The 144,179-nt window shown below is 46.8% G+C and overlaps 1 protein-coding gene and 6 long non-coding RNA genes across 9 annotated transcripts in view; 1 reads left to right on the top strand and 6 right to left on the bottom strand.

Annotated features, from left to right (window-relative positions):
* Window positions 1–34,698: 34,698 nt before the first annotated feature.
* On the top strand, window positions 34,699–39,852 carry LOC103190784. 2 transcript variants are annotated; one of them, XR_006085336.1, is made up of 7 exons: window positions 34,699–34,793; window positions 35,734–35,763; window positions 35,994–36,005; window positions 37,061–37,069; window positions 37,458–37,475; window positions 37,987–38,003; window positions 38,946–39,852. It is a non-coding gene; the product is annotated as an uncharacterized LOC103190784 (long non-coding RNA). The 2 variants fall into 2 exon arrangements; XR_006085337.1 differs by lacking the exon at window positions 37,061–37,069 and having other exon boundaries at window positions 38,946–39,188.
* An 11,894-nt stretch (window positions 39,853–51,746) lies between these two features.
* On the bottom strand, window positions 51,747–55,821 carry LOC121849783. Of its 2 annotated transcripts, XR_006085334.1 has the most exons (4): window positions 55,811–55,821; window positions 54,172–54,189; window positions 53,091–53,107; window positions 51,747–52,148 (listed from the first exon to the last, which is right to left on the bottom strand). It is a non-coding gene; the product is annotated as an uncharacterized LOC121849783 (long non-coding RNA). The 2 variants fall into 2 exon arrangements; XR_006085335.1 differs by lacking the exons at window positions 54,172–54,189; window positions 55,811–55,821 and adding an exon at window positions 54,739–54,753.
* A 6,051-nt stretch (window positions 55,822–61,872) lies between these two features.
* On the bottom strand, window positions 61,873–63,713 carry LOC121849787. The gene is made up of 2 exons (XR_006085347.1): window positions 63,566–63,713; window positions 61,873–62,667 (listed from the first exon to the last, which is right to left on the bottom strand). It is a non-coding gene; the product is annotated as an uncharacterized LOC121849787 (long non-coding RNA).
* A 4,087-nt stretch (window positions 63,714–67,800) lies between these two features.
* LOC103190783 lies at window positions 67,801–70,417 on the bottom strand. Its single transcript, XR_489188.2, has 3 exons — window positions 70,215–70,417; window positions 69,141–69,157; window positions 67,801–68,202 (listed from the first exon to the last, which is right to left on the bottom strand). It is a non-coding gene; the product is annotated as an uncharacterized LOC103190783 (long non-coding RNA).
* Window positions 70,418–83,696: 13,279 nt separating this feature from the next.
* Window positions 83,697–86,138, bottom strand: LOC121849782. The gene is made up of 4 exons (XR_006085332.1): window positions 86,120–86,138; window positions 85,563–85,580; window positions 85,035–85,051; window positions 83,697–84,098 (listed from the first exon to the last, which is right to left on the bottom strand). It is a non-coding gene; the product is annotated as an uncharacterized LOC121849782 (long non-coding RNA).
* A 548-nt stretch (window positions 86,139–86,686) lies between these two features.
* Window positions 86,687–89,033, bottom strand: LOC103187329. Its single transcript, XR_006085333.1, has 4 exons — window positions 88,962–89,033; window positions 87,998–88,027; window positions 87,756–87,767; window positions 86,687–86,702 (listed from the first exon to the last, which is right to left on the bottom strand). It is a non-coding gene; the product is annotated as an uncharacterized LOC103187329 (long non-coding RNA).
* A 4,962-nt stretch (window positions 89,034–93,995) lies between these two features.
* LOC103187330 (mitogen-activated protein kinase kinase kinase 5) overlaps window positions 93,996–144,179 on the bottom strand; it is a 51,947-nt gene continuing 1,763 nt past the window's right edge. The window contains exons 2-28 of the mRNA XM_042338530.1: window positions 141,416–141,555; window positions 131,253–131,440; window positions 127,582–127,750; window positions 125,634–125,740; window positions 124,231–124,401; window positions 120,721–120,833; window positions 119,784–119,943; window positions 119,136–119,289; window positions 118,269–118,370; window positions 115,137–115,186; window positions 113,049–113,144; window positions 111,667–111,748; window positions 111,237–111,370; window positions 110,696–110,823; window positions 108,555–108,691; window positions 108,094–108,199; window positions 107,393–107,550; window positions 106,255–106,432; window positions 104,635–104,800; window positions 103,728–103,887; window positions 102,160–102,345; window positions 99,564–99,669; window positions 98,515–98,749; window positions 97,888–98,000; window positions 97,332–97,438; window positions 95,701–95,777; window positions 93,996–94,790 (exon numbers count right to left, since the gene is read on the bottom strand). Of these exons, the coding sequence (XP_042194464.1) occupies window positions 94,733–94,790; window positions 95,701–95,777; window positions 97,332–97,438; window positions 97,888–98,000; window positions 98,515–98,749; window positions 99,564–99,669; window positions 102,160–102,345; window positions 103,728–103,887; window positions 104,635–104,800; window positions 106,255–106,432; window positions 107,393–107,550; window positions 108,094–108,199; window positions 108,555–108,691; window positions 110,696–110,823; window positions 111,237–111,370; window positions 111,667–111,748; window positions 113,049–113,144; window positions 115,137–115,186; window positions 118,269–118,370; window positions 119,136–119,289; window positions 119,784–119,943; window positions 120,721–120,833; window positions 124,231–124,401; window positions 125,634–125,740; window positions 127,582–127,750; window positions 131,253–131,440; window positions 141,416–141,555 (3,581 nt within the window). The 3' untranslated portion in view covers window positions 93,996–94,732. The remainder of the gene's footprint in view (window positions 94,791–95,700; window positions 95,778–97,331; window positions 97,439–97,887; window positions 98,001–98,514; window positions 98,750–99,563; window positions 99,670–102,159; window positions 102,346–103,727; window positions 103,888–104,634; window positions 104,801–106,254; window positions 106,433–107,392; window positions 107,551–108,093; window positions 108,200–108,554; window positions 108,692–110,695; window positions 110,824–111,236; window positions 111,371–111,666; window positions 111,749–113,048; window positions 113,145–115,136; window positions 115,187–118,268; window positions 118,371–119,135; window positions 119,290–119,783; window positions 119,944–120,720; window positions 120,834–124,230; window positions 124,402–125,633; window positions 125,741–127,581; window positions 127,751–131,252; window positions 131,441–141,415; window positions 141,556–144,179) is intronic.

Raw genomic sequence — 144,179 nt, 5'->3', positions numbered from 1 at the left:
AGATTAATGTGATACGACAACACCAACAAAGTTACGTTTGTATAGCGCCTTCGGGAGTACGCCTGAAGATGTCAGATGGGGCAAGATAAGCACACTGTTCTAGATCAGTTTGATTCAAGGCAGTGTAGCTGCATTTGCATTTGAAATTTGAGTGTAGTTTACATTTGATATAGCACCATATCATGTTGTTACAAGGCACAATATCACGTTGATCTGGAATTGTATCTTAAACCATGTGTTACAGAATGGAACAATCTGTTCTAGATTAATGTGAAACCACAGTGGAGCACACTGTTCTAGATTACTGGCATATTTTTCCATCGAATCCCAGCTCTATTCACTGAAATTCACTGTTCTGGACTAATGTGACACTGTGCCCTGTAACATACTGTTCTGAATGAATTCAACACTGTAAAACACTGTTCTTGATTAATAAAATGTAATGTTGAATATTATTCTAGATTAATGTGACTCACTGAACCTGTGCACAACGTAGGCATCAGGTTCGATCCTCAGTTGTCCTTCCTGCCTTCTGGTCTTTCATGTACGCGTTTGTCACCTCCCGCTTGGATTACTCCAACACACTCCCCGCTGGTCTCCCCAGCTCCACCATTCACAAGATCAGTTCATTCAAAACTCTGCCGCCCACAGACTGACCCGAACCAAACTCCGTACCCACATCTCACCAGCTCTGGCCCAGGCTCCACTGGCTCCCCATCACCGAACAGATCAACTTCAAGATCCTCACTCTCGTGTTCAAATCCCTTCACTCCCTGGCACCTCCCTCCCTCTCTGACCTCCTCACTCCCCAATCCACCACCCGGTGCCTCCGCTCGACTGGCACCGGCCTCCTGCTCGTCCCTCGCACTCTCCGCCCTACTATCGGAGGTCGCATTTTCAGCCACTGCCCCAAAACTCTGGAACATTCTCCCTCAATTCCTCCGCCTTGCGCCCTCTCTCCCCTCTTTCAAGTCCTGCCTGAAAATTTTCCTCTTCAACCATGCTTATAGCCACCTCCCCCCGGCTCGGAGTCAGGCTCCGCCACTGTTAAGCGCTCTGAGACGCTACCCAGTGTGGAGGGCGCTATATAAGTGCAAGTTGTTATTGTTGTCGTTGCATGACCAGGACCCCTTTCCTCCATCTAATCCACATTGCCCACTCTGACCATACCTCACACCCAACATCGCTGAAATCCTCATCCACAATTTTGTCACCTCCCGCCTCGATTTCTCCAATGCCCTCTTCAATAGTCTGCCCGCTCCATCACCTACAAAATCCAATTGATCAAAAACTCATATTCTCACCCATTTTGGGGTGATGGGATCGAAACTTCTATCCACCCCATCACTCAATTCCTTGCCAGGCTCCACTGCCTGTTGCAAAATGGATCGATTTCAAGATCCTCACACTTATCTAGAAATCACATCATGTCCTGGTATCTCAAACCTGCTGTCACCCCACTCCTCTACTCACCCCCATTGCTTAGGTAATTTGGCCATCCCACTTGCCCTCCACTCCTGGTGATAATTGGCAATCTGCCCATTAATTGGTAAAATGGTATATGAATTGATATATTGCATATTGTACTGTATTGGCATTTTTCTTTCAACCCAAACCCTCCCCTTAGTAATGTGAAATGTATTTTCAAACCTGTGCATGCGTGACATTCCCATTAAGTCAATGACAGCTCACATTATTCATACAATGCATGATGTATAACTTTATTTACAGTGCATCCCAATGAGTGAACAGTGTTGACCCCTGTTCCAGAGGTACCCCAACACACACTCCGGGATCCCCAAGCCTTGGCTCTTGCTGTTGTTGTATTCTCTTAAGCGTGTGTCAGATAACCAGCTGACCCCCAAAATTCTCTCCAGCTCGGCATCAAACTCCACCAAAAGTGCTCTGAGACGCTACCCAGTGTGAAGAACACTATATAAATGCAATTTGTTGGCGTTGATACAGGGTAGCACACTGTTCTAGATCAATGGTGACCAACCCATGGCCCGCGGGCTGGAAATGGCCCAAAGGGCTGTCAAGAAGTGGCCCGGTGATCATTCACAATAGTTTAGGTAAGTCTGTGTTCATTCGTTCGTTCAATCAATCAATCGATCGATCGATCAAGTTTTTCTTGATTGAATATTTCTTGATTTGTGGCATAAATCAAGAAGGGTTCAATCAAAAGGTGGCAATTGCTGTTCTAGATTAATGTATTGCAGGACACACTGTTCTAGATAACATGCCCTGTTACAAAGCACAATGACAGACTAATCGGGAACAGTATGTTAAACTATATTACAGAATGTAAACCTGGTTAGAGATTAGTGTGATATTGTGTCGCATAACATGCTGTTCTAGATTAAAGCGATACCATCCACTTTTGTCTGGCAACGTCAGGAACATGGTTCCAAAGCCCTGTTTACATCTTAGGTTTGGCCATAAAACGATGCCAAAAATCACATCCATCCATAACTGTGAGAGAAATGTAAATACACCATTAAAACTAGGTCAATAATAAAGTTAAAGATATGTCTAATGAACTAACCGAGCTTTGTTCAACCTTTTTATGATATATCAAAACACTCCCACTGTTTTATTGGTGTTATATACCATAGTCAGTGATACCAATTGAGCCAGGTATTAGAGAGGCACTCTCATCTCTGAATCAGAAGCTTGTGGGTTCAAGCCAGGACGTCGGGCCTTTGAACTCATAGTCTGGGCAGATACTCCAGTGCAGTGTTGTGTGAGAGCTGCATTATTGGAGTCCTTTGGATGAGACATTATAAACCAACTGCCCCTTCTGTCTGTTAAAGTTCCCAAGGCACTTTTTGAAAAGAGGAGGGATTTTCTCCCTGTGTCCTGGCCAACAATCCCCCCAAATAAAATTTATTGTTCAATTCATGGCTGTTTGTGGGACACTCTGTGCTCAAAATTGGCTGGAGTGTTTTGTTGCCTGCACCAGTACAGTCACTACAAGTCACAATCAAAGCCTGTGAAGTGCTTTGAGACATTTGGACACTATGATGAGCCTCTATATCAAATGCAAGGAATGTATTAATATATATGTCAGAAGACAGCAGAGACCTCCAGAGGCTTTCTGTGGGAGATAAGTTTATCCCATTTCTCCTAGAAACCTCTGCTATACATGTCACAAAATCACGTGATAATAACCTTTGGATTTGGTAAAGTACCAAATGGAGTCCTGTAGCTCAGTGGTTAGAGCACTCGCTTTGCAAGTGAGAGACCTGAGTTCAATTCCAGGCAGAGGGCGAAACTTTGGGCAAGTTTCCTTACTCCACACAGAGCCTAATAATAATCCCTCCAAAACCAAAAACAATAATAAATTGGTCATTTTCAATCTACGACTGTCTGTGGGACATTGCTGTGCGCAATTGGCTGCCGCGTTCGCCCACAAATATACAGTCAATTCACTTTACAGTGTGTTCTGTGAAGCGCTTTGGGACGTCCTCCCGACGTGAAAAGCGCTATATCAAATGCAAGGATTATTATTATTATTATTACCTCTAATGTAGAAACGGCCCCAAGTGCTTCTCAGATAACTGATATCAAGTGAAGTGAGTGCGTTTCGCCCATAAACTATACAGTCAGTTTAACTTCACAGTTTATTCTGTGAAGCGCTTTGAGACATCTCGATGACGTGACAAGGTGCTAGATCAATGCAAGGATTATTATTATTAGTATTATTATTAGTATTATTGTAATGAAGTGTGTAAGTTGTTCGGTTGGTGGTTTCCAGCTCTGGGCTGGTGGACTTGGACACACTTTGTAAAGTCAAAGAGAATTTCAACGGTTCTTTCAAGATTTTGAAACTCTGCAAACATGCGTCAATGAAAAGAAAAGGCGAATAAAATGAAGTGCGAGGGACCCCACGGGGCTTTGTTCGAGGCTGTATCAGGCGAATGCTGGGTCAGGCTTCGGGCTGTTTGTTTCAATTGTGTGAGCGGCACATGCCCAGGTTTGTAAAGAGCATCTGCCACCAATGAATTCAGCAAAGTAACAGCCTGAGCTCATGACCCTCGGTTCCTTTCTCTTCCGACACTTCAGTGAAGCGAGGCTCTGATTGGATGTGACGGTGGAGATATCCTTCGGCATTTCCACCACCTGTCACTCTGCCCACCCCATCCAGCGCTGCTGCATTAAGAAGCCGGGCTTTACACACCACGATGACCTCTGGTTGTTCCTAGTGACTGGCAGGAGCCAAGAGTGGAGCTGCGATCAGCCCCAGCTCACGTCTGCATATCACTGATCCTCACTGCATTAAGTCAAGTGAAGGGAGTGCAGAATACAGGGATCGTTTCCAGAGAGGTGAAGCAAGTGGAATGGAAATGGAAAGTGATGTGGAACACCCTTCCTCCATCCATCCCTCTGTCTTGCCTCCCTCTCTCTCTGCCTTTAAATCCTATCTTAAAACCTACCTCTTTCAACAAACCCAAGGCCACCTCCCCCTTCCCGCCTTCCCCCTCCCCCATCTCCCTTCCCCCTTGGCGTCAGACCCTGTTGTTGTACAGCGCTCTGAGACGATCCCCTACATGAGTGGTACTATTTATATACATGCAATTTGATGTTGTGTTATTTTTGGGGGACAGTGGATTCAGCAACAGGTTCAGTCGCTCCTAGTTAGTCACTATAACTCCAGTCACATTCACATTCTCTGAGCTTCCTACCAGAGTGACCACTGGCTCTAACTCACAGGCCAATCGCTCCAGTGTGCAGCGCTGAGCTCACTACACGACTGTTTGTGGGACACTACTATGCGCAATATTATTATTATTAATCGCAATGGCTCTGAAACTCCAGTACAGAGTTGTGCTGTAAGGCTCGTACATTGAAATGTAAGATCGCGCAGATTTGTGAAGAATTCTTGAATTCAGTCTGAACAGCAATTAAGACCTTAATTTAAGTTTTCCACGGTTTCTGCAGAATATTAACATTTCAAGACCAAGTGATATCACAGGCTCGGGTTTGATCCCCGATCTGTTAGCTTATCTCAGCGCTTGAATTGGCCTCAGTATCCTTACCAAACAACAGCGACTCGTATTTATATAGCGACCTTCAACACAATGTGGCGTATCGGAGCAAAGGAAAAATCGTCAAGTGTTCCTGATTGCTATCCAGTGACCCGGCCCCAACACCCCAACCCTCCCCCGCACTCTCCCCCCATGTGTGAATGTTGAATAAGAATGGATTTAGGTTTTGACACCCCCTGTGGTTGAATACCCTACAGACACACTGTCTGACTTCACTTATGAATAACAATGGGTGAGGTGCTGGAGGGCCTTCAGGGAGGGAGGAGGGGAAACATGGGGGGAGAAAGTAAAATAAAGAACAAATCATTATAAAAAGACATGTATTCCTCACTGCCGGACACTGGGGGTTATTCATGTACAACAGGCAATTGGCTGTAAAAACAGAAGTCGCTGGGAACCCTTTTTTTTATTTAGCAACTGCAATATTTTGCTTTTAGGTAAAAGGCTATTGTGCTCCTTGAATAACCTGACTATAAGCAAACAGACAGGTGTGTTCTGTTTGCTGGGAAGGTAGTCGTGGAGGGAATCGTGCTGTTCCTATCACATGCCCTGTCTGGTTCCCTGCTCTCAGTGACTGGCGTCTACACGAACAATCTTGCTTTCAGAAGTCCTGACTGTTCGTACATCACGTACGTAGAACATTCATCTGCAAATACGGTCACTCTGCTTCACAATCAAACCTGTGAAACTCTGTGGGACGTCTCAACATGAAAAGCTCTGTACCAAATGCAAGGATTAATATTACCTTGATTTCATGGGCTGGTCACATCAAAACAACAGAGTGAGTTGCCACACGCACAGTTGTCAGTGTGTGGATTCCACAGAATAGGGGGCAAACCCACAGCACCAGCCTCCTCAAGACAAAACACAGTCAGCTCCCTCCATCACATAACTACAGCACGTTCCAGATTTAGTGCCTTATCACGCCTTATATCAGGGGAATTGATATCTATCGTTCCAGAACGCTTCACAAGATATATTGTAAAGTGGTTTGACTGAGTATTTTGTGGGTGAAACACGGCAGCCAATTTGCGCATAGCAATGTCCCACAAACAGCCATAGACCGAGCCCCAATTTTTTTTTATTGGGGGTTTGTCGGCCAGGATACTAGGAGAAACTCCCTTCTCTTTTAAAAAAGCGCCTTGGGATCTTTAACGCCTCCCTGAACAGGCAGAAGGGACCTTGGTTTAATGTCTCATCTGAAGGACTGCACCTCCAACAATGCAAATGCCCCCCCAGCACTGCATTGGAGTGAAGGCTTAAACTATGTGATTCCAAGTCCCGACATGGGGCTTGAACCCACAACCTTCTGACTCAGAGGTGAGAGCGCTACCACTTAGCTCGGCTAACACTCATGATTTGTTTATAATAATAATAATCCTTGCATTTGATATAGCACCTTATCACGTCTTCGAGACGCCTCAAAGCGCTTTTACAGAATATACTGTAAAGTGAATTGACAGTGCATTTTGTGGGCGAAACAGGCAGGACAAAACCTTGGGCAAGTTTCCTTATTCCACACTCCTGATAATAATTGCTCAAGAGAAAAAAAACAATAATAAATTGGTCACTTCAATCGAAAGCTGTTTGTGGGACGCTGCTGTGCGCAATTGGCTGCCGCGTTTCGCCCACAAATTTATAGTCAATTCACTTTATAGTATATTCTGTGAAGCGCTTTGAGACGTCTCAAAAATGTGATAAGGCACGGTATCAAATGCAAGGATTATTATTGTATTATTATAACCTAGACTGGGAGTATCACACACATGCCTGCACAGGAGATGGGCCATTAACAAGGTGCTGAATGCTCATGGGAGGTCCAGGAGAAAACGAAAGAGGAGAGGAGAGGCTGAGATAGAGAGGTGTGAAATCTCTGCGAAACTCAGAGAGAAACCAAAAGAATAGTGCTGAAAAATGTCATTTTTATCTTTCAGTAAAAGTTTTGTAAAGTTACACATGTTAATGCTTTCTATTCCCGGGGAATATCAGGTGGCCGAGGCAGCAGATTTTGAGTAAAAAGGAGAGTTCTCACTGTGGGGGTGGAAGACTCTTCACTCACTCGTTAATTAACACTATTATTTTTAGACTATCATGTTGTTCCGGAGGGAACGAGTATCATTTTTCTGGCCTCCGGATTTGCTCCAAAATGACTCATAGTCGAGGTCAGGGAGCTCTGATTTCCACACGGGCTCAGATGTCCTGACTTTGTTGCGATATGAACTGATATCCCGACACCTGAGTTTGCGTGGAATGTCGTTTGTCAACTCGTCTCCAGGGGCTCGTGTAATGTGCTGGTGTCGGACCCCAGGAAACACCAGGTAAAAGCAAAATAACAGCCTCCGTCCTGGACGTTTGGTGTTTACACTCTGGGGCAGAGAACTCTGTACCGACCCATTGATGTATGGATGGTAATAATAATAATACTTGCATTTTGGGATAGCTTTCATGTCAGGATGTCCCAATTTATACTGTAAAGTGGAGTAACTATGCTTTGTGGGCAAACACAGCAGCCAGCCGATTTGTACACAGCAATGTCCCACAGACAGCTATGACCATTTTTATTTGAGGGATGGTTGGCCAGGACACCGGGAAAAACTTAACATCTCATCCGAAGAACAGCATCTCCAACGATGCAACACATCCCCAGGACTGCAACTTTATATTTATAAATGGAATCTTGTTGTTGTTGTTGTTGTTGCAACGGAGTGTGATTAGACTATGTGATTCCAAGTCCTGCCATGAGGTTTGAACCCACCACGACAACAACAACAACAAAATTACATTTATAGAGCGCCTTTCATGTCGGGAGGACGTCCCAAAGCGCTGAACAGTCAGATGTCGGGGCCTGAGCATGGGGGAGGAGTGGTGTAGGGGTGAGGAAAGGCAGAGAGGTGGGAGGGAGACCAAAGGCACGGTTGAAGAGAAGAACCTTCTGACTCAGAGCCTGACACTGCGCTAGGCTGACACACACCTGAAATGGCACATAGACATGCTTTAGGCTACCAGCAAGTCTGCACAGAGAGAAAGAGAGAGAGCGAAATAGTATCCAAATCGACCCGGGTGTGTTTTAGGAAGAGATTTCTGTGAAATCATCTATTGAAACTGGGCAAACTAGGAGATAGAAAGGAAGGAGCGAAAATAAGTTGAATAAACAAAACAATAGACAGCTGAGAGTAACAAATCCTGCCGCTGCCTGTCTTGCTATTGTCACTCAGGGATTTTAATGTAAACTCCAGCTGATGGTCTGCACCGGGCTGCTGTGCAGGGAGATGCCTTTGATTGTTTGTCCTCTCCCTGTGACAATGCCTCAGTGTGCGATGAATATGCAGAGCGGCATCTGCGATCCCTGTCCCCCAACCTCACCCCAACCCAGAGCAGTGAGCCTGAAAACTCTCTCAACAGCTGGCAGTGAGGCTGTGAGTGAGTCAGTTAGTCAGAGTGAGGGTGAGTCGGTGTGCATGAGGGGCAGTGTGTGAATCGATGTGTGTTAGTGGATGTGGATGAGTCAATGAGCGAGTCATTTAGCTGTTGAGTGAGAATATGAAAAAATCAATATGTGAATGAATGAGTGAGTGAATGAGTGTGGAAGAGAAAGAGGGAGGGTACAGATGAGTCAGTGAGTGAGTGAGTGAGTGAGTGAGGTAGTTATCAGCAAAGGCTTGATATCCCCCAGTTCTTTGTCTTTGCCAAATGACTCATGACTATTTTCCTGGGTGGGGAGATATGTGGGCTTTCCTTGGGGCTGCCCCAGCTCTAAGGTGATGTGCTTTGCAATGGAATGTCAGAATCGAGCTACCTCGAGCCATTGAACTGAAGGGTTGGGTGGGAGATAGAGGCAGAAGAGCTGGGCAGTGTTAAGTGGAAACTGTACACCGAGCACAACAGTACACAGGATTTAAACCGAAGGAACAACATAAGGATGTGGATTCCTGTAGGTATTGGTTAGACCACTCGCCTCATAAGCAATTGTTCATGTTCGATTTCCGGGCAGGGTGAAACCTTAGGCAAGTTTCCTTACTCCACATGTCTCTGTTTACTGAGCAGTGAGTAGGGACCCTGTTGTTAGTTGATTGTTTAATTACTTTTCCAGGGGTAATAATCCCTTCTAAATAAATCAATTGGTCACTGAATCCACGAGTGTTTGTGGGACACTGCTGTGCGCAATTGGCTGCTGCGTTTTGCCCACAAAATATTCACTGTACAGCATATTCTGTGAAGCTCTTTGAGACGTCTCAACAATGTGATAAGGCGCTATATCAAATGCAAGGGTTAATAATAATAATAATAATCCTTGCATTTGATATAGTGCTTTTTCATGTCTTCTAGACGCCTCAAAGCGAATTGACTGTATATTTGTGGGCAAAATATTTGTGATTATTGATGTTGGTATATAAGAATTTTAGAAACGGGATGAAGGCCTCAAAGCTAATCCGCTGGAGATGATGCCACGCAGGACTCTAAAGCCCTGTGAAATCCTCATTACTTCAGTCCACCCAGGCCGCAGAGAGGCTTAGAGTGGCTTACAGCAGGTGTTTTAAGCTGCTTGAACACAAAAACTGGAATTGAGGGCAGAAAACTCAGTGTGACAAACAAAATCTAATGTCATTCCCCCAAAGACAAATCCTTTCTCTTTAAATAGAAAGGGAATATGGTTCTAATTTAAAAGAAGATTTTTAATTTGTGCTCTCTGGAATTATGTGTTAAATAAATAAATTACAGAGACCGCACCCCCACCCCCACGTGACTTGTGATTGGTTACGACATGGCCCTGTGTGAAGCAGAACCACAGGCCTCGGTTCACTTCCCGGTCTCGGGTGACCCGGCTCATCCCAGACAGGATGACCGACTGTGGAGAAGCTGCGGTCGGTGGCAGTTTCTATTTTGCGCTGTTTCTTTAATGGAATTAAGAAATCCGGAGGTCTGTGACATCACCCGGTAGGAACTCCACTCCATCTATTTCCAGAACCAGAACGGTATTCCGTTGGGCCGGAGCGACGCACAGGACATCCTTCCAGATATCAACAAGAACACCTTGCACTTACACAGCGCCCTTCACACGGGGCAGCACCTTGGAGTGCTAAACATTGGCAGAGCCTAACGCCGAGCTGGGGGAGGGAGGAGAACAGTTGAGCAGTTGAGAGGAAGATCTTCGGTTGGGGTCTAAAAGAGAAGGAGGGGGTCCAGGTGGAGGGATTGAGGGAGAGAGTTCCAAAGTTTTGGGGTGTAGTGACTGAAAGCTCGGTCCCCGATGGGGGGGAAGCACAGGGGGTGAGTGATAAGCGAGAGGCCAGAGCCAGACAATATCAGAGCAAATCTTCATCTGGATTTGTTAATTAAGGCATCTGTCAAGAAATACCCTCAGATTGGCAATGTTTAAAGTGTGGCTTTAATCATGAATTTCTCGTCAGTGTTTGACAAAAATCGAGGAATTTCCTTCCCTCCACAATCAATGGCCACACACCTTTCCATCCCCCCAGAGGGTGGTCAGCTCTGATACACAGATAAACACAGTCACCATGCTTAGGAGTTATAGAAACCAAACTATAATGATAATCCTTGCATTTGATACAGTGCCTTGTCACAAGATCTTGTCACGATGTCTCAAAGCGCTTCACAGGATACACTGTAAAGTTGTGTGACTGAGTATTTTGTCTTGAAACAAAAACAACTGAGAGTTTCCACATATATGTGAAAATTGCCCCAGGACTGAAACAGAATATGCAGTCTCTCCCCAAAGGGAAGCATTCTGCTCACCTAACTCTGTCATGATTAGGCACAGGTTGGCAAGAACCAGGGCTTGGGGACCCCATGATGTGTGTTGCGGGTGCTGCAGCTAAAGCCACGCAGCTTCCCATTGAAAGCACAGACTGGCAAGCTTTGCTGCGCTTGTTCAGCTCAGGACCTGCCCATCAGGGTTAATAGGAGCCGAGTGAGAAGAATCCCAATGGCTGGTCTGCTCCTCCAAGTCTTATTACTGAGCAAGGCTGGCTATCGATCAACAGCTGCCTGGATACCGCAGAGCTGCCTAGCTCAGGAAGCAGACTACCGACAAGCCTGGAAGGTCTGTGGACAGCAGTCAAGAACATATACCCTGTTTGATATTTCCCTCAGTAACCCAGGAGTAATGAAATCAATTGTACCCTGGCTACTGCTCTGGCTGAGATCAGGAACCCGGGGCTTGCACAGCCCGTGGCTCACCCAGACGGCTATTGGCAGCCTGGCTCCAGTTCTTTTCACACGGATGTCAGACTTGCCTGTGTTTGGAGATCATGTGAATGAAATCGTCAACCGGTGCTGATCCAGGAACGAAGCACACTTTTTTTTATACAGTTCTTAACAAGAACCGGCTTCCTAATTAACAACATAACAACAACAGTTTGCACTTATATAGCGCCCTCCACGCAGTGTAGCGTCTCAGAGCGCTTAACAGTGGCGAAGCCTGACTCTGAGCCGGGGGGAGTGGGGGAGGTGGCCGTAAGCCTTGTCAAAGAGGCTTCCTAATTAAGACTGAATTTAAGATTTTCAAAATTCTGCGCCACCTTAGTAAGACTTTGCATAATACTTTCGTAATTTTTGCTTTTGATATCGTGCCTTATCATATTGAGTGAGTCAGGATATGTTGTAAAGCGATGTGACTGTGTGCATTTTGTGGGTGAACATGACAACCAATTTGTGCACAGCAAAGTCCCCAAATAACCATGGAGGTTACAACAATAACAACAACTTGCATTTATATAGGGCCACTCACACCGGACGGCGTCTCAGAGAATTTTAAAACAAAGCAATTCGACAGCCTGAGATTAGGAGAGAGTCCCAGCCTCTGGCCTTCATCCTTTCAACAATTTCACATTTTCCATTGGTGTCTCTTTACAATGGACTGATTGTCTCACCCCCTTTAAACCTTTATCCTTCACCAAGGTGGTCCCCAAACTGTGTGGGTTCCATTTATCCAGGGAACATGCCTTAATCTAATACTTAAAAATAATAATAATTTGGTCATTCAATCTACAACTGTTTGCGGAACGCTGCTGTGTGCAATTGGCTACCACGTTTTGCCCACAAAATATACAGCCAATTCACTTTACAGGATATTCTGTGAAGCGCTTTGAGACATATCGAGACGTGATAAGGCGCTATGTCAAATGTAAGGATTATTATTATTATTATTATTATAATATGAGCTAGATGGTAGAATCGTAAAGGGGGTGAAGAACTGAAATAGTTGTTAAAAGAAACAGAGGGGAGGTGATGAGAATTGTTTTCACACAGTGAATTGTTCAGATCTGGAATGCATTGCCTGAAAGGCTGGTGGAAGCCGATTCCATAATAACCTTTAAGAGAGAAGTAGATAGTTATTTCAGCAGGACAAGTTTGCAAGGCTATGGGGAAAGAACGGGGGAGTGGAATTGAATTGGATGGCTCTTTTAAAAGAGCCGGCACAGACACGATGGGCCAAATGGCCTCCTTCTGCGCTGTATAATTCTATGATCCATAATTATTACTCAAACCCAGACCCTGATCTCAGCCTCCAAGTGCTCGGGATGCCTGGAAACAACAGTGAGGTGTGAAATTCCAGGGAAAAAACCTCAGGGGAATAGCAGAGAAAGCTGGAGGGTTAGCTCACCATCAACATGTCAGCTGCATATCTCTGTTCAGTTCAGAAATGTGACTCTGACCTCCCTTGTGCTCAGATCCTCTCTTGCTCTACTCCAATCAATCCCCACCCAAACTCCAGCACCAGAAACTGAGTCTGATTAGCTCCACTCAGTCTCTACGACTGTCAGGCGAGAGGACAAACGTGGACATGTTTGAACTCCACTTTCCTCAGCTATTCCCATGTAGTTTGCTCCCCCTTTCTCTGAGGAGTCTTTGGGAATGTCCCACCTCCTGCTGTCCTGTCCTGTTTTCCCCTTGACCTCCTGTTAACAGCATTCTGCACCTGTCACTAGCTCATCAACTGGCCCTAAAGCCGTGTGAGTCGTAAGGGTGGAGAGAGTTCAAGCCCCAAGTCGGGAGCTGAGTTCACAGTCCAGGCTGACACTGCCAATTTGGGGCTGCGGGGGTAGTGGGGGTAAGGGGGACGTGCTGCATTGTCAGAGATATCATCAAGCCAAATTAAGACAAGTTCTTGTTTGCCTGTTTAGGTGGATGACAAAGATCTCATGCCCCGATTGAAAAGAGAAAGATTTTTCATCTGCTGTCCTGGCCATTAACCCTCTTCAATAGATTAACCAATCATTCCTTCTCATTATTATTAATATTTTGTGGGACCCTGCAGTGTGTAAAAACGCTTGCTGCGTTTGCAAGAAAACAGTCACTAACTTAGCGATCAAGGAGGGAATGGGAAGGAGCAGCAAAATAGTGGGGGAACAGTGAATTTTTCAGTGGTGGTTTCTTGCAATGAACAAAATGGCTTCAGAGGGTAAGAACTTGCCTAAGCAGCTTTAGTAAATGTTTTTGAGGAATTGGCAGCTGAACAGTTAGTGTGAAAGCTGCATAAAACAACAACAACTTGCATTTATATAGCGCCCTTCACTGGGGGCAGAGTCCCAGAGCGCCCAAACAATGTACCTGGAGTTCCAAAAGATCTTTGATAAAGTACCACTGTATCCTTGCGAAGTACAGTGGTTTGCCCAGTACTGCCCCCCACCCCACTCCCCTCTCTGCTAGAAGGTACACGTGTGGATGTCGATTGAAGACAGCATCTGGGCTCGACTGTGATAGCCCCAGTCAAGGTCAATGCCAACCCTCAGGCCTTGGCACTCCCTTCTCTTTTGCAATAGTGCAACCGTATCTTTAACATCCACCTGAACTGGCAGTCAGGACCATGGTTTAACATCTAACCCGAAGAATGCCGCCCTCCCCCAACACTGTGCTGCACCCCAACTAGACTGTGAGCTCCAGCCTCAATGTAAGGCACGCTGTGTGTGCACAAAGGAAGGACAAGCATTTCAGTGTGGAATTGGGGGAGGGGGAGGTGACTGTGTGACTGACCTCAACTATGAGTCAGTGTCTTGAGGAGCCGAGGAAGAAGGAAAGTTTTGGAGGGGAAATTCCAGGCATCGCGAGTGTACATTGATCTCCTCTAGAAAAAAATCGGTCTGTACAATACAATTCTGCACCTTCCATCGGTTTCAATCCCTGCACCGCGTCTCTTTATTCAGCCTTCTTAATCCAACCAACACACACCGTGACTTGTTGTGATTTATATCGTAACTAAAAATAAAACGCTGCACAATTTTCATTGTGGGACGGCCTGTGGTCCGTGTCACGTGCCGACTCTGGCAGCTCAGCTGCTCAGTCTCAGACAATCTGGTAACCAGTTGTGGTGATTCAGTCACTGTGCATAACATATGCTGCTGATCTGATCTGAGGAACGCTGAGAGATGTAGAGAGAGAGAGTGAGAGTAGACACCAATGTACAGAGAGAGACACACACACACGTTCACAGACTGAGAGAATCTCACAGTTAGAGACAGACACCAAAAAACATAAGAAAGAGAGAGACACATGCTCACCGACTGATAGAGACAGGCAACACAGGCAGAGAGAAAGACACGCAGATAGACTGAGAGGCACAGAATAAGAGAGACACACGCAGGCTGAGAAAATGGCCTGAGAGTGACACACAGTCTGTGTGAGAGAGACGCACAGACGGTGTGAGAGAGACGTACAGACTGATTGACACACACACGTACACAGACACACACACAGACACACAGACACAGACCCATCCACAGGCCAGATTCATTCTTTGGCTTTTTGCCGACGTTGTTTGCTTATAAAACATCCTTTTTGGCACCGGCCTAAATTTGAGGCATGAGAGCAACTCATCGCCTGTACTGCATTGATGGGGTTGACAGGTGGCTCGTTACACAGGGAATGAAATGTAATACTGTGAGCGAGAAGCCTTGCAGACACACAGACACACAGAACAGCCCTCTTTACTGCCAGGCAACCTCGCTCCACAAAACACACCAAGCAACCAATGACATCATGTTATCTGTGTGGTCCAAGGTCAAACTCTGACCCCGATGAAAGAAATCCTGAATAATTTAGTTTCAAATAACCCTTTCGAAACTCCAATAACCACAGCTAATTTTTGCCTGCAAATAAACCCTCGCTCTACAGGACAGTACTATAATTACCCTTGAAGCGCTTTGAGACATTTTGATGTGTGGGGAAATTGGGGGGGGTTATAATAATTAATCAAACCTTTAATAAAAAGTTTCGAGAACTAACTATCACTGAGCTATTTATGTGAACCAATTGCATACTCAGGTCACCCCATCAATACACAGCTCTGCTGGCGACTGAACAAACTCTGACCTCTTGTGGGAGTTGGCTGGAAACTCAGCCTATCCACTGTACGAGGGTTTGTACAGCAGAAAGATGACTGCTGACAGGTTCAACCTAATAGTCCCACCACTGTACAAAATCACCCTGAAGCCTGGCACAGGAATAATGGCCACTTGTGAGAGGCACTGGAGCGAATCCTGAGCCTGGGAAACATCCCCCAGCACCAGGCAGTGCCCACAGGAGAGTGGGGGAGAGATGAGATCACCAACTGGAATAGTGATTGGATTTAATTCATTCATCAGTTATTAAATGAACTGAATAAAGAATGAATGCAGATTGCTTTCAATAACTGAATCTCTGGTTAGATGTGTTTAGCCTTGTGCATGTGTTTGTCACCTCTCGCTTGGATTACTCTAACACACTCCCCGCTGGTCTCCCCAGCTCCACCATTCACAAGATCAGCTCATTCAGAACTCTGCTGCCCGCAGACTGACCCGGACCAAACTCCGTACCCACATCTCACCAGCTCTGGCCCAGGCTCCACTGGCTCCCCATCACCGAACAGATCGACTTCAAGATCCTCACACTCGTGTTCAAATCCATTCACTCCCTGGCACCTCCCTCCCTCTCTGACCTGCTCACCCCCCAATCCACCACCAGCCACCTCCGCTCGACTGGCACCGGCCTCCTGCTCGTCCCTCGCGCCCTCCAACCTACCATTGGAGGTCGTGCTTTCAGTCACTACGCCCCCAAACTCTGGAACACTCTCCCTCAATCCCTCCGCCTTGCCCCCTCTCTGCCCTCTTTCAAGTCCCGCCTGAAAAACGTCCACTTCGACCGTGCTTACCTCCCATCGGCTAGGAGTAGGGCTCCGCCACTGTTAAGTGCTCTGAGATGCTACCCTGCATGGAGGGCGCTATATAAGTGCAAGTTGTTGTTGTTTAACAAGAAAAGGACCCTCCTAGAGGCTGTCAGGCCAAAGTAGGAAGAATATTAGGAAATGTATGTGTGAGAAAAGAAAGTAATAATCATAATAATCCTTGCATTTGATAGAGCGCCTTATCAAGGCCAGGGTATACTGTAAAGTGGTTTGACTATGTATATTGTAGGCGAAATGTGGCAGCCGGTTTCGAAGGTGGTTGTGATGGTGATTAGCTTAACATAAACTGGGAATGCCCAAGTGAGAAGATTTCTGAGCTTGTAACTCGAGTGCATGAACTTTCCCTGCCCCAACGTGGCATGAAGCCCACGAGGGACACTTCCCTTCTTTACTATGCGGGGAGGTGAAGTAAGTGAGCCACTAGAGGACAGTGGCCACAGCTCAATAGCATTCAGTTTGATTCGGGAAACACAACTATAACTAAACTCTCGTGACAACTTTAGGCAGGCAAACTTCAGGGGTGTGAGGGCTGAACTAAGAGGCATTACTGAAGGACAACAACAACAGCTTGCATTTATATAGCGCCCCTCATGGAGGGTATCCTAGACAGTGTAGGAGCATGACACTGAGCCATTTGCTCTCAACTGACCAAATCAGTTGAGAGCAAATGGACATCCTTAAAATAATGGATTATTATTACTATTATAATGTAGAGCTTGCAGGACAAATATAAACCCAAATGCAGCAGGTGGAAAATAACCAACATAACATAAAAAACAGGAAAATGAAAAGGGAGATTAAGGAAAAATATATATTTGCAAAGCTTGTAGGGTGACAATTGGACGGAATGGAAGACCGTACAGAAACAAGAGATTAGGGAAACAAAGAGAGACCTGGAAGGGACCCATTGCTATGTTTCTATGACATGGCAGCAAATGCAAAACTTAACCCTCAAATTCTTTCAATATTACTCCAGGAAGAGGGTGGGGTCAGAGAAAATGTTAAAACCCTAAGAGATTGAAAGGGGAGGTTGAAAAAAGAATGAACAGGACATAGCAAACATATTAAATGAACAAACATTGTTTGAGTCCCAGAACTTTAACATAAGTGAGGTTGCGATTCCAGGCAGGCTCCAGGGGCTCAAAACCAACAGGTCACTGAAGGACAGATGAACTAGACCCAGGGTACTTGGGGAGACAAGGCAGGAGACTTGTGAAATACTGACATTATGAGAGAGTCCATCAGGACTGGGGAGGTTCCAATGAACTAGAAGCAGCCAGGTAGGTAGGGGCAGCAGATTGCATTCCCTATTGAAGTAAATGACAGAATCATTCATAGACCCATTAAATTGACCTCAATAATAGGTTACTCCTTGGGCTAACACCTGCCAGAAAGGTTCTCCTGTTGAGATTTGCTTGTGAATTAGTCAGGACCCAATCTCATCCATAGGTGGGGCATAATGGGAAGGATTGAGGTCCTGGTAAGAGCTGTGCCTTCAGCCCTCTGTTGGTTGACATCGGTATTGCAGTACTTCTGATCTGAGGAGTGTGATCTACCCTCATTGAGATGAAATATTGGAATACAGAGCTCACTTGGTCACGAGGCTCAGGCCAAACTCGGTAAAGGAGGCCCTTTGGCACACCTGAAACCAGGTGTTCTTTTGGCAGAACGAGGGGATGGCGAGGGCCTGCCACAGTCTCACGCACGCTAGGATCGGGGACTAATTACTGAGGGATAAACTGAAGCTCGGCTCAACCAAATGAGGCCTGACTTCGGCAGGAGCTGCTCCGGCACAACCCACTCAGTGTGAGCTAACCGGGTAGCCCACGAGCGCACCCAAAACTATGACTAAAATAAACGTGAGGGTAACCATATAAAGGTACAGAAGGACGCTCGAAATGTAAACCAAGAGCGTCCCGAAAATATACGTACGGTAAACGTGCACATACAGTGCCTTCCCAAAACCGCAAGTGCGCCTTATCAGGGTGTGTGCGGGCGCGCACATGGATGTAGTGCACACAGGGGCGACACATAACGGTTTTAAAGGGAGGATCCAAAAAAATGTATGCACAACCTGTGTGCGGGGAATGAATGTAACGTAAAGAACTAAATATTTTTGTATCGGAAGAAAAGGGAAAAATGCAACAGAAGGTGTTGTATGTTGGGTTTGTTTTGGTATATTTTTTAAGAAAAGCTCTGCTTTTCCGGTGGTGATAATCACTTCAAAAATAATAATAATTTGGACACTCAATTCACAACTGGTGGGACGCTGCTGTGCGCAATTGGCTGCTGCATTTCGCCCACAAAATATACAGTCAATTCACTTTACAATATATTCTGTGAAGTGTTTTGAGATGTCTCAAACAATAATATTACATTTGTATAGCGCCTTTCACGTCAGAAGGACATCCCAAGGCGCTGGTCAGTGTACAGCATTTCAAATCCGAGCTGCGGTCAGGGGGGGAGAAGGGAGGGGAAGGGGGTGACCAATGACATGGTCAAAAAGGAGGGTCTTGAGGCGGGACTTGAAGGAGGCTAAGGAGGGGGTGAGGCGGAGTGACTAGGGGATGGAATTCCGGAGGTTGAGGGCAGAGTGGCTGAAGGCTCTCCTGCCAATGGTGGGGCGGGTGGGTCAGGGGACGTGGAGCAGGCCAGAGCCGGCTGAGTGGAGAGAATGGAGGGTTGGTAGGGGGTTAGAAGGTCGCAGAGCTAGGGTGGAGCGAGACCCATGGAGGGCTTTGTACGTGAGGACCAGGATCTTGAACTGGATCATCTGAAGGATGGGGAGCCAATGGAGTCGAGCGAGAGTGGGGGAGATAGGGTCATGAAATTTGGTGCGGGAGAAGACATGGGCTGCAGAGTTCTGGATTATCTGCAGCCTGTGGAGGGAGGAGTTGGGTAGGCGACAAGCAGGACGTGATTTCGAAGCCGTGATAAACGGCTATATCAAATGCAAGGATTATTATTATTATTGCCCATTGGCAATTTGGGGTCTAGAAGAGTTTGGGGGGGAATTGGGGCTTATTTGCAGGGACAACCTTCTTTCTCTTGTGGAACGCATTTGGTTGATAGGAATTCTGAACCATTATGGGTTCAGAAGTGGTAGATCCGCTCTGATCAACCTCACAGATGATTGGTACGCCCTCAGCTTCAGATTCAGGTCAAAGAGGGTTGTTTGGCAACATTGGCTTCACAATGAAATAGGTTCTTGTTTTCCTGAAACAGTGCCTTTGGCTAAGGTTTCATTCACCACGTGTTCATGGTAGGTTTCAAGTTCTCAATGTCATGTTGTGGGGCTCTTTGAGCAATTAACAATGATTTATTGGTTTCCGTTAAGCTCTGGTCTCTGTGACATAGGGGCTGCCCGGATAGTGCAGAGGAGAGCAATGAAGATGATATTATAATAATGAAATAATTATAATCGTTGTGCTTGATATAGCATCTTATTACATCTTCAGAACATCTCAAAAAACATGAAAGTATAATGAATGCGTGTATTTTGTGGGCAAACAGAGCAGCAATTTTGTACACAGCAATTTCCGACAGCCATGAAGCGATTGATTAATTTTATTTGGGGAATTATTGACCAGCCCACCAGGAAAAACTCTTTTCTAATAGTGCTAAGGGCTCTTTAATGCCCATCAGGATAGGCAGATGGGACCTCCGTTTAATATCTCATCTGAAGACTGATCCCTTGTATTAGAGGAGAATCCCTTGTGTTAGAGAATGAGCAATGAGCAACAATCAGACAAGCTAAGGCTCTTCAGTCTTGAAATGAGATGCCTCACATGGCTCCTTATAGAGTTTATACACAATTTTAAATGGGATTGAAAAAACAAACTCATGAAATGCTTTCAGAAGCTCCGGGACAGCAGGCAATTATTATTTGGTCAACCAGATGTCTGACACGTGTGGAAATCGATCACTGTACTTAAAAGTCTCCAAACCAAACTACTGAGAGTTCCATGGCCTCTGTTTATCTGCTATGGAATGTGCTCCCTCTCCCTGGAGGGTCCATGCTACTTGCCTACTTTTGGGAGCGGAGTCAGGAGAGCGCGGGGCGGAGCCGAGGCCTAGCAACGGGTATAAAGCCCAGCGAGGTGAGGAGGTTGCAGGGGAACCGCAGATTTACAAACAGTGACGTCGGCCTCACGTCATAATTAAACAATCTAAACTGGGGTCAGCGCAGAATCACCAACACTAACAGCACTGAACACCAACACCAACACTAACAGCACTGAACACCAACACCAACACTAACAGCACTGAACACCAACACTAACAGCACTGAACACCAACACCAACACTAACAGCACTGAACACCAACACCAACACTAACAGCACTGAACACCAACACCAACACTAACAGCACTGAACACCAACACCAACACTAACAGCACTGACACCAACACCAACACTAACAGCACTGAACACCAACACCAACACTAACAGCACTGAACACCAACACCAACACTAACAGTAACAACACTGAACACCAACACTAACACTAACAACACTGAACACCAACACTAACACTAACAACACTGAACACCAACACTAACAACACTGAACACCAACACCAACACTAACAACACTGAACACCAACACTAACACTAACAACACTGAACACCAACACCAACACTAACAACACTGAACACCAACACCAACACTAACAACACTGAACACCAACACTGACACTAACAACACTGAACACCAACACTGACACTAACAACACTGAACACCAACACTAACACTAAGAGCACTGAACACCAACACTAACACTAAGAGCACTGAACACCAACACCAACACTAACAGCAGTGAACACCAACACTGACACTAACAGCACTGAACACCAACACCGACGCTAACACCACTGAACACCAACACTGACACTAACATACTCTTTGGCTTCCGTCAACGTCTTCAATCGCATGGTTCTCACTTCCTCCACCTACCCGACTTACCCCTAAAACTCTCCGAAACCGTGCGCAACCTAGGCGTCAGGTTCGACCCCCAATTATCCTTCCTCCCCCACATCCGGTCCCGCACCAGCACCGCTTTCTTCCACCTCCACGCATCGCCTGTCTCCGCCAATATCTCACCCCAAAAGCCGCCAAACCCTGGTCCATGCCTTTGCCACCACTCGGTTGGACTATTCAAATACCCTCCTCACCGGTCTCCCCTCCACTACCATTCATAAAATCCATGTCATCCAGAACTCTGCCGCCCGCATTCTCACCCATACCAAACTCCGCTCCCCGATCACCCCAGTCCTTGCCAGACTGAACTGGCTGCCTGTCCCAGAGGGGATCGATTTCAAGATCCTCACTCTTGTTTTCAAATCCCTCTACTCCTCTGCACCCCCCAACTTCTCTGACCTCCTCTCTCCTCACAACAGTGCTTTCACTCCACCAGGTCTGGCCTCCCCCTTGACCCCTGAATCCTCCGCTCCTCCACCGTGCCTTCAGCCACTACGCCCCGAGGCTCTGGAACTCCCTTCCTCACTCCCTTCGCCTCGCCCCCTCTCTTCCACTTTCAGGTCTTGGCTAAAGACCTTTCTTTTCGACCGCGCCTTTGGTCACCTTCTCCCCCTTCCCACTGGCTCGGCCCCAGGATCCCTTATTGTGAAGCGCTCTGAGAGGCCGTCCGGCGTGGAGGGCCTCCTATATCAATCCAAGTTGTTGTAATTGTTGTTGTTGTTGCCTGCTCTGGAGAGTTTAGATGCAGTCGGTAAGAGCCAAGGCTTGAGGACACCAGAGTAATCGACTAACACTTACCTTTATGAACAATGACAAGCTTTCCGCTGCCTATCTGGGTGACAGAACTGTGTCACTGTTTTGCACAAACCAATGTGGCTGTCACCGGCCCTCAGCACCAGTCTATGCCTTCAACAAGAATAACAGCAAGTTACATGATTGATTAATTTTATTTGGGGGATTATTGACCAGCCCACCAGGAGAAACTCTTTCAGAAGCTCTGGGACAGCAGGCAATTATTATTTGGTGTAGCGCCTTTCGTGTTGGGAGGACGTCCCAAAGCGCTGAGAAGAGATGAGTGGAGAAAACTGGAAGAAAAGAATCATTTGTGGGGAATGGTGCAAATGCTGAGAGCAGATGGAGCTGAGAGCTGTAAAAGCCTAGCAACTGATTTAGCTGCAGTTACATAATATGATTTCTTTATTCTCCACCGTCTCTCTCTCTCCTTCCCTAGATAAACAGGAGCTCTCAGTCAGGACGGCTGGGGCAGATTCTCATCAAGATCACAAGACAGTAACCATAGAAATTTACAGCACAGAACAAGGCCATTCAGCCCATCGTGTCTCCTTTCAGGTAATCCTTTAAGTCCCATTTAACTGCCTATCCCTATAATTTACATACAGGGCTAAGCAGTTAATTGGTTAATTTTTTGTCCATTTAAACTGCTTACCCCTATAATCTTCATACCCCTATAATTTACTTCTATTTATATAAAAGACTTGGTTTGGATTAAAAATACCCATCCTACCATTCTCCCATCAGAGCGTAGAACTGTTTCTGAAGTGAGTCCAGTATCCTAGTGTCAATCATTGTTTCTGTAACTTGTTCCAGTCATTTATTTCCCTCTGTGAGCCAGGCTCAATTAGCAGTATCTTACCTCTGAATCAGAAGGGCATGGGTTCAAGCCCCATGTGAGGACTCACAGTCTAGGGCCTGGACTCTAGGCTAATAGTGCAGTACTGGGGGGGTATTGCATTTTTGGAGGTGTTGTCCTTCAGATGACATGTTAAACCGAGGCCCCTCCTGCCTTTTCATGCCTATATCAGTGCCTTGGGATGTCCTACTGACGTGAAAGGTGCTCTATGAATGTAATTTTGTTGTTGTTAATAGTTCTGTAACTTAGTGGTTAAAGCACTGGCCTTGCAAGCGAGAGGAGCTGGGTTTGTATCCCCGGTCAGGGTGAAACATTGGGCAAGTTTCCTTACTCCACACACTCGCCTCTGTTTACCTGCAGTAAGTAGGAATCCGGTTGTTAGGCGATTAGTGGATCGTTTTTCCGGGGGTAATAATTCCTTAAAAAAAAGTAATAATTTGGTCACTCAATCCATGACTGTTTGTGGGACGCTGCTGTGCGCAATTGGCTGCCGCGTTTTGCCCACAAATATACAGTCAATTCACTTTACAGTCTATTCTGTGAAGCGCTTTGAGACATCTACAAAACGTGAAGAGGTGCTATGTCAAATACAAGGATTATTATTATTATGTGAAAGTTAAAGATCCCAAAGCACTATTGGTAAAGGATGGTTGAGATCAGGACATTTAAAACTGTTTGATACTGTGAGGGAGGACGGTAGGTGACTATTCTGGAGGCACGAGATCAGATGGGCCAAAGGACCTTCTTCATCCAAATCCATCTTGTGATCGTGTCACTGTTTGACACCAACTGAGCCATTGTGGGACAATATCTGTATCTTCTTCTCTCATCCTGTTGCAAAAACCCAGTAATTTCTACAATTTTGTAATCTTCTGTGAGGGCACGACCTTCCAATTCGATCAAACTGGGTTAGGGCTGAGACAAGGAGGATTTTGTTCTTACAGACAGTGAGAGCACTTTGGATCGTGTGTCCCAGAAAACCATAAATAAAAAGAAATTAAGGAATTGAAAAAGGAAATAGTGGTATTGGTCCGGTGCTAACCTTAGTCTGTCCAGTACCTTGGAACGTCTTCTCGACATGAAAGGCACAAACTAACTGTAAATTTGTGTTGTATTGTGAATTATATTGGAAGGAAATAGATAAATAGTTGGGAAGTCGAGTATTAAAGATGTGACGAGAAGGCAGGGAAGTGGGATTAGGAGAGGTGGGAATGTGCAGTGACCTGGGTTAGGTGAAGTTGCAGAGAGGGTTCAAAACACCTTCCCCATTCCTAAATTGTTATGATGTGAAGCAGGTGCTGTCAGCTTGTTGTGTGACACTTGTTGTCTGGACAAAATACCTGATCTCAAAGTCCCTGATCTCCATTACCTCAGACACACTTTGCTGGGTTCTTCACTGCAGCTTTGTTACCTGATGTGATTTATATTGATTGAGAGTAGAAGGTCGCGTCAGGCTGCCTCTTTATCTGCTGACTGGGATAGCCTATCATCAGGTGCTCCATCCTAATAATGTGATCGACGTTAAGAGAACGTCGAAATGGATTTAGACAGACTGTCTGATTGAGTAACTCTACTGCCCTGCCAGCCTCCGAGTTCCAATCAGGAATGTGTCTCCCAACTACTGGGTGAGTCAGAGAGCTTGGGAACAAACCAGCCTTCCCTGTTCACCCAGGTGCCTGGAGTGACCCCTGGTGGAGCTGAATGTGTGTAGATGTTTTGGTAGAGGCATGATCACACCTCGCAGGTTCACCCTCCATCACCACTTTATAAATAAGTAAATAATTCACACATTTAATAATAATATTAATAACGATAATCCTTGCATTGATATAGCGCCTTATCATGTCTTCGAGACGTCTCAAAGCGCTTCACAGAATATACTGTAAAGTGAATTGACTGTATTTTGTGGGCGAAACACAGAAGCCAATTGTACACAGCAGTGTCCCACAAACAGTTATGGATTGAATAACTAAATTATTGTTATTTTTTTGAAGGAATTATTCTCCCCAGCGATCTGCAATCAACTAATAACCGGGTTCCTTCTTACTGCTGGATAAACAGGGGCAGGTGGAGTAAGGAAACTTGCCCAATGTTTCGCACAGCTGGGAATCGAACCTAGGTCTCTCGCTTGCGAGGTGAGTACTCTAATAGCAGCAACAACAAGATTACATTTGTACAGCCCCTTTCACGTCGGGAGGACGTCCCAAGACGCTAATCACTGAGCTACAGGATTCCACAACATCCAGAAAAACTCACATAAATCTTATCTTTATAAATTGAAAAGTCATGTGTTCACCTGAGTCCCATTCAGCTTCTTATAAAAATTATTTAGATTTCTTTGAGCTAGTCGCATTGATCACCTCCTATCTTGTAACACCACTCCCCTACCCTCTATTTACACCCACACTTACTGACTGCGTTCAATCTCGGAAAATGACGTCCTGGCCTGTTGATGAATTAAATGAGAATTACCCAGTTTTCTGGTCTTGGTCTGAAATGAACTGTCTCCTTACCCTCCACACTGGCTTTTGTGATGTTTAATTTTTTTAAGGCTTTCAACTGATCTTTATATACATTTAGACTGTAATCTTTTAATAAGGTTTGTTTGATTTAATGACTAACTTAGCAGGGGTTAAACGTAGCTTCACTGGACCGGTTGAGGTCAGTTTCTGATTAAACGGCTACAGCCTCAGCACCTTGCCTATCGCAAGGCTGACAAACAAGGGGGCTGTGGAAGGCTGCCCAGAAGTTGTCCACAATCTCTCTCTCCGCAAAGCAGCCTGCAAAGGATGGGGGCTATCTCTGTGACAAGGGGAGGTGGAGTTAGAAACACATAAAAGAAAATGCAGCTTTGAAATAGTTGGGAATTAGTTGTGTGGAGGGTCAGCGCACTTCCCAGTGGAATCCATATTGATTCTACTGTATTTATGATCTCAGTTTTAAAATGGGTAATGAGGTTCGTAAGGAAAGGAGGGCTTTCTCCAGTCAGAGTGTGGTGTTATCACAGTTAACATACATTTCGACTGTTATGCTGGATAAACCTGTGCGCTGATGTGATAATATAATACCGATGTTAATGCGGAGACTATTGCTGCTTGTGTGTGAATAAAGACCTTTTCTTTGAATCCTTTTGTCAACCTGTATTGAGTAAACTGGGGCTCCAGCAAACCTTACACTTTATTATTCAATGATTCACCGTGGAACCATTGCACAACAATATGAGACATGATGTAATTGCATGCAATTCAACAGCAAAACTGTCCAACATCAATGACCTGGCAGCAGGGAACACTGCAACATGCCAGGGTCAGTGGATATTCTGAGGTCCAGGTATATGCTCAGTGTGTGCCAGGAAACCAAGCCCATGCTTTGGCAGCAGAGTTGGGCCTGTGTCAGTGACTGGCCACGGGTTCTCACAGATAAGATGTTACGTTTTTGGAATGTCCTGCATTCCCCACAGACCTGCACCATCTCTGATATAGAACCATCAACAAATGTGAGAGGGAAAGGACTGGCATCATCTGCATTCTCTCCTGAACTGTGTCAGAAACACAAGCAATTCCTATCAGTCACAATTTATTGCTCAACCTGCTGTAGACTTCTATATCCCCACTTCCAATACACAACATTTGAAGTGCATTGTATAGAATTGTTTCATGGCGTTATTCTTGCCAATTCCCTCTCCGCCCCTAAAGGCATTCTGTGTAGTGATCCAGAACACCAATCCCGAAATGTACAGAACCACTGTACCGTGAGGAGTGTGTGAACCACTGTACACCAGCTGGGAGTGTGTGAAGCCAAACGCACCCATTGGGTTGAGGTCAGTAACTCAACCCGGGTGGGATTTGGGGCCTGGTACAGGGCTTCACTTACGTCCTGGAACCCACTCACCTAAGCATTGGGGCAACTACCAAACTACACTATTCACCTTGGTTCCTCAGCCGTATCGCAATACAAATCCTGACCTTTTACTTCTGGTTCCTGGGTTGACTCAAGGACAGAGCAATGCAACGTAAGATTTCAAAGCCAAAGGAGTTTTGTCCCATCTCATCTCCCTTGCTGCTCGGAAAAATTCACCTGACTTCAGCAATCTTTATAACTAAATTAATAATTGATCACAGAGATACCATAAGATACATTACAGTGTATTTGTAGAGGTCAATATTGCTGATATTAAACAGGAAATTGGGAAAGATAAAGAGTTGGCATTCAACAACAACAAATTACATTTGTAAAATGCCTTTCATGTCGGGAGGATGTCCCAAGGTGCTGTACAGTCAGGGGTTTGGACCCGAGCAGAGGGTTGGGATCAGCGGGGTGCAGGGCAGGGAGGGTAGTGGGTAGGAGGGTGGCTGAATACATGATCAAAGAGGAGGGTATTGAGACATGCTTTGACAGAGGCAAAGGAGGGAGTAAGATGAAGGGAGTGGGATGGAGTTCCAAAAAGTGGGGGCAGAGAAGCTAAAGGCCCGACTGCCGATGGTGGGGCAAGATGGGAAGGGGACATGGAGTGGATAGGTTGATATGGGGTTAGTGGGAAAGGCTTGATAGGCCTACAGGTGTTGCTATCATACCTATACTGTACACCAGCTGGGAATGTGTGATAGCCTTGGGCTTGTGTCTTGTGATCTATAATTGAGAGTGTTTAAGAGAGTGTGTTATAACAAAGAATATGTGTATCAGAGTGTTATAAACAAGAGTGTGTAAGAAAGAGTGTTGCAACTGAGAGAGTGTTTGTGTAAGACAGAGTGTTTGTTACACCTGAGGGTATGAGTAGGAGAGATTGTTTGAAGTGAGAATGTGTGTAGGAGTGTTTTGGTGAGAGCGCATGGAACAAAGAGGATATGATAACAGAGTGCGTGTGTAAGAGATGCTTACAACTGAGCATGTGAGTAAGAGAGTGTTTTGTAAGTTAGAGTATGGATAAGAGTGTTATACATGAAAACGTGAAAGTGTAGCTGCCAAACGGGTATGTTACAAGCAACACAGAGCAGACTGTCCAGCGTTGAGTGAGGGATTGCTGGCAAGGCCTAGGAGCAGCTGGGCTCCTCGCTGTGCAGGCTGTTTACCTGCTGAGTGTAGAGACTGTGAAGATGGGAAAGAGAGGCAATAACAGCTAACAGATGCCAGGATATTTTCCATGAGATGTGATATTTGGTAATATTTAAGTACATGGGTAGAGTAGGTAGAGTGTTAAGAGAGAGACGCGAGGCCAGGCGGGTGGGTTGGTTGAGGGGTCAGGGATAGATACATAGCTTAATCCTGTAGTTTAGTGGTTAGAGCACTCGCCTCACAAGCGAGAAGGCCTGGGTTCCATTCCCAGGCAGGACGAAACATTGGGCAAGTTTCCTTACTCCACACGCCTCTGTTTACCTAGCAGCAAGTAGGAACCCAGTTGTTAGACGACTGGCGGATCATATTTCTGGGGTAATAATCCCTTCAAAAAATAATAATAATAATCTGGTCACTCAATCCACGACTGTTTGTGGGACACTGCTGTGCGCAATTGGCTGCCGCGTTCGCCCACAAAACAGACAGTCAATTCACTTTACAGTATTTTCTGTGAAGCGCTTTGAGATGTCTCAAAGACGTGATAAGGCGCTATATCAAATGCAAGGATTATTATTATTATTATTCTGTACAGTGATAGCCGAGAGCCAAACTTGGGATATAAATACAAGTTATGAAACGTAATCATAACAATAATAATCCTTGCATTTGATATAGCACATTATCATGTCACCGAGACACCTCAGGATATACTGTGAAGTGGACGACTGTATTTCGTAGGCCAAACAAAATGTTGCACAATAATGGAGAGTGAAAGATTTACAGTCAATGACATATTAAATTTCAGCGCTTTCGCTTCCTACCGCTCCGTCTTCTGAGAGCTGAATCCTTCCAGCGTTCCTCCTCCTCGCTGATTGTAAACAGGCCGTGCAGGCTGGGTGTGGAGAGACACTGCCTGTCTGACGCCCTCTTCAGCTTCTCTCTCCTCCAGTTGCCCATTGCAAGATGCTGCATCCTAACACTCACCCAGCATCAGGCTCATCCCCAGCCTCCCAGTGCCAGCGTCACATTCAATGTTCAAATACACATTCCCTTACAAAACACAGCAGTTCAGCAGCGCACAGCACACGGAGACTCAGTAACTATTTATAAGCCAAACGTCACTGCTGGCCTTTAGAATCCAGCCTGCGGCTTTCTGTGTGGACCAGTTAAATTGAAACGCTCTCAGCTTGAATCAAGCACTCGGTTATCACAGCTTTCAAAGTAGTACCTTCAGGCACATACTGAGAGATTACTGCACCGGTTTCCGTGGCAACAGTGCCATAAACAACATGCTCCCATGGCCGTCTGCTGTTTCTCTGTGCTGGAATGTTTCTTTGCTCTGTGAGGCTTTCTTTTTCGCTCAGAACCAGTGCAAGTACCATTCTTCCAGTACTCGTCTAATTTATTTTATGTGCAAGGAAGAAATGCTTTTCTTAGTCTCTGACCACATCGCTAAGTCTCAAAGTGCTGCCCATGTAATTGCTGTCAAGTGTAGCGACAGTTGTAGAAGAACGTGGCAGACAGTTTTGCATACAGTGAGAATCTACAGACAGCCATGAAGATGAATAACCAATTAATTGGGAGGACTGTTGGCAAGGACACCGGAGGAAACTCTATTCTCATTTCCAATACTTTTGACCCGACCTTTATTCAGCTCAGTGAGGGATATCAGAGTTGGTGAGTTGAATTCTCCAGCTCTCCATTATTACTGAGTCGTCTCAGTCCAGCTGTAATATGGCGTGCACGTCACAGTTCCATTTGCACTGTCTTGCAAAAAGCTTCTCCCCAGAAGCACTCCCAACAGTGCAGTGGACAGACCTGCAGCTTGCCGATCAGGATGTCACTGGTTCAAATCAAGTTCCAGTTTTCTGAAGTTTTCTGATCTCAACCTGGGCTACATGGGAAGCTAAATTGCACTTGGCCTTCCCACGGTTAAGGAAGCAAAAATCAGCCCGTTCTACTGACATGTGGCACCAGGTAGGGAAAGGTCAGGCTTGGCTGGGACACACTCGCCAGGCCAGTGTCCTGCCGACACTCACGACCAAACCTCACACATGCACAGTGGCCACTTGGATGTGGTATCAGAGGGCAACCAGTACCTCATCCCTCATCCCAGAGAGGAGGCCAGACCAGGAACAGAGAGACATAGGCCAGTAGTGAGAAAATTAGAAAAATAATTGGACACATTGAATAAAAAAAACATATCTAGCCCCGCCCCACCCCCACCACCAACACTCACTAACTCTCTGTTTCTGAAGATGCTGACCTATGCTGGGGAACAGGTCCCACATGACCCATTTACCAAGAGTTGAGCGATGGCAACATATTGAACCAGAAGGGGATCACAACCCAACCTGATCTTGACCTAAACCAATGCCCTATACACAGTACTCCTCCAGCCCAGTTCACCAGGGACCCAGATTCCCATCTAGTCTTAGCTTCTAAGAGTATTTTGCCTTAAGGCTTAAGATAATAATAAATAATAATCCTTACATTTGGTAAAGCGCATGCGAGCGAGTGGCTGAACGCAACTGCCACATGGACATGGTGTAAGCTCCATCTTACATTTGGCATGGCACAGAGCTGCAAAAGATCTAAATCAGACAGGATCTGATGAGAGTGGAACCATTTGGTTGGTTTCACGGCCCTGTTCAGGTTCACTGAGTGCTTTGATGAATCTGTTACAGATCTTTCATCTCAGTGGTGGAGCCAGTGGGAAAGTAACAGAGAAGGGTGAGAGAGAGGGACACGTAGCAAAGGTGCCTATGTGCAGAGAATGTCAAGGGATGACCTGAGAGAGGTCATTGAAATGCTGGGGAGTGGGGTGTGGGGATGGGGGTGGGGTGGGGGGTGGGGGGGAGGGGTGGGGGGGGTTTGATAGTCCACTGATCAGTGACGAGAGGGTATCAATTTAACATAATCAATGAGCAAATGGGGAGGTTAGACAGAATCCATATTGGCTTTGAAAAGGGAATTTGCAGGGTGTTCACAAAGCTCTGTTGCCCCACTGTGTTTTCTCTTACAATTAATTATTTATTTTCTGTTGCCGATGTCGAGAGTAACAACAACAAAACCACATGTGTTTAGTGCCTTTCACATTGGGAGGATGTCCCAAGGCGCTGGACAGTCAATGTTTCGGACCCAAGTTGGGGATTGAGATCGCGGAGGGTGGAGAGGAGAGGGGGAAGGAGAGTGACCAAAGGCACGGTTGAATAGGAGGGTCTTGAGATAGGTCTTGAAGGAGGCAAGGGAGGGGGTGAAGCAGAAGGACTGTAGGATGGAGTTCCAGAGGGTTGGGGCAGAGTGGGAGAAGGCCCACCCACCAATGGTGGGGTAGTCGAAGCGGGGGACGTGAAGCAGGCTGGAGCCCGCTGGGTGGAGGGAGCAGGCAGGTTGGTAGGGGTCTAGAAGATCACAGAGATAGGTGGGAGCGAGGCCATCAAAGGCTTTGAAAGTGAGGACCAGGATCTTGAACTGTATCCACTGTGTGATGGGAAGCCAGTGGAGTCGAGTGAGGATAGGGGTGACGGGGTCGCGGAGCCTGGGGCAGAAGAGGACACGGGCCGCAAAGTTCTGGATGATCTGCAACCTATGGAGGGAGGAGTTGGGGAGGCTGACAAATTAGGGAGTTATGAATGTATGTGTGAGGGTCTCGGCGGGCTGCGGTATGAGACAGTATCAGAGCCGGGTGATGTTGTGGAGGTGGGGGAAGGCAGAGTGGGACATGGCATGGATGTGGGGTAGAAAGGATAGTTGAGGATCGAACAAAACACCAAGGTTTCGGACTGGCTTAATAAGGTGGAGTGTGCCTGCATGGACGGCAATGCTTTCAGTGCCTGAGGTGTGGAGGCGCTGACGGGAGCCAATCAGGAGAGCCTCAGTCTTGTTGACATTCAACTGTAGAAAGTTAGCTCTCATCCAGGACTTGGAGTCCTGTAGCTCAGTGGTTAGAGCACTCGCTTTGCAAGCGAGAGACCTGAGTTCAATTCCAGGCAGAGGGTGAAACCTTGGGCAAGTTTTCTTACTCCACACAGAGCCTAATAATAATCCCTCCAAAACAAAAACAATAATAAATTGGTCATTTTCAATCCACAGCTGTTTGTGGGACATTGCTGTGCGCAATTGGCTGCCGGGTTTCGCCCACAAATATATAGTCAATTCACTTTACGGCATATTCTATGAAGCCCTTTGAGACATCTAGAAGACGTGAAAAGCGCTATATCAAATTCAAGGATTATTATTATTATTATTATTGATGTCTGACAGACATTCTGTCAGGAAGGCAGTGGTCTTGGAATTGAAGGTGGAGGCAGAGAGATAGAGTTAGGTGTTATCTGCATTCATGTGGAAATTGACCCCATGTCAGATGTCACCAAGAAGGAGCATACAGATATTGAAAAGGAGGGACCAAGGACAGAGCCATGAGGAACTCCACACGAGTTAGTGTGGGGGCGAATGGAGAAGCCGTTTGTGGAGATGAAGTGGAGGCGGTGTGAGAGGTAGGATCTGAACCATTCATGGACAGAACCATGAAGGTTGAGGTGAGAGGAGAGGTGGTGGATGAGAATAGGATGGTCAATGGTTTCGAAGGCAGCAGAGAGGTCAAGGGGGACGAAGAGGCAGAGGGAGTCCTTGTTGCAGATGGACAAAATGTCATTTGTCACTTTGAGCTGCGCTGTGGGTGGCACGGAAATCTGGTTGCAAGGGTTTGTGAATGTGTCAGGTGAAGGTGGAGAGGAAGGAGTGAAGCTGGGAAGCAACGACTCATTCCAGGACCTTGGAAAGGAGAGGGAGGTTGGAGATGGAGCGATAGTTTGAGAGTAGGGATGGGTTCAGGGATGTTTTTTTAAGGATAGGAGTGACAATGGCTGTTTTTAGAGGGGTGGAAACCGTGCCAGTGGACAGAGAGAGGTTTATGATATCTGTGAGTAGGGAGGCAAGGAGGTGGAACTGGGAGATAAGGAGAGGGGTAGGGATGGGGTCGAGGAGCAGGTGTTCAGTTTCTTGTGAGTTTGGTGATGGGGAGAGAAGTGGGCGACAAGTTCGAAGGTGTGGAGGGAGGGATGGGTAGGGGCCTGGGTGTAAGGGGGAGATAGGGAGAGAGGAGGGGGTAGTGGTTGGAAGGGCAGAGGCAGCTGAACATATCCCCTAGACTTTGACTTCAAGGAAGTCCAGCATCTCCTCACAGTTGGCGTTGGAGGAGAGGATGGGCGAGGCGTGAGAGAGTGGGCAGAGGACCCAGTTGGTGATGGAGAAGAGGAATCTGGGGTTGTCCTTGGCCTCCAAGATTGTCTTGGAGTAGAAGTCTATTTAATGGAGGTGAGGGTGGAGCGGTAAAATTTGTTAAGGTCCAGCCAGATCTGCCAATGGACTGTTAAGTTGGAGTTTGAACCAGATGTGTTTATCAGCACGTACCTGAGCCTTAAGAGAGTGGTGGTGGCTGGTGTACCAGTGTGACTTCCGTGAGTAGGAGACAGTTTTGGAAGTGAGGGGAGCAAGGGCATCGAGAGTGGTAGAGAGGGAGTTGTGGAGGAGAGTGTAACAATGTCTGACACCAGTAACTTCCTCCTCACCGACTTCATCCATGTTACAAGAAATGTCGCACCAAACATAGCGATGGATCATTATCTGCCGTGAAAATGATGGCCCTCACACACTCCTCTGGATGTGTAAATACAGTTAGGCACTTGTTCTGAATTCAATTAAGTACTTCTAAATATGCCTATCACCATTCTTGCACATGTTTCAGTTGTTGGTCAGTGCAATGTAGGAAAAAAACATGGGGTGACAGAACTTTGGGAACACCCTGTAGATAAATATGCAAAAAGGAGCACAACATAATGAATCGAATAGCTGTCCTCTGTGCCACACAGAACTTTCTATGTAAATTTCTATGGTTCTCTGGTAAGCACAATCAAAAATGAACTAGAAATGAATCGGACATTGTTTTGGAGGCAAAGCTGGCCGCTACTCTGTGCCAGCCATGTGCCACACAAAGCACTGGGCTGGGTGGCCACACACGACAACAACAACTTACAAATATATAGCGCCCTTCACCCAGGATTGCTTGAGAGTGGGGAGGTGACCATAAGCATGATCAAAAAGCAAGGTCTTCAGGTAGGATTTGAAAGTGGGGAGGGCCAGTGGGGAAGCAAAAGTGGTTTCCAATGGAATATTTGACAAGGGAATGTCAGAATTCAGCCAACCCTCTGTGGAGGTCTCCAGGCCGGTTCCTGAGCCAAGCAGGTCCACAGTACTCAGCGCACTGCTGATGCCAGCCCAGCCCAGCCTGGCTCATCGGTAGATCTTAGAATGACAGATCTGTCACTGGGGACAGAGGTTCTTGCACATCCAACCTGAGCCTAATACTCTACGAAATTAGCTAAATAAGGTGCATCCCTCCAGGGTTAGAGACTTTGGTGATGGGAAGACATTGATCTGATCAAAAAAGTCAGGCTAACCAGGAGAGAAATAACACCTTTCCTGAAGGAGACTCCAGTCAGTGGGCAGATCTCTCCCTGACAACGAGAGTGAGAGAGAGGAGGACTGAGTGAAGTCTGGAATCTCCAGCAGATCTGTACACTCCAAGACAAGCATCAAATGACCTGAGAAATTAAAATATTGGCCACTTCATTTATTCTGACTTTTTTATCTGAATGTCCCACTGCTCAAGCATGTAGGGGCTGATGTGATAATAATCGGTACAGTCACGATTTGAGGAGCCAAAGCCGCTGATAAATATCAACTCGGGGTCTTTTTCTGCTATAAATAGCAGTCACTGGCCACACTGAACACAAAGTCATCTTGCGACTAACTGTGAAGATGAAGTTCCTAATCCTCCTCTTTCTTGTCGGGCTCCTGGCGATGGAGTCAGCTGTTCAAGGTAAAGGCGCTCTCCTCTTCTGCTATAATCCACCCCTTTCCCTTCAGGTCCTGAGATCGGGTTAGGCTGCGGATGCTGGTGAGCTGAGTCATTCTTACACTCCACACTCGTCTCCGCTCCTCCTAATCCCTCTTCTCAGGCACCCTGTCCTCGTCTCCTTCATTGCTTTCTCCCTCTTCAATGCCCCTCAATCTCCATCTATTTCATACATTTATACCCCTCTCCCTCACCCATTTATCTGACCTCTCCTACATTTTTCTGTTCCTCTCTCCTAGGCCGCTCTATTCCTCTCTCCACACCCCTCTGTTCCCCTCTCCCACACACCTCTATTTCCCTCTCCCACACCACTCAATTTCTATTTCCCGTACATCACTCGTACAAACAATGATCGATGTCAAGATCCCCGTTCCCAGCCTCAAATCCCTCAACGCCCGGCCCCCAGGGAGCACCGGTCTGCTTCACGATCCTCCCCATCCGCCTTAACCACCGCACCATTGGAGGACTTTCAAGCATCCTGACGCCGCTCTGCGGAACTCCATCTTGGAGTACCTCTGACTCGATGCCTCAACTCGTTCAAGGTCCATGCCAAAACATAATTGTTTGACAGCCTTCAGTCATTTCCCCCCATCAGCAGCAATGCCCTGGAATACTGTGGACCTGCCTGGCTCAGGAACTCACTCCTGAGACCGCCACAGAGAATGGGCTCTATTCCGACATTCCTTTGCCAAGCATGTCACCTTTGAGCCAGTTCAGCCCCAAGGAGATCCCGCTTATCTCCCCCCACGGAGGATTGAGAGACAGAGAGAGGGCACATAGAGTGATAGACGAGAGAGAGAGAGAGCGCTACAGAAACAAGTTGAGTTCTTCCTGTTGTGAGACATGTTGAAGCTGCTATTTGCTCAACTCTGTTAACATTTAACCTCATTTGATCTCCTCACAGGTCAATATTACTACCCACCATACTATTACAGTAAGGATTAAACCTAACAATATCTCTTCTCACGGCTGCCCGTTCCCTCCGCTGTCTGGCCTGTGTGACGCTGACGATTCCTCTTGTTGTGAGATGTGGATTGACGTTTAGTCAATGACAATAACATTTATATGTTTATAAGATGTGGATACTCTTTTCAAAGATGGGCCAAATGGCCTCCTCTGTGCCGTATAATTATATGATTCTATGATATCATCTTCTCTTCACAGATTGGCCTTATCGTAAGTCATGAAACATACAGTATCTATGCCGTCATCGCTTTGGTTCGCCAAACCGTACCGTACAAACTGTTTCACAACGATGTTGATTGGCGAGCTCCACCACCCCCACACCCACCCATCAAAGTTTTGAGGCACTGTTAGGTGAAACAGAGACAGAGAGACAGACAGACAAACAGAGAGACAACGACAGAGAGAGAGATTGAGGAGACAGACAGCAAAACTAGAAACGCAAAGAGACTGAGAGAGAGAGAGAGAGACAGAGAGGGAGAAAGACAGAGAATGGGGGGGCAGAGAGAGAAAGAGCGAGAGGCAGAGACAAAAATATTTCTTTTGTTAAACCTGTGTTTTTCAGCTCGTAAAGAGCACATTGCATCTCCAACAGGGATTCAAAATCACAAGACTGTTCTTCCCTCTGATCCACTCACTGATGTTCTGACTGACCCACAACCTGCACAAGGCTCACACACTGATTGTATACGGGGAAACCTCACACAAGCTCTGAACCTCTCCTGCACCTCTCACCTCACACACACCACAATACAGGTTACATTTACAGAGTAACAGCCACATTCACCCAGGGTGGTGTCTCGGAGAGCTGCAGAGGCTCGGCGAGGGAGAGGGGGTGATCATAGGTGCCATTGAAGAGGCAGGTCTTAAGGTGGGAATTCAAGACAGATAAAGGGGGGGTGGGGGCTGGCGTGGAGGCATTGAGGCAGGGAAAATCCATTAAGAGTGCAGTGACTGTAAGCGTGACCGAATGGGAGACATGGAGCAGGGCCGGTGCTCACTCACTGAACAAAGGGAGTGGCTGTGCTGGTACGGCTTGAGGAGATCACAGAGGGAGGATGTGGGTGGTGGGGGTGGGGGGCGGGTTGACAGTGAGAAAGAATGAAATTCTTGAACTCGATATGCTGGAGGTAGGGAAATGGGGGAGATAGGCTTGGGGAGCCTGGTGTGGGGGAGAGAGGACACGAGAGAGAGGACACGAGCTGCAGGTGTTCTTGTGAGATGTAGAGTAACTGACGTTAATGTTTATATTTGTTTTCTCCTAACAGAACACAATGGTAAGTTTCATGAAACCGTTACTTATAATAATAATCCTTGCATTTGATTTTGCGCCTTATCATGTCTTTGAGACGTACCTTGCGAGTGTACTGGCTGTAAGCTTGACCGAGCGGGAGACATGGAGCAGGCTGGTGCTCACTGAACAAAGGGAGTGGTTGGTACGTTTTGAGGAGATCTGTGAGAAAGAATGAAATTCTTGAACTTGATCTGCTGAGTGGGCGGGTGGGGAGGTTTTGAGCCAAGGCGACCAGGGCGAGGATGGTGGCGATAGGTTTGTGGAGCCTGGTGCAGGAAAGGGAGGACATGAGATGAAGATTCTTATATTTTGAGATGTGGAGTAAAGTTTAGTCAATCATGTTAATGTTTATATTCGTTTCCTCCTGACAGGTCGGTGGTGGGGTGGTGGTAAGTTTCATTAACCGTACCTTGCGAGCTCTCTAACATGACCCCTCTTTGTTCAGCTTGGAGCCCCGTCCAACGAGAACGTTGATAGTGAAAATTATCAAGAGCTCAGTGGGAAGAATCCCTGGTCCCACACATGCTGCTGATAAGCTGGGCCGAGCCGGTCTTTGGTAGACAGTGCCCTGGAGAACTGTGGAGTCACTTGGCTCAGGAACTATGCCACTGATTTACATCGACTGTACAACATGAAAGAAGCCATTAGACTAACCAGCCTGTGCCGGTGTTTATACTTTATACAAGTCTCCTCTCTGGCACCCGTGCCTCTCACCTTGCACACACCACAGTAGAGAATCATCGTCCAGCTCCTATCAGACATTCTCATTAATGTTTCCAAACCACTCGATCCTCACCCTTAAAAACGACCTCTTCCTGACGCCAGCGATTCCTCTTGTTGGGAACTGTGGAGGGACATTTCGTCAGTGACATTAATGTTTATATCACGTTCTCTTCACAGCTTACTAGGATCCCAAGGTAAGAATCAAAATCAGAATATTTCATGTGTTAAAAGTTGTGTTTCCAACTCTCTGGAGAGTTTTCCGATAGGAATAGTATTTGAAGAGAGAACAAAGAACAGGGAAAGAGCAGGGCATGGGGTTAGAATAGAGATCTCTAGTGTTGGAGCGAGCACCAGCACAGACAGGATGGGTAGAGCAGGGGAATGGGATTAGAATAGAGAGCTCCAGGGGGGGAGCGAGCACAAGCAGACACGATGGGAGAAAGAGCATGCGAGCCCGATTAGTGCAGTGGGTGAGTGAGCACCCGCATCGATACGACGAGGAAGGAGTAGGGGGAATGAGATTAGAATAGAAAACTCCAGTGGGATCGGAACATGCTGTGATTTAATGATGAGAACCTTTACAGTTTGCACAGAGCCCCTGACGTGGGGCCTAAACCCACAACTCAATGCTTCACAGTTGTTGGGTTCTTTCTTACCGCGATTGGATCCTCGCCATTAACCAATAAAGGTCTGAACACAGAGTTGTACAATCACGACAGTTTATTCAACAATGTAACAGAATATACTACCGGATAAGCCGTCGTACCTGATGACCAGCACTCGGCTCTGCAACCTGTAGTTCTTACTCTGTGGAGCTCAACTTTTCTTTGTGTGTCTGTTGTATTTATACCCAGCTCGTTGGTGTACCCGTGATGCCTTGTGATGGTACTTTTCCACCAGCCTATGTGCCCTGCTGAGACGAGTGTACCTCCTTATCCAGCTCCTTGTCCGTACTCCCTGTTCTTCCTCAATCAGTATGTTCATAACCTTGCATTCCAGTCTCTAGTCAGGAGCCCCACTCACAGGTTGCTGCATATGAGCCATCTATTCTGTTAACCTGTTCTTATACTAACACAGGCGAGTGTGCGAGTGGCATAGTCAGGCTGACACCCAATTAATGTCCTCTTGTCTTTCAGGGAGCAACTGCAGCTCAGGCTGCCTTCCCAGAGCAGAACCTTTGTGATTTCTAAGGTCTGCCTCTGATCAATTTAATCATAGTTTCTGCTTCTTGGCTCTTTGAGAATTCACTCCAATGATCTGAGTGAAGAATCAAAGGTGTGGATATGATTGTAGCTCTGGATCAATTGTGCCTGTCCACCCATCAACCAATCCAACCATCCATCCACCCATCCACCTGTCAAATCATCCACCCACCCAACCACCCGTCCATGCATCCATCCATCCAGCCATCTATCTGTCCATCCATCTGGAGGAATCGATCCATTCTTGGCTCTGCTGCTTATGGTCCTCACGGTAAAGAGATGATTCTGACACATCCCCCAGTCCAACGCCACCCGGACAAGCTCTCAGCCATCACCTTCCTGTCCGTCAGCACCAGAGCTCGGGCCACGCCCTTCGGGGGCTGTGAGAGGCAACAATCTGTGGACAAGGTGCTCTGCTAACATCAATGAGACTGGTTGAGATACAACAAGACAAGACCATTCTTAAGCCTGGGAAGAACAGACCAACGCCCTCACTTAGAGTTGGGAGAAATCCCCTTTAAATGACCAGAGAAAATCCCCCCCCCTTCCAATCTGATAGATTTGGGGGTTCCCAATTCCATTGGAATGTGTGGGAAAGCCAGTCTCTCGCCCACGTTCTCATTCCCTCATGACTGCCATGAGGAGCCTCTGCTCTCCTGTGTGTCTCAGGATGAGGTGCTGTCCAGTGCGGACGGCTTGAGTCCGGTCTCTCTTTCCAAGTCGCTGTAAAGTCTGAGCCGATCGGCACAATCTGCATCTAATGCTTGTAATGAGATATCCTTTCTCTGCTTCACTGCAGTGTCACTAACCTGGTAATAAAGATTCAAAGCATCACAAAAAAGCCTGGTCTTGTCTAAAGTTGATCTACAACAACAACTTGTGTTGACGCAGCGCCCTTCATTGTGGGGTAACGTGTCAGTGGCGGAGCCCGATGTTAAGCGGGGGAGAAACGGAAGGCAATCGTAGGCACGCTCAAAGAGGAAGGTCTTCAACCGCGATCTGAAAATGGTGCATATGTGGAGGGGTAGAGCGGTCGTTTACTGGAAATGTCCTCAAAAAATTCTATGAGATTTGTCAAACATGACTTCCCTTTTGTAAAGCCATGTTGACTTGGCCTAATTATATTGTGCCCTAAATACCGCACTACCACATCCTTAATCAATGATTCTAAAATTTTTCCTATCACTGATGTGAGACTTCGTGGCCTATAGTTCCCCATCTTTTCCTTTGCACCTTTTTTAAATAGTGGTGTTACATTTGTGATCTTCCAATCCATGGGGACTGTTCCAGAATCCAAGGAATTTTGGAAGATCAGACATGAGGCCTCCACTATCTCATAAGCTCCTCTTTTAAAACCCTGGGATGCAAAACATCCGAACCAGGGGATTTGTCACTTTTTAGTGCTAACAGTTTCCCGAGCACCAATTCTCTAGTAATGAAAATTTCCCTAAGTTGCTCCCTGTCCTTTTCCCTTTGGCGCATCTCTATTGCTGGCAGACTGGTTGTGACACAGCGCCCTTCATTGTGGGTAACGTGTCAGTTTCCCAGACAATGGCGGAGCTTGACGCTGAGTGGTGGAGAGATGGGAGGTGAGCGTAGACACGTTTGAAGAGGAAGGTCTTCAGCCGCGATCTGAAAACGGCGCTAATGTGGAGGGGAAAGGCAGAGTGATAGAGAGTCACGGCTTAGTAGCTGAAGGCACAGCCATTGATAGTTGAGTGGAGGGAGCGATGAGGCACAACAGAGGGCCCTAGCAGGCTGAGGGAAGTGGTTGCCGAGGATTAGGGTTCAGCAGTTTGGAGTGGTAGGGAGATGCTGGGGCATGAAATGATTTGTAGGTAAAGTTGAGGATCTACTCAACTGCTCACTCAGAAACTCACGGCCTCATCACCATGGAGGACAGTGTCAGTCTCAGCTGTGTGGCCTCAACGGCATACCACAGTTCATAAAGGTTTGAGGACAAATCCAGAGGACAGGGTTGTAGTGGCTGAAACAAGATTGTCAATGATGGGACGGTGAGAGTCAGGAATGAGAAATAGACAGAAGTGGGGGGCATGGACAGGAGTGTAAGGCTAGAGAAAATTTCATAGATAGGGAGGAAATACTGTAAAAAGATTTGGTCAGGGCAAGGATTTTAAATTTGGTCTGCTTGGGAATTGAGATCCAGGTGCCTGGTGTAGTTGGGCAAGATGGGTATGTGGAGCCTGGTGAAGAGGAGGATACAGGCTATGTATTTTTGGAAATGTTGGAGCTTGTGAAGGGTGGAGCTCGGGAGGCTAGTGAGGAGAGTGTTGGTCAGTAATTTGGCCTGAGAGTCAGTCTATAATCATAGCGTTCCCACTCACTTCAGGATGAGGCGTGTGTTTCCTTTTGGAACCCAGGTTGATGTTTAAAGGTTTAAGCTATGTTTAAGTGAACACATCTTACACCACATCCTACACCGCGACCCTCTAAACAACCGGAGGCTTTAAGTGTTGGATCCTTTGTTCACCAACTTCACGTAAACACGCACGCCCAGGAGACTGAGCCCAGATGCTTGTAACAACCACAAAACCCTGAATTTATTCCAGAGATTGCTCTTCCCCAACACCAGGACTGAGTCATGGGGATAAACCATGACATGCTCCCAGAGCAATGGGTGGGTAGAAGGGAGTTCCAGCTAAACAACAACAACAAAATTACATTGTAAAGCGCTTTTCACGTCGGGAGGATGTTCCAAGGCGCTGAACAGTCAGAGATCAGGACCCGAGCTTGAGGGAGGTCAGGGTTGGGATGAGGGATGGCAGAGGGGGTAGGAGGGCAGCTGAAGGTACAATCAAAAAAGAGGCTTTTGAGTCGTGTCTTGAAGGAGGCAAGAGAGGGAGCAAGGCGAAGGGTTTGTGGGATGGAGTTCCAAAGGAGTGGGGGCAGAGAGGCTGAAAGCCTGGCTGCCAATGTTAGGACATGTTGGGCAATAGACCTGGAGCAGGCCGGAGCCTGATCAGTGGAGGGAGCAGACAGGTTGATAGGGGGTCAGCGGGTCAGAGATGTAGGAGGGGCAAGGCCGGGGAGGGCCTTGAAAGTGAGGACAAGGATTTTGAATTCTATCCTCTGAGGGCTGGGGAGCCAGAGGAGCTGGGCGAGGGTTGGGAGGGAAGCTTGTGAAGGGAAGAGTTGGGGAGGCTGACAAGGAGGGAGTTTCCATAGTCGAGCCTTGAGGGGACAAATGAGAGTATCGATGGCCTGAGGGGTGAGGCAATGGGGGGGTCGGGCAATGTTGCAAAGGTGAAGGAAAGCAGAGCAGGTCATGACACAGATATGGGGGAGAAAGGACAGTTGAGGGTCGAATAAGATGCCCAGGTTCCTAACTGGTTCGGTGAGGTGGAGTGTGCATCCATGGATGATGGTGCTGCCAGCGCCTGAGGTGCTGAGGCACTGGCGCAAGCCAATTAAGAGGGCCTCAGTCTTGCTGACATTCAGCTGTAGAAAGTTGGCTCTCATCTAGGACTTGATGTCAGACAGACAGTCTATCAGGACGTCAGTTGTCCTGGATTCGAGGGTGGAGGTGGAGCAAGGTGGAGCATATAGAGGTTGAATAGGAGGGGACCAAGGACAGAGCCTTGAGGAACACCACACGAGACTGTGCAGGGGCTAGAAGAGAAACCGTTGGTGGAGACAAATTGGAGGCAGTGTGAGAGATAAGACCTGAACCATTCAAGGACAGAAGCTTGAAGGTTGAGGTGAGAGGAGAGATGTTCAAGGAGGATAGAATAGTTCACGGTATCAAAGGCAGCAGAGAGGTTGAGGAGGACAAGGAGGCAGAGGGAGCCCTGGTCACAGATGGACAAAATGTCGTATGTCACCTTGACCAGAGCAGTTTCCGTTGGAGGGGCTCGTGAAGGGAGTGGTAGGACAGGAATGAGTGAAGCTGGGACTCTTTCAAGGACCTTCGAAAGAAAAGGGAGGTTGGAAATTGGCCAGTAGTTAGAAGGCAGGGATGGATCCAGAGAAGATTTTTTCAAGATGGGGGTGATTATAGCTGTTTTTAGGGGGGTGGGAACGGTACCAGATGAAAGGAAGAGATTGATGGTGTCGGAGAGGAGAAGGATGAGGAGGTGGAGCTGGGAGGTAAGGAGAGGGGTGGGAATGGGGTCAAAGGAGCAGGTGATATGTTTCTTGATGGATATGGTAGTGATGAGAGAGGAGGGGGAGACAGGTTCGAAAATGTGTAGGAAAGAATGGGGTAGGAGTCGGAGTGTTGGGGGGAGATGGGGAGGGAGTGGCGGTTAGAAGGGCGGAGCCAACTGAACAGACGCCCTCGATTTTGGACTTGAAGAAATCCAGCATCTCCTCACATTCAGAGCTTAAAGCATCAATTAGCTCTGTTAAAGAACTGGGAATGTGTCTGTTTGGGAACACTAAGGGTACAGGAGAGGAGATCGATGTCTGTGGACAGAAAGCTGTGGCTGTTTATTGGAGATGTCAGCTTATAATAATAGTAATCCTTGCACTTGATATAGCGCCTCATCATGTCGTTGAGACATCTCAAAGCGCTTCATAGAATGTACTGTAAAGTGAATTATCTGTGGGTGAAACGTGGCAGCCAGTTGCACACATCAATGTCCCACAAACAACCAAGAATTGAACAACACAATTTTGTGAATGAGCTACCCCTGAGCTGTGCTGTGCATGATCTCGTTGCCACCCCTGCTCACTGACAGTGTGAAAGCTGGTGATGTGAGCACTGACTGGGGCAGATTTGTCCCATCTCCAGCAGGGTTACTGTGAGATTAGAGCTTGCGAGAAAGTTATTTTGGCAGGAAAATTTAATTTAATTTAGAAGCAATTACCTCGAGGCTAGGTTTAAAGCTATGATTTAACGGCAGGAGGTAAACACCCAGCGCTGGACACAAAATCACTAGCTTTACAAAGAGCCAACAGCCTGAAATAATCCAGAAACCCATTGCTTCACATTATCACGGAAGTGAAGCAGCACTTAATGTTAGATTTAATTCCTCTCTTCAGTTTGTCAAATGAATAGTCACAAAGTATATATATACATATACATAAATATATATATAAATCTGGAGTAAATATGGAATTACTACAATTTCTCTGGTTATCAGGATGTGATGTCAGGGGACTTCAGCAGCTCACTTGGATCATTCTGGAGATGGAGGTTGTGGGATTGAATTGCAGTGGATCCACTTTCGAGGAGGGAAGGGGTAAGCGGGGTCTCTCTTTTCCTGCGACTTCTGTTTTTAATTCACTGAGCAACCAGCTGGGTTCAGGACCAACCAATTGTGGCAACAGTCTCCTTGGGGCTGAACTGGCAATGAAATGTTGGAGTTGAGCCAGCCCTCTGTGGCAGTCTCGGTAGTCCAGTTCCTGAGCCAGGTGGGTCTGCAGTATTCCAGGGCACTGCTGATGACAGCACAACCAGCCTGCCTCATTGACAGGACCTGGAAGGGAAGACCAGTCACTGGGGGCAGGGAACAGCGAGGAACATTAAGGTCCCTCTCAGGTGGCCGGCAAAAGTTCACGGAGAGGTAAAGAGAAGAAAAAGGGGAAGGAGCCAGAGAGAAAGAATATCAGACACACGACCAAGGCAGCATGAGGGAAGAACAGAAAGTCCGAAACCCCCAAAAAAGAGTGGACATTCTGTCAAACATTCTGCCAACCCCCTCAACACCATCAAGATGACAATCGTGGAGGGGACTGGAGACAGAGGGACCACGAACAAGGTGAAAATAACATAAGATGTAAGTCTGTCTGTCTCTCCCCATAAAGGGGGGAGCAGCAGAGCCTGGAATATTGACTCATCATCTGGTAAGTGAAGGAATAGCCCAAAAGTGTAAGTGCGCCCTGTAAATAAAGGCAGCATAACCCAGGTCTCTCCCTCCACTCGAGTGGAGTGCCAAGACATAGGGCCTCACCACAAGGGGAAAGGTTTGTTGTGTTTTGTAACAGGTTATGAAAGCTTTTTTTTCAGTTACGAGTTTGAGATGAGTGTGAATATATTTTATACCAATCAATATAACTTTATTGAAAAAAAGTTTACAATAAAGGACTTATTTCATGCACCAGTGTTGTGGATTGAGAAACATTATATGTGTGTGTGCATGTGGAAGTGAAGTTACAAAGCCTCACATTGATAGAACTCTAGAACTAGTGGTTGAAACTATTTTATAAACTTTTGTAAATCACAGGGAGACAGGCAGCTCTCAAGGCTGTGTGCATATATAAGAGCCCGCTGATCTATCACACTCTACAAATGAGAGAGAGAGAGAGAGAGAAAAGGGGGACCCTGAAGATGTAATGTACACAACTGGGTGAAGAACGCAAACGTACATTCACACTGCCTGTCTGTTTACAGTTAAAAGGCAGTAACTATTTTGATGCATTTACTGTAGCACCTAAATTGAAGTTAACGCTCCATCGGCAGATCTGGCTGGACCTTATCAAATCTTACCACTCCCTTCACAAACCCCTCCAATCGGGTTTTCCATGCTGCCCACAGCACAGAAACAGCTTTGGTCAAAGTGACAAATGACATTTTGTCCATCTGCAACCAGGGCTCCCTCTGCCTCCTGGTGCTCTTTGACCTCTCTGCTGCCTTTGATAGCGTTAACCACTCTATCCTCATCCACCGCCTCTCCTCTCACCTCAATCTTCAGGGCTCTGTCCTTGAATGGTTCAGATCCTATCTCTCCCACCATCTTCACTTCAGCTCCACAAATGATTTCCCCGCTAGCCCTTGCACCCATCTTGTGCGGCGTTCCTCATGGCTCTGTCCTTGGTCCCCTCCTCTTCAATATTTATATGCTCCCTCTTGGTGACATCATCCGCAGACATGGGGTCAACTTCCACATGTATGCAGATGACACCCAACTCTACCTCTCTGCCTCCATCCTCGACTCCAGGACCACTGCTGTACTGACAGAATGTCTGTCAGACATCAAGTCCTGGATGAGAGCTAACTTTCTACAGTTGAATGTCAACAAAACCAAGTCTCTCTTGATTGGTTCCCGTCAGCGCCTCCATACCTCAGGCACTGACAGCAGCACCATCCATGGTTGCCCACTCCATCTTCTTAAGCCAGTCCAGAACGTTGGAATCTTGTTTCACCCTCAACTATCTTTTCTAAAACACATCCAGGCCATGACCCACTCTGCCTTCCCTCACCTCCGCAATATCACCCGGCTCCGCCACTTTCTCATACCGCACACCGCCGAGACCAACATACATGAATTCATAAAATCCAGGCTCAACTACGCAAAGTCCCTGCTTGTCAGCCTCCTCAACTCCTACTTCTATAGGCTGCAGATCATCCAGAACTTTGCAACCTGTGTCCTCTCCCGCACCAGGCTCCGTGACCCTATCAGCCCCATCCTTGCCTGACTCCACTGGTTTCCACCAAACAGAGAATACACTTCAAGATCCTGGTCCTCACCTTCAAAGCCCTCCACGTCCTCGCTCCCCCCCACCTCTGCGACCTCCTAACATCCTACCTAACTGCCAGCTCCCTCTGCTCAGTTGACTCCAGCCTTCTTCACATCCCCCTCCTCGCCTTCCCCACCATTGGTGGGCAGGCCTTCCCCCACTCTATCCCCATCCTCTAGAACTCCATCCTGCAGTCCCTCCATCTCGCCTCCTTCCTTGCCTCCTTCAAGACCCATCTCATGATCCTCCTCTTTGACCGTGCCTTTGATCACCCGCTTTCCCCCCCCGGCTCCACCCTCCCCGATCTCAACCCCCAGCTTGGGTCCGAAACACTGTGTGTCCTGCACCTTGGGATGTCCTCCTAATGTGAAAGATGCTATACAAATGTAATTCTGTTGTTGGATAATAATCCTTGCATTTGATATAGCGCCTTACTATGTCTTTTAGACATACACATTTAATATTTAGTAAGATTGAAGCTTTGTGTGACTTCTGAGGCTGATTTCTCGCTCTCTCCCTGAACCCAGAGCATGGAAGCCACCAACCTAACATGTGACCATGTGCGGGAGCTTGTGGTCTGTCTGAAGGACTACATCCGCTCCCCGGACAACAAGCTGATGGAGAGTGCCCTCGCCAGCCTCAAAGATGAACTACAGTTTGACAGAGCAGCTCTCAACGAGGTACAGATCCTCATCTTCAACTTCCAGGATGCAGTGAGTGTCTGGGAGAGGGCAGCAAGGGAGGGAATTGGTGGGGGAGGGCAAGGGAGGGGATTGGCGGGGGAGCGAGAGAGTGGATTGGTGGGAGGAAGCAAGTGAGGGCATTGGTGGGGGAGTGAGGGAGGGAATTGGTGGGGGAGCAAGGGAGGAGATTAGTTGGGAGGCCGAGGGATGGGATCCCCAGACGTCACACTCAGGCTGTACAATACTCTGGTCAGGCATCTTGAATACTATGACAGTTCTGGTCACCATTAAAAAAAGGGCAGCACAGACCCTGGAGGCTCTGCTGATGAAAGCACCGAGGATGATCCCCAGAGTTAGACGAATAAGCTATGAGCAATAATCAGACAGCTAAGGTGCTTCTATTTGTGGGTGATATTGTGCTGCTGGTGGACTCAGCTGGGGACCTTCTGCACTGCACCCACCATTTTGAACACTGGGTCAACTGGTGGGAAATGGTGGTAGGTGCCCCCAAATGCGGAATCATGGCTCTGTATGGCCTAAAGGAAGACATTGAGGAAATTGATCGGAAGACACAAGGGCCACCTGTCCCAATTGTTGATTCTTATCGGTACCGCGGATCTAAAAAACCCTGATTGTCCAGTGCCCTGGGATGTCTTTCCAATGTGAAGGGGGCTATACAAGTGGAATTTGTTGTTGTTCCTTTGGAATGTGGTGGACACCAACTTCAGCCTGGACACTGTCCTGAAGGACCTGTGACAGTTCTCACCCTTTCGGACGGTCTCTGTTAAAACTCCCTGGTTTCTTTATAAGAGAAAACTCATGAATTTTAACAACCAGACTTAGTCCCTTTCATCTTATTTACAGTGATAGGTTCCAGTTACGGATTGATCAGTTCCATGATAACTGGCCTATGGTAACAGTCCTGTTGCTTATACCTAAGCCTTTAAAGCCCTCTAATGGTATCTTACTTACTATTTAATACTACTAGGAGCAGACTGACAATACGATTTAGTCAAAGAAATCAACTCGGAATCTTAGAAATCTAATTCCCAGTTCAGTTACGGTATCTTGGTTCTGGCCAGAAGTGTACCCTGATGCTCTAAACACACCAATATAGAGTCAGCCAGTCAGTGGCACGAGAGCGAGGGGCTGTGTCAGCGAATAAATAAACCAGCGAGAAACTTAAAAAGTGACATCAGAGCGACGTCAGTATCAGCAGCAAACTAACAACTATCAGCACATTACACACCATGGACTTAACTTGATCAACTTAATTGGATCAACTTGATTTACTTAAAACTTAATTAACTTAACCTAATTAACTTAATTTAATTGATTGACCTACTCAGGTTGGAAGAGGTGACAATGGCGTGACAGGTGTTATGTGAGGAGTGTGACATGTGGGAGCTGATGGAGGGCAGTCTGAACCCGGGCGACCACATCTGCAGAAGATGTCTGCAACTGAGGCAGCTCCAGCTCAGAGTGTCAGAGTGGTGGAGCTGGAGTCCGAGGTGCAGACACTGCAGAGTATCAGAGACAGTGAGTGCTTCCTGGATAGCTACATCCTGGAGCCAGTCACTCCCCTGAGGGAATATACACTCAACATTGGTTATGATCAGGATAGGTCAATGGACAGTCAGGAGGTGAGGGAAACAATGGAAAGAGTGGTAGTAAATCCGGCATTAACCTTGAACAACAGATATGAGATCCTTGGAACTTGTATCGACAAGGAAGCCGTTGAGGGGGCAGGAAAAACAACCTCTAACACTGGGGCAAAAGATCGAATGGTTGTCGTCATTGGGGACCAGACTATTAGGCAGACAGACACAATCATCTGCAACACCAACCAGAAGACCAGAAGGCTTTGTTGCCTCCCTGTGGCCGGGGTGAAGGATGTCTCGGCAGGGCTAGAGGACAATTTAAAATATGAGGGCAAGGATCCGTTGGTGGTACTTCACAATGACATCGGTAGAGTAGGCCAAGATGACTTGAGAAGAGAATTTGAAGAGCTGGGATCCAAATTGAAGTCGAGATCATTGAAGGTGGTAATATCGGGACTACAGCCTGTACCATACAACAATTGGTACAGGAACAAACAAATTAAGCACTTGAACGCACGACTAAAAGAGTGGTGCGGAACTCAGGGGTTTCTTTTTATGGGCCATTGGCACGAATATTGGGGGAAAAGAGCTCTTTCGGAGAAAAGGGCTGCATTTAAATCGTGCTGGGACAAATGTCCCAGCTAAACGAATTAACAGGGAAATAAATAGCAATTTAAACTAGTAAAGAGGGGGGAATATATAGGTAAGAGAAACCATAAGTTAGCATTAGAAAAAGTAAAGATGACAGTGCAGAATAGCATGCCAGATAATAGGAATATGTTAACTAGGGCTAAGAAGCTTGGCAAAGCCGATAAGGAATCAGAGAGGAGAGGAAATGGTAGGAAATTAAAAATGTTATATCTGAATGCACGAAGCATTCGGAATAAAACTGATGAATTAAAAGCACAGATAGACACATATGGGTATGATCCAGTAGCCATCGCTGAAACATGGTTACAAGGAGATCGAGGGAGTTAAATATTCCAGGGTTCTCAGTTTACAGGAAAGATAGGCACTGTGGGAAAAGTGGTGGGGGTGGGGGAGCCCTGTTAATTAGGGATAAAATAAAAGCAGTGGAGAGGAAGGATCTGAAATCCGATGACCAGGAGGTTGAGACAATATGGGTGGAAATAAAAAATAATAAAGGGCAGAAAATATTAATGGGAGTGGTTTATAGACCCCCAAACAGCGATCACAATATAGCACAGGGTATCAATCAAGAAATCAGTGGAGTGTGTAGGAAAGGTAAAGCGATAATAGTGGGTGATTTCAATCTCCACATAGATTGGGAAAACCAAATCGGCAAAAGTAGGTCAGAAGAAGAGTTCATTGAGTGTATGAGAGATAACTTTCTAGAGCAGCTGCCGAGGAACCAACTGGGGACAGGCCATCCTAGACCTTGTTTTGTGTAACGAAACAGGGTGAGTCGGCAGTGAAGGTATTAAGAATCCTCGAGAGCAGAGTGATCACAATATGATTGAATTCTGCATTAAGTTAGAGAGGGATATAGTTAAATCCGAGGCAAGTATTCTGAATTTAAATAGGGCTAATTTTGTAGGTATGAGGAAAGATTTAGGTAAAATAGACTGGAGAATAAGATTAAGAGGTAAAAATGTAGACCAACAGTGGCAAATATTTAAGGATGTAGTGCATAATTCTCAGCGGTAGCATATTCCCTTGGGGAATAAGAGTACCACAGGGAAAGCAATTCATCCGTGGCTAACTAGAGCAGTGAGGGAAAGCATCAAATTAAAAGAAAAGGCTTACAAAACTGCCAAGAAAAGCGGCAAATCTGAAGATTGGGAGAGTTTTAGAAACCAGCAAAAAAGAACTAAAAAACTCAATAAGAGCGAGAAAAAGGAGTATGAGGGTAAGCGAGCGAGGAATATTAAGTCTGATTGTAAAAGGTTTTACAAATATATGAAGAGGAATAGACTGTGAGGGTAAATGTAGACACTTCAGTCAGAGATGGGAGAAGTTGTAATGGGGAACAAGGACATGGCAGAGTTCCTGAATGGGTACTTTGCATCTGTCTTCACCCGAGAAGCCACAACCAGTCTGTCAACACTAGAGATGAGCCAAAGGGATAAGGACAGGGAGCAACTTAGGGAAATTTTCATTACTAGAGAATTGGTGCTCGGGAAACAGTTAGCACTAAAAAGTGACAAATCCCCTGGTTCGGATGTTTTGCATCCCCAGGTTTTAAAAGAGGAGCTTATGAGATAGTGGAGGCCTCATGTCTGATCTTCCAAAATTCCTTGGATTCTGGAATAGTCCCCATGGATTGGAAGATCGCAAATGTAACACCACCATTTAAAAAAGGTGCAAAGGAAAAGATGGGGAACTATAGGCCACTTAGTCTCACATCAGTGATAGGAACAATTTTAGAATCGTTGATTAAGGATGTGGTAGTGCGGTATTTAGGGCACAATATAATTAGGCCAAGTCAACATGGCTTTACAAAAGGGAAGTCATGTTTGACAAATCTCATAGAATTTTTTGAGGACATTTCCAGGAAACGACCCCTCAACCCCTCCACATATGCACCATTTTCAGATCGCGGTTGAAGACCTTCCTCTTTGAGCGTGCCTACGATTGCCTTCCGTTTCTCCCCCGCTTAACATCGGGCTCCGCCACTGACACGTTACCCCACAATGAAGGGCGCTGCGTCAACACAAGTTGTTGTTGTAGATAAACTTTAGACAAGACCAGGCTTTTTTGTGATGCTTTGAATCTTTATTACCAGGTTAGTGACATTGCAGTGAGGCAGAGAAAGGATATCTCATTACAAGCATTAGATGCAGATTGTGCCGATCGGCTCAGAGTTTACAGCGACTTGGAAAGAGAGACCGGACTCAAGCCGCCCGCACTGGACAGCACCTCATCCCGAGACACACAGGAGAGCAGAGGCTCCTCATGGCAGTCATGAGGGAATGAGAACGTGGGCGAGAGACTGGCTTTCCCACACATTCCAATGGAATTGGGAACCCCCAAATCAGAGCCCGAGCTCTGGTGCTGACGGACAGGAAGGTGATGGCTGAGAGCTTGTCCGGGTGGCGTTGGACTGGGGGATGTGTCAGAATCATCTCTTTACCGTGAGGACCATAAGCAGCAGAGCCAAGAATGGATCGATTCCTCCAGATGGATGGACAGATAGATGGCTGGATGGATGGATGCATGGACGGGCGGATGGGTGGGTGGATGAGTTGACAGGTGGATGGGTGCATGAATGGTTGGATTGGTTGATGGGTGGACAGCCACAATTGATCCAGAGCTACAATCATATCCACACCTTTGATTCTTCACTCAGATCATTGGGGTGAATTCTCAAAGAGCCAAGAAGCAGAAACTATGATTAAATTGATCAGAGACAGACCTTAGAAATCACAAAGGTTCTGCTCTGGGAAGGCAGCCTGAGCTGCAGTTGCTCCCTGAAAGACAAGAGGACATTAATTGGGTGTCAGCCTGACTATGCCACTCGCACACTCGCCTGTGTTAGTATAAGAAAAGGTTAACAGAATAAATGGCTCATATGCAGCAACCTGTGAGTGGGGCTCCTGACTAGAGACTGGAATGCAAGGTTATGAACATACTGATTGAGGAAGAACAGGGAGTACGGACAAGGAGCTGGATAAGGAGGTACACTCGTCTCAGCAGGGCACATAGGCTGGTGGAAAAGTACCATCACAAGGCATCACGGGTACACCAACGAGCTGGGTATAAATACAACAGACACACAAAGAAAAGTTGAGCTCCACAGAGTAAGAACTACAGGTTGCAGAGCCGAGTGCTGGTCATCAGGTACGACGGCTTATCCGGTAGTATATTCTGTTACATTGTTGAATAAACTGTCGTGATTGTACAACTCTGTGTTCAGACCTTTATTGGTTAATGGCGAGGATCCAATCGCGGTAAGAAAGAACCCAACACGTGTGAGGCTTTGAGTTGTGGGTTTAGGCCCCACGTCAGGGGCTCTGTGCAAACTGTAAAGGTTCTCATCATTAAATCACAGCATGTTCCGATCCCACTGGAGTTTTCTATTCTAATCTCATTCCCCCAACTCCTTCCTCGTCGTATCGATGCTGGTGCTCACTCACCCACTGCACTAATCGTGCTCGCATGCTCTTTCTCCCATCGTGTCTGCTTGTGCTCGCTCCCCCCCTGGAGCTCTCTATTCTAATCCCATTCCCCTGCTCTACCCATCCTGTCTGTGCTGGTGCTCGCTCCAACACTAGAGATCTCTATTCTAACCCCATGCCCTGCTCTTTCCCTGTTCTTTGTTCTCTCTTCAAATACTATTCCTATCGGAAAACTCTCCAGAGAGTTGGAAACACAACTTTTAACACATGAAATATTCTGATTTTGATTCTTACCTTGGGATCCTAGTAAGCTGTGAAGAGAGCGTGATATAAACATTAATGTCACTGACGAAATGTCCCTCCACAGTTCCCAACAAGAGGAATCGCTGGCGTCAGGAAGAGGTCGTTTTTAAGGGTGAGGATCGAGTGGTTTGGAAACATTAATGAGAATGTCTGATAGGAGCTGGACGATGATTCTCTACTGTGGTGTGTGCAAGGTGAGAGGCACGGGTGCCAGAGAGGAGACTTGTATAAAGTATAAACACCGGCACAGGCTGGTTAGTCAAATGGCTTCTTCCATGTTGTACAGTCGATGTAAATCAGTGGCATCGTTCCTGAGCCAAGTGACTCCACAGTTCTCCAGGGCACTGTCTACCAAAGACCGGCTCGGCCCAGCTTATCAGCAGCATGTGTGGGACCAGGGATTCTTCCCACTGAGCTCTGGATAATTTTCACTATCAACGCTCTCGTTGGACGGGGCTCCAAGCTGAACAAAGAGGGGTAACGTTAGAGAGCTCGCAAGGTACGGTTAATGAAACTTACCACCACCCCACCACCGACCTGTCAGGAGGAAACGAATATAAACATTAACATGATTGACTAAACTTGACTCCAGATCTCAAAATATAGAAACATCTTCATCTCATGTCCTCTCTCCCCCACACCAGGCTCCTCAAACTTATCACCCCCATTTCCCCACCTTCAGCAGATCAAGTTCAAGAATTTCGTTCTTTCTCACTGTCAACCCGCCCCCCACATCCTCCCTCTGTGATCTCCTCAAGCCGTACCAGCACAGCCACTCCCTTTGTTCAATGAGTGAGCACCGGCCCTGCTCCATGTCTCCCATTCGGTCACGCTTACAGTCACTGCACTCTTAATGGATTTTCCCTGCCTCAATGCCTCCACGCCAGCCCCCACCCCCCCTTTATCTGTCTTGAATTCCCACCTTATGACCTGCCTTTTCAATGGCACCTATGATCACCCCCCTCTCCCTCGCCGAGCCCCTGCAGCTCTCCGAGACACCAGCCTGGGGCTCCAAGCTGAACAAAGAGGGGTCACGTTAGAGAGCTCGCAAGGTACGGTGAATGAAACTTACCACCACCCCACCACCGACCTGTCAGGAGGAAACAAATATAAACATTGACATGATTGACTAAACTTGACTCCAGATCTCAAAGTATAGAAACATCTTCATCTCATGTCCTCCCTCTCCTGCACCAGGCTCCCCAAGCCTATCACCCCCATTTCCCCATCTCCAGCAGATCGAGTTCAAGAATTTCATTCTTTCTCACTGTCAACCCGCCCCCCACCCCCGTCCCCCACATCCTCCCTCTGTGATCTCCTCAAGCCGTAACCAGCACAGCCACTCCCTTTGTTCAATGAGTGAGCACCGGCCCTGCTCCATGTCTCCCATTCGGTCACGCTTACAGTCACTGCACTCTTAATGGATTTTCCCTGCCTCAATGCCTCCACGCCAGCCCCCACCCCCCCTTTATCTGTCTTGAATTCCCACCTTAAGACCTGCCTCTTCAATGGCACCTATGATCACCCCCCTCTCCCTCGCCGAGCCCCTGCAGCTCTCCGAGACACCAGCCTGGGGCTCCAAACTGAACAAAGAGGGGTCACGTTAGAGAGCTCGCAAGGTACGGTGAATAAAACTTACCACCACCCCACCACGGACCTGTCAGGAGGAAACGAATATAAACATTAACATGATTGACTAAACTTGACTCCAGATCTCAAAATATAGAAACATCTTCATCTCATGTCCTCCCATTCCTGCACCAGGCTCCCAAAGCCGATCACCCCCATTTCCCCACCTCCAGGAGATCAAGTTCAAGAATTTCATTCTTTCTCACTGTCAACCCGCCCCCCACCCCCACCACCCACATCCTCCCTCTGTGATCTCCTCAAGCCGTACCAGCACAGCCACTCCCTTTGTTCAATGAGTGAGCACCGGCCCTGCTCCATGTCTCCCATTCGGTCACGCTTACAGTCACTGCACTCTTAATGGATTTTCCCTGCCTCAATGCCTCCACGCCAGCCCCCACCCCCCCTTTATCTGTCTTGAATTCCCACCTGAAGACCTGCCTCTTCAATGGCACCTATGATCACCCCCCTCTCCCTCGCCGAGCCCCTGCAGCTCTCCGAGACACCACCCTGGGTGAATGTGGCTGTTACTCTGTAAATGTAACCTGTATTGTGGTGTGTGTGAGGGTGAGAGGTGCAGGAGAGGTTCAGAGCTTGTGTGAGGTTTCCCCGTATACAATCAGTGTGTGAGCCTTGTGCAGGTTGTGGGTCAGTCAGAACATCAGTGAGTGGATCAGAGGGAAGAACAGTCTTGTGATTTTGAATCCCTGTTGGAGATGCAATGTGCTCTTTACGAGTTGAAAAACATAGCTTTAACAAAATAAATATTTTTGTCTCTGCCTCTCGCTCTTTCTCTCTCTGCCCCCCATTCTCTGTCTTTCTCCCTCTCTGTCTCTCTCTCTCTCAGTCTCTTTGCGTTTCTCATTTTTGCTGTCTGTCTCCTCAATCTCTCTCTCTGTCGTTGTCTCTCTGTTTGTCTGTCTGTCTCTCTGTCTCTGTTTCACCTAACAGTGCCTCAAAGCTTTGATGGGTGGGTGTGGGGGTGGTGGAGCTCGCCAATCAACATCGTTGTGAAACAGTTTGTACGGTACGGTTTGGCGAACCAAAGCGATGACGGCATAGATACTGTATGTTTCATGACTTACGATAAGGCCAATCTGCGAAGAGAAGATGATATCATAGAATCATATAATTATACGGCACAGAGGAGGCCATTTGGCCCATCTTTGAAAAGAGTATCCACATCTTATAAACATATAAATGTTATTGTCATTGACTAAACGTCAATCCACATCTCACAACAAGAGGAATCGTCAGCATCACACAGTCCAGACAGCGGAGGGAACGGGCGGCCATGAGAAGAGATATTGTTAGGTTTAATCCTTACTGTTTTGGTATGGTGGGTAGTAATTTTGACCTGTGAGGAGATCAAATGAGGTTAAATGTTAACAGAGTTGAGCAAATAGCAGCTTCAACATGTCTCACAACAGGAAGAACTCAACTTGTTTCTGCAGCGCTCTCTCTCTCTCGCTCTATCTCTCTGTGTGTTCTCTCTCTGTCTCTCAATCCTCCGTGGGGGGAGATAAGCGGGATCTCCTTGGGGCTGAACTGGCTCAAAGGTGACATGCTTGGCAAAGGAATGTCGGAATCGAGCCCATTCTCTGTGGCAGTCTCAGGAGTGAGTTCCTGAGCCAGGCAGGTCCACAGTATTCCAGGGCATTGCTGCTGATGGGGGGAAATGACTGAAGGCTGTCAAACAGTTATGTTTTGGGATGGACCTTGAACGAGTTGAGGCATCGAGTCAGAGGTACTCCAAGATGGAGTTCCGCAGAGCGGCGGCAGGATGCCTCCAATGGTGCGGTGGTTAAGGCGGGTGGGGGGGAACGTGAAACAGACCGGTGCTCCCTGGGGGCCGGGCGTTGAGGGATTTGAAGCTGGGAACGAGGATCTTGACATCAATCATTGTTTTTTACGAGTGATGTAAGGGAAAGGGAAGCTCCCATTATTTCAAGGTTCGGTCAAAGAGGCAGCATGTGGAAGAGGGAAATAGAAGGGTGCAGGAAAGGGGCACGGTGGTGAGGGAGAGAGGAACAGAGGAATGTAGGAGAGGGAGATAAAGGGGTGGAGAAGAGTGGATTAAAGGTGTGAAATAGAGGGAGATTGAGTGGCGTTGAAGAGGGAGAAAGCAATGAAGGAGACGAGGACAGGGTGCCTGAGAAGAGGGATTAGGAGGAGCGGAGACGAGTGTGGAGTGTAAGAATCACTTAGCTCACCAGCATCCGCAGCCTAACCCGATCTCAGGACCTGAAGGGAAAGGGGTGGATTATAGCAGAAGAGGAGAGCGCCTTTACCTTGAACAGCTGACTCCATCGCCAGGAGCCCGACAAGAAGGAGGAGGATTAGGAACTTCATCTTCACAGTTAGTCGCAAGATGACTTTGTGTTCAGTGTGGCCAGTGACTGCTATTTATAGCAGAAAAAGACCCCGAGTTGATATTTATCAGCGGCTTTGGCTCCTCAAATCGTGACTGTACAGATTATTATCACATCAGCCCCTACATGCTTGAGCAGTGGGACATTCAGATAAAAAAGTCAGAATGAATGAAGTGGCCAATATTTTAATTTCTCAGGTCATTTGATGCTTGTCTTGGAGTGTACAGATCTGCTGGAGATTCCAGACTTCACTCAGTCCTCCTCTCTCTCACTCTCGTTGTCAGGGAGAGATCTGCCCACTGACTGGAGTCTCCTTCAGGAAAGGTGTTGTTTCTCTCCTGGTTAGCCTGACTTTTTTGATCAGATCAGTGTCACCATAGTTAAGAGTCTCTAAACCTGGAGCGATACACCCTATTTACCTAATTCGGTAGAGTATTATGCTCTCCACAGAGTATTATGCTCTCCACAGAGGGTTGGCTGGATTCTGACGTTCCCTTGTCAAATATTCCATTAGAAACCACTTTTGCTTCCCCACTGGCCCTCCCCACTTTCAAATCCTACCTGAAGACCTTGCTTTTTGATCAAGCTTATGGTCACCTCCCCACTCTCTCTCCCGCTAGCTCGTTGTCAGACTCCATCACTGTCAAGTGCTCTGGGACGCAACCCTGTGTGAAGGGCGCTATATAATTGCAAGTTGTTGTTGCTGTGTGTGGCCGCAAAGCCCAGTGCACAGAGCAGCGGCCAGCTTTGCCTCCAAAACAATGTCCGCTTCATTTCTAGTTCACCTCACTCAGTAAATCTCTCAGCAAGGTTTTTTGTAATGAGGGTCTCTGCATCAGTCTCAGTCAAGTTGTTCCCCTAACACTGACCTGATGGTCAAGGCCTCCCACGGTTTGCTTTAAGGGTTGGAAGCTTTGCTGAAAGGACCAGAGAACCATGGAAATTTACAGCACAGAAGACAGCCATTCAATCCATTGCGCCTGTGCCAGCTCCTTCAAGAGCAGTCCTTTCAGTCCCCTTTCCATGTACCTGCGCAGGTTATTTGTTCATAGTATTTATGTAGCCAATATGCATCGTGTCTCGACCAACACTCCCAGCAGGGCATTCCACATGCTGCCACAATGTGTGTGGAGCAACTCCTCCTAACCTCCCCATTTACTCACTGACTATGTCAAATTGATGCCCTCTCATCACTGACCAGCGGAAATCAGTTATCCTTACTGACTCTATCAAAACTCTCGCATCATTTTAAAGAACTCTCTCAGGTCAAACCTTGAGCTTTTTTGTTCCAGTGGGAAAAAGTTCCAGTTCCTCCAGTCTCTTAAATAAGAAACATAAGAAATAGGAGCAGGAGTAGGCCATTTGGCCCCTTGAGCCTGCCCTGAAAGGTGCCTTTGTTATCTGTCATCTGTGCCTTTGCTACCTGTCCCTCTCTCTCTCACCCTTCTGTTACCTGCCCACTGGCTCCACCACTCCGATAAGAAATCAAAAGCACTCAGTGTACCTGAACTTGGCTGCGAGATCAACCAACAGATTTTGTTCTCACCAGATCCTGTCTGATTCAATCCTTTCACGGGTGTGTGCTGTGCCTAAGGCAACGTTGTACTTACACCATGTCCAGGTGGCGTCACATTACCCTCATGGGTTTGAGCCCTGGTGGACTTTGAGCTCCCAGTCTCCCTGTGCAGCATATCAACCCCCACCAACACTTCCCCCCAACTGCTCCTCTTCCTCCCCCATTGCTTATTATGTGATGTCCTGTAGCTCAGCGCTTAAAGCACTTGCCTCGCAAGCGAGAGACCTGGGTTTGATTCCCGGCAGGGCAAGACATTGGGCAAGTTTCCTTACTCTACATGGCTCTGTTTACCAGCAATAAGTAGGAACCCGGTTGTCAGTTGATTGTCGGATGACTTTCCATGGGTAATAAATCCTTTAAAAAAAGTTAGTCACTTCAATCCAGGACTGTTTGTGGGACGCTGCTGTGCACAATTGGCTGCATACAAAATAAAATAAACAGTCAATTCACTTGACAGTATATTCTGTGAAGCGCTTTGAGACATCTCAAAGATGTGACAAATGGGCATAGTTTTAGAATCAGAACTGGGTGGTCCAGAATGGACAATTTGAGAGTGTGCGAGTGCGGAAATCTCTGTCACAGTCGGTTGTCGGTGCGGTAACCATGTGCACATTAAAAAACAGTCTGGGTGCATGTTTCAGGGAGAATAAGGCTGAGGGATACAGGGAAAGAGTCAGATCATGGGACCAGGAATTGGATCTAGGATGGGCACTCATATGAAGAATAAACACCGGCCGGTCTGGAGGACCTGTTTCTGAGCTGCACCTTTTAACAATCTATGAATCACTGAGAGCCTCACAATGCTCTGAGCATCACATGCCCAGTGCCTTATTGTCACCGAGATGACCAGTTTGGTGCCGGGCTCTGGGCAGGTGTACTCTGTACACCGGCACACACTAGAGAGAGAACTTAAAATGTTTTAAATTCACTCTTGATTTGGAAGCTGGTTTCTTTTTCAGAAGTGAAGAAACATGGCTTTCAAATTAAAATTGAATTTAAGAATGTTTTCCTTAGTTCTTTGCCATCTTCAAGAGTCTGCGTCAACCCCTCACCAGGTGGTACCAGTGGTTCCTGACCAATTCATGTTCGGTTCTTACTTGGGAATCTGGGTCCCTGATGGACTGGGCTGGAGGAGTACTGTGTATAAGGAAATACAGCAATACTGTCCCACAATGGCTCAGTTGGTGCAAAACAGTCACAAGATCACAAGATGGATTTAGATGAAGAAGGCGCTTTGGCCCATGTGATCTCGTCCCTCCAGAATATGGTGGAACCATCGCTCAATGGTAAGGGATGTGTGCTCGAGCTAGGGACCAGAACACAGTGGCAATGCTCTCACACGTTTCATGCTGAGCTGTGTAACCCACCGGGAAGCTCTGCAGGGAGTTCCTGGTACCTACTATGCACTTAGTGAGGCTCAAACCCACACTTGTCTGATGTTGAACGACCAACTAGTGACTATCATCTTGGGGGTGGGGGAAGTAAGTGGGGTCTCCTTGGGGCTGAATTGGCTCCAAGGTGACATGTTTGGCGATGGAATGTCAGAATCCAGCCAGCCCTCTGTGGCAGCCCCTCTAGCGAGTGCAGTTCCTGAGCCAGGCGGTCCCGCAGTACTCCAGGGCACTGCTGACGACAGCATAGCTCATCGACAGGGCCTGAACTGCGTATTTTTGGATGAGTTAGAGCTTGTGGAGGGTGGAGCTCGGGAGGCTAGTGAGGAGAGTGTTGGACAGTCAGTCCTTGGGGTAACTTGGCCTAAGAGTCAGTCTATAATCATAGGCTTCCCACTCACTTCATGATGAGGCGTGTGTTTCCCTTTGGAACCCAGGTTGATGTTTAAAGTTTAAGCTGAACACATCTTACACCACATCCTACACCGCGACCCTCTAAACAACCGGAGGCTTTAAGTGTTGGATCCTTTGTTCACCAACTTCACGTAAACACGCACGCCCAGGAGACTGAGCCCAGATGCTTGTAACAACCACAAAACCCTGAGTTTATTCCAGAGATTGCTCTTCCCCAACACCAGGACTGAGCCATGGGGACAAACCATGACATGCTCCCAGAGCAATGGGTGGGTAGAAGGGAGTTCCAGCTAAAGCCTCAATTCGCTCTGTTAAAGAACTGGGAATGTACCTGTTTGGCAACGTTAAGGGTACAGGAGAGGAGATTGATGTCTGTGGACAGGAGAAAGCTGTGGCTGTTTATTGGAGATGTTTGTTTGGAAGAATCTCCTAAACTTTGTTATTGATTAACTTTGTGTACAGGGAGTCTCTGCGTGGAAGCTGTCCCAGGAGTTAGTGTAGTGTGAGTGTGTGTTTGGGGGGTGAAATCCATGAAATTTGCCTGGTCTGTGGAAGAGTGGGCTTGATTGTGTTTTTTCTTTCTGAGCTTTCAGATCTTCCAAAGAAAATCCTTAACTGTACCTCGAGGTCTCTGTTCTGGTGATTGCTCCTCGGCAGAGAGCAGTGCTCCTGCTCTACAGCCAACAGCCTCTCGTCTCTCCTCTCTCCCCTTCCTAGTGACCCCTGCTGCAAAATGCATGTATATGCACCTTGGTGGGTGAGGGTCAAATAATAATCTGTGCATTTGATAGCTATATCACGTTGGTGTGATGTCTCACAGCACTTCACAAGATTTTACTCTGAAACGGAATGACTGTACGTGTAGGCAGACACACAGCAAACTTTTACACAACAATGCACGACAAACAGCCATGAAGGAATGAGCCAATTTTATCTGGGGGAATGTTGGCCAGCACAGCGCAGGGGACTGTAATTGGAGTTGAGAGACTGGCGCCATCTTAAGGCTCAATAGGCAGAATAGATTGTATAGTGAATTGACTGTATATTTTGTGGGTGACCCGTGGCAGCCAATTGCGACAGCAGTGTCCCACAAACAGTTGTGGATTGAGTGACCAAATTATTATTATTTTAATTTTTTTTGAAGGGATTATCACCCCCGGAAAAGCGATCCACCAATCGACTACCAACTGGATTTATACTTACTGCTAGGGAAACAGAGCGATTGGAGTAAGGAAACTTGATCAAGGTTTCACTCTGCCTGGGAATCGAACCTGGATCCTCACACTTCGGAGGGGAGCGCTCTAACCACTATGCTACAGGACTCCATAGCTGTTTGCCCATGGCTGGGTCCCAAACTCAGAGATTGTCCACTAACCCAATAAAAGGTAACATGGTTTGTGATCAAATATTTTCATATCCTGTATTATGTCACATATCATCCTGCAAATGAATGCAAACAATAAAATAGATTGCTACATGTTTCTCTCCAATGTTCAGCACACGGGAGAGAATTTTGACCTTGTCAGTTTCTTTGGTAAAACAGCGGCAAAATCCACTGAAACCTCGGAATGATTCTCTTGAAACTTAAAAGTATAAAGTGCCTGTCATCATTAGCAACACAGCGCAGCATTCAATCCTCGTCCAACGACGTGAACTATAGGAAAAAAAACAGGAGAGGTTGAGGGTGTGTGGACAATTGGGAAGCACAGCGTGTCTGGGGACGCTGCCCTGCCTGAGGGGCGTTATATAAGTGCAAGTTGTTATTGTTGTTGTATCTGGTACACAGCACTGAGCGAGGATGGGTCACCCACCCCAAAATTCTGCCACCTTTAAAGTTCTCATTCTCCGCGTGTGTACATGTCAGCATCGAATCCACAGGCACTCCTCTGCTCTTCTGCCCTCAACGGAACAGCATCGCTTGGCACAAAGCAGATTGGAATGACTCCAGGGGTCGGAGCGGCCCCAGGGGTAGGAGCAGCTCCAGATCTTTTGCCCTTTTGCCCACATATTGCCTGTGGGCACCGCCATCACATCCAGCTGCCGCTCTATGAGGCCTGTGTTGCCATGAAGAGTTTGTCCTGGATGCTGCCATCCAGAGATAGGGATCAGAACACTGCAGGTAACTCACTGCTCAGTGCCCACTTCGGTGAGCACTGATAGCTGCCCACAGCTTGAGAAGCATTCCACCTCTGCAACAGAGAAACAAGGGGATAATCTGACACACACCAACCACTAGACATACTTCTCACATGCAAACGTATGCACGCACACGCACACATACACATGCAAGCATCCATACTAAGTATCGAGACACACACACACACGCGTATTCCCAAAAAGTATACACAATCACACACAATACAGTAACATACACATATACTGTACATAGATACACACACACAAACACACAAACACATTATACTATGTTTTAAAACCAAACAGCACAGTTGGTTTCTGTTGTAATATGGTGGTTTCGATACATAAAATCGACAGAGTATTATAACAGATTTCTGCTGTCGTCACTACTTCCAGCCATTTGCAACAGCCACACTCTCTATACAGACACCCGCTCAGAGGTAATAAAGTGCATCTCCAATCATGTTAACAACTAGCCTCAATCAATAGTAATAATATTGGATTTGGTTAATGCACATTATCACGTCGGAAAGACCTTTCAAAGCTGTTCACGGGATTTATGTGAATGAAGTGACTGTGTATTTTGTTGCCTGGTCAGTGAGTCAGAGCTCGCTGACTGGCATGACAGCCAAACGTGCCTCAGTGATTGAGATTTAATTTTCCCACTTAGAACTTTCCTGGTTTATTGATTGTGTCCTACCCAGTGCTGTGAATGGAGACCTTCACCTCACACCTGGCCCAGTGGCCCAGAAGTTATTTGCCCACAAAATACAGAGTCAATACACTTTACAGTATATTCTGTGAAGTGCTTTGGGGCGTCTCGAAGACGCTATGTCAAATGCAAGGATTATTGTTACTATTCTCGCTGTGGGAACAGCACATGACCCAGGAGCAGGGAAGTTATCATTAAGAGAAAGGATTGGGTTTCAGGAGACGAGAGCCAGACATTACCTGATCTGAGTGTACGTCAGGTCATCTCTCGTGGCACTGCTCAGGAGGTCCTCCAGTGAATACCCGTGTGCCACAATCTGCAAACACAAGAGCAGTGTTAGTGCTCGCAGTGTGCATGTCGTTCACACCAAACACAAAAGGGAATAACTGCCACCTGAGTTATGGCAGTTATTCCCTTTTATAGGAGTGGCTCCAGGTGTAAGAATGGCTCCAGGTATAGATGTTGGGTCTTCCAAGTGAATGATACAGGAGTCGCTGCGCTGCTGGGGTGTTGAGATTTGGGTGTGGAGTGTGGAGATGTGTGTGAGTGTGTTTGTGAGTGGGTATTGTGAAGTACATGTGTGTGTGTAGAGGGGTATTATATTGTGTGTGGATGGGTGTGGGTGACGTGAAAGGTGCAATGGAATTGTAATTTGTTGTTGTGTATGTGTGTGTGTGTGGGCGAAGTTGCAGAGTCTCACCTTTTTGAACTCTGTAACTCGTGATTGTCACTTTTTAGGGACTATTTATAAAGTTAGTAAATCAAAGTAAGACAGGCAGCTCTCAAGGTCATGTCGTGTGTTCGTGTGTATACGTGTGTGTGCATAAGGATCTGCTGATCTATCACACTCTACGAATGAGAAAGAAGCTGAATACGGCTGTGCGAAGAATGCTAGTGTACATTCACGGCATGTTTGTTAAAAGGCAATAATTAATGTGATGCATTTACTGCAGTAAATTGGGCAACATGGATGAATGCTCCGGGGAGACCTGCTGGTGGTTTTCTTGGTCAGCCAGGTATCTAACACACGAACAAACCTATCACCATGCTTAAAGGTCTCTGAACTGAACCACACCCAGTCTAGACTGACTCTCGTGCAGTGTTGGGGGGAGCCCTGCATTGGAAGCCGGAGGTACCGACTTTCGGATGAGGCTTTAAACTGAGGTTCCGTCTGCCTGTAGAGAAAGACATTAAAGATCCCACTCGCTATTTGAAAAAAAAATCCTGTCTGACAAACCCCCGGATAAAATTGGTCACTCCCATGTGTTGGAGTATTAGGCACAGACTGGCAAGAGCCAAGGTTTAGAAACCACAGATTCTGCCAAGCTTCCGAGGTGCAGACCCTGCGGAGTATCAGAGACAGTGCGGTACAGGAACAAACTGGTACAGGAACAAACAAATTAAGGACTTGAACACACGGCTAAAAGAGTGGTGCGGAAATCAGGGGTTTCTTTTTATGGGCCATTGGCATGAATATTGGGGGACAAGAGAGCTCTTTCGGAGAAAAGGGCTGCATTTAAATCGTGCTGGGACAAACGTCCCAGCTAAACGAATTAACAGGGAAATAAATAGCAATTTAAACTAGTAAAGAGGGGGGAAATATATAGGTAAGAGAAACCATAAATTAGCATTAGAAATAGTAAAGGTGACAATGCAGAATAGCATGCCAGATAGTAGGAATACGTTAACGAGGGCTAAGAAGCTTGGCAAAGCCGATAAGGAATCAGAGAGGAGAGGCGATGGTAGGAAATTAAACATGTTATATCTGAATGCACGAAGCATTCGGAATAAAACTGATGAATTAAAAGCACAGATAGACACATATGGGTATGATCCAGTAGCCATCGCTGAAACATGGTTACAAGGAGATCGAGGGAGTTAAATATTCCAGAGTTCTCAGTTTACAGGAAAGATAGGCACTGTGGGAAAAGTGGTGGGGGTGGGGGAGCCCTGTTAATTAGGGATAAAATAAAAGCAGTGGAGAGGAAGGATCTGAAATCCGATGACCAGGAGGTTGAGACAATATGGGTGTGAAATAAAAAATAATAAAGGGCCGAAAATATTAATGGGAGTGGTTTATAGACCCCCAAACAGCGATCACAGTATAGCACAGGGTATCAATCAAGAAATCAGTGGAGTGTGTAGGAAAGGTAAACCGATAATAGTGGGTGATTTCAATCTCCACATAGATTGGGAAAACCAAATTGGCAAATGTGGGTCAGAAGAAGAGTTCATTGAGTGTATGAGAGATAACTTTCTAGAGCAGCTGCCGAGGAACCAACTGGGGACAGGCCATCCTAGACCTTGTTTTGTGTAACGAAACAGGGTGAGTCGGCAGTGAAGGTATTAAGAATCCTCGAGAGCAGAGTAATCACAATATGTTTGAATTCTGCATTAAGTTAGAGAGGGATATAGTTAAATCCGAGGCAAGTATTCTGAATTTAAATAGGACTAATTTTGTAGGTATGAGGAAAGATTTAGGTAAAGTAGACTGGAGAATAAGATTAAGAGGTAAAAATGTTGACCAACAGTGGCAAATATTTAAGGATGCAGTGCATAATTCTCAGCGGTAGCATATTCCCTTGGGGAATAAGAGTACCACAGGGAAAGCAATTCATCCGTGGCTAACTAGAGCAGTGAGGGAAAGCATCAAATTAAAAGAAAAGGCTTATAAAACTGCCAAGAAAAGCGGCAAATCTGAAGATTGGAAGAGTTTTAGAAACCAGCAAAAAAGAACTAAAAAACTCAATAAGAGCGAGAAAAAGGAGTATGAGGGTAAGCGAGCGAGGAACATTAAGTCAGATTGTAAAAGTTTTTACAAATATATGAAGAGGAATAGACTGTGAGGGTAAATGTAGACACTTCAGTCAGAGATGGGAGAAGTTGTAATGGGGGACACGGACATGGCAGAGTCCCTGAATGGGTACTTTGCATCTGTCTTCACCCGAGAAGACACAACCAGTCTGTCAACAATAGAGATGAGCCAAAGGGATGAGGACAGGGAGCAACTTAGGGAAATTTTCATTACTAGAGAATTGGTGCTCGGGAAACAGTTAGCACTAAAAAGTGACAAATCCCCTGATCCGGATGTTTTGCATCCCCGGGTTTTAAAAGAGGAGCTTATGAGATAGTAGAGGCCTCATGTCTGATCTTCCAAAATTCCTTGGATTCTGGAACAGTCCCCATGGATTGGAAGATCGCAAATGTAATAATAATAATAATCCTTGCATTTGATATAGCGCTTTTCACGTCGGGAGGACATCCCAAAGCGCTTCACAGAACACACTGTAAACTGAATTGACTGTATATTTGTGGGCGAACGCGGCAGCCAATGGCGCACAGCAATGTCCCACAAACAGTCGGAGATTGAAAATGACCAATTTATTATTGTTTGTGGTTTTGGAGGGATTATTATTAGGCTCTGTGTGGAGTAAGGAAACTTGCCCAAGGTTTCGCCCTCTGCCTGGAATTGAACTCAGGTCTCTCACTTGCAAAGCGAGTGCTCTAACCACTGAGCTACAGGACTCCACAAAAATGTAACAAAAATGTAAAAATTGTAACACCACTATTTAAAAAAGGTGCAAAGGAAAATATGGGGAACTATAGGCCACTTAGTCTCACATCAGTGATAGGAAAAATTTTAGAATCGTTGATTAAGGATGTGGTAGTGCGGTATTTAGGGCACAATATAATTAGGCCAAGTCAACATGGCTTTACAAAAGGGAAGTCATGTTTGACAAATCTCATAGAATTTTTTGAGGACATTTCCAGTAAACGACCCCTCAACCCCTCCACATATGCACCATTTTCAGATCGCGGTTGAAGACCTTCCTCTTTGAGCGTGCCTACGATTGCCTTCCGTTTCTCCCCCGCTTAACATCGGGCTCCGCCACTGACACGTTACCCCACAATGAAGGGCGCTGCGTCAACACAAGTTGTTGTTGTAGATAAACTTTAGACAAGACCAGGCTTTTTTGTGATGCTTTGAATCTTTATTACCAGGTTAGTGACATTGCAGTGAGGCAGAGAAAGGATATCTCATTACAAGCATTAGATGCAGATTGTGCCGATCGGCTCAGAGTTTACAGCGACTTGGAAAGAGAGACCGGAATCAAGCCGCCCGCACTGGACAGCACCTCATCCCGAGACACACAGGAGAGCAGAGGCTCCTCATGGCAGTCATGAGGGAATGAGAACGTGGGCGAGAGACTGGCTTCCCCACACATTCCAATGGAATTGGGAACCCCAAAATCTATCAGATTGTAGGGGGGGGGATTTTCTCTGGTCATTTAAAGGGATTTCTCCCAACTCTAAGTGGGGGCGTTGGTCTGTTCTTCCCAGGCTTAAGAATGGTCTTGTCTTGTTGTATCTCAACCAGCCTCATTGATGTTAGCAGAGCACCTTGTCCACAGATTGTTGCCTCTCACAGCCCCCGAAGGCCCGTGGCCTGAGCTCTGGTGCTGACGGACAGGAAGGTGATGGCTGAGAGCTTGTCCGGGTGGCGTTGGACTGGGGGATGTGTCAGAATCATCTCTTTACCGTGAGGACCATAAGCAGCAGAGCCAAGAATGGATCGATTCCTCCAGATGGATGGACAGATAGATGGCTGGATGGATGGATGCATGGACGGGCGGATGGGTGGGTGGATGATTTGACAGGTGGATGGGTGCATGAATGGTTGGATTGGTTGATGGGTGGACAGGCACAATTGATCCAGAGCTACAATCATATCCACACCTTTGATTCTTCACTCAGATCATTGGAGTGAATTCTCAAAGAGCCAAGAAGCAGAAACTATGATTAAATTGATCAGAGGCCGACCTTAGAAATCACAAAGGTTCTGCTCTGGGAAGGCAGCCTGAGCTGCAGTTGCTCCCTGAAAGACAAGAGGACATTAATTGGGTGTCAGCCTGACTATGCCACTCGCACACTCGCCTGTGTTAGTACAAGAACAGGTTAACAGAATAGATGGCTCATATGCCCCTGTGAGTGGGGCTCCTGACTAGAGACTGGAATGCAAGGTTATGAACATACTGATTGAGGAAGAACAGGGAGTACGGACAAGGAGCTGGATAAGGAGGTACACTCGTCTCAGCAGGGCACATAGGCAAGTGGAAAAGTACCATCACGAGGCATCACGGGTACACCAACGAGCTGGGTATAAATACAACAGACACACAAAGAAAAGTTGAGCTCCACAGAGTAAGAACTACAGGTTGCGGAGCCGAGTGCTGGTCATCAGGTACGACGGCTTATCCGGTAGTATATTCTGTTACATTGTTGAATAAACTGTCGTGATTGTACAACTCTGTGTTCAGACCTTTATTGGTTAATGGCGAGGATCCAATCGCGGTAAGAAAGAACCCAACACCTGTGAGGCACTGAGTTGTGGGTTTAGGCCCCACGTCAGGGGCTCTGTGCAAACTGTAAAGGTTCTCATCATTAAATCACAGCATGTTCCGATCCCACTGGAGTTTTCTATTCTAATCTCATTCCCCCTACTCCTTCCTCGTCGTATCGATGCTGGTGCTCACTCACCCACTGCACTAATCGGGCTCGCATGCTCTTACTCCCATCGTGTCTGCTTGTGCTCGCTCCCCCACTGGAGCTCTCTATTCTAATCCCATTCCCCTGCTCTACCCATCCTGTCTGTGCTGGTGCTCGCTCCAACACTAGAGATCTCTATTCTAACCCCATGCCCTGCTCTTTCCCTGTTCTTTGTTCTCTCTTCAAATACTATTCCTATCGGAAAACTCTCCAGAGAGTTGGAAACACAACTTTTAACACATGAAATATTCTGATTTTGATTCTTACCTTGGGATCCTAGTAAGCTGTGAAGAGAACGTGATATAAACATTAATGTCACTGACGAAATGTCCCTCCACAGTTCCCAACAAGAGGAATCGCTGGCGTCAGGAAGAGGTCGTTTTTAAGGGTGAGGATCGAGTGGTTTGGAAACATTAATGAGAATGTCTGATAGGAGCTGGACGATGATGCTCTACTGTGGTGTGTGCAAGGTGAGAGGCACGGGTGCCAGAGAGGAGACTTGTATAAAGTATAAACACCGGCACAGGCTGGTTAGTCAAATGACTTCTTCATGTTGTACAGTCGATGTAAATCAGTGGCATAGTTCCTGAGCCAAGTGACTCCACAGTTCTCCAGGGCACTGTCTACCAAAGACCGGCTCGGCCCAGCTTATCAGCAGCATGTGTGGGACCAGGGATTCTTCCCACTGAGCTCTGGATAATTTCACTATCAACGCTCTCGTTGGACGGGGCTCCAAGCTGAACAAAGAGGGGTCACGTAGAGAGCTCGCAAGGTACGGTTAATGAAACTTACCACACGACGCCACCACGGATCTGTCAGAGGAAACGAATATAAACATTAACATGATTGACTAAACTTGACTCCAGATCTCAAATATAGAAACATCTTCATCTCATGTCCTCTCTCCCCCACACCAGCTCCTCAAACTATCACCCCCATTCCCCCACCTTCAGCAGATCGAGTTCAAGAATTTCGTTCTTCTCACTGTCAACCCGCCCCCCCACATCCTCCCTCTGTGATCTCCTCAAGCCGTACCAGCACAGCCACTCCCTTTGTTCAATGAGTGAGCACCGGCCCCTGCTCCAGTCTCCCATTCGTCACGCTTACAGTCACTGCACTCTTAATGGATTTTCCCTGCCTCAATGCCTCCACGCCAGCCCCCACCCCCCTTTATCTGTCTTGAATTCCCACCTTATGACCTGCCTTTTCAATGGCACCTATGATCACCCCCCTCTCCCTCGCCGAGCCCCTGCAGCTCTCCGAGACACCAGCCTGGGGCTCCAAGCTGAACAAAGAGGGGTCACGTTAGAGAGCTCGCAAGGTACGGTGAATGAAACTTACCACCACCCCACCACCGACCTGTCAGGAGGAAACAAATATAAACATTGACATGATTGACTAAACTTGACTCCAGATCTCAAAGTATAGAAACATCTTCATCTCATGTCCTCCCTCTCCTGCACCAGGCTCCCCAAGCCTATCACCCCCATTTCCCCATCTCCAGCAGATCGAGTTCAAGAATTTCATTCTTTCTCACTGTCAACCCGCCCCACCCCCGTCCCCACATCCTCCCTCTGTGATCTCCTCAAGCCGTAACCAGCACAGCCACTCCCTTTGTTCAATGAGTGAGCACCGGCCCTGCTCCATGTCTCCCATTCGGTCACGCTTACAGTCACTGCACTCTTAATGGATTTTCCCTGCCTCAATGCCTCCACGCCAGCCCCCACCCCCCCTTTATCTGTCTTGAATTCCCACCTTAAGACCTGCCTCTTCAATGGCACCTATGATCACCCCCTCTCCCTCGCCGAGCCCCTGCAGCTCTCCGAGACACCAGCCTGGGGCTCCAAACTGAACAAAGAGGGGTCACGTTAGAGAGCTCGCAAGGTACGGTGAATAAAACTTACCACCACCCACACGGACCTGTCAGAGGAAACGAATATAAACATTAACATGATTGACTAAACTTGACTCCAGATCTCAAAATAGAAACATCTTCATCTCATGTCCTCCATTCCTGCACCAAGGCTCCCAAAGCCGATCACCCCCATTTCCCCACCTCCAGGAGATCAAGTCAAGAATTTCATTCTTTTCGCACTGTCAACCGCCCCCCACCCCACACCCACATCCTCCCTCTGTGATCTCCTCAAGCCGTACCAGCACAGCCACTCCCTTTGTTCAATGAGTAGCACCGGCCCTGCTCCATGTCTCCCATTCGGTCACGCTTACAGTCACTGCACTCTTAATGGATTTTCCCTGCCTCAATGCCTCCACGCCAGCCCCCACCCCCCCTTTATCTGTCTTGAATTCCCCACCTGAAGACCTGCCTCTTCAATGGCACCTATGATCACCCCTCTCCCTCGCCGAGCCCCTGCAGCTCTCCGAGACACCACCCTGGTGAATGTGGCTGTTACTCTGTAAATGTAACCTGTATTGTGTGTGTGAGGGTGAGAGGTGCAGAGAGGTTCAGAGCTTGTGTGAGGTTTCCCCGTATACAATCAGTGTGTGAGCCTTGTGCAGGTTGTGGGTCAGTCAGAACATCAGTGAATCAGTCTTGTGATTTGAATCCCTGTTGGAGATGCAATGCTCTTTACGAGTTGAAAAACATACTTTAACAAAATAAATATTTTTGTCTCTGCCTCTCGCTCTTCTCTCTCTGCCCCCCATTCTCTGTCTTTCCCCTCTCGTCTCTCTCTCTCTCAGTCTCTTTGCGTTTCTCATTTTGCTGTCTGTCTCCTCAATCTCTCTCTCTGTCGTTGTCTCTCTGTTTGTCTGTCTGTCTCTCTGTCTCTGTTTCACCTAACAGTGCCTCAAAGCTTTGATGGGGGGTTGGGGTGTGGAGCTCGCCAATCAACATCGTTGTGAAACAGTTTGTACGGTACGGTTTGGCGAACCAAAGCGATGACGGCATAGATACTGTATGTTTCATGACTTACATAAGGCCACTGCGAAGAGAAGATGATATCATAGAATCATATAATTATACGGCACAGAGGAGGCCATTTGGCCCATCTTTGAAAAGAGTATCCACATCTTATAAACATATAAATGTTATTGTCATTGACTAAACGTCAATCCACATCTCACAACAAGAGGAATCGTCAGCATCACACAGTCCAGACAGCGGAGAACACGGCCATGAGAAGAGATATTGTTAGGTTTAATCCACTGTTTGGTATGGTGGGTAGTAATTTTGACCTGTGAGGAGATCAAATGAGGTTAAATGTTAACAGAGTGAGCAAATAGCAGCTTCAACATGTCTCACAACAAAAACTCAACTTGTTTCTGCAGCGCTCTCTCTCTCTCGCTCTATCTCTCTGTGTGTTCTCTCTCTGTCTCTCAATCCTGGGGAATAACGGGATCTCCTTGGCTGAACTGGCTCAAAGGTGACATGCTTGGCAAAGAATGTCGGAATCGAGCCCATTCTGTGCAGTCTCAGGAGTGAGTTCCTGAGCCAGGCAGGTCCACAGTATTCAGGCATTGCTGCTGATGGGGGAAATGACTGAAGGCTGTCAAACAGTTATGTTTTGGGATGGACCTTGAACGAGTTGAGGCATCATCAGAGTCTCCAAGATGGAGTTCCGCAGAGCGGCGGCAGGATGCCTCCAATGGTGCGGTGGTTAAGGCTGGGGGAACGTGAAACAGACCGTGCTCCCTGGGGGCCGGGCGTTGAGGGATTTGAAGCTGGGAACGAGGATCTTGACATCAATCATTGTTTTTTACGAGTGATGTAAGGAAAGGGAAGCTCCCATTATTTCAAGGTTGGTCAAAGAGGCAGCATGTGGAAGAGGGAAATAGAAGGGTGCAGGAAAGGGGCACGGTGGAGGGAGAGAGGAACAGAGGAATGTAGGAGAGGGAGATAAAGGGGTGGAGAAGAGTGGATTAAAGGTGTGAAATAGAGGGAGATTGAGTGGCGTTGAGAGGGAGAAAGCAATGAAGGAGACGAGGACAGGGTGCCTGAGAAGAGGGATTATAGGAGCGGAGACGAGTGTGGAGTGTAAGAATCACTTAGCTCACCAGCATCCGCAGCCTAACCCGATCTCAGGACCTGAAGGGAAAGGGGTGGATATAGCAGAAGAGGAGAGCGCCACCTTGAACAGCTGACTCCATCGCCAGGAGCCCGACAAGAAGGAGGAGGATTAGGAACTTCATCTTCACAGTTAGTCGCAAGATGACTTTGTGTTCAGTGTGGCCAGTGACTGCTATTTATAGCAGAAAAAGACCCCGAGTTGATATTTATCAGCGGCTTTGGCTCCTCAAACGTGACTGTACAGATTATTATCACATCAGCCCCTACATGCTTGAGCAGTGGGACATTCAGATAAAAAAGTCAGAATGAATGAAGTGGCCAATATTTAATTTCTCAGGTCATTTGATGCTTGTCTTGGAGTGTACAGATCTGCTGGAGATTCCAGACTTCACTCAGTCCCTCCTCTCACTCTCGTCAGGGAAGATCGCCCAACTGACTGGAGTCTCCTTCAGGAAAGGTGTTGTTTCTCTCCTGGTTAGCCTGACTTTTTTGATCAGATCAGTGTCACCATAGTTAAGAGTCTCTAAACCTGGAGCGATACACCCTATTTACCTAATTCGTAGAGTATTATGCTCTCCACAGAGTATTATGCTCTCCACAGAGGGTTGGCTGGATTCTGACGTTCCCTTGTCAAATATTCCATTAGAAACCACTTTTGCTTCCCCACTGGCCCTCCCCACTTTCAAATCCTACCTGAAGACCTTGCTTTTTGATCAAGCTTATGGTCACCTCCCCACTCTCTCTCCCGCTAGCTCGTTGTCAGACTCCATCACTGTCAAGTGCTCTGGGACGCAACCCTGTGTGAAGGGCGCTATATAATTGCAAGTTGTTGTTGCTGTGTGTGGCCGCAAAGCCCAGTGCACAGAGCAGCGGCCAGCTTTTGCCTCCAAACAATGTCCGCTTCATTTCTAGTTCACCTCACTCAGTAAATCTCTCAGCAAGGTTTTTTTGTAATGAGGGTCTCTGCATCAGTCTCAGTCAAGTTGTTCCCTAACACTGACCTGATGGTCAAGGCCTCCCACGGTTTGCTTTAAGGGTTGGAAGCTTTGCTGAAAGGACCAGAGAACCATGGAAATTTACAGCACAGAAGACAGCCATTCAATCCATTGCGCCTGTGCCAGCTCCTTCAAGAGCAGTCCTTTCAGTCCCCTTTCCATGTACCGCGCAGGTTATTTGTTCAAGTATTTATGTAGCCAATATGCATCGTGTCTCGACCAACACTCCCAGCAGGGCATTCCACATGCTGCCACAATGTGTGTGGAGCAACTCCTCCTAACCTCCCCATTTACTCACTGACTATGTCAAATTGATGCCCTCTCATCACTGACCAGCGGAAATCAGTTATCCTTACTGACTCTATCAAAACTCTCGCATCATTTTAAAGAACTCTCTCAGGTCAAACCTTGAGCTTTTTTGTTCCAGTGGGAAAAAGTTCCAGTTCCTCCAGTCTCTTAAATAAGAAACATAAGAAATAGGAGCAGGAGTAGGCCATTTGGCCCCTTGAGCCTGCCCTGAAAGGTGCCTTGTTATCTGTCATCTGTGCCTTTGCTACCTGTCCCTCTCTCTCTCACCCTTCTGTTACCTGCCCACTGCTCCACCACTCCGATAAGAAATCAAAAGCACTCAGTGTACCTGAACTTGGCTGCGAGATCAACCAACAGATTTTGTTCTCACCAGATCCTGTCTGATTCAATCCTTTCACGGGTGTGTGCTGTGCCTAAGGCAACGTTGTACTTACACCATGTCCAGGTGGCGTCACATTACCCTCATGGGTTTGAGCCCTGGTGGACTTTGAGCTCCCAGTCTCCCTGTGCAGCATATCAACCCCCACCAACACTTCCCCCCAACTGCTCCTCTTCCTCCCCCATTGCTTATTATGTGATGTCCTGTAGCTCAGCGCTTAAAGCACTTGCCTCGCAAGCGAGAGACCTGGGTTTGATTCCCGGCAGGGCAAGACATTGGGCAAGTTTCCTTACTCTACATGGCTCTGTTTACCAGCAATAAGTAGGAACCCGGTTGTCAGTTGATTGTCGGATGACTTTCCATGGGTAATAAATCCTTTAAAAAAAGTTAGTCACTTCAATCCAGGACTGTTTGTGGGACGCTGCTGTGCACAATTGGCTGCATACAAAATAAAATAAACAGTCAATTCACTTGACAGTATATTCTGTGAAGCGCTTTGAGACATCTCAAAGATGTGACAAATGGGCATAGTTTTAGAATCAGAACTGGGTGGTCCAGAATGGACAATTTGAGAGTGTGCGAGTGCGGAAATCTCTGTCACAGTCGGTTGTCGGTGCGGTAACCATGTGCACATTAAAAAACAGTCTGGGTGCATGTTTCAGGGAGAATAAGGCTGAGGGATACAGGGAAAGAGTCAGATCATGGGACCAGGAATTGGATCTAGGATGGGCACTCATATGAAGAATAAACACCGGCCGGTCTGGAGGACCTGTTTCTGAGCTGCACCTTTTAACAATCTATGAATCACTGAGAGCCTCACAATGCTCTGAGCATCACATGCCCAGTGCCTTATTGTCACCGAGATGACCAGTTTGGTGCCGGGCTCTGGGCAGGTGTACTCTGTACACCGGCACACACTAGAGAGAGAACTTAAAATGTTTTAAATTCACTCTTGATTTGGAAGCTGGTTTCTTTTTCAGAAGTGAAGAAACATGGCTTTCAAATTAAAATTGAATTTAAGAATGTTTTCCTTAGTTCTTTGCCATCTTCAAGAGTCTGCGTCAACCCCACCAGGTGGTACCAGTGGTTCCTGACCAATTCATGTTCGGTTCTTACTTGGGAATCTGGGTCCCTGATGGACTGGGCTGGAGGAGTACTGTGTATAAGGAAATACAGCAATACTGTCCCACAATGGCTCAGTTGGTGCAAAACAGTCACAAGATCACAAGATGGATTTAGATGAAGAAGGCGCTTTGGCCCATGTGATCTCGTCCCTCCAGAATATGGTGGAACCATCGCTCAATGGTAAGGGATGTGTGCTCGAGCTAGGGACCAGAACACAGTGGCAATGCTCTCACACGTTTCATGCTGAGCTGTGTAACCCACCGGGAAGCTCTGCAGGGAGTTCCTGGTACCTACTATGCACTTAGTGAGGCTCAAACCCACACTTGTCTGATGTTGAACGACCAACTAGTGACTATCATCTTGGGGGTGGGGGAAGTAAGTGGGGTCTCCTTGGGGCTGAATTGGCTCCAAGGTGACATGTTTGGCGATGGAATGTCAGAATCCAGCCAGCCCTCTGTGGCAGCCCCTCTAGCGAGTGCAGTTCCTGAGCCAGGCGGTCCCGCAGTACTCCAGGGCACTGCTGACGACAGCATAGCTCATCGACAGGGCCTGAACTGCGTATTTTTGGATGAGTTAGAGCTTGTGGAGGGTGGAGCTCGGAGGCTAGTGAGGAGAGTGTTGGACAGTCAGTCCTTGGGGTAACTTGGCCTAAGAGTCAGTCTATAATCATAGGCTTCCCACTCACTTCATGATGAGGCGTGTGTTTCCCTTTGGAACCCAGGTTGATGTTTAAAGTTTAAGCTGAACACATCTTACACCACATCCTACACCGCGACCCTCTAAACAACCGGAGGCTTTAAGTGTTGGATCCTTTGTTCACCAACTTCACGTAAACACGCACGCCCAGGAGACTGAGCCCAGATGCTTGTAACAACCACAAAACCCTGAGTTTATTCCAGAGATTGCTCTTCCCCAACACCAGGACTGAGCCATGGGGACAAACCATGACATGCTCCCAGAGCAATGGGTGGGTAGAAGGGAGTTCCAGCTAAAGCCTCAATTCGCTCTGTTAAAGAACTGGGAATGTACCTGTTTGGCAACGTTAAGGGGTACAGGAGAGGAGATTGATGTCTGTGGACAGGAGAAAGCTGTGGCTGTTTATTGGAGATGTTTGTTTTGGAAGAATCTCCTAAACTTTGTTATTGGATTAACTTTGTGTACAGGGAGTCTCTGCGTGGAAGCTGTCCCAGGAGTTAGTGTAGTGTGAGTGTGTGTTTGGGGGGTGAAATCCATGAAATTTGCCTGGTCTGTGGAAGAGTGGGCTTGATTGTGTTTTTCTTTCTGAGCTTTCAGATCTTCCAAAGAAAATCCTTAACTGTACCTCGAGGTCTCTGTTCTGGTGATTGCTCCTCGGCAGAGAGCAGTGCTCCTGCTCTACAGCCAACAGCCTCTCGTCTCTCCTCTCTCCCCTTCCTAGTGACCCCTGCTGCAAAATGCATGTATATGCACCTTGGTGGGTGAGGGTCAAATAATAATCTGTGCATTTGATAGCTATATCACGTTGGTGTGATGTCTCACAGCACTTCACAAGATTTTACTCTGAAACGGAATGACTGTATATGTAGGCAAACACAGCAAACTTTTACACAACAATGCACGACAAACAGCCATGAAGGAATGAGCCAATTTTATCTGGGGGAATGTTGGCCAGCACAGCGCAGGGGACTGTAATTGGAGTTGAGAGACTGGCGCCATCTTAAGGCTCAATAGGCAGAATAGATTGTATAGTGAATGACTGTATATTTTGTGGGTGACCCGTGGCAGCCAATTGCGACAGCAGTGTCCCACAAACAGTTGTGGATTGAGTGACCATATTATATTTAATTTTTTTTGAAGGGATTATCACCCCCGGAAAAGCGATCCACCAATCGACTACCAACTGGATTTTTACTTACTGCTAGGGGAAACAGAGCGATTGGAGTAAGGAAACTTGATCAAGGTTTCACTCTGCCTGGGAATCGAACCTGGATCCTCACACTTCGGAGGGGGAGCGCTCTAACCACTATGCTACAGGACTCCATAGCTGTTTGCCATGGCTGGGTCCCAAACTCAGAGATTGTCCACTAACCCAATAAAAGGTAACATGGTTTGTGATCAATATTTTCATATCCTGTATTATGTCACATATCATCCTGCAAATGAATGCAAACAATAAAATAGATTGCTACATGTTTCTCTCCAATGTTCAGCACACGGGAGAGAATTTTGACCTTGTCAGTTTCTTTGGTAAACAGCGGCAAAATCCACTGAACCTCGGAATGATTCTCTTGAAACTTAAAAGTATAAAGTGCCTGTCATCATTAGCAACACAGCGCAGCATTCAATCCTCGTCCAACGACGTGAACTATAGGAAAAAACAGGAGAGGTTGAGGGTGTGTGGACAATTGGGAAGCACAGCGTGTCTGGGGACGCTGCCCTGCCTGAGGGGCGTTATATAAGTGCAAGTTGTTATTGTTGTTGTATCTGGTACACAGCACTGAGCGAGGATGGGTCACCCCCCAAAATTCTGCCACCTTTAAAGTTCTCATTCTCGCGTGTGTACATGTCAGCATCGAATCCACAGGCACTCCTCTGCTCTTCTGCCCTCAACGGAACAGCATCGCTTGGCACAAAGCAGATTGGAATGACTCCAGGGGTCGGAGCGGCCCCAGGGGTAGGAGCAGCTCCAGATCTTTTGCCCTTTTGCCCACATATTGCCTGTGGGCACCGCCATCACATCCAGCTGCCGCTCTATGAGGCCTGTGTTGCCATGAAGAGTTTGTCCTGGATGCTGCCATCCAGAGATAGGGATCAGAACACTGCAGGTAACTCACTGCTCAGTGCCACTTCGGTGAGCACTGATAGCTGCCCACAGCTGAGAAGCATTCCACCTCTGCAACAGAGAAACAAGGGGATAATCTGACACACACCAACCACTAGACATACTTCTCACATGCAAACGTATGCACGCACACGCACACATACACATGCAAGCATCCATACTAAGTATCGAGACACACACACACACGCGTATTCCCAAAAAGTATACACAATCACACACAATACAGTAACATACACATATACTGTACATAGATACACACACACAAACACACAAACACATTATACTATGTTTTAAAACCAAACAGCACAGTTGGTTTCTGTTGTAATATGGTGGTTTCGATACATAAAATCGACAGAGGTATTATAACAGATTTCTGCTGTCGTCACTACTTCCAGCCATTTGCAACAGCCACACTCTCTATACAGACACCCGCTCAGAGGTAATAAAGTGCATCTCCAATCATGTTAACAACTAGCCTCAATCAATAGTAATAATATTGGATTGGTTAATGCACATTATCACGTCGGAAAGACCTTTCAAAGCTGTTCACGGGATTTATGTGAATGAAGTGACTGTGTATTTTGTTGCCTGGTCAGTGAGTCAGAGCTCGCTGACTGGCATGACAGCCAACGTGCCTCAGTGATTGAGATTTAATTTTCCCACTTAGAACTTTCCTGGTTTATTGATTGTGTCCTACCCAGTGCTGTGAATGGAGACCTTCACCTCACACCTGGCCCAGTGGCCCAGAAGTTATTTGCCCACAAAATACAGAGTCATACACTTTACAGTATATTCTGTGAAGTGCTTTGGGGCGTCTCGAAGACGCTATGTCAAATGCAAGGATTATTGTTACTATTCTCGCTGTGGAACAGCACATGACCCAGGAGCAGGGAAGTTATATTAAGAGAAAGGATTGGGTTTCAGGAGACGAGAGCCAGACATTACCTGATCTGAGTGTACGTCAGGTCATCTCTCGTGGCACTGCTCAGGAGGTCCTCCAGTGAATACCCGTGTGCCACAATCTGCAAACACAAGAGCAGTGTTAGTGCTCGCAGTGTGCATGTCGTTCACACCAAACACAAAAGGGAATAACTGCCACCTGAGTTATGGCAGTTATTCCCTTTTATAGGAGTGGCTCCAGGTGTAAGAATGGCTCCAGGTATAGATGTTGGGTCTTCCAAGTGAATGATACAGGAGTCGCTGCGCTGCTGGGGTGTTGAGATTTGGGTGTGGAGTGTGGAGATGTGTGTGAGTGTGTTTGTGAGTGGGTATTGTGAAGTACATGTGTGTGTGTAGAGGGGTATTATATTGTGTGTGGATGGGTGTGGGTGACGTGAAAGGTGCAATGGAATTGTATTTGTTGTTTGTGTATGTGTGTGTGTGTGGGCGAAGTTGCAGAGTCTCACCTTTTTGAACTCTGTAACTCGTGATTGTCACTTTTTAGGGACTATTTATAAAGTTAGTAATCAAAGTAAGACAGGCAGCTCTCAAGGTCATGTCGTGTGTTCGTGTGTATACGTGTGTGTGCATAAGGATCTGCTGATCTATCACACTCTACGAATGAGAAAGAAGCTGATACGGCTGTGCGAAGAATGCTAGTGTACATTCACGGCATGTTTGTTAAAAGGCAATAATTAATGTGATGCATTTACTGCAGTAAATTGGGCAACATGGATGAATGCTCCGGGGAGACCTGCTGGTGGTTTTCTTGGTCAGCCAGGTATCTAACACACGAACAAACCTATCACCATGCTTAAAGGTCTCTGAACTGAACCACACCCAGTCTAGACTGACTCTCGTGCAGTGTTGGGGGAGCCCTGCATTGGAAGCCGGAGGTACCGACTTTCGGATGAGGCTTTAAACTGAGGTTCCGTCTGCCTGTAGAGAAAGACATTAAAGATCCCACTCGCTATTTGAAAAAAAATCCTGTCTGACAAACCCCCGGATAAAATTGGTCACTCCCATGTGTTGGAGTATTAGGCACAGACTGGCAAGAGCCAAGGTTTAGAAACCACAGATTCTGCCAGCTTCCGAGGTGCAGACCCTGCGGAGTATCAGAGACAGTGCGGTACAGGAACAAACTGGTACAGGAACAAACAAATTAAGGACTTGAACACACGGCTAAAAGAGTGGTGCGGAAATCAGGGTTTCTTTTTATGGGCCATTGGCATGAATATTGGGGGACAAGAGAGCTCTTTCGGAGAAAAGGGCTGCATTTAAATCGTGCTGGGACAAACGTCCCAGCTAAACGAATTAACAGGGAAATAAATAGCAATTTAAACTAGTAAAGGGGGGAATATATCGGTAAGAGAAACCATAAATTAGCATTAGAAATAGTAAAGGTGACAATGCAGAATAGCATGCCAGATAGTAGGAATACGTTAACGAGGGCTAAGAAGCTTGGCAAAGCCGATAAGGAATCAGAGAGGAGAGGCGATGGTAGGAAATTAAACATGTTATATCTGAATGCACGAAGCATTCGGAATAAACTGATGAATTAAAAGCACAGATAGACACATATGGGTATGATCCAGTAGCCATCGCTGAAACATGGTTACAAGGAGATCGAGGGAGTTAAATATTCCAGAGTTCTCAGTTTACAGGAAAGATAGGCACTGTGGGAAAAGTGGTGGGGGTGGGGGAGCCCTGTTAATTAGGGATAAAATAAAAGCAGTGGAGAGGAAGGATCTGAAATCCGATGACCAGGAGGTTGAGACAATATGGGTGTGAAATAAAAATAATAAAGGCCGAAAATATTAATGGGAGTGGTTTATAGACCCCCAAACAGCGATCACAGTATAGCACAGGGTATCAATCAAGAAATCAGTGGAGTGTGTAGGAAAGGTAAACCGATAATGTGGGTGATTTCAATCTCCACATAGATTGGGAAAACCAAATTGGCAAATGTGGGTCAGAAGAAGAGTTCATTGAGTGTATGAGAGATAACTTTCTAGAGCAGCTGCCGAGGAACCAATGGGGACAGGCCATCCTAGACCTTGTTTTGTGTAACGAAACAGGGTGAGTCGGCAGTGAAGGTATTAAGAATCCTCGAGAGCAGAGTAATCACAATATGTTTGAATTCTGCATTAAGTTAGAGAGGGATATAGTTAAATCCGAGGCAAGTATTCTGAATTTAAATAGGACTAACTTTGTAGGTATGAGGAAAGATTTAGGTAAAGTAGACTGGAGAATAAGATTAAGAGGTAAAAATGTTGACCAACAGTGGCAAATGTTTAAGGATGCAGTGCATAATTCTCAGCGGTAGCATATTCCCTTGGGAATAAGAGTACCACAGGGAAAGCAATTCATCCGTGGCTAACTAGAGCAGTGAGGGAAAGCATCAAATTAAAAGAAAAGGCTTATAAAACTGCCAAGAAAAGCGGCAAATCTGAAGATTGGAAGAGTTTTAGAAACCAGCAAAAAAGAACTAAAAAACTCAATAAGAGCGAGAAAAAGGAGTATGAGGGTAAGCGAGCGAGGAACATTAAGTCAGATTGTAAAAGTTTTTACAAATATATGAAGAGGAATAGACTGTGAGGGTAAATGTAGACACTTCAGTCAGAGATGGGAGAAGTTGTAATGGGGGACACGGACATGGCAGAGTCCCTGAATGGGTACTTTGCATCTGTCTTCACCCGAGAAGACACAACCAGTCTGTCAACAATAGAGATGAGCCAAAGGGATGAGGACAGGGAGCAACTTAGGGAAATTTTCATTACTAGAGAATTGGTGCTCGGGAAACAGTTAGCACTAAAAACTGACAAATCCCCTGGTCCGGATGTTTTGCATCCCCGGGTTTTAAAAGAGGAGCTTATGAGATAGTAGAGGCCTCATGTCTGATCTTCCAAAATTCCTTGGATTCTGGAACAGTCCCCATGGATTGGAAGATCGCAAATGTAATAATAATAATAATCCTTGCATTTGATATAGCGCTTTTCACGTCGGGAGGACATCCCAAAGCGCTTCACAGAACACACTGTAAACTGAATTGACTGTATATTTGTGGGCGAACGCGGCAGCCAATGGCGCACAGCAATGTCCCACAAACAGTCGGAGATTGAAAATGACCAATTTATTATTGTTTGTGGTTTTGGAGGGATTATTATTAGGCTCTGTGTGGAGTAAGGAAACTTGCCCAAGGTTTCGCCCTCTGCCTGGAATTGAACTCAGGTCTCTCACTTGCAAAGCGAGTGCTCTAACCACTGAGCTACAGGACTCCACAAAAATGTAACAAAAATGTAAAAATTGTAACACCACTATTTAAAAAAGGTGCAAAGGAAAATATGGGGAACTATAGGCCACTTAGTCTCACATCAGTGATAGGAAAAATTTTAGAATCGTTGATTAAGGATGTGGTAGTGCGGTATTTAGGGCACAATATAATTAGGCCAAGTCAACATGGCTTTACAAAAGGGAAGTCATGTTTGACAAATCTCATAGAATTTTTTGAGGACATTTCCAGTAAACGACCCCTCAACCCCTCCACATATGCACCATTTTCAGATCGCGGTTGAAGACCTTCCTCTTTGAGCGTGCCTACGATTGCCTTCCGTTTCTCCCCCGCTTAACATCGGGCTCCGCCACTGACACGTTACCCCACAATGAAGGGCGCTGCGTCAACACAAGTTGTTGTTGTAGATAAACTTTAGACAAGACCAGGCTTTTTTGTGATGCTTTGAATCTTTATTACCAGGTTAGTGACATTGCAGTGAGGCAGAGAAAGGATATCTCATTACAAGCATTAGATGCAGATTGTGCCGATCGGCTCAGAGTTTACAGCGACTTGGAAAGAGAGACCGGAATCAAGCCGCCCGCACTGGACAGCACCTCATCCCGAGACACACAGGAGAGCAGAGGCTCCTCATGGCAGTCATGAGGGAATGAGAACGTGGGCGAGAGACTGGCTTCCCCACACATTCCAATGGAATTGGGAACCCCAAAATCTATCAGATTGTAGGGGGGGGGGATTTTCTCTGGTCATTTAAAGGGGATTTCTCCCAACTCTAAGTGGGGGCGTTGGTCTGTTCTTCCCAGGCTTAAGAATGGTCTTGTCTTGTTGTATCTCAACCAGCCTCATTGATGTTAGCAGAGCACCTTGTCCACAGATTGTTGCCTCTCACAGCCCCCGAAGGCCCGTGGCCTGAGCTCTGGTGCTGACGGACAGGAAGGTGATGGCTGAGAGCTTGTCCGGGTGGCGTTGGACTGGGGGATGTGTCAGAATCATCTCTTTACCGTGAGGACCATAAGCAGCAGAGCCAAGAATGGATCGATTCCTCCAGATGGATGGACAGATAGATGGCTGGATGGATGGATGCATGGACGGGCGGATGGGTGGGTGGATGATTTGACAGGTGGATGGGTGCATGAATGGTTGGATTGGTTGATGGGTGGACAGGCACAATTGATCCAGAGCTACAATCATATCCACACCTTTGATTCTTCACTCAGATCATTGGAGTGAATTCTCAAAGAGCCAAGAAGCAGAAACTATGATTAAATTGATCAGAGGCCGACCTTAGAAATCACAAAGGTTCTGCTCTGGGAAGGCAGCCTGAGCTGCAGTTGCTCCCTGAAAGACAAGAGGACATTAATTGGGTGTCAGCCTGACTATGCCACTCGCACACTCGCCTGTGTTAGTATAAGAACAGGTTAACAGAATAGATGGCTCATATGCCCCTGTGAGTGGGGCTCCTGACTAGAGACTGGAATGCAAGGTTATGAACATACTGATTGAGGAAGAACAGGGAGTACGGACAAGGAGCTGGATAAGGAGGTACACTCGTCTCAGCAGGGCACATAGGCAAGTGGAAAAGTACCATCACGAGGCATCACGGGTACACCAACGAGCTGGGTATAAATACAACAGACACACAAAGAAAAGTTGAGCTCCACAGAGTAAGAACTACAGGTTGCGGAGCCGAGTGCTGGTCATCAGGTACGACGGCTTATCCGGTAGTATATTCTGTTACATTGTTGAATAAACTGTCGTGATTGTACAACTCTGTGTTCAGACCTTTATTGGTTAATGGCGAGGATCCAATCGCGGTAAGAAAGAACCCAACACCTGTGAGGCACTGAGTTGTGGGTTTAGGCCCCACGTCAGGGGCTCTGTGCAAACTGTAAAGGTTCTCATCATTAAATCACAGCATGTTCCGATCCCACTGGAGTTTTCTATTCTAATCTCATTCCCCCTACTCCTTCCTCGTCGTATCGATGCTGGTGCTCACTCACCCACTGCACTAATCGGCTCGCATGCTCTTTCTCCCATCGTGTCTGCTTGTGCTCGCTCCCCCCTGGAGCTCTCTATTCTAATCCCATTCCCCTGCTCTACCCATCCTGTCTGTGCTGGTGCTCGCTCCAACACTAGAGATCTCTATTCTAACCCCATGCCCTGCTCTTTCCCTGTTCTTTGTTCTCTCTTCAAATACTATTCCTATCGGAAAACTCTCCAGAGAGTTGGAAACACAACTTTTAACACATGAAATATTCTGATTTTGATTCTTACCTTGGGATCCTAGTAAGCTGTGAAGAGAACGTGATATAAACATTAATGTCACTGACGAAATGTCCCTCCACAGTTCCCAACAAGAGGAATCGCTGGCGTCAGGAAGAGGTCGTTTTTAAGGGTGAGGATCGAGTGGTTTGGAAACATTAATGAGAATGTCTGATAGGAGCTGGACGATGATTCTCTACTGTGGTGTGTGCAAGGTGAGAGGCACGGGTGCCAGAGAGGAGACTTGTATAAAGTATAAACACCGGCACAGGCTGGTTAGTCAAATGACTTCTTCCATGTTGTACAGTCGATGTAAATCAGTGGCATAGTTCCTGAGCCAAGTGACTCCACAGTTCTCCAGGGCACTGTCTACCAAAGACCGGCTCGGCCCAGCTTATCAGCAGCATGTGTGGGACCAGGGATTCTTCCCACTGAGCTCTGGATAATTTTCACTATCAACGCTCTCGTTGGACGGGGCTCCAAGCTGAACAAAGAGGGGTAACGTTAGAGAGCTCGCAAGGTACGGTTAATGAAACTTACCACGACGCCACCACGGATCTGTCAGGAGGAAACGAATATAAACATTAACATGATTGACTAAACTTGACTCCAGATCTCAAAATATAGAAACATCTTCATCTCATGTCCTCTCTCCCCCACACCAGGCTCCTCAAACTTATCACCCCCATTTCCCCACCTTCAGCAGATCAAGTTCAAGAATTTCGTTCTTTCTCACTGTCAACCCGCCCCCCACATCCTCCCTCTGTGATCTCCTCAAGCCGTACCAGCACAGCCACTCCCTTTGTTCAATGAGTGAGCACCGGCCCTGCTCCATGTCTCCCATTCGGTCACGCTTACAGTCACTGCACTCTTAATGGATTTTCCCTGCCTCAATGCCTCCACGCCAGCCCCCACCCCCCCTTTATCTGTCTTGAATTCCCACCTTATGACCTGCCTTTTCAATGGCACCTATGATCACCCCCCTCTCCCTCGCCGAGCCCCTGCAGCTCTCCGAGACACCAGCCTGCCTGGGGCTCCAAGCTGAACAAAGAGGGGTCACGTTAGAGAGCTCGTAAGGTACGGTGAATGAAACTTACCACCACCCCACCACCGACCTGTCAGGAGGAAACAAATATAAACATTGACATGATTGACTAAACTTGACTCCAGATCTCAAAGTATAGAAACATCTTCATCTCATGTCCTCCCTCTCCTGCACCAGGCTCCCCAAGCCTATCACCCCCATTTCCCCATCTCCAGCAGATCGAGTTCAAGAATTTCATTCTTTCTCACTGTCAACCCGCCCCCCACCCCCGCCCCCACATCCTCCCTCTGTGATCTCCTCAAGCCGTAACCAGCACAGCCACTCCCTTTGTTCAATGAGTGAGCACCGGCCCTGCTCCATGTCTCCCATTCGGTCACGCTTACAGTCACTGCACTCTTAATGGATTTTCCCTGCCTCAATGCCTCCACGCCAGCCCCCACCCCCCCTTTATCTGTCTTGAATTCCCACCTTAAGACCTGCCTCTTCAATGGCACCTATGATCACCCCCTCTCCCTCGCCGAGCCCCTGCAGCTCTCCGAGACACCAGCCTGGGGCTCCAAACTGAACAAAGAGGGGTCACGTTAGAGAGCTCGCAAGGTACGGTGAATAAAACTTACCACCACCCCACCACGGACCTGTCAGGAGGAAACGAATATAAACATTAACATGATTGACTAAACTTGACTCCAGATCTCAAAATATAGAAACATCTTCATCTCATGTCCTCCCATTCCTGCACCAGGCTCCCAAAGCCGATCACCCCCATTTCCCCACCTCCAGGAGATCAAGTTCAAGAATTTCATTCTTTCTCACTGTCAACCCGCCCCCCAACCCCACCACCCACATCCTCCCTCTGTGATCTCCTCAAGCCGTACCAGCACAGCCACTCCCTTTGTTCAATGAGTGAGCACCGGCCCTGCTCCATGTCTCCCATTCGGTCACGCTTACAGTCACTGCACTCTTAATGGATTTTCCCTGCCTCAATGCCTCCACGCCAGCCCCCACCCCCCCTTTATCTGTCTTGAATTCCCACCTTAAGACCTGCCTCTTCAATGGCACCTATGATCACCCCCCTCTCCCTCGCCGAGCCCCTGCAGCTCTCCGAGACACCACCCTGGGTGAATGTGGCTGTTACTCTGTAAATGTAACCTGTATTGTGGTGTGTGTGAGGTGAGAGGTGCAGGAGAGGTTCAGAGCTTGTGTGAGGTTTCCCCGTATACAATCAGTGTGTGAGCCTTGTGCAGGTTGTGGGTCAGTCAGAACATCAGTGAGTGGATCAGAGGGAAGAACAGTCTTGTGATTTTGAATCCCTGTTGGAGATGCAATGTGCTCTTTACGAGTTGAAAAACATAGCTTTAACAAAATAAATATTTTTGTCTCTGCCTCTCGCTCTTTCTCTCTCTGCCCCCCATTCTCTGTCTTTCTCCCTCTCTGTCTCTCTCTCTCTCAGTCTCTTTGCGTTTCTCATTTTTGCTGTCTGTCTCCTCAATCTCTCTCTCTGTCGTTGTCTCTCTGTTTGTCTGTCTGTCTCTCTGTCTCTGTTTCACCTAACAGTGCCTCAAAGCTTTGATGGGTGGGTGTGGGGGTGGTGGAGCTCGCCAATCAACATCGTTGTGAAACAGTTTGTACGGTACGGTTTGGCGAACCAAAGCGATGACGGCATAGATACTGTATGTTTCATGACTTACGATAAGGCCAATCTGCGAAGAGAAGATGATATCATAGAATCATATAATTATACGGCACAGAGGAGGCCATTTGGCCCATCTTTGAAAAGAGTATCCACATCTTATAAACATATAAATGTTATTGTCATTGACTAAACGTCAATCCACATCTCACAACAAGAGGAATCGTCAGCATCACACAGTCCAGACAGCGGAGGGAACGGGCGGCCATGAGAAGAGATATTGTTAGGTTTAATCCTTACTGTTTTGGTATGGTGGGTAGTAATTTTGACCTGTGAGGAGATCAAATGAGGTTAAATGTTAACAGAGTTGAGCAAATAGCAGCTTCAACATGTCTCACAACAGGAAGAACTCAACTTGTTTCTGCAGCGCTCTCTCTCTCTCGCTCTATCTCTCTGTGTGTTCTCTCTCTGTCTCTCAATCCTCCGTGGGGGGAGATAAGCGGGATCTCCTTGGGGCTGAACTGGCTCAAAGGTGACATGCTTGGCAAAGGAATGTCGGAATCGAGCCCATTCTCTGTGGCAGTCTCAGGAGTGAGTTCCTGAGCCAGGCAGGTCCACAGTATTCCAGGGCATTGCTGCTGATGGGGGGAAATGACTGAAGGCTGTCAAACAGTTATGTTTTGGGATGGACCTTGAACGAGTTGAGGCATCGAGTCAGAGGTACTCCAAGATGGAGTTCCGCAGAGCGGCGGCAGGATGCCTCCAATGGTGCGGTGGTTAAGGCGGGTGGGGGGGAACGTGAAACAGACCGGTGCTCCCTGGGGGCCGGGCGTTGAGGGATTTGAAGCTGGGAACGAGGATCTTGACATCAATCATTGTTTTTTACGAGTGATGTAAGGGAAAGGGAAGCTCCCATTATTTCAAGGTTCGGTCAAAGAGGCAGCATGTGGAAGAGGGAAATAGAAGGGTGCAGGAAAGGGGCACGGTGGTGAGGGAGAGAGGAACAGAGGAATGTAGGAGAGGGAGATAAAGGGGTGGAGAAGAGTGGATTAAAGGTGTGAAATAGAGGGAGATTGAGTGGCGTTGAAGAGGGAGAAAGCAATGAAGGAGACGAGGACAGGGTGCCTGAGAAGAGGGATTAGGAGGAGCGGAGACGAGTGTGGAGTGTAAGAATCACTTAGCTCACCAGCATCCGCAGCCTAACCCGATCTCAGGACCTGAAGGGAAAGGGGTGGATTATAGCAGAAGAGGAGAGCGCCTTTACCTTGAACAGCTGACTCCATCGCCAGGAGCCCGACAAGAAGGAGGAGGATTAGGAACTTCATCTTCACAGTTAGTCGCAAGATGACTTTGTGTTCAGTGTGGCCAGTGACTGCTATTTATAGCAGAAAAAGACCCCGAGTTGATATTTATCAGCGGCTTTGGCTCCTCAAATCGTGACTGTACAGATTATTATCACATCAGCCCCTACATGCTTGAGCAGTGGGACATTCAGATAAAAAAGTCAGAATGAATGAAGTGGCCAATATTTTAATTTCTCAGGTCATTTGATGCTTGTCTTGGAGTGTACAGATCTGCTGGAGATTCCAGACTTCACTCAGTCCTCCTCTCTCTCACTCTCGTTGTCAGGGAGAGATCTGCCCACTGACTGGAGTCTCCTTCAGGAAAGGTGTTGTTTCTCTCCTGGTTAGCCTGACTTTTTTGATCAGATCAGTGTCACCATAGTTAAGAGTCTCTAAACCTGGAGCGATACACCCTATTTACCTAATTCGGTAGAGTATTATGCTCTCCACAGAGTATTATGCTCTCCACAGAGGGTTGGCTGGATTCTGACGTTCCCTTGTCAAATATTCCATTAGAAACCACTTTTGCTTCCCCACTGGCCCTCCCCACTTTCAAATCCTACCTGAAGACCTTGCTTTTTGATCAAGCTTATGGTCACCTCCCCACTCTCTCTCCCGCTAGCTCGTTGTCAGACTCCATCACTGTCAAGTGCTCTGGGACGCAACCCTGTGTGAAGGGCGCTATATAATTGCAAGTTGTTGTTGCTGTGTGTGGCCGCAAAGCCCAGTGCACAGAGCAGCGGCCAGCTTTGCCTCCAAAACAATGTCCGCTTCATTTCTAGTTCACCTCACTCAGTAAATCTCTCAGCAAGGTTTTTTGTAATGAGGGTCTCTGCATCAGTCTCAGTCAAGTTGTTCCCCTAACACTGACCTGATGGTCAAGGCCTCCCACGGTTTGCTTTAAGGGTTGGAAGCTTTGCTGAAAGGACCAGAGAACCATGGAAATTTACAGCACAGAAGACAGCCATTCAATCCATTGCGCCTGTGCCAGCTCCTTCAAGAGCAGTCCTTTCAGTCCCCTTTCCATGTACCTGCGCAGGTTATTTGTTCATAGTATTTATGTAGCCAATATGCATCGTGTCTCGACCAACACTCCCAGCAGGGCATTCCACATGCTGCCACAATGTGTGTGGAGCAACTCCTCCTAACCTCCCCATTTACTCACTGACTATGTCAAATTGATGCCCTCTCATCACTGACCAGCGGAAATCAGTTATCCTTACTGACTCTATCAAAACTCTCGCATCATTTTAAAGAACTCTCTCAGGTCAAACCTTGAGATTTTTTGTTCCAGTGGGAAAAAGTTCCAGTTCCTCCAGTCTCTTAAATAAGAAACATAAGAAATAGGAGCAGGAGTAGGCCATTTGGCCCCTTGAGCCTGCCCTGAAAGGTGCCTTTGTTATCTGTCATCTGTGCCTTTGCTACCTGTCCCTCTCTCTCTCACCCTTCTGTTACCTGCCCACTGGCTCCACCACTCCGATAAGAAATCAAAAGCACTCAGTGTACCTGAACTTGGCTGCGAGATCAACCAACAGATTTTGTTCTCACCAGATCCTGTCTGATTCAATCCTTTCACGGGTGTGTGCTGTGCCTAAGGCAACGTTGTACTTACACCATGTCCAGGTGGCGTCACATTACCCTCATGGGTTTGAGCCCTGGTGGACTTTGAGCTCCCAGTCTCCCTGTGCAGCATATCAACCCCCACCAACACTTCCCCCAACTGCTCCTCTTCCTCCCCCATTGCTTATTATGTGATGTCCTGTAGCTCAGCGCTTAAAGCACTTGCCTCGCAAGCGAGAGACCTGGGTTTGATTCCCGGCAGGGCAAGACATTGGGCAAGTTTCCTTACTCTACATGGCTCTGTTTACCAGCAATAAGTAGGAACCCGGTTGTCAGTTGATTGTCGGATGACTTTCCATGGGCAATAAATCCTTTAAAAAAAGTTGGTCACTTCAATCCAGGACTGTTTGTGGGACGCTGCTGTGCACAATTGGCTGCGTGTTTTGCATACAAAATAAACAGTCAATTCACTTTACAGTATATTCTGCGAAGCGCTTTGAGACATCTCAAAGATGTGACAAATGGGCATAGTTTTAGAATCAGAACTGGGAGGTCCAGAATGGACAATTTGAGAGTGTGCGAGTGCGGAAATCTCTGTCAAAGTCGGTTGTCGGTGCGGTAACCATGAGCACATTAAAAAACAGTCTGGGTGCATGTTTCAGGGAGAATAAGGCTGAGGGATACAGGGAAAGAGTCAGATCATGGGACCAGGAATTGGATCTAGGATGGGCACTCATATGAAGAATAAACACCGGCCGGTCTGGAGGACCTGTTTCTGAGCTGCACCTTTTAACAATCTATGAATCACTGAGAGCCTCACAATGCTCTGAGCATCACATGCCCAGTGCCTTATTGTCACCGAGATGACCAGTTTGGTGCCAGGCTCTGGGCAGGTGTACTCTGAACACCGGCACACACTAGAGAGAGAGCTTAAAATGTTTTAAATTCACTCTTGATTTGGAAGCTGGTTTCTTTTTCAGAAGTGAAGAAACATGGCTTTCAAATTAAAATTGAATTTAAGAATGTTTTCCTTAGTTCTTTGCCATTTTCAAGAGTCTGCGTCAACCCCTCACCAGGTGGTACCAGTGGTTCCTGACCAATTCATGTTCGGTTCTTACTTTGCAACAAAGTCTATCTTACACAGAAACCAACCCGCCCAAGATGAGAGGGAAGGGTGAGGGATTCCAGCTGCACTTCCATCAACTTACAAAAGGCGATGTAACAAATGTAAGGATTATTATTTATTATTATCTTCAGTCTTAAGACAAAGTGGTCTTAGAGGCTGAGACTAGGTGGGAATCTGGGTCCCTGATGGACTGGGCTGGAGGAGTACTGTGTATAAGGAGATACAGCAATACTGTCCCACAATGGCTCAGTTGGTGCAAAACAGTCACAAGATCACAAGATGGGTTTGGATGAAGAAGGCGCTTTGGCCCATGTGATCTCGTCCCTCCAGAATATGGTGGAACCATCGCTCAACGGGAAGGGATGTGTGCTCGAGCTAGGGACCAGAACACAGTGGCAATGCTCTCACACGTTTCATGCTGAGCTGTGTAGCCCACCGGGAAGCTCTGCAGGGAGTTCCTGGTACCTACTATGCACTTAGTGAGGTTCAAACCCACACTTGTCTGATGTTGAACGACCAACTAGTGACTATCCCCTTGGGGGTGGGGGAAGTAAGTGGGGTCTCCTTGGGGCTGAACTGGCTCCAAGGTGACATGTTTGGCGATGGAATGTCAGAATCCAGCCAGCCCTCTGTGGCAGCCCCTCTAGCGAGTGCAGTTCCTGAGCCAGGCGGTCCCGCAGTACTCCAGGGCACTGGTGACGACAGCATAGCTCATCGACAGGGCCTGAACTGCGTATTTTTGGATGAGTTGGAGCTTGTGGAGGGTGGAGCTCGGGAGGCTAGTGAGGAGAGTGTTGGACAGTCAGTCCTTGGGGTAACTTGGCCTGAGAGTCAGTCTATAATCATAGGCTTCCCACTCACTTGATGATGAGGCGTGTGTTTCCCTTTGGAACCCAGGTTGATGTTTAAAGTTTAAGCTGAACACATCTTACACCACATCCTACACCGCGACCCTCTAAACAACCGGAGGCTTTAAGTGTTGGATCCTTTGTTCACCAACTTCACGTAAACACGCACGCCCAGGAGACTGAGCCCAGATGCTTGTAACAACCACAAAACCCTGAGTTTATTCCAGAGATTGCTCTTCCCCAACACCAGGACTGAGCCATGGGGACAAACCATGACATGCTCCCAGAGCAATGGGTGGGTAGAAGGGAGTTCCAGCTAAAGCATCAATTCGCTCTGTTAAAGAACTGGGAATGTACCTGTTTGGGAACGTTAAGGGTATAGGAGAGGAGATTGATGTCTGTGGACAGGAGAAAGCTGTGGCTGTTTATTGGAGATGTTTGTTTGGAAGAATCTCCTAAACTTTGTTATTGATTAACTTTGTGTACAGGGAGTCTCTGCGTGGAAGCTGTCCCAGGAGTTAGTGTAGTGTGAGTGTGTGTTTGGGGGGTGAAATCCATGAAATTTGCCTGGTCTGTGGAAGAGTGGGCTTGATTGTGTTTTTTCTTTCTGAGCTTTCAGATCTTCCAAAGAAAATCCTTAACTGTACCTCGAGGTCTCTGTTCTGGTGATTGCTCCTCGGCAGAGAGCAGTGCTCCTGCTCTACAGCCAACAGCCTCTCGTCTCTCCTCTCTCCCCTTCCTAGTGACCCCTGCTGCAAAATGCATGTATATGCACCTTGGTGGGTGAGGGTCAAATAATAATCTGTGCATTTGATAGCTATATCACGTTGGTGTGATGTCTCACAGCACTTCACAAGATTTTACTCTGAAACGGAATGACTGTACGTGTAGGCAGACACACAGCAAACTTTTACACAACAATGCACGACAAACAGCCATGAAGGAATGAGCCAATTTTATCTGGGGGAATGTTGGCCAGCACAGCGCAGGGGACTGTAATTGGAGTTGAGAGACTGGCGCCATCTTAAGGCTCAATAGGCAGAATAGATTGTATAGTGAATTGACTGTATATTTTGTGGGTGACCCGTGGCAGCCAATTGCGCACAGAAGTGTCCCACAATCAGTTGTGGATTGAGTGACCAAATTATTATTATTTTAATTTTTTTTGAAGGGATTATCACCCCCGGAAAAGCGATCCACCAATCGACTACCAACTGGATTTATACTTACTGCTAGGGAAACAGAGCGATTGGAGTAAGGAAACTTGATCAAGGTTTCACTCTCCCTGGGAATCGAACCTGGATCCTTACACTTCGGAGGGGAGCGCTCTAACCACTATGCTACAGGACTCCATAGCTGTTTGCCCATGGCTGGGTCCCAAACTCAGAGATTGTCCACTAACACAATAAAAGGTAACATGGTTTGTGATCAAATATTTTCATATCCTGTATTATGTCACATATCATCCTGCAAATGAATGCAAACAATAAAATAGATTGCTACATGTTTCTCTCCAATGTTCAGCACACGGGAGAGAATTTTGACCTTGTCAGTTTCTTTGGTAAAACAGCGGCAAAATCCACTGAAACCTCGGAATGATTCTCTTGAAACTTAAAAGTATAAAGTGCCTGTCATCATTAGCAACACAGCGCAGCATTCAATCCTCGTCCAACGACGTGAACTATAGGAAAAAAAACAGGAGAGGTTGAGGGTGTGTGGACAATTGGGAAGCACAGCGTGTCTGGGGACGCTGCCCTGCCTGAGGGGCGTTATATAAGTGCAAGTTGTTATTGTTGTTGTATCTGGTACACAGCACTGAGCGAGGATGGGTCACCCACCCCAAAATTCTGCCACCTTTAAAGTTCTCATTCTCCGCGTGTGTACGTGTCAGCATCGAATCCACAGGCACTCCTCTGCTCTTCTGCCCTCAACGGAACAGCATCGCTTGGCACAAAGCAGATTGGAATGACTCCAGGGGTACGAGCGGCCCCAGGGGTAGGAGCAGCTCCAGATCTTTTGCCCTTTTGCCCACATATTGCCTGTGGGCACCGCCATCACATCCAGCTGCCGCTCTATGAGGCCTGTGTTGCCATGAAGAGTTTGTCCTGGATGCTGCCATCCAGAGATAGGGATCAGAACACTGCAGGTAACTCACTGCTCAGTGCCCACTTCGGTGAGCACTGATAGCTGCCCACAGCCTGAGAAGCATTCCACCTCTGCAACAGAGAAACAAGGGGATAATCTGACACACACCAACCACTAGACATACTTCTCACATGCAAACGTATGCACGCACACGCACACATACACATGCAAGCATCCATACTAAGTATCCAGACACACACACACACACGCGTATTCCCAAAAAGTATACACAATCACACACAATACAGTAACATACACATATACTGTACATAGATACACACACACAAACACACAAACACCTTGTAGTACATTATACTATGTTTTAAAACCAAACAGCACAGTTGGTTTCTGTTGTAATATGGTGGTTTCGATACATAAAATCGACAGAGTATTATAACAGATTTCTGCTGTCGTCACTACTTCCAGCCATTTGCAACAGCCACACTCTCTATACAGACACCCGCTCAGAGGTAATAAAGTGCATCTCCAATCATGTTAACAACTAGCCTCAATCAATAGTAATAATATTGGATTTGGTTACTGCACATTATCACGTCGGAAAGACCTTTCAAAGCTGTTCACGGGATTTATGTGAATGAAGTGACTGTGTATTTTGTTGCCTGGTCAGTGAGTCAGAGCTCGCTGACTGGCATGACAGCCAAACGTGCCTCAGTGATTGAGATTTAATTTTCCCACTTAGAACTTTCCTGGTTTATTGATTGTGTCCTACCCAGTGCTGTGAATGGAGACCTTCACCTCACACCTGGCCCAGTGGCCCAGAAGTTATTTGCCCACAAAATACAGAGTTAATACACTTTACAGTATATTCTGTGAAGTGCTTTGGGGCGTCTCGAAGACGCTATGTCAAATGCAAGGATTATTGTTACTATTCTCGCTGTGGGAACAGCACATGACCCAGGAGCAGGGAAGTTATCATTAAGAGAAAGGATTGGGTTTCAGGAGACGAGAGCCAGACATTACCTGATCTGAGTGTACGTCAGGTCATCTCTCGTGGCACTGCTCAGGAGGTCCTCCAGTGAATACCCGTGTGCCACAATCTGCAAACACAAGAGCAGTGTTAGTGCTCGCAGTGTGCATGTCGTTCACACCAAACACAAAAGGGAATAACTGCCACCTGAGTTATGGCAGTTATTCCCTTTTATAGGAGTGGCTCCAGGTGTAAGAGTGGCTCCAGGTATAGATGTTGGGTCTTCCAAGTGAATGATACAGGAGTCGCTGCGCTGCTGGGGTGTTGAGATTTGGGTGCGGAGTGTGGAGATGTGTGTGAGTGTGTTTGTGAGTGGGTATTGTGAAGTGCATGTGTGTGTGTGTGTGTAGAGGCGTATTATATTGTGTGTGGATGGGTGTGGGTGACGTGAAAGGTGCAATGGAATTGTAATTTGTTGTTGTGTATGTGTGTGTGTGTGGGCGAAGTTGCAGAGTCTCACCTTTTTGAACTCTGTAACTCGTGATTGTCACTTTTTAGGGACTATTTATAAAGTTAGTAAATCACAGTAAGACAGGCAGCTCTCAAGGTCATGTCGTGTGTACGTGTGTATACGTGTGTGTGTATAAGGATCTGCTGATCTATCACACTCTACGAATGAGAAAGAAGCTGAATACGGCTGTGCGAAGAATGCTAGTGTACATTCACGGCATGTTTGTTAAAAGGCAATAATTAATGTGATGCATTTACTGCAGTAAATTGGGCAACATGGATGAATGCTCCGGGGAGACCTGCTGGTGGTTTTCTTGGTCAGCCAGGTATCTAACACACGAACAAACCTATCACCATGCTTAAAGGTCTCTGAACTGAACCACACCCAGTCTAGACTGACTCTCGTGCAGTGCTTGTGGGAGCCCTGCATTGGAAGCCGGAGGTACCGACTTTCGGATGAGGCTTTAAACTGAGGTTCCGTCTGCCTGTTCAGAAAGACGTTAAAGATCCCACTCGCTATTTGAAGAAAAGAATCCTGTCTGACAAACCCCCGGATAAAATTGGTCACTCCCATGTGTTGGGAGTATTAGGCACAGGCTGGCAAGAGCCAAGGTTTAGAAACCACAGATTCTGCCAAGCTTCCAAGCTGCTTGTCCAGCTAGGACAACCTTGCTCATTAGGGATTAGTGGGAGCTTAGTGGAAAGAATTCCTGTCCCTCCAAGTCCTGCCGATGAGTCAGACTGGGCTGGTCTGTCATCAGCAGTGCCCTAGAATACTGCGGACCCGCCTGGCTCAGGAACCGAACTGGAGACCGCCACAGAGGGTGGACTTGATTCTATTGCCAAAAATGTCACGTTGAGTCATTTCAGCTCCAAGGCCTCACTTACCTCCCCATTCTCGCCAAAGAGGATAGTTCCTACTTCTTGCTTTCTCCATTTCTCTTTTAAATATTCCAATTAATTATGGCTCTAGAGCTTTCTGTGGTAGCACATTCTCCTCTAGATAAATTGGTGGTCTACCAACATGGCTGTTTCTGGGCTCAAATTGGCTTTGTTTTTGCCCACAAACACGCAACCCTACACTTGACAGCAATTACCTGTGAAACACAGAGATTTCATCATTCTAGACATTGTATGATATGCAAGACAAATGCTGGCAGTTCCTATTTCTCACCGTGCAGATAGCTTCTGTGTTGATGTTCTGCTGCTGTAGCCAGTGTGTGAGTTGCTGGGTGTCTGTGTCCAAGGGCAGTGTCTGTGAGCCGGGTGCGGAGGCCTCATCTAAGCAACAAACAGATGGTTATTTCCTCAATCCTCCTGCATCAATCACAGCAACCTTTAGTTTGGAGCAATTTGATTCAGGTACAGAAGATGTGACTTTACTCTAACCAACCAAAACTCTATCAACTTAACAACACAATTTACTAAATCTTAGTGGCTCAGTGATGTATACCTTTTCAAAGTGGGATGTGGGGGTGGGAGCTAAGGCGAGGAAGGGGTGGTCAGGATAGTCGGGTGGAGGGGTTCCCTCAGTCGCCCACTCAGCCACAGACTTTGCTACTGTGTGGTGTTGCAGTGAGCAGTGTTGTAGCGTGCTGTGTGCTGTAGCTCCAGCACTGGGACAGTGTTGTCAGCCTGAGGCCAGACCCAAACCATGCATTCCTCCACCTTTCATTTATTCCAAGTTCCCATCTGTTTCAGGTGGCTGCCTCGCTCACTTCAACACTTACCCATCACCCCTGCCCTCTTCCGAAGTAGATCAATGTCTTTCTGTTTCTGAGTGATGGCCTGGTGAAGCAGTCGCTGGCATTCTTGCTCCTTCTCTGCCAGTTCCTCCAGGAGCCTGGACACAAACGCTCGGGATGTTATAAGAAAGACTTTTTGAGCTCGCATAAAAATCCTGCCTCCCCATTCACCATACCAGACGCCGTTCCAGCAATTTGCGCAGAGCAATGTCCTACAAACAGCCATGAAGTGAGTGACCAACTTATGCGGAGGATTATCTGCCAGAACACCGGGAGAGATAAACTCCCTTCTCTTTTCAAACAGTGCAATGGGAATTGTTGGCCAGGACAATGGGAGTAATTCCCTTCTTGTTTCGAACAGTAATAGGATCTCTAACATCCACCTGAATAATTTCTATGATTCTATGACTCTTGCATGTTCCTCAATGCTGGGAGAGTGAAGCCAATGGCAGCTCTAGCCTGGCTGTGATCAGGACCTTAGCACAGATGAGACCCTGCGATGGCTCTCTGTATGACTCAGTTTGACACAAAGGGAATCTCTGTAACCATGAGTTTTGCTGCAATAAAACCTCTCGCTTTTAATCGGACTTTTTTTGCGCCTGAGGCTCGTACCGGCTCGACTCGATCTTGAGCCGGCTGAGCTGCACGAGGAGCGAGCAGGAACTGTGCTGGGAATCGTGTGAAAGCGAGTGACTGAGGGTGCCAACTCCAGATGTTCCTGCTCCATCATTGTAGCAATCCTGCTCTCTCATCTCACAGCAGTTCTTCCCCCAATCCTCTGGCATGCTCTCTGGCTCTGGCTCCTCAGTGTCTTGTTCGAAGGAAGATTGGAGCTGGAACTTCAGTTCTGACGGAAAAAATAAAACAGATGAAACGTGGAGCCCGTGACCTGCTGACCTGGCAGTGAGCGATCGTCAAGACTAATAATACATTAATTGCTCGTATTTGATGCCGCGGGTTATCACGTTGTTGAGACATTGCAAATTGCTTCACAGGATGTTATGGTGTAGGTAACAACTGTGGATTGCTTGGTAACAACAACAACAACAACAAGATTCCATTTATAAAGCGCCTTTCACGTCAGGAGGACGTCCCAAGGCGCTGCACAGTTGGGTCATGACCCGAGCATTGGGGGGGAATGGTCAGGGTGAGGGGAGGGAAGGGAGGGAGCGAGGAGGGGGGAAATGGTCAGGGTGAGGGGAGGGAGAGAGCGAGGAGGGGGGAAATGGTCAGGATGAGGGGAGGGAAGGGAGGGAGCGAGGAGGGGGAAGAGAGTCGAGAGGGGAGCTGAAGGCACGGTCAAAGAGAATCGCCGGTAAACGCGGCAACCAATTCATGCACAGCTAAGTCACACAAACAACCATGAAGTGAGTGACCAATTTTTTTTATAATTGTGGAGAATCGTTGGTCAGGGCAGAAACAACAGCAACAAATTACATTTGTTTAGTGCCTTTCATATCAGAAGGATGTGTGTGTGGGGGGAGAGGGGAAGGATGGGGGGTATATTTCGGAGGTGGGTGTCTCTGACCTGGGCGGGGTGATCTGTTTCCTGGTAAAAGAGGGGGAGAGTGGTTGTCTGTGGGTGGGAACTGGTTTAGGGGGAGGTGGGGGAGGAAGTCAGGGGGGAGAGGTTAGAGCTGGGAATAGGCTACTGCCTGTACCTGGGAGCAGCAGGGTGAAGGCTATCTGCATTGTCTTGCAGATGATGTTGTCCAGAGCAAACATCCAGTGTGGTTTAATCTGGTGATGTCTCAGTACTTTTTTGACCTGGAAAGGAAACAATTATTAACAATAGAAGGAGCTGAGCTATAGATAGAATCTATGCAATTCTATGTAGGGAGCTGAGCTCAGCATCCAAGGCTGCACTCTCCACCTCTCAAAGCCGGTCAGGAACCTCGGCGTTTTGTTCGACCCTGAGCTGTCCTTTCTCCCTCACATCCGCACCACAACTGGCACCGCCTTCCATCACCTCCGGAACATCGCCAGACTACGGCACTACCTCACCCCTCACGCTGCTGAAACCCTGGTCCACGCCTTTGTCACCTCAAGGCTGGACTATGGGAACTCTCTCCTCGCCGGCCTTCCCGCCACCTCCCTCCACACTGCAGGTCATTCAGAACTCTGCAGCTCGTGTACTGTCCCGCACCAGGCTTCGCGACCACATCACTCCCACCCTCGCTCCCCTCCACTGGCTCCCCATCCCTCAGAGGATCGATTTCAAGATCCTCATCCTCACCTACAAGGCCATTCACGGCCTCGCTCCCTCCTACCTCTCCAACCTACTATCCCCCTACCTACCTGCCCGTACCCTCCGTTCCTCCGGCTCCGCTCTGCTCCACGTCCCCCGCCCCAACCGCCCTACCATCGGTGGTCGGGCCTTCAGCCTTTCAGCCCCGAGGCTCTGGAACTCTATCCCCCAGTGCCTTCGCCGCCTCCTCCCTTTCCTCCTTCAAGGCCGGTCTCAAAACCTTTCTCTTTGACCGAGCCTTCAGCTCCCCTCTCGACTCTCTTCCCCCTTCTCGCTCCCTCCCATCCCTCCCCTCACCCTGACCATTTCCCCCCTCCTCGTTCCCTCCCCTTCCCTCACCCTGACCATTTCCCCCCTGCTCGGGTCATGACCCAACTGTGCAGCGCCTTGGGACGTCCTCCTGACGTGAAAGGCGCTTTATAAATGGAATCTTGTTGTTGTTGTTGTTGCTGCTGAGCTGTCTGTGCCACTGTTTACACTGCGCCACGCCAAGCCTCTGGTTGGTAATGGAGCCACCAGCTCGCCTCATCATCAGGAAGCGGAGAGGCCGGCCAGCCCCTGGGACAGGGATTCTTCCCACCTTGCTCCGGTAATCCTTCACACCAAACTCGAATGGGCAAGACAGCCATAGTGGGACAAGCAGTGGGAATCTTGTCAGACTCCATGGTTAATTTTAATTGCTTAAATGCCAACAATTACCCTGCTCCCACACACACAGTCTGTGCTCCCCATGCCTCTGCCAAGCCAAGATTAATAATCTCCAGGATTGGGTAAGCAGATCATCCTCCAGGAGAGTGCACATTCCATTCCCTGGGAAATTTTCATACCGATGTGGAACTCTTGTTGTTTCTTAAACACAGCGACGAGCTCCTGCATGCCTCTGGCACCCACAAGATCACAAGACCAGTTCGGATGAAGAAGGCCCTACGGCCCAAACAAACTCATCTCTCCAGAACACCCACCCTACACAGTGTTCCCCCATCACAGCATCAAGCTGCTTTTTAAATGAGTCCCAGTTTTCTGGCCTCAACCACTCTTCCTGGTAACCTTTTCCAGTCGATGATTCCCCTTTGCATAAAGAAACACTTCCTGGTGTCTATCCTGAAATTGCCGTTTACCACTCTAAACATACCTCCTCTTGTTCTGCTATCATGATAAATGCTAAAGTATTGATCTGGATTTAATTTTACAATCCCATTTAAAAAATTTTACACCTCTAGGAGGTCCTCTCTGAGTCATCTTCTCTCAAGACTGAAGGGGCCTAGCTTGTCCAGTTGTTGCTCACAGTTCATTCCTTCAACACTGGGGATCAATCTTGTTTGCTCTCCTCTGCAGAGCCTCCAGGGCTTAGGCTGCTCCCTTATGTCATGGTCACCAGAACTCTCTGCAGTATTCAAGGTGCAGCCTGACCAGAGCACTGTACAGCCTGAGTATGACTTCTGGGGATGTAAACTCAACAGATTTAATCCCTGGTTGACCAAAATAAATAGTTAGAAAACTAACTGATTATTACTTCCTTGGTTTCTCACCTGTCATTTCCTCCTCCCTGAACTTCCCATCCCTCTCTTAGAATCATAAAATATTACAGCACAGAAGGAGGACATTTGGCCCATTGTGCCTGTGCCAGCTCTTTGGAAGGGCTACCAACTACTGCCCTGCTCTTTCCCCATATCCTTGCAAACATTTCCTTTTGGAGCACCTATCTAATTCCTCCACCAATCCCCTCTCTCCCCCACCAATCCCCTCCCTCACCCCTCCCCCACCAATCCCTTCCCTCACCCCTCCCCCACCAATCCCCGCCCTCATCAATCCCCACCAATCCTCTCCCTCGCCTTCCCCCACCAATCCCCTCCCTCGCTCCCCTCCACCAATCCACTCCCTCGCTCGCCTACCCCACCAATTCCCTCCCTCGCCCTCCCCGCCAATCCCCTCCCTCGTCCTCCCCACCAATCCCCTCCCTCGTCCTCCCCACCAATCCCCTCGCTTGCTGCCCTCTCCCAGACACTCACCGCGTCCTGGAAGCTGAAGATGAGGATCTGCACCCCATTGAGAGCCGCTCTGTCAAACTGCAGTTCATCTTTGAGGCTGGCGAGGGCACTCTCCATCAGCTTGTTGTCCGGGGAGCGGATGTAGTCCTTCAGACAGACCACAAGCTGCCGCACGTGGTCACATGTTAGGTTGGTGGCTTCCGTGCTCTGGGTTCAGGGAGAGAGCGAGAAATCAGCCTCAGAGGTCATACGAAGCTTCAATCTTACTAAATATTTAAGAAATAATATCTCAAACTAATATCTGAGGAGCCAATATATCACACAGTTATACAGTAACAGTTTGGAACACGATATGTCAAACGACGGCCAGGATGGTGGAAGGCGAACTGGATGGACCTTAGCCTTCTTTCGCCAGCTGTTCTTAATTGCTCTCGAATGGCTCCTCTCCTTATACAGTTTGCCTACAACTCGGACTTTGTGTAAATCATACTCAATGTTATGGCTCGACTGATACGACTTATGTGAGTTTTGCAGGAAAATAACAACAATAATAATATTGGTGTAACATCGATAGCATGGAAATGTCTCCAAGAGCTTCAAATGCAACTGCTGTCAAGTGTAGTGACTGTATATGCGCAGGAGGAGAGAGCTGGGCACTGAGTGACACAGGCTGGTTGCCTAGGCTTTACTGCAAAGTTAATTTCCCCTCATTTTACCAAACCCTGAGAATGTGACCTCAACACAATAAGTAACAAATGAATGTGTTGCCAGGATAAGAATTTCTGGATTCCGTTCCCTGTCACTCAAAAGAATTTTAACTATTCACGTCTGCAAAAAATTCTCTGCAAATAAACAATCCTCGGTGTTTCAGCAGCTCCCTGCTTGTCCCTCGTCCCCTCCGCTCCACCATTGGCAGCCGTGCTTTCAGCCATGACACCCTGAAACTTTGGAACTCTCTCTCTCAATCCCTCCGCCTTGAACCCTCCTTCCCCATTTTCAGACCACACCTAAAGACCTTTCCCTTGGACCGTACCTACGGTCACCTCCTCCCTCCCTCCTGGTTCAGCATCCAGGCTCCGCCAATGTTCAGTGCTCTGAGGCATTGCCCAGTGTGAAGGGCGCTATGTAAATTCAAGTTGGATCCTTTTGAGCTTGGTGATGGGTTTCCACATGTGTCAGGCACCCACTGACTAAAAGAGCTCATCTTTTCAGACTTAGGGTGAGACCTGTGGCTATTTAATATGTATTCAGATGCCACCAGCTTCCACAACACCGTCTATCCAGCACTCCCAGGTCAGTTACAGCCTGTGTTGAGATACAACACAGATTGTAACTAGCGAAAGACAGAGAGAGAGAGAGAGAGAGGCAGAGTGAATTTGAAAGAGGTAAAGAGATTGTGAAAGAAGCAGAGAGAGAGTGTGTGTGGGAGCCAAAGTGAGTGTGTGAGAGGCAGTGAGAGAGAGTATGAGCGATGAGGGGCAGAGACAGAGAGTGTGAGAGGCACAGAGAGAGAGCCCTGAGACGTGAAGTAGGTTATTTAAAGTCAAGTTGTTGTTGTTGAGTCTCCACACACCAACTAATCATGTTACCTGAGCTTGAGCTTCTAGAATGTTCTGGACTATGATGTCGCTGTCCTCTGTGAGGATCCTGTAGAGCGTGTCTCGCCGTTCACTGTCTTTCTTTAACTGGAATAGGCAGGCGTTCTCCTCTGGGGAGCAGGGGCTGCTAGGATCCTCGCCCTCGGGAACACTGCAAGGGGCAATCCCGAATAAACATTCCTCAGTTTGCCCATAAACACAGTCACTATACTTGACCACAATTCCCTACGAAGCACTTGGAGATTTTTGGATGTTCTAAGCGCTGTGTCAAATGTGAGGATTTACATTGTTTTATCTGCACTCTTTCACTTCACCCCTTTAACCATCGCAGTGCCAAAATCCCAACCCACGTCCTCACTAAACCACAGCTCATCAGCTATTGCGCACTCCCAGTAAACAGTAGTCATTTCAATGGTGACAATTTACATTTGAAAAGCACCATTCACACAGAGTGAGGTCTCTGACCACCAAAGGAGATGGTGCTTTAAGCAGGTTAGAGAGGGGGGAGAGGGGAGAAAGGAGGTGAACATTGGCACAATCACAAGATCGGTTTGGATGAAGAAGTTTCTTTGGCCCAACTGATTTTATCCCTCCAGTTCCCCCATCCTACCATTCCCTATCACAGCATCAAGCTGAGCCTAAGGTCATGGCCCACATCCTTGGCAAACATGATCAAATTGAGTCCAATGTTTTGACCTCAACCATCCAACCTGGCAGCCTTTAACACGAACAAGCAAACATGACCAAAGATTAAAATCTCATCAAAGATCAGCTGGCATCTTTGACAATGTAGCTTTCTCCCAGTACTACACTAGAATGTCCACCTGGCCTGTAAGCTCAAGCCCTGACGTGTCACTGGAACCCACAGCCTCTTAACCCAGCTCCGCGCTGTAATTACCACAGAAACTCCTGTTTTGCTGAGCTGCATTTTGCAAATAGACCTTGACCTTGACCAGCGTTATTTCGGGAGAGGTGTCTCAGGTCCAACGAGGAGGCCAGAGGATCGCTGTCACTTGAGTCCTTAACTTGCTCAGGAGCTGGGACAGACAGACTGTGGAACAGCTCTCCTTGTGGGAAAGAAACATCATCAATTCCTTCGAAGCAATTACATAGAAAGGAAGCGAAGCAGCCCTCAACAATAACACTGTGAGTTTATCAACCACATCTTGCAGTAGGCACTCTTCCCACTCGGCTCCTGTTAATTCTGTAAGCCAAAGTCCCAACAGGTAGGGTGGTCCTCACTGCACAAGCAGCGAGAAAGCTTGCCAGACAGTTCTCTGAATATGCATGTTTAGCTGGTTAAATCCACCATTTACCCCAAAGTACACTCTGACGTAATCAAGCATTAGCTCTCGACAACCTGTGCTAAATACTCAAAAGTTTATCAAGGTAGGTAAGCAGGATACATCTATCCAGGGAAAGAGTGCAAATTCCATTCTACACCCAGGGAAATGTCCACGTGTTAGTTGGCATACCTATGTGGAAGTCTCAGTCCGATTCGGCTAATCTAAAGCATGGTGATGGGTCTGATGATCCAGACTGAGAGTTCCATGTATGCCATCTGCACATAGAAATTCTGTGATATCTGGAATAGAAGACCCAATTTCTCCCCTGAGAGACACACCCTGTTTACCTAATTCCAGAGAGTATTAGGTGCAGTTTGGAAAGGGTCAAAGCTCACGGACCCAATGTGAAAGGTTCTATATCAATATAAATATAAATGTATTGTTGTTGTGAACCTTAGAGTGTGCGTTGGGGGTGACCACTGGAGTTTAATCAGCTTGCCATTGAGAGCTTTTCCACTGCTTGTCAAGCTAGGACCACCCTACCCCTTAGTGCTTTGGCTTACAGGGTTAACGGGAGCTGAGTGGGAAGAGTCCCTACCCCGAGTAACCACCTAAGTCGAGCAATGACTAGAGACAGCCATAAAAGGTAGACTTGATGTAGGAGTTGAGGTCAACAATGTTCTCACGATGGAGAAAGGTAGTGACAATCACTGCCTGCAGGTGGCTGTGACACTCCCCACGCCGGACACAGCTTGACATTGCACCACATCCCTGATTTCTGGGCTGAACATTGAACACGAGAAACAAACAAACTCCAGACCCGAGGCTGGGAAGAAATTGTCGAATCACAACATCCTCCTCACCTGCTTTCACCTTCCAATCATCCCTCATTCTACCCTCCTTCCTTGGTTCTTTCGCTCCCCTTCCTCTTTCTTCTTCCCTTCCTTCACTCCCACTCTCTCACCCCCGCTCTCTTTCCCCTTCCCTCCCTCTCGCTCTCTCCCCTCCCTCTCGCTCTCTCCCCTCCTTCTCTCTCTCCCCCTCCCTCTTTCCCCCCCTCCCTCTCTCTCCCCCCCTCCCTCTCTCTCCCCCACTCCCTCTCTCTCCCCCACTCCCTCTTGCTTTCCCCTCCCCCTCTCTCCCTTCTCTCTCCCCTCCCTCCTCCCACTCTCTCTCCCGTCCTCTCTCTCCCCCGCCCCTCTCCATCCCGCCACCTCAGTGCTGTGCTGTACCTGGTTTGGGGCTGTATCTCCCTTTCCTGCGACTGGCAGGGCTGAGGAAGGTGTCTCGGAGCAGCCCCCCCGCTGTGGCCCGCTTGTCGGGGTCGGGCTCGAAGGCGCGCAGGAGGAAAGCTTTGGCCTCGGGGGACATACAGTCCGGGATGTCGGGATGGATCTTAAACATACCAACCTGGAGCAGGGACAGCAGGGAATCAACACAGCAACACACACACACACACACACACACCTCACTCAATCCCGCAGCAACTTGACCTGTCAAACCAACGGCAAAGTACATTTCGACTGTTACCCTGTCAGGAAGCAACAAGTGACTGTCAAGGTATCAGGGGTGGCAGCCAGGCTCAGCGTCTCAGTTACACAGAACACTATCAGACGCAACAACTACTACTATGTATAACTATTGTACACCACTGTCATGATTACATCCCACTATCAATCACTGTCTTACACGGATGTCCCCGTTTTACCCTTTTATCAGTGTCAGCCTGGCCCCAGTGGTAATTTTCTCAAATCCCACGTCGGGACTTGAGCTCACGTAGACTAAGCTGACACTGTAGTGCAGTGCTGGGGGGGGTTGTTGGAGGTGCTGTACTTTGGATGAGGCGTTAAACCTGTTCAGATGGATGTTAAAGATCCCGCGGCGCGATTCCAAAAGAGAAGCGAGTTTCTCTCTCCCGGTGTCTTGGCCAACTGTGGGACATTGCTGTGCGCAATTGTGTTGCCGCGTTTGCCTCCAAATACACAGTCACTTCATTTCAAGGCGTATCTCGTGAAGCGCTTTGGGACGCCCTTCTGTTGTGATAAGGCGCTGCGCCAAATGCAAAGGTGAATAATCCTTACATGTGACACTGCATCTTCCAAAGTACGACACAGCATTCAGCGTGAAATGTAGTGACTGTATTTGGTGGGTACTCGCCTCTGTTTGCTGTTACATTCCTGGTCGAACTGTGCTGTGCTGAGGGGCTCAGTTGAGGGCTGTGTGAATCCCCAGTTATTGACCCCTGTGAATTAACCCTTACACACCCGCTGTCCTGAGTCCGCAGCGAGCTGTGTTATGACAACAACAACTTCCGCCTGTCCAGGTCTCTCCACGTGGCCTGGTGTCTCGGAGAGTTTAAAGGTGCGTTACCTTGAACATGGCGGCCTGCGGCTCCCCCAGCTCATAGAACGGGGGCTTCCCTGTAGCCATTTCGATCACTGTGCAGCCCAGAGACCAGATATCAGCTGGCTTCCCATAGCCCCGCGGCCCCTTGTCAATGATCTCAGGTGCCATATACTGCAGAGTCCCTGAGAGTGAACACATGGGGTCAGTGTACACACACACACACACACACACACACAGGGTCAGTGTATACACACACACACACACACACACATGCATATGAGGTCACTGCGCACACAAGGTTTTCAATTTCATTCACAACAGTAAAAACAAGCAATGGACCATCTCTCCCCACACTGCGTCTCTGTCTCTCCCCACACTGTGTAAGCCAGTCGTGCTGTTCTCTCTGATTGGCACAAGTGAAATGGTTGTGAACTGGGGGAGGTGGAATGGGATGGTGAGGAACATTTGTTACACTGGACAACTGACCTCCATCCCCCACCATTAACACACACACACACACACACACACACAGGCACATTACATACACAGGCACACATACATACAAAGACGCGCACATACACACACAGCTCACACACACAGACATACTCACATAGACGCACACACACACTCGCACGCACACACACAGACGCGACACACACACAGACGCGCGCGCACACACACAGACGCGCGCACACACACAGACGCGCGCACACATGAACACACACCTGTGAAGGTCTCTGTACAGGGGTTGATCCCGGCCAGTCGCTTTGAGGTCCCAAAGTCAGAGATTTTCAGCACGCCACTGTACGTATTAATCAGCACATTGTCTCCCTGCAAACAGCACACGGCAATCACAACCAGCTCCCCACACATCCCCTTCCACCCCACCGCGCCGCTCCCCCTCCCCAGGACTTCTTTCTCGCACTCTCCCCCCCCACCCCCGTCCCACACACACTTGGACTCTCTCCCTTAAAAACAACTGTTTGCACTCTTATAGTACCCTTTACACAGGGCAGAATCTGGAAGTGCTTCCCACCCCCCTATCTCTCCCTGTACTCTCTCTTGCGCTCTCCCTTTCCCTGTACTCTCTCTCTCCCCCTGTACTCGCTCTCTCTGCCCCTGTACTTGCTCTCTCTCTCTCCTTCACCCCCTCTCTATTTCCCCCCTTGCGCTCTCGCATGTGTACCTTGATGTCTCGGTGAACGATCTGGTTGTCATGCAGATATTTCAGACCCTCCAGAATCTGCTTGGTGTAGAAGATGATGGTGGCTTCGTTGTCCTTCAGCGGCCCCCACTTCGAGCGCAGCAACGCTGAGAGGCTGCCTGGTGCCAGAGACACTCACATTAACACCGAGATACTAGTGACAGACACACTCATATAGCACCGAGATACCAGTGACAGACACACTCACAGTAACATTGGGAGCGCTTGTAACAGACACACTTGCATCAACCACCAAGCGCTCCGAGGAACGACTGCACGTGTTATGTGCTATATATAAATTCAAGTTGTTATTGAGACGCTACGAGTGAGAGACGATTGCATTTGACACAGACGTACTGGTCACAGAGACGCATATTAACACCAAGAGTTACCAGTGACAGTCACATTAACACTGAGAGAATATTTTACAATAATTACTCTTCAGTGTAGTGACTGTGTACTCACAGGTGGACGGAGCAACTGATCTGTGCACCAGAACATCCAATAAACAGGCATGAAGCGAACGACCAATTTTATTTGGGGGAATGTTGGCCAGGACACTGTGAGACACTCCCTCTCTGTTTTATTTCGAAAAGTAGCTTGGGATCTTTAACGTTTATCTAACCAGGCAGATGGGACATTGGTTCAACATCTAATCCTACAGACGGCACCTCTGATAAAAGCCAAGACTTAGACTCCACCCCAGATTGTGCAATGGGGTAACTGCTGGAGTTTAACCAGCTGAAACCAAACTGTTTACCATTGAGAGCAGTGACCAGCAAGCTTCCCACTGCTTATGCAGCTAGGCTCACCCAACCTATTTGGCCCATTGAGTCTGCACTGGCTCTCAAAGCAAGGTTCATTCAATCCCACTGCCCTGCCCTATCCCCAGACCCCTTCAAGCCTCTCTCCTTCACATATCCTGCAGCTCAGTGGTTAGAGCACTCGCTTCGCAAGCGAGTTACCTCTGATTGGCACAAGTGAAATGGATGGAAATGGCCCGCAGGGTTGGAACACAAAATCTTGGGCAAGTTTCTTCACTCCACACACCTGATAATAATCCCTCAAGAGAAAAAAATAATTTGGTCACTCAAACCACAAATGTTTGTGGGACGCTGCTGTGCGCAATTAGCTGTCGCGTTTCGTCCACAAATATACAGTCAATTCACTTTACAGTATATTCTGTGAAGTGCTTTGAGATGTCTAGAAGACGTGATAAGGCGCTGTATCAAATTCAAGGATTATTATTATTTTATTTAATTATATCCTTGTGCAATTCCCACTTGAAACCCACAATGAACTCTGCCTCTCCCACCTTATTTGGCCCAACACCTCTCTCCAAAAAGAATATGGAACTTTATTTAGGCCGCAGTATGATTATTAACTACAGTTTGGGGCATTTCATTATATAAGGTTCATCAGCTTAATCTTCAACAACTGAGCAGGTTAAAGATTAACCTGATAGAGGCCTTCAACAGATAGAGGAAACACAGAGATTACTCCCGACACAGTAACTCTGCGAGACTGTCATATCGATCGAGTAAAGAGCAATAGATTATAATAGATAATATAATACAATAGATTTCCACTGGTCGAAGGCACACATTTAAGGTAATCGGGAAGAGGATTAACGGAGAGGTTTGAAAATATTTCTGTATGCCGGGAATGTGGAATCCACTGTCACAACCTGAATTTAGCAAAGCGGATAGATGATTAAAAAAAAATTAGATTGGCGCCTGATAAAAAAGAATTTTAAAGGGCGCAGAGGAGGGGGAGGGAGGGATTAGTGGGTGATTCATATGGAGGAAAACACCAGCACAGACTTGCTGGGACGTTTCTTTGGTCCTTGAAGTAGCTGGCGCATTTAACTACAAAAAATAGTCACTACACTTGGCGTTATTTGCTTATGAAGTGTTTCGAGATGTTTCGAGGCGATGAGGTGCTATCGAAATGCAAGCACTTTCTTTCTTCCCGTCCAACTCCAGAATAACGGTAAAATTCCCAGGAATACAAGGATACTCCAGTCCCAGGACTCCAGAATCGAACGGGAGCGAGTTCTAAGGTCTCTGAGACGCTACCTGCCGTGAGGGGTACTGTATAAATGCAAGTTGTTGTTGTTTTACCTCCTGGGACCTCTTCCATGAAGATCTTGATGAATCCATCCTGACTCACGGAGCCCAGGTACTGTACAATGTTGCGATGCTTCAGTCGCTTGTGGAGAGCGATCTCCTCGTGCAGAGGTTGTGAGTATCTGTCAGAGCAAGGTCACTGTGAGTGAGGGAGCGAGGGAGGGAGTGAGTGAGTGAGGGATGATGAGTGAGGAAGGGAGTGAGTGAGGGAGCAATCGAGCGAATGATTGGAATGATTCAAAGGTAATGAAGAAGAAATGAGTGTGTGAGAGAGTGAGTGACTGAGTGAGAGAGGGAAGGAATGAGTGAGAGAGGGAGTCAGAGAGTGAAAGAACTAGTGAAGGAGGCAACCAGTCTCGGAGAAAAATAGGAGCAGCATCTAGGACAGAGAGTCTTAGCAAGTGGTGTCTCGCTGTGGAGCTGGCCTGAGCTGCAGTTAGAGAGGAGAGTTCCCAGTATTTCCAGGGTATTGCCAAAGTTGGATGGGAATGTCGCAGTATTCTGGATGTGATGGCGGGGGCAGAGCACAGGTTACCTGTTGTCTCTCTCTGGGATCTCCTTGATGGCGATGCGGACCTGGTTACTGAGGTGCCGCCCGGCAAACACCACCCCGTACGTTCCCTTCCCCAGTACCAGCCGATCTCCCTTCTCTGTGTATTCGTAATTGTACTGCATTCAGCACAAACACAACATCAGGCTAAATACACATTGCCTGGTCATCAACCCACCACCACTTGCCCTTCACCCCTCCAGCCTGCAGCTCGAGTGCAAACCCTTGACTGTCCTCCGCCTTCAGATGTCCTCCCGACGTGAAAGGCGCTGTATAAAAGCATATTTGTTGTTGCTGGCCCACGCAGGCAGATCTCCCGCGTGGCCAGGTGATGCCAGCGATGCTCACGGGGATGTCGGTGATGTAAGATTAAGTAACAAAGGAAATGTTTCTGCACTGCCTGTATTTCACCCACCTCCAACGGTTCCTCAGTCAACTGCGGGTCATCATCTCTGCTCCTCCCACTCTCTGTGAAAGAGTTTAGCAACTCACAGAACCTGAGGGAGAAACACACAGACCCTGAGAGAAATATACACACACACACACACTCACAGACCCTGAGAGAGAGATACACATACACACACACAGACCCTGAGAGTGAGATATACACACACACAGACCCTGAGAGACACACACACACCCTGAGAGAGAGACACACACACGCACTCACAGACCCTGAGAGTGAGATACACACACACACATACAGACCCTAGGAGAGATACACACACCCTGAGAGAGATCCACACAGACCCTGAGTGAAAGAGAGAGCGAGAATAACACTGAGACCCACAGAGTTGGAGATGCTGCACAGTGACACAGATATTGACAGAACCCTATGACAGGCTTGTGCGGTTACATTAGCGACTGTTCTCATTCATACACAGAGGATGTTAAAATGCGGAAGACATCACAATTAGCATGCTGTGTAATTCACTAAACCTCGAACCAGCTCCTTTTGTAACAATATTATAATTGCATTTGATATCGTGCCTTATCACGTCATTGAGACGTCTCAAAGCTCTTCACAGGATACACTGTAAAGTGAAGTGACTGTGTATTTTGTGGGCGAAACGGCACGTTTAAACAGCAACAACAGAAGTGGGCAACAGGGGGCGATTGATTCCCACTCACACCATGGAGCAGCCTCAGGAGACTGAGTGCAAGAATACACTGCTGTTTGAGACATTGCTGGTGTTGCAATAGCATGAGATCATCTTGTCAGCAACTGCTCGGCTTCTCGCTCGCAAACCTTCTCAAAAAATGTTTTCTTTGCCAGAAAACAGGAAGCACATATCCCAAGATTCGGATTTCTGTGAGCGAGAGAGCGAGCGAGTGAGCGAGCTAAATATAAACTCAGTGAGGAGCGAGACACATTGTGCCTCTTGTCAGAGTTTTAATCACCCGCATTCGTCTTTCTCAACCTACAATCAGCCACAATCACCGCACACAAACCCAGAACTTCCTCTTTATTCTCCTCCCCTCCTCGTGTCTATTTCTTTCGACTTGACAATTTTCCTGGTGTCCTGGCCAACAATCTCCAGATTTAAAAAAAAAGATCTGTTGTTTCCAAGGTTGATTGTGGGATATTGCTGTGTGTATATTAGCTTTTTTATATTAGCTTTTATTAGCCGCGTGTGTGACACATGCAGAAATCCATCACCATGCTTTAGAGTATCCAAACTAGAGTCCCATGAATGCTACCACTTGGAAACCCCCACTTTCACCATGCCTCGCCCCCCCCCCCACCACCGCCCTCACCACCCCCGGGAACCCAGGATTCATGCCAGAGACACTCACCGCTTGCAGCACACATCCGTTGGGAAGTACAGCTGAAAATCATCCGAGTTGTGTAACACGTACAGGAAACAGCATCGCTCGTCGAACTTTGAGACACTGGGAACAACACAACAAACGTTCCTCACTGAGGGACCTCGTCACTAACCGCGTCTCCCACGCCCTGAGCCGGGCGGCCAGTAACTCACAGAGACAGCCAGCCCTGAGCTCGAGACCAGAGATGGCACTACGTTTACGTGGAACACGGTAAAGATTTCCTGTTACAGTAACACACACAGGAACATCGCACAAAGCTGTGCCTCCCTCGCCTTTGCCCTTTACCAGCTGAATGAGGCATCACAAGACATTCACAGAAAAAAAACAAGGTCTGCCTTGTGTGGTCCTGTAGCTCAGTGGTTAGAGCGCTCGCCTCGCAAGCGAGAGGATCTGGGCTTGATTCTCGGGCAGGGCGAAACTTTAGACAAGTTTCCTTACTCCACATGCTTCTGTTTACCAGCAGTAAGTAGGAACCAGTTGTTAGTCGATTGCCGAATCGCTTTTCTGGGGGTAAAAAACTCTTCAAAAAATAATAATAGCAATTTGGTCACTCAATCCATGACTGTTTGTGGGACGCTGCTGTGTGCAATTGGCTGCCGCCTTTCGCCCACTAAATATACAGTCAATTCACTTTGCAGTGTATTCTGTGAAGCACTTTGAGATGTCGCGAAGATATGATAAGGCGCTATATCAAATGCAAGAATTATTATTATTATTATTTGGCACATTGTGTCTATGCTGGTGCTCTAATCCCATTCCCTCTCTTGCCCGCATAGTGTCTGTGCTACAGTAAAACTCACATAAGTCATATCAGTCGGGACCATGACATTTAATATGACTTGCTTGAAGTATGAGATACAGACAAAATTGCATAAATCGCAATAACATCCAATTTATTCAATGATATACACTGCATATCCGTACTTCAATTCAGCCAGTAAGTGTGGTAGAGGTGTTACAAGCTAGGAGATGATTTGGTTTATAAAATATGACTAGTGCAAAGTAATCTGAGTGTTTTTTAGTAGGAAACTAAATAGGAATAGCGCATGTTCAATTCGATTATGCGATTTATAAAGGTAAGACTTATACAAGTTTTACTGCAGTGCATTGAAACTCTCTACCGATTAATTCCACATTTCTGCTATTTTCTTTTCCCCTTTGATATTATATCAGCACCAGTATTTATCTGTCCATTACTTCAGGGACAAAGCAGTAAAAGCCCTGGTTTAGGCGGTACAGCTTTACTGTCATCACCTTATCCGATGATGTTGTTAAACAATATAACTAAGGAGACAAAAGGAGGGGTGTCTGACCGGGAAAGTAATAATAATCCTTGTATTTGATACAGTGCTTTATCGCGTCTTCGAGACATCTCAAGTCACTTCACAAAGTATATCGTAAAGTGAATTGACTGTATATTTATTTTGTGGGCAAAACACGGCAGCCAATTGCGCACAGCAGCATCCCACAAACTCTCACCTAAAGGTGTTGTCAACTGGGACAACCTGCCATCTTCCCTTCTCTTTAGTTTTTCATTAGAAAAACTTCCCTTCAATCGGGACACAATTAGAGTCTGTGTGGAGCAGCTATCGGGCAGGATATAAGAACTTAAGAATTTCCTGGCGAAAGAAGACCAAGGTCCATCTAGTTCGCCTTTCACCATCCCGGCAGTCGCTTGACATGTCGTGTCCCAAACTATATACTGTATTCCGAGATATTATTTTCTAGCAGAAATCTATCTAATTTGTTCTTGAAACAAATGACATTTACTGCTTCCACCGTCTGTCTCCTTGGGGAGCCTGTTCCATAAGTTTACTACTCGCTCATTGAAGTAGTGTTTCTGCAGATTTGTTCTGAATTTACCCCCTTCAATTGCAGGCCGTGTGCTCTGGTTCTACTGTTCAGTACAAGATAAAACAGCTTAAAACAGACCATCGAATACCACCTGTTGTGGCTGGAGTTGGAATACAGGAAGGAGGAGCTGTTCCCATTCTCATTTCCTTCCGTTCTTATTGAAATAATAATTCACTGCCCACAAGCCCAGAGGCTGCTCACCTGACACCGCGGATACTCTCTGCATTGAAGGACCAAGTGTGGATTCCCTTCTGTCAACAAAATATCAGCGTTAGGGCCGAGCCAGACAACAACAACAACACAACAAGATTCCATTTATAAAGCGCCTTTCACGTCAGGAGGACGTCCCAAGGCGCTGCACAGTTGGGTCATGACCCGAGCAGGGGGGAAATGGTCAGGGTGAGGGGAGGGAAGGGAGGGAGCGAGGAGGGGGGAAATGGTCAGGGTGAGGGGAGGGAAGGTAGGGAGCAAGGAGGGGGGAAATGGTGAGGGGAGGGGAGGGAAGGGAGGGAGCGAGGAGGGGGAAGAGAGTCGAGAGGGGAGCTGAAGGCTCGGTCAAAGAGAAAGGTTTTGAGACCGGCCTTGAAGGAGGAAAGGGAGGAAGCGGCGAAGGCACTGGGGGATGGAGTTCCAGAGCCTCGGGGCTGAGAGGCTGAAGGCCCGACCACCGATGGTAGGGCGGTTGGGGCGGGGGACGTGGAGCAGACCGGAGCCAGAGGAACGGAGGGCACGGGCAGGTAGGTAGGGGGATAGTAGGTTGGAGAGGTAGGAGGGAGCGAGGCCGTGAATGGCCTTGTAGGTGACAGAGCAGACAGAGCACGTCAGTCAGGCACAAACACAGTTTATCAATCAGCTGCAAGAGATAATATCAATTAATTGAGCAATTTCTGTCTAAATCTAAATCTAAATCAGAAAACTGGGACCTTCTTGTAGTGGTTAATGGTTAAAGTTATTGTTCACTGTTCAGAGGCAACGTCTGTGTGGGTGTGTGATTCACCACTCCCCTTGTAACATGAGCCGCTCTGTTGGCTGAGTGGGGAGTTGAGGAGCAGAGATAGGGAGGAGATGAGGAGTAGACATAAGTCACCATGTCCACAAAATCAAGCTCTCGGCCACATCCTTTTCCTCCACGTTGCTGAGACACGTCACTGCCAGAACCAATATTCACTCTCACTCACTCGCTCACTCCAGTGACGTGCAGTTTCCATGAACAATAACCCAGGCAGTTTGGCCGATGCAGCACATTTCAGGGCCAAAACCATGACCTTTTTTAAACTAGGATCCGCATCAAAAAGGAAACAAGGATCTGAAGTACCCGTCTCGACCTTCTGCCTGAGATCAAGTGTAGTTTCTGTGCTTTTTCACTTACTCCTCGTGCCAGAAAGCTCTCCTGTAGAGCTTTGCTTGTGTGTACACGTCAATGACCAAATCTCTTCATAATGATTGATGGGAAGGATTGAACTCCTGGCAGCAGCTAAGCCTTCAACCCTCTGTTGGTTGGCATTGGTATTGCAGTACTTCTGCCCTCATTAAGAGGCAGAGGAGATACTGTGGAACACAGAGCTCGCTTGCGCACCTGGTCACTCGGCTCAGGCCGGGCTTGCCCTGCCAGACAGACCATCCTGTCGCCTGACCTGCTCGGTGGTCATGAAGACAGGCCACAGGTCTACATTGTCCTTTGACAATTCGAAGCCTATTAAGAGTTTGGAGGGATTGAGCTTGTCTGCCAAGCGCTCTGAGACGCTACCCTGCATGAGGGGCACTATATAAATGCAAGTTGTTGTTGTTGTCTGCAGGGACAATCCTCGTTCCCTTGAGCAATATATTCAATCTAATTGGGCTTAAAGGGGGGAGAGGGGCCTAACCTCGCCAGCCGAATTATAAAACAAAAGCAGGCTGACGGGCAGTTTGATGGAGAAACTTGAATTTATGGAATTCTCTACCCCAGAAGGCTGTGGATTGGATGCTCAGTCATTGGACATATTTAAGACTGAGATCGACAGATTTTTAAAAACTAAAGGGATTAAACGATATGGGGACAGGGCAAGTAAATGGAATTATGTTAGATCATATTAAATTATTAAATGGCGGGGCAGGCTCAAGGGGCTGAATAGCCTACTCCTGCTCCTATTTCTTATTTTCTTGTTATTATGAATAAGGACTACCTGGAGCCTTGGTCACTAGGCTCAGATTGGGTTTCCCCTCCAAGAGGCAATGCAGAGCATCAAGAGATAATCTCCCTTGTGGTTAATGTGTGACCAGCCACAAGAGACATCATCTCTCTTTGATGATTGATTTGCTCAAGAGGTGGTGAGGTAAGCAATCGGGCAGGCTGACTTGTAAATACCTCAACCACGTTTCCTAATCCCTGGTTGGGATCAGGAGGGGTGGAGGGCAGGACTAGGTGACCGAAGGAGTAACATCAGGGATCACACAGAGCCTAATAATAATCCCTCCAAAACCAAAAACAATAATAAATTGGTCATTTTTAATCTACGACTGTTTGTGGGACATTGCTGTGCGCAATTGGCTGCCGCGTTCGCCCACAAATATACAGTCAATTCACTTTACAGTGTGTTCTGTGAAGCGCTTTGGGACGTCCTCTCGACGTGAAAAGTGCTATATCAAATGCAAGGATTATTATTATTATTATCATCCTTGTTGCTCTGCTCTGTCGGCCTGGACAGCCCCTACTACATTGCGGAGACCAGAGATACAGTATGCAGTGCTCCAAAAGTGTGGCCTGACCAGAGCACTAATGGAATCAACTGATTCTGGGCAACTTAGCCCTGTATACTACTTGCTTTGTGTATTGCTGACGTGAAAGGCTCTACACGTCATTAGTTGTTGTTGTTGCTGCCTCTCACTGCGTGCAGACGGTCAGCTAGACTGACTGGACCTCTTTCTGCTCGATCATACCCAGTGCCCGCAGGGTTGGAACACGAACTGATGGAGGTTTTTAAAATAATAAAGGGATTCGATAGGGTAGCTACAGAGAAACTGTTTCCTCCGGCGGGGGGGGGCGGGGATCCAGAACAAGGGGGCAGTCTTAAAATTAGAGCTGGGCCATTTAGGAGTGAAATTAGGAGGTGGTTTTTCATCCAAAGGTTCGTGGAAATCTGGAACTCTCTCTCCCAAAAGGCTGTGGATGCTGGATCCATTCACACCTTCAAGGCTGAGATCCATAACTATTTGTTACGTCAGGGTATTAAAGGATACTGGGCAAGGGTGGGTAATTGGGCTTGAGGTACAGATCAGCCATGATCTTGTAGAATGGTGGAACAGGTTCGAGGGGCTGAATGGTCTACTCCTGTTTCTATGAACGGAAAATACCTTTTCGTCCGGTGAGACGTGGCCCATGGTGACCATCTTCTCCTCGAGGCTCACGCTCAGCGTTGCCGGTTGGAAGATTTTGGTCGGCTCCAGGACTAGAACCTGTTATAGGAAAAANCTGTTTAGGATTGGGGGGAGTCTAATGTTACCTCGTGACAGAGCGGGGTGGGGGGAAGGGTTAGAGGTCACGGTGATGTGTTTGTGTGACCAGCCGCAACAAGGTCACCAAGTAGGAAATGGCCACACAATACAGTCACATTGCTTTACAGGGACGTGAAGGGCAATTTGTGAAGCTCTTTCAGATGTCTGAACAACATGATAATGCGCTATAACAAATGCAAGGATTATTATGAATATAAAGGTTACAAAACACAGTCACTTCACTTTTGGGTGACCAAAAAGTCATGATACCATTACAATGCCTAATAAGTCTTAAAAGAAATGATGGCTTTTTTTTAAGATAATAGAGTAGATAGCTCGATTTTTTGATCGCCCTGTATATTCTGTGAAGCGTCTTGAGTCGTCTCAACATCGTGATAAGGCGCTATATCAAATGATTATTATGTGTATAAATGCCATTAAAGCTACAGATTCTTCCCACTGACCCGAATGGTCCCAGAGTCAGTGCAGAGTGGCTGATCTCAGCCGGGGCAGCGTTTGGACTCACACACAACTTTAGGGACTCACACACAACTTTAGGGCCTGTTCTGAGATGCCTCAGGAATTATTGCACCAGCAGCTCACGGGTTAATCCTCCCGGACTGGGACGGAGAGTGAGTGTTTTAGATTCTTGTTTTTTTTACTGCAATTTCGGTAAAAATAACGTGAGGTGACGATAAGTGCCCGAACTCGCTGCTCGCTCAGTACCAGGAAGCGCTCAGTGGGTGTCTCGCTCCGGCAGATCGCCAACAGGAAATCCATCCAGAAATCAACCAGATCCTGCCGGTCTTGGGGCGGCTCTGACACGTTAGTCTTAAAGCGTCTGTACAGCAGGTACGTCTCCATCGCCGACACCAGGTACCTGAGGAGCAACAGCACACACCTCAGCTCAGCTACAGCACGGCTTAGAGACAAGAGTAACGGTCCCTCTACCCTGTCCGTCCTACACTCCCAGGTCAGCGACAGCACAGGTTAGAGACACAGTGAAGCTCCTGAACTCCACTCCGACAGTGACCTCTGCAGCAGTGCTGAAACTCCGGAGTTCAGTGTCGACGTGGAGTTCTGCTTTGGAGCAGAGTTGCATTGGAGCAACCGTGCTTACGGTCACCTCCTTCCTCCCCCTGGCTCTGATATCAGGCTCTGACATTATTAAGCCCTCTGAGACGCTTCCCTGCACTGTGAGTCGTTGTTGCATACACACTTTTGGGTACTTACGGGATCCATTGGTTACAATTCCTTTTGTGAATCTCTCGATGTGTTCAGTCGCAAGACCCTGAGTTCACTGGCCTTCAAATTACCATGAATAGTGAACGAACAAATTTCTTGCCCTGAGGCTGGGCTGTGAGACTGTCTTACCAGACCGGGGCCTTCAGGCGGTAAAGCTTCTCAGAGGACTGAATGATCTTCAGTTGGTCGTTGAAGAGGATGCTGGCTCCCAGGTAGAATCCCACATCCCAGTAAAACTGCATCTTCTCCACACTCCCCTTCCTGCCCAGCAAGCTGCTCAGCTTCACTCCTGCAAACCCCCAAAACATTCCTTTAGGAAACTGGTGATCAGTTCTCATTGTTCCTCCTCTCCTCTCTTATCCGCCAAGAATACACAGTCACTACACTTTACAGTAAAATCCTGCGACATGCTTTGAGACATCTCAACGATGTGATAAGGTGCTAAATGAAATGCGAGGACTATTATATTATTGCTTGCACTGAGATACTGATATTGGAGAATCTGGATGCTAAGTAGCAGGGAAGAAGTTCCACCTGAGTCTCATGTACAAGTCTTAATTCTAAAACAAAAACAGAAGTCGCTGGGAACACTCAGCAGGTCAGTCAGAACTGACGAAGGGTCTTGGACCCGAGACGTGACTCACTTTCCTCTCTCCATAGATGCTGCCTGATCTGCTGAGTGTTCCCAGCGACTTCTGTTTTTGTTTCAGATTTCCAGCATCTGCAGCATTTTGCATTTTGTCTTAATTCTGAAGTCGTTTTTCCGTAACTTCTTTTAAGAATTATAAGCTTATAAGCGCTCGGAGAAGCTGCCCCGTGTGAAGGGCACTATATAAATGCAAGTTGTTGTTGAATGGCAGAAAACTGACACTAGAGTTAAGGTGAATTCAACAATTTGCTAAATTCTGCGCGCTAAAATGTTCTGTAACCGGTTAGTATGTCTAATTACAAGGTAAGTTCTGACACGCTTAATTGGTAAGCTTAATTACTTGGCAATTCCTGATATACGCGTGTGACTGATCAGTATGTCTAACTACACGCTCTGCAGCTGTGTTATTAATGTTACCGATTTTCCGGAGATCAGAGGACGAATCAAACTGATGTCCGGCTGCCATGAGGAACACAGCGACGTTAATGCCGGAGTGCAGTGTTGGCTCATGTTTAAATGCCCTGCCATACCTGGAGCAGAGAGAGCAGAGTTAGTGGCTGGTTAATGTTCTATACAGATTAACACACACGTGCACAATACACACACACACACACAGATAGACACACAATACATACACGCACACACACATACACACACAATACACACCTCTACACAATGCATATACACACACACAATATACAAGCACACACACACACGCATACAGACTGACAAATATAGACAGAATGACTCACACGCACTCATATACATAGACACAGACTGACCCCCACGCACGCACGTAAGCAAGCACAGGGTGCTGTAACTTTTATGAATCTATGAACCTCTTGATCTTAAGAGGAGGCATTAGCTTAAGATCTCCAAACAGCTCATATTGCAGGCTTCAGTCAGGATTAAAGTGAGATATCTGCTGACGTCTGAGGAAGAGACACAGACTAATTCACTGACCTGGGCTACTAACCTGGGCAGCTGGAGGGAAAGAGCAGGTCGGCCCTAAATGACAGTGTGATATGGTCACCACCCACCCTGGATCAGCCCAGACTATACTGGTAACCAATGGCAACAGAATTGGAATAATATAATTACATATAAGCCAGCTACACCCAGCTCCAGCACTGGGTCAGACATTTATTTAAAGGATAAACATAAAGGCTAATAAGCCACATCATCAAACAGCCGCTTTTTCGTCTCCCATCGTGACATAACAATAATAATAATCCTTGCGTTTGATATAGCACCTTATCACGTCTTCGAGACGTCTCAAAGCGCTTCACAGAGTATACCGTAAAGTGAATTGACTGCGTGGAAACCAGGAACACAGTCTAAACCTGATAGCGTGCAAACATCCGAAGGAGCATGCCAAGAACCACTCAGTAAGCAAACAGCAACTAGTTGTGCAAACCCTGGCTCTGCGTGCAGAGAATGACTGGCGTGCACACCAACTGCACGTGCAAACATCACTCGGACTGCAATCGCCGTCCAGTGTTTGAGCTCTAAACGTTCAGCGTTTAGGAGCCTGCGTTTTTTCCTCTTGGTTTGTAAGAGAAGGCTACCACAGCGTGTCGTACCAAAGCACAGGAGGTGAGGCAGTGGTGGTGGGGAAATGGGAATGCATTAAGGCGCTATATCAAATGCAAGGGTTATTATTATTATTATCTCATCACAGACCGGCAGAGTTGAACCTGTGACCTCTGTGTAATCATATACAACAACTGTCACTTATATAGCGCGGGGCAGTGTCGCAGAGCGCTTGACAGTGGCGGAGCACGATGCTGAGCTGGGGGGAGTGGGAGGTGACTGTAGGCACGGTCGACATATCCAGGATATATAATCACTCCACGATCTCACCCCACTCTGCGCCTGTGGCAAACGTTTCACGGTTACCAACTCAGCCGCTCCTTTCGCTCAGCGAACACTGACCTTCATATGCTCCTCCCTACCTTCCCCCCACCTCCCCCCCATCGGGTGTGCTGCCTGCCACTCACAGCTCATCCTCAGTAATTTAAGACGTGACCGCAATTCCTGCCTGACCGTGACACACACGGTGATCAGTATTCTTGTGACCCGATGCGGAACTTAACGGTCCACAAGCTCCTCGCTGGTGGTGTGGGGGGGGGCACATCACAGGGCTCACTCAGGAGACTTGACAGTGATCCCTCCTTGATCCCAACCCCCAGCGCGGGTCCAAATCCCTGACTGTCCAGCACCTTGGGAGGTCCGCCCGACGTGAAAGGCGCTGTACAAATATAATTTTGTTATTGAATATGGTTGTATCTTTCAACCGAGCCTCGGGACAGAGTGATGAAAAGCACCACTGCATGGAATATTAATAACACTGCTTGCATTTGATGTGGCGCCTTGTCACATCATGGAGACGTCTCAAAGCGTCTCTTTGTTGTAAAGCGGATTTCCCAAAACAGCCATGGAGCGAGTGACCAATTTGCACCTGGGGGATTGCTGGCCAGGGCACCAGGAGAGAGGAACTCCCTTCTCTTTTCGAATAGCGCCAGGTGATCTTTAACATTCAATCGAACAGGCAGGTTTGCCTTGGTTTAACGTTTCATCCGAAGGACGGCTACTCCGATAATGCATCCCCAACGTCAGCTTAGACTACACGATTCCAAGTCCCGACGTGGGGCTTGAACCCACAACCTTTTGACTCAAAGACAAGAGCGCTACCACTGCACCAGGCTGACTCACATTAGGCTAAGGATCTGGTGTTATGGAACACTTGCACACACCTGGTCACAACATGCAAACGCCCTGGGGATACGGGAGGGAGTGTGAACAGCTCGCTGCTGATGGGGGAAGGTGTTTCGCTGCAGAAAACGGGTTGGATTTCTGCTTCTGAAAAACAACACTTAAACCCTCGTAGCTTTAGGCACGCTCAGGCACGCTCAGCCAAAACCATTTCCAGCACACACACAAAAACATTCAAATTCCTTGCTGCACCTCTCTTGTCAGGAAGGCGTCTCAAAGTGCCTTTTCTCAGCTCAACAGGATTTACTGGAGAACGCAGTAAACTATTACCATGGCTTGTAAATAATAATAATCCTTGCATTTGATGTAGCGCCTTAACACATTCGTTGAGACATCTCAAAGAGCTTCACAAAATATACGGCAAAGGGAATTTGACTACGTATTTAATGGCCGTTGTACCAACGCATTGCATAAGAATCAGTAAGAAGGGCAGGCCACGGTGCCCTGCTAATGAATTGCACAGACATAGCTCCTGGCTCTCAGCTGTCTGTTTCCGTGTTCTCCCATCACACACAAACCACAGGCCAACAACAGCCAGGAAATGCCAGGCTCACACTGCAACTGACTGACACTGTACACTCTTTCGCACTGTTGTTACTCTCAGCTACCTTTGCCGCTGCCTTTCTAGACTGCTGCAGCTCTCAGTCTGGAGAGCTCATGACCACTGGGAGACTACTTGCTTCCAGTGGGGAGGCTGTTGCCAGCTTTCTTAAGCCGCTACCAGAAGCCTTTTTATGGAGCCTTTAACGGAACTCGGAGGTAAATGTGGAAACGTCAACAATTTGCAGAAGAAATAACAGCTGATATGAACTGTGGTCTTGGGACATAGAAGGCACTGTCTTTCACCCTGCCACCTCTGCAGCCTCTCCAAGGCTTACTGTATGATGTTGGCAAAAGGATCCATAACTAGTGGACTCCGAGGGGAATTGGACTTGTGTCAGGCAGGCTCGCTGGATGTCCCCTCAGACGCCCATATTCCGGCAGGAGCTGAGTCTCCTTTGGATGTAAACCGGTTATGATCCGGCTTCACGAAACAACACTGAGATCAGTGTCCAAGTGGAGTTCCAGAAAGATTTACCCAGCTAACCTCAGGATCCGCTGTTTACCAATCTCATCACATTCCTCCACAGTGCAGAGAGGGCGTGTGCTCACCAATAACAGGACTTGTCTCGACTCTGGCAGTCTGTGAAGTCGGAACTGATGAAGATATCTTTGTATATTCGCCCACAGAGACAATAAAGGTCTGAGGAGATCTGCTCTCCACTCTCCACCACCGGCAAAATCACATCTAGAGCCTTCTCCCGATCGCCTGGCTGGTTCCTCCTGTGGAAAGACACACAAATAATAATATTAATAATCATAATAATAATCCTTATATCTAAGCATTCCGAGATTCCGCCCCGCGTGAATATAATTGCAAGTTGTTGTTGTTACATCTGATAACATAACATGTAGGAGCAGGAGTAGGCCCTTTGAGCCTCTGCCCCGCCATTCAATCATGGCTGATCTTCTAATCTAACTCCAGCTAATAACCTAACTCTGCTTTATCCCCATATCCCTTAATCCCTCTTACAATAAGAAATCCATCTATATAGTGCCCCATCATGTCATTAAGACACCTCAAAGTGCTTCACAGGACATACTGTAAAGTGCAGTGACTCTGCATTTTGTGGCGAAACACGGCAGCCAATTGCGCACAGCACTTTGCCATAAACAGCTATAAAGTGAGTGAATAACTTTTTTGACGGGATGGGGCGAATTGTTGGCCAGGACATCCCAAGAGAGAAACTCCCTTTTCTTTTCCAATAGTGGCAGGAGATCTTTAACATCCACCTGAACAGGTAGACGGGACCTTGGTTTAAAGTCTCATCTCGAAGGACGTGTGTAAATGAGAAACAGGAGAGGGGGTTACTCCCCAGGTGACCGAGTGGGGGACGGGAGCAGAAACCACTGCAGGAGACAAAATAATGGGGGTGGGTCAAGTAGGATTTGAACCAGGAGAATGAGGTCCTAATGAGTTGAATCGAGGAGGAGAGGTGATTGAGGAGGACACTGATTGTTACTAAGTGAGATGCACAGTGTATCTGGTTAGGAGGGGTTGGGGTGAGGGGTTTGGCACACTTTGGGACAGGAATTTTATTTCTGCTGTTCTGCCATTGGATCATCGGTTGATGCCTCTACATCACTGATGGTTCACCAACAGCCCGTTTCGTAAAGTTACAGATTTGTTGACAATCTGACGTGCAAAGTGTCAGCCCACCCGCCCGCACGTCCTGTGAAGCGCTTTGAGACGTCTCAACGGCGTGGTAAGTCGCTATATCAAATGCAAGGATTATTATTATTTATAAGCCACAGTAAAATTGGGTCACTTACACTCCACGGCTGTTTGTGGGAAACGGCCGTGGGTAATTGGCTGCCATGTTTGGCTCGCAAAATACAGTCGTTGCACTTTACGGTACTGTATATGTTGTGAAGTGCTTTGAGACGTCTCAATGCCGCACTAGATCAAATGACGTGAGCTCCCGAGTGACTCAATGGGTTTGCTGGGCTCCTACCTGTTGAGTGCGAAGGAGTAATGGAACTTGACGTTCGGCTGCTTGGCCACATTGCAGGTCGGCAGCTTTTGCAAGGTTTCCACCAGTTTGATGATACCATCGAGATCCTGCGGAACACAGCGTTTCTCACATTAACAGCACTGCTCCCCTGGTTACTCAGCATCAATCCATACACAGGGCTGGCTCTGCAACCTTCCCACTGCTGGTCAGGCTGTTATAAGGCCATCCATCACATTTCTTGAGCTAATATGAGCTTACACCTGGCCAACAATCCCCCAAATAAAATTGGTTACTCGCTCCATGGCTGTTTGAGGTACATTGCTCATCACAAATAGGCTGCAGCATTCACCCACACACTCAAGAAAACCCCCAGCGCGTTGGGATGCGAAAGGCACTGTACCAAATGCAAGGATTATTATTACACAGAGGTGTCACGGCTCATATCGGCTTTACGCAGTCTGATGCAACCTGCTGGAATTTGGTTAAAACTCCCAAGTGAGGAATTTTCACTCAGAATAAAGGAACTCCTGATCAAGTCTTGTGCGGGGAGAGGGAGAGCATAGCACTGAGTACCAGTGACCTAGCTAACTCTGGCCTTAATTAATAATAATACTAACAATCCTTGAATTTTATATTGTGCTGTATCACGTTGTTGAGACGTCTCAAAACGCTTTACAGAATACACTGAAAAGAGAATTGACTATATGTTGTGGGTGAAATATTGCAACCAATTGCGTTCAGCAGTGTCCCATAAACTAATTGTGGATAGAGTGACCAAATTATTATTTAGTTATTTATTTTATTATTATTATGTTTTTGGAAGCGATTATTACCCCCAGGAAGCGATTCACCAATCGACTTAACAACCGACTTCCTATTTACTGCTAGGTAAACCAAGGTGTGGGTGGAGTAAGCAAACTTGCCTAAGGTTTCGTCCCGCCCGGGAATTGAACCTGGGTCTTCTCACTTGCGAGGGCATGCTCTAACCAATATGCTACAGGACTCCACAGTTTAAAAAAAGGAATGAGTTAACACTGTTTTCTTAACACCCATTTCTTGAGTCATAGTTAAGATCAGAGAACACACTGAACAGGTTTAACAAAAACAGCAACTTTTACTTCATAAAATGCAAACAAAAGGTTAGGCATCAGGTGGAACACTGTGACGGTGTTGGGTGCCCATTACAGGAAGGATATAGAAATGATAGAAAAGATTCAGACTTTACGGGACAATTGAGTTTACAGTATATTCTGTGAAGTGCTTTGAGATGCTTTTTCCACACTCCCAGATAATACAGAGAGCGCCTCAGACACCACTATCTTTTCACCCCTTCCTTCAAACCTGCTCATCAGCCCCAGTGCCTTGGGACATCCTTTCAATGTGAAAGACGCTATTTCAATGTAAATTTGCATTGCAAATTTGTATATATGCAATCTTTAGCTCCGCAGATCTTTACATCCATGAAGTTTGTTTCTTATTTGAATAAACATAACCATGGAGTTGGCAGCACAGAGAAATACAGATTAAGAACATCTGGGTTGTGGGTCATTGAAACTGAACTTTAATTATTTGTGTTTGTCGTAAGAAATAAGAACTTCACTACAGTTGTGTTCCGCGACTGACAAGCACTCTGGGACGCTACCCTGTGTGAGGGGTGCTATGTAAATGCAAATTGTTGTTGTTGTACAGCGTTGCTAAGGGATAGGGGATCAAGCCTGTCAGAGAAGTGAGAGGGCAAGAGGTTAAAGGAACTCTCATGGTAGAGCCTAGGGAGAGGCAGCCCCATACACAAAGACATGTATCAGTGCTGAGCTAACAAGGAATGTTATAACGACGTCTGATATTGGGGATGTAAGAGTGTGTGTGCTATAATGGGGTCTGTTATTGGGGATGGTGCTCTGATAACTCCATTAGGTGTGAAGCTGCCATTCCCAGGTAGGAGACAGACCTGGATATCACGGTAGGTCAGGAGGAGGTTCATCACGATATCTGCACTGAGCAACTCCACACTGTCCAGACGCTGCTGTATACGTGTCAGCGCCTCCTGCAGATCCTTCCCGCTGTACATCTCCCTGGCTTTGCGGATTTCATTCCGAATCGTCTCCCGGAAATATTCACTGGAAAAACAAGTGGAGAGATGGTTCCTGGTCTGAATGCTGTGATGTGTATCAGTGCCAAGCTCCCTCCATCCCTCCTGCCTGTATCATCAATCTGTCTGACTTACTCAACAACAACAACTTGCACTTATATAGCGCCATCCACGCAGGGATGACTCTGAGCCGGGGGGGAGGGAGCACGGTCGAACAGGAAAGTTTTCAGGCGGAACTTGAAATAGTGGAGAGCGGGGGCAAGGCGGAGGGATTGAGGGAGAGTGTTCCAGAGTTTGGGGTGTAGTGGCTGAAAAGCGCGATCTCCGATGGTGGGGCGGAGGGTGTGAGGGACGAGCAGGAGGCTGGTGCCAGTCGGGTGGTGGTTTGGGGAGTGAGGAGGTAGGAGAAGTAGCATCATTGCCTCAGCCACCGTTCCTGGTAATCCTGCTCCAGGCATTAACTACCTTTTTGCAAAGAAAATGGTATTAAGGGATATGGGGCAAGGGTGGGGGGAACTTGACTTGAGGTACAGATCAGCCATGATTTTATAAAATGGCAGAATAGGCTCGAGGGGCTAAATAACCTGCTCCTGTTTCTATGGTTCTAATCATAATTCCGATGTGCCACACCGGTTTAGGAGAGATTCCCAGCAGGGCGAAACCTTGGGCAAGTTTCCTTACTTCACACGCCTGATAATAATCCCTCAAGAGAATAAGTAAATAAAATAATAATATGGTCACTCAATCCATGACTGTTTGTGGGACGCTGCTGTGCGCAATTGGCTGCCGCATTTCGCCCACAAAATAGACAGTCATTCCACTTTGCAGTATATTCTGTGAAGCACTTTGAGACGTCTCGAAGATGAGATAAGGTGCTATATCAACGCAAGTATTATTATTATTATTAAACTCTTGCTGGAGTTTGCCCTAAAATTGCCCTCCACACCCTGAGCCTGTAAGTGGATACCAGTTTTGCTGCTCAGAGGACTAAAGAAGCCAGACATAAATACTGGTAATCAAGTGGTGCCTGGCAGTGAGAGCTGCTCTCCAGCCACACTTAGATTATATCTGTAGAAGATCATCTGACTCAGGTCAGAGCTGCTTACACAGAGCAGCGAGGCACGCCCAACAACCACAAAGTGAGCCAGCATATCGATGCTCCAGCAGAGATTAACATTGGCTGCGTTCATCAAAATACCAGCTGAATAGATAGATATTTGTTAGGTCAGGGTATTAAGGTCAACGGAACAAGGCAGGTGGGGGGGGGGGTTAACTGGACTTGAGGTACAGATCCACCATGATCATATAAAATGGCAGAACAGGCTCGAGGGGCTGAATGGCCTAATCCTGGTTCTATGATTCTAACCATGATTCTGATGTGCCACACCGGTTTAGGAGAGATTTAAACGATGGCACTACACTCAGTATTTATAGCTCGTCTGTGGGTCTGATGTCATCAATATAATAAAAATAATCTTGGGACATGTGAAAACCACACCCTTAAGTACAGTATTTGCCTAGTTTACCGGAATGCAAAGTAGTGAGACCCTCAGCTCTACAGATAAACAAATGGAATTACTCGATTGTTTTGTTTTGCAAATGACTTGAGGTTACCAGAGAATGCAATCTTTTTTGGTTTATTAGTTTTATTTGGGGGGAATAAAGAATATTGCTCTTATATTTCTGCTCAGCGATAGCCCCAATGTGATGCGTGTCAGCCTGGCTCAGTTAGTAGCACTCTCGCCTGAGTCAGAAGGTTGTGGGTTCAAGCCCCACGTCGGGACCTGCAATCACATAGTCTAAGCTGACACTCCAATACAGTGCTGGGGGTGTGTTGCATTGTCAGAGGTGCCATGCTTTGGATGAGATGTTAAACCGAGGTCCTGTCTACCTTCCACCAGATAGCTGATGAGAAGACAAGTTGCTGGAAGGCGTTACTTGGAATTAGACTGGAAGCAGCTCCTGGTAACCTGACAAACCAAGCCCTAACTGACAGGTTTTGTCCTAACTGCACAAACAGTGGGAAGCTTGGCAGGCAGTGCTATCAATGCGGGTTCAGTTGGTTGAATCCAGCAGTTATCTCGATGCACACACTAAGGTGTCCAAGCCTTGGCTCTTGCCAGCTCATACCTAATAGTTTCTTGAAATTTGTAAGAAGGATATGTCCCTCCAGGGAGTGAATTACCATGAATTGGTGGGATGCACAGAATTTTCAGTCTGGTTGGGATACTCTTAAGCACGGAAGAGTTTCTGCATGTGTCAGACACCCGGCTGACCAAAAAAACCTTGCGAGTCTGAGGCAGTGGATGTCGGAGGTTTAATCAACACAAGTGGGGGGTGCATGAAAAAAAATTCTTGCCTTTGCTAGAACACCTTTCACATCAGGAGGATGCTTCCCATGATTTATTGTAATGTGTAGTAATTATTTTATTGGTGACGTGGCAGCCAATTTACTCACAGCAATGTCCCACAAACAGTTATTACCTTTCTGAAGGTAGATGTCCATCAGATAGCTCATGGAGAAACTCTGAGGCTTGGAATGACAGCCACAGGAAGGTGTTACCTGGAATCTGAGATCGTTGAACACACGTTCATATATCCAGGACTTGGAATCCACTTTGATTGGCATACAGAGAGTTAAGTAGCTGCTGATCAAGCTCCCCACCTCCAACTGGTGGAACCACGACTGAACGGTAGGATGTGGGTTTGCAACTGTGGGCAGGAAGGCAGTGGCAATGCTCTCACACATTTCATGCTGAGCTGCCCATGAGGAAGCCCACGGGGAGTTCTTAGTACCGGCCATCCAACGAGTAAGGGTTCAAACCAGCACTCGAATGTCAAATGACAAACTAGTGACTATCCTCCTTCGCGGGGACGTAAGCGGAGTTTCCTTGGAGCTGAACTGTCTGAACTAGATTTGACCCATTTGACCCAAATGTACCAAACCCAATCATGTGTAGTACCTGCTTATTAACCTTAACAAAACTACTGCCTCTGGAAACTGACAAGACTCTTGACATCTCTGATGAATGCTTCAAATTCCCCCAACACTCCCTCCATGTTCTGCTCAAGGCTGGAGGAAGTAACGAGTGTGTGGAAACCATTCACAGCTGACGTTGTATTTATATAGCGCCCTTCACACAGGGTAGAGTCTCAGAGAGTTTACCAGTAGCGGAGCCTGACAAAGAGGAAGGTTTAAGAACTGATCTGAAAATGAGGAAGGAGAGGCCAAGGCTGAGGAACTGAGGGAGAAAGTTCCAGAGTGTTGGGACGTAGTGGCTGAAAGTACGGCCGCTGATGGTGGAGCAGAGAGGATGAGGGACATGCAGGAGGTCGGAGCCAGGCAGCAGTTGGAGGTGTGGAGAATATTATAAGGTCAGAGAGTTAAGGAGGTGCCAGGATGTGAAAGGATTTGTAGATGAGTGTGAGGATCTTGAAGTGGATCCGTTCTGTGATAGGGAGCCAGTGGAGCGTGGAGATGACTGGGGGAAGGGGGTGCGGGCAGGGATCGGAGGTGAGGCAGCACTTACCAGGAGTTGATCTCGGTCTCCTCCAGCAGTTTGGTCAGCCGGTCCACCAGGGGCGTGAGCAGTGGCTCGAGGTTAAAACGTGGCTGAAATAACTCGGTCAGACACTTCATCATCCCGGCTTCACAGCAGAAGACCTTCCCGTTTGGGGTCACTATGTAGGGGATGAAGGTATAATTCCCACAGCATCCCTGGGAAAAAAAAACACAGGGGTATAAATTCCGGCGAGCAGACATTGGGAGAGTTGGAGGATATTAATGGGATTTGATGCTGAATTCCGCTTGTTGTTAATTTGTAGAAATTTTAAGTTACACCGAGTTAGGCCTCAGCTCGAGACTGTGTTCAGTTCTGGGCCCCACACTTTAGGAAGGATGTCAAGGCATTGGAGAAGGTGCAAAGGAGATTTACCAGGATGGCACCAGGGATGAAGGACTTCAGGTATGAGGAGAGGCGAGAGAAGCCAGGATTATTCTCCTTGGAGCCGAGAAGGTTAAGAAGAGACTTAATCGAAGTTTTTAAAATTATGAGGGGATTCAATAAGGTGAACAAGGAGAAACTATTTCCATTGACCGTGGGTCGGTAACCTGGGGATACTGATTTAAAATAGCTGTTAAAAGAAACAGAGGAGAGGTGAGGAGACATTTTTTCACACAGCAAGTTGTTCGTATCTGGAATGCATTGCCTGAAAGGTTGGTGGAAGCCAATTTGTTAACAACTTTTAAGAGAGAAGTAGATAATTATTTGCAGGCCTATTGGGAGAGAGCGGGGGAGTGGGGTTGATTTGGATAGCTCTTTTCAGAGAGCTGGCAGACACGATGGGCCGAATGGTTTCCTTTGGTGCTGTATAATTCTATGATTCTGCACGCAGAAACTAAGCAAGTCATAGATAGCAGTTAATCAGAGAACGAGTTTCTTAACTAGCAATTGAAATTGAGTAACCTCACAGAGGGAGTGTCTCCCTTAGCAACCTTCTCATTAGTATCATGTTTTTGAGGGGCACAACAACATCACATGCAATGATTATTATTATTATTTAATTGGCCTCAGAAACAGGGCACAGACTCAGCGAAATGATCAGCAAGGCCATCTCACTCCCTCAATAATGACTGAACCAAATCCCAAAGCAAACAACATGGCAGCACACTTCCTGAACAGGGCAATGAGTTAGCATCAGACGTCCTCTTGTCTGTGTGTACAGACTTACTAATCTGATGGCCACCCAACGGAGCAGAAATCCAGAGAAGGGAGAAGATCCACCTCCGCCCTCCTGGCTCCAGCCTACTGCACGTCCCTTACTGGCGACCGTGGTTTCAGCCACTACTCTGGAACTCTCCCTCTCTTAAAACCTCTGCCTTCTCCTGGGTCTAGATTCTCTCTATTGCTACAACATTTCCGAACGTGTAGAATTGAGCATGTACCTCTGTGGGTCAGAAGGATGTGGGTTCAAGCCCCATGTCAGAACTTTAAACTCACAATCGAGGCTGACATTCCAATCCTGTGCTGAGAGGGGCCGGCCCTTAGATGAGTCAAGGTCACCTCTACCAAATATCTCATGGCACGACTCGAAAAGAGAAGGGAGTTTCTCCTGATGTCCTGACCAACAATCCTGCTGGCTGTTTGTGAGACATTGATTTGTGCAAATTAGCTGCTGGGTTCACCCACTATTATTAATAATTACCACTAGAATTTGATATGGTACGTCATCAAAACATATTTACGGGTTTTTAATGCAATGTAAAATGACTGAATCTGGAGGTGAAAAGAGGTTTGTTGAATCCAAGGATTATTGTTATAAATTTTGGACGCTGCGTAACGCTCCATAAACAGAGTAAATGTAGACCTAGACAGAATTTTGTTTTGCACCAGTCATCAAACAAATGTGTTCTCCGCACCCATTGCATTTCTGACAAGTGAATTACTTAACCTGTGAACTTGAGAGACCTGAAATTCCACTTAGTCTCAGCCTGTAAGACCACTGTTGGGGCCAATAGGTAACTGGATCATCCCCTATGTGACACTATGCGGGTTGCTGGGTGGGTGAGGACAACGGCTTGTATCTCCTGCGTGTGCAGAACTTATCACAGTGTTGAAAACAACTCCCACTTGGCAGATTGTCAGCAGCAGATTCCCCAAGAAGTAAAGTTTGTCTCATTGGCACAGCTCCACCTGAGAAAAGGGCTGAGGGCAAAAGGCTTAATTTAGCACCAAAAACATCTTGGCCTCAACCAAGCTCCACATCTATTAATTATTTATCAGCTTCACCAGGTACATATCAATTACACATTTGCAACAGCCCGGAGGACTCAAATGCCATTTACTTTAGCCTGAGAGAGAATTGTATCTAAATCTAATATTAAATTTGAGTAGGATTATTATTTTATGGAAAATTCTTAATTTCAGTCCCAATTTGGAAGCTACTTCTTTTAAAGAACTGTAGAAAACCTGCTTCCAACTTTGAAACATTCCACAATTCTCTGCATTAATTAATTAAACTAACTAACTAATAGCCCTACAATTTCTAGTTCGACTGCTACTGGTACCAGTTGTACATTACAGGAATCTAGGATCAAGAGGACCCATCAAACCTGTTCTACCAGTTTGTTAAATTAAGACAGATATTTTAATCCAAGTTTATAATCTTTTTTCCATATCCCTTTATATCCTTAGTTTTCTTAATTATCGAACACCTCTTGAACTTCCAATAAATAGGCTCTGCTGCGACTGCTCACAGACAGACTTATTATTCACACTTGTATGGGCACATTCCCAATCCCCAAACTATTTAAATCATATTTACAGCAATGAATTACAAGAATAGAGATTGCATCACTTTAGGGATATTATTACTGGAATACAGCATATAACATTTTTGCAGAATTAGTTGAGGTCCCTTTGAGGCTGAGAGAGCAAAGCATTAACCTCAGCTCATAGCTCGTCCAGTGAGGGAATGACAGTATAGCCCAGTATAATAATCCTTCCATTTTTATTGTGCCTTCCACACCTGGGAGGAAATCTCACTTCACATGAGTTACTGTAACATGTAATGATCATGAAGTGCAAACATGGCATCCAATTTGCACACAGCAATGGCCAACAAACAGTGAACGTGAAATGAATGACCAATTTTATGGGGGATTATTGGCAGGACACTGGGAAAAACTCCCTGTTCTTTGCCAATAGTGCCGTGGGATCTTTAACATCCAGTTGAACAATTATGTGAGATCTCAGTTTAAAGCCTCATCCAAAAGTCAGTTCCTCTGACAATGCAGTGATTACCCCAGCCCTGCACTGGAGTGCGTCTGTCTGTACTAGGAACTCAAGTCCTTATGTGGGGCTTGAACTCACAACCTTCTGACTCAGAGGTGAAAGTGCTGCTGACTGAGCCAACATATATCATCAATCATCGTTTGCATCCCACAGGAAAGGCGCAAGTCTGTAACCAACTGAGACCAAAGTGCTGTCCTGTTGTTGTATAATGGATGGGCCTGGAGCTTACGAACTTGGACTAGCTGGTTTTCTGGTCTCAGTATTAGCTCTACGTGTGTGTGCGTGTCTGACGAGGACTAAATTGTCCTGGCCTTCCCATGGTTACGGATGGAAAAAACAGTCAGGGTTACTGTTCATGGGTCCTCTTCAGCACCCTCTACAAGTTTTATTTGATATAGCACCGTAGAGTCCTGTAGCTCATTGGTTAGAGCATTCTCCTGGCAAGCAAGAGACCTGGGTTCAATTCCTAGCAGGGCAAAACACTGGGCAAGTTGCCTTACTCCACACACCTCTGTTTAGCTAGCAGTAAGTAGGAACCCAGTTGTTAGTCGATTGGGGGATCGCTTTTCCGGGGTAATAATTCCTTAAATATAAATTCAGTCAGTTCACTTTACAGTATATTCTGTGAAGCACTTTGAGACGTCTTGAAGACGTGATAAGGGGCTATATAAAATGCAAGGATTATTATTATTATTATTGGAATTTACAACACTGAAGAAGGCCCATTGTGTCTGCTGGCTCTTTTAATAGCAATCCGTTCAGTCCTATTTACCTGCTGTTTTCCCATACTCTGTCACTTATTCCTCTTAAGATACTTATCTCACTCCCCTTTAAAAGCTAATATGGATTCTGCCTCAACCAGTCCTCCCAGCAGGGCATTCCACATTCTAACGCTCTGTGTGTGACAGAACATTGTACATTGGCGCATTGGCCCCTAGATCCCTCTGCTCTTTTAATAGTTTACCACAAGGACACAGTCCCTACGCCGCAGTAAAAAAGGATATTGGAGAAATCGAGAAGATACAGAGGAGGGACCAAAATGATTGAGGGAATAGAGGGACCGGACTATGAGGAGCGACTAAGTAAATTGGGCATGTTCACCCTGGAAAAGAGAAGATTGAGAGGCGACATGATTGCTGCCTTTAAGATTCTAAAGGGGCAAAACAATATAGATCATGACAGGCTGTTTCAACTTGTCCAGAACAGTAAAACCAGAGCCTGCAATTGAAGGGGGTAAATTCAGAACAAATCTTCACAAACTCCATTACAGTGAGCAAGTAGTGAACCTGTGGAATAGGCTCCCTAGGGAGATGGTTGAAGCAGGAAATGTTGATTCTTTCACAGATTAGATAGTTTTCTTTTAGGAAATATCATGATGGGATATAGTACAGAGGGGTTTCAGGATATATGTGCATGTGACCACCAGAAAGGTGGAAGGCGAACTGGATGGACCTTGGTCTTTTTTCGTCTAGCATTTCGTATGTTTTGTTGTGTTCCTCTATAGGTCAATCTGGCCTTGGGTGATTACCAGGGAAACCACAAGATGCTCCGTGTGTTGAAAGTTGTTTCCTGTGAGATTACATTTGCCAACTCTGTCATAGAAAAACTTCAAATAGAACACAATGCTTTGCAGTGAGAGAGAGAGAGGGAGACAGACAGACAAGAGACAGGCAGGCAGAGAGAATGACAAAGAGAGATAAGAGACAATGCAAGAGACAGACAGAAAAACAGAGAGAGAACGCAAGAGAGGTAAACACACAGATAATAAATAGACAGAAAGAGGAAAAAAGAGAGAAAAGGACAACTTGACTTCAACTGATGTCTCACCCCCTGACAGATGTTTTTCCAACTGCAAGACCCCTGGTGAATAGAACTGTCCCTCCCTCCCAACTTCAGTGGCACAAACAGCAGCTCCCAAACAAGCAGCAAACCCTGCTTTCAGCAATGTCTTTCTAAATGGGCAGCCTTCCCTCAAAGATGATAATAAATAAATAAATAATCCTTACATCTGGTGTAACATCTTTCATGTCAATAGTTCGTCCTGAAGCACTTCATAGGATGTACGGTAGAATGAAGGGACTGTGATGTTTTGCGGATGAAGATAATTATAATAACAATCCTTGCAATGGTTTCAGTGCAATATCATGTTGAGAAAGTGCTTTGCAGAATATACTGTAAAGTGGAGTGACTGTGCATTTTGTGGACGAAACACGACAGCCAAATGGACACAGCAGTGTCCCACAAACAGTTGCAGATCGAGTAACCGATTTTTTTTGAGGGATTATTATCCTCCAATGCAGGGGATGTAAATGGAGGAAGGGCTCCAGCCTGCGTGGAGGAGGCTGGGAGGTTCATTGCTGTGTTTCGGCAAGAGTTCCATGGAGAGAAACATTCTCCATTTTCTTAAAATACAAAGTACAGCCTGAAGTTAACTCAGGGGTTACACGACCTCAAGTGAAGTGAATTCCTGACTGTGGCTAACGCCTCTTTGATTCGAGTTACAGGCTGCTTTTCAGTTCACAGACTTTATACAGACACTCGGACATAACATGTTGACTGTGTTGGAAAAGTACAGTATCTAAAGCTGTTCAGCCGTTCGTTCCTCGGCTGTCCCAGATGAAATAATAAAACACCTTCACCGAACTTGCTGCCCGAAGTGATGGTTGAATCAGACACAATAGTGTTAATGCATTTAAAAGGAAGTTAGATATACACATGAGGAAGAAGGGAATAATAATAATAATCCTTGCATTTGATATAGCGCTTTTCATGTCTTCTAGACGTCTCAAAGCGCTTCACAACTGTAAAGTGAATTGACTGTATATTTGTGGGCGAAACGCGTGGATTGAAAATTACCAATTTATTATTGTTTTGTGTTTTGGAGGGATTATTATTAGGTGTGTGGAGTAAGGAAACTTGCCCAAGGTTTCGCCCTCTGCCTGGAATTGAACTCAGGTCTCTTGTTTGCAAAGCGAGTGCTCTAACCACTGAGCTACAGGATTCCGAATAGAAGAGTTTGGGAGGGAGTAAAGAGTAGAGACTTGTGTGGAATATAAACAACGGCACGCACTGGCTGGGCTGAATAGTCTGCTTCCTTGTTGTACAATCTAATGTAAATCTTTAAATTCAACACAATTTACAGGATCATTGAAGTGGAAAGAACAAATAGGAATTGTGAGTGCAGATTTGGCCCAGAGCAACACTTATTGAGGGAAATCAACTAAAGACACATTTTGAGGAAACATGTCCACAGCTAAAAGTGTAGATAGCCCTTTTTTTGATAATAAATTTGACAAAGGAGGGTGTTAGATAATAATCATAATAACTGAACTGAAACCAGATAAAACTGAAACCAGAAAACATACACATTTGGGACAGAGCAGACCATTAGCTACTCAGGTCTTGATGTCATACACTTGGTGGCATATGTACTCTCAGTCTGGATTGGATATTCTTAAGCATAATAATAAACTTTGCATTTGACATAGTGCCTTATCGCGTCTTCGAGACGTCTCTAAGCGCTTCACAGAATACACTGTGAAGTGAATTGACTGTTTTGTGGGCGAAATAATGACGTATCTGTTGGACACCGGGCTGACCAAAAAAATTCTTACGCACAATGGAAGAATTTCATTGGGTCCTCACCCTGACCTCTGCCATGCCCTATATAATATTGACAGTAAATCTGGCTATTATGGGCAATGCTGCACTGTCGAGCCCTCCGAGACACCGTCCGGAGTACAGGATGGTATATAAATGCAAGTTGCTGTCATTGTCATCCTTACTGACAGGGAACATACTACATCACATGAAGCATTACTGCCTTCTGCACACTGTGTCGCCCTGTTTACAAGCCTCCATTTCACAATAGCATAATACAATGTTTGTCATGGATATAAATATATTGACCGGACTCCACGTATTTTGACAATTATAGCTGCTTTTTCTGCAGTTACCACATCAATACTGTGACGAACAAACAGCACAAACCTCCAGGTCATGGTATTGGACCCCGTGTAAAAGGTCAGAGAGAAATCTATCCTTTCACTGAAGTGTCAAATAATCTCACAATGTCCAAACCAATTATACAATAAAAATACTTAGATTTGATAGAACACCTCAAACCACTTCACAAAAATTTACTTTGAAGTGTAGTGACTGTGTTATTGGATTGTTGGCCAGGACACCAGGAGAAACTCCCTTCCCATTTTGAATCGTGCCGTAGTATCGTTAACATCCACCTGTCTGTCTACAGATAGGGCCTTGGTTTAATGTCTCATCCGAAAAATTGCATCTCCAGTATGGGATTGGGAATGTCAGTCTAGACAATGTGAGTTCAAAGACCCAATGTGGGGCTTGAATCCACAACCTTCTAACTCAAAGACTTGAGAGTACTACCAATTGGACCAGACTGACACACTGTTGTGTTTGTTCAATGTTTCCCATATCTTAAGTTACCCATTTCAGTCAAATTGGTCATGCATTGCCTGAAGAGTCAGGACCTGATCCTTAGCCCAGCCTTTTGGAGGAAGAGAAGCAACAGAGAAGAAGGAAGAAACGAACTCAGTAACACTGTGATGGGATCAGATCAACCTTGTCAGTTGGGAATGTCAGTTCAGACAAATAACATTCGTAAATCACAAGTGATTGCAAGTGGAGTCCTGTAGCTCAGTGGTTGGAGCATTCGCTTCGCGAGCAAGATGACCCGAGTTCAATTCCCAGGCAGGACGAAACATTGGGCAAGTTTTCTTACTCCACACGCCTCTGCTTACCTAGCAGTAACTAGGAACCTGGTTGTTAAGTCGATTGGCGGATCACTTTTCCTTCAAAAAAAATGTAGTCACTCAATCCACGACTGTTTGTAGGATGCTGCTTGTGTGCAATTGGCTGCCGCATTTTGCCCACAAAATGCATACAGCAAATTCACGTTACACTATATTCTGTGAAGCTCTTTGAGATATCTCGAAGACGTTATACGGTGCTGCAAGGATTATTATTATCATAATAATCTTGGATGAAGCCTTGTGGTCAGTGTGTCAGAGACATGTTACTGCGTAGATACAGGGTGAATACAATTCCCAACTGAGAGGGTTGAACTGATCCCTTCGCAGCTCAGCCTGTGAATTCCAGGGTCGCTCTCAGTCCACCAACAAATATCTCTCTTGACCACAGTTTAAAAATAGTCGTTCCCAGAATTTGGAATGTGTTCAACTCTGACAAAAAAATTGGGGTAGTTGCTTCCGTTTGAGATTGACACAGCACTAACCCACCACCCGCCCCCCCCACACACTTCCTCCCCAGACTCAGAGCTGACAAGCACAGTGTTTAGCAAGAGCACCAAAAAGCAATGAAAATCAAATGAGTGATTATATTAATAAATAATAATAATCCTTGCATTCGATATTGCATTTTCACGTCTTCTAGACATCTCAATGTGCTTCACGGGATATACTGTTGTGAGACTGTTTTTATACCTAGGAATAACTTTATACCTTTTAACCAACTATTATATGAACAAAAAGCAAGTCCTGGAAACAAACGCATACTTGGCAATGCCGGCTGCATCCTTATCTGGGCATTCCACAGAAACAGGGAAGCAGTAACTTCTGCATCTTTGAAATGAATAAGACATTGTCTGACACAAACACCATCTGGAGATAAGCTTATGCCTCAAACGTCCCTGAATCCTCCCCTAACCTGAGCTCCCTTCCCTCATTATTTTTTACTCTGTGTTATAAATTACAGGTTGCATTCTTGTTAGATAGCTTTAGATTATATCTTGTATACTTTAGACAACGGTATTAATCAGGTACATACTCTATGCCAATTATATACTCTTAAAAGAATAATAATCAGCATGAATAGAGACTAATTAAGTAGACGACATTCAACCTTGTTAAGAGATATGGATTGATTGAGGTCACCATTCGAATAGTTGTTGGAGCCACATGATAGATAATACTTTTTTTTAATTGCCTTTTTATGTTTTACGACCTTGAGCACTTTGGGGATAAAAAGGCTGCTTTAACTGACTATCAGCAACTCATTCTTTTGACTGTCAAGTGCTCTACTTGGGAAACTGTTGACTGTTCTTGAATCAGCTCTTTTAATTGCAATTAAATCTTTCTCTGGATATATCCACGGTGTATGGTCTGTTTGTAAGATGACGGTTGGGACGAACGGGGAAAAAAAATTACAACTCAACACTGTAAAGTGAATTGACTGTATATTTGTGGTGAAACGTGGCAACCAATTGCACACAGCAGCGTCCCACAAACAGTCCTGGCTTGAAGTGATCAATTTTATTATTGTTTTTTTTTGAGGGATTATTATCAGGCGTGTGGAGTAAGGAAACCGGCTCAAGGTTTCACCCTGCTTAATTAACGATAAACCTCATATTTGATACATCGTCTTTCACATAAGGAGGATGTCTTAAAGTGCTTCACGGGATATACTGTGTATTTTGTAAGTAAATACGGAAACCAGTTTGCATGCAGCCAAGTCCAGCAAACAGCAATGAAGTGAATGTTCTATTTTATTTGTGGTTTACGGCAGCGGGAGAAACTTCCTTCGCTTTTTGAATAGAGCCACAGGATCGAATGATCAACAAAGCAAATGATGAGATGATAAGCAAATGACCAACAAGTGACTGCCCTTCTGGAGGTGGGAGAAGAAGGGAGTTAAGTGGGGTCTCCTTGGATCTGAACTGGCCCCAAGGTGACAAGTTTGGTACCAGAGTATCAGAATCGAGCCAGTCCGCTGTGGCGGTCTCAGTAGACGAATTTCCTGTGAACCCAGGGGGAGTGATATCTTTTGGTGCAGTGGGCATTCGCTCAATGACCTTAGGCAACAACTGGGGAGAAAGGAAGGTGTGTGTAAGCGGGCGGCAGACTCCCTACCTGCAGCGAGTGCAGTGTTGTCAGGTTGGTCTCAGAGCACAGGATCACGTTGTTGGTCATGCTGAAACTCTCTCGGACTCCGAGGTGGTAGAAGAGAGAAGGCTGGCAGTAAGGATCACTCATCTCCACCACCGCCACATCTGGAAATGAAGACACACACCATTATCACACATCTCCCACTCACATGGAAGCTGGAACTTTAGTTATATAAAGACTTAAGCAAGGGAATGTGTTAAATTGGTAGACATTGGTTAGGCCACAGTTGCGATACTGCATGTAGCTCTTAAAGACTGTATCAACACCCTGGAGAGGGTACAGAGAAGATTAAGAGGGAATCCAATAGAAGTTTTTAAAACTCAACAGGTCTTGCGAGGATAAATAGTGATCAATTAATTCCTCTCGCTTTTTGGTGAAGCTGTAACAAGGTGCATAAGGTTAGGATTAGCACCAGGGGCGTAAACTGGAACACTTACGGGGAAGTTAGAAAAAAAAGCTTTTGTGTATTCATTGGAATATTGGAACTTGGAATACTTTGCAACAAGTGCTTATTGAAGCCGCGATCATAAGAGCAACTCGTGAACAGAGAACTGGATGAACATTTGAAATGGAAAATGGGATTGGGAAAGAGCAGGGGGAGCAAATTGCAGTCGATAATTCTGGCGAGGCATTAGCAAAGGGTAGATGGGTCAAATAGCTTCCTCCCATGCTGTAGTTTCCATGATTACACATTATGCAATAAAGAAAATACACCCCCACTAAAGCACAGTCAAAGTTACATCCGGGATGGAACAGGCACCCCGCAGTTGAATGAATCCAGTCCTTGGCTGTACAAATATAAGCACTGGTGTGAGACATTCCTTCTGTCCTGTCTCAAAGGTGAGGGGGAAGTGAGTGTATAACAGGCTGTCAGGACACTGTACAGTCAGCACTGGTTACGTTTCCTGCACACTAACTACCCTCACTGCATTGGCTGCGTCTGCAGTGACTCTTAAAATATGTAAACATTGAGCCATTTGAGTTCTAATGTGACAGAAACACATTTACTGATAAGTGCACAAAAAATAAATAATGTTCAACACAAGGAACAACTTACAGAGTCACCCCGTTGCATTTGAAACATTTCCGTTTCTAAGGCTGCATTTAGTTGAGTTGGCAGCCTGATCTCAGCCAGCACATACTTTTAATCAAACTGAAAACTCTTAAGGCATTTCTTCAGACTCTGAACTTTTGATATTCCTGCATTTTAACTCAGGTGAGATCAGAGTAGAAACTGGAATCTAATCGAGACGTTTTTATTTTAGTGCTCCCAGACCTACCCCACGTGATGGGGTTTACATAAATACAAATTGTTATGTTTAGAATAATCGATCAGGAATGAATTGCAGGCTGGAATCTAATGGCAGGATTTGAGAGTTTATATTAATAAGAAGCATCCTTCGATTTGATATAGCACCTTGCATGTAAGTAAGACTTTGCAAAGAGTTCAACAGAATTTACTGTAAACCGTGCCATGGAGTGAGTGACCAATTTCATCTGGGGGATTGATGGTCAGGACACTGGTAAAAAAATCTCTTCTTTTTTTGTATAGCGTCATGGGATCTTTAACTTCCAACTGAACAGGCAGACGGGACCTCAGTTTCAAAATGTCACCCCAAAGACTCTACCAAAAATGCAACATTACCCCAGCATTACACTGGGATGTCAGTCTAGACTATGAGTTCAGATTCCTATGTGAAGCTTGGACCCACAACTGTCTGACTCAGAGACAAGAATGCTAATGACTGAACTACGCTGACATCTATGCCTAGGATAATGGATTTTGAGAGCGACCTACAGGCTGGGATATAATTTAGGGATTTGGGTAATTTATATATAAAATAATGTATCCCTGCCAGCTACAGGGAATGTAATTGAGGGATGGGCAACGTAGAATTGGAAGCTGAAAGCAGAGACGAATGATTTACACATATAGCTCAGCAATGGACAATAAACATGGTGTCTGTCCGTGATGAGTGACAATTACGTGCTGAGCTGGTTTGCTTTGGCTTTGAACAGTTTGGGGGAAAGATGAGATTTATCTTGCAGCAAGCTGCGTCAATGCAAATGTGTTTATTGATATTGCAATTCCGCCAAACAAAAAAAAACTGGAAAAAACATGAAAGCAAAAAAAAAAAAGATATTTTTAATTGTACGAGTTTACTTTGAACCGGGTGCAGCTGAGCTAAGTTGGGTGAGTTGAAAGAGATTCAATTGATTTTGGTAATTCAAAAGATGGCATTCAGATGAGAATTGTGATAAATGTTCCAACCTTTCTTGCTTGGCCTGCAGGAGCCCACACTCCTGGACCACGAGCAAAATAAGAACTTGCATTTATATAACGCTCCTTGTGCAGGGAAACTGGCATCTAATGTATAATATATAGTACAAATAAAGACAAATGTTATCTTAGCAGCAATCAGCTACAAAAAATGACATTTGCAAAAATATGCATTTGTGTAATATGCTGAATACATCTGATGAGGAATGGGTCACAGAGTCAGACAGTGACATAGTATTGCTTAGACAAATTAGCCGCTGAAGTTCACACGAGATTGGTTGGGATAAAGAAGGCTCTTCAGCCCATAAGTATAGCAGCTTTCATGTAAGGAAGACACTTCAAAGTGTTTCTCAGAACTTGCTGTAAACTGTGCCATAGAGTGAATGACCAATTTTACTGTGTAGTATTTTAGGTGCGGTATATCCCAGACACTACATAATTTGAGTG

This window comes from Callorhinchus milii, unplaced genomic scaffold, assembly GCF_018977255.1.
Source record: "Callorhinchus milii isolate IMCB2004 unplaced genomic scaffold, IMCB_Cmil_1.0 Scaffold10, whole genome shotgun sequence".
In the NCBI taxonomy this organism is placed as follows: domain Eukaryota; kingdom Metazoa; phylum Chordata; class Chondrichthyes; order Chimaeriformes; family Callorhinchidae; genus Callorhinchus; species Callorhinchus milii.
This window is presented reverse-complemented; position numbering and strand designations above follow the sequence as displayed.